The sequence below is a fragment of the Schistocerca serialis genome, chromosome 7 (assembly GCF_023864345.2).
Source record: "Schistocerca serialis cubense isolate TAMUIC-IGC-003099 chromosome 7, iqSchSeri2.2, whole genome shotgun sequence".
NCBI classification, from domain to species: Eukaryota; Metazoa; Arthropoda; class Insecta; order Orthoptera; family Acrididae; genus Schistocerca; species Schistocerca serialis.
The window spans coordinates 43,289,170-43,411,065 of NC_064644.1; the positions used below are offsets into that span (position 1 = coordinate 43,289,170).

General features: G+C 41.9%; 2 protein-coding genes across 2 annotated transcripts; one reads left to right on the plus strand and one right to left on the minus strand.

Moving 5' to 3' along the window:
* Positions 1 to 3,693: 3,693 nt before the first annotated feature.
* Positions 3,694 to 114,415, plus strand: LOC126412257 (box C/D snoRNA protein 1). Its single transcript, XM_050081760.1, has 7 exons — positions 3,694 to 3,720; positions 17,890 to 17,941; positions 18,038 to 18,219; positions 63,333 to 63,427; positions 81,472 to 81,650; positions 82,697 to 82,983; positions 114,015 to 114,415. The coding sequence occupies exons 2-7, from the start codon at positions 17,913 to 17,915 to the stop codon at positions 114,239 to 114,241; spliced, it is 999 nt and encodes a 332-aa protein (XP_049937717.1). The 5' UTR covers positions 3,694 to 3,720; positions 17,890 to 17,912; the 3' UTR covers positions 114,242 to 114,415.
* Positions 7,675 to 17,705, minus strand: LOC126412258 (uncharacterized). The gene is made up of 7 exons (XM_050081763.1): positions 17,430 to 17,705; positions 16,158 to 16,306; positions 15,915 to 16,058; positions 10,412 to 10,554; positions 10,158 to 10,327; positions 9,954 to 10,073; positions 7,675 to 9,860 (listed from the first exon to the last, which is right to left on the minus strand). Exons 1-5 carry the CDS (start codon positions 17,686 to 17,688, stop codon positions 10,324 to 10,326), a joined length of 699 nt encoding a protein of 232 aa, XP_049937720.1. The 5' UTR covers positions 17,689 to 17,705; the 3' UTR covers positions 7,675 to 9,860; positions 9,954 to 10,073; positions 10,158 to 10,323.
* Positions 114,416 to 121,896: the final 7,481 nt, after the last annotated feature.

Consider the following 121,896-nt stretch of genomic DNA (forward strand, 5'->3'; position numbering starts at 1 on the left):
TGCTGAATTGAGCTGCTCGCTCGGAATCTGGGTCATTTTCTTTCACGGATCGTAAATTTTTTCTGACCTAGCTTGCTGTTTATTTTGTATTACTGCTGCTCACTTGGAAGGGTGGTGACACAACTTGTCACTGTGTTAGCTGAAGCCATGATCAAATAATAGGTATGGCCTTACAACTGCTACACAACAATGGAATTGAGAGAATATTGCCTGTGGTTGGCGCAATTTATACATAGGTGCACCCAATCGAGGGTTAAAAAGGAAAGGTAAGCTTTTCGAACTGAGTGCTATTTTTCTCACATAATGTTACTGAATGTAATTTTGAAAGTGGACGTTATCTTAACATAGTCTTTCAAGGTCCCACACATTGCTTTGCATACTGCAGGCACTATAAGTAACATCACTTGAATGGATATTTAAAAACGGATTCTTGTTTCACATTTTACCCTCCAATGCCGACAGATGCCTAGATTTTCGCAATGACAAGAAATTAAATAAAATATTTCAATAAGCAGTGTGATACAGCTGCCCTACCCATAAGTTTTCGGCAACCCACAACGCCTCCAAACGCTATGTGCAAGATTTCCATATTCTCTCGCTCTTTACACAGTAACTATAAGTATACGTCAGTAGTTGACATACAACAAAAGTTATCAAATTGTGCGAGGATTCATGCATCAAGTGCCTAATAACTGATGTCCACCATATGTGCAAGAATAATTATAAATAAAATCAAGCTGATGAAATTTTAGTAATTGTAACTAATAACTCGTAACATTTTAAAAAGTTCCTGATATCGACATGTATGAAGTGATGTTGCAAACTATCTTCTTTTACATATTTTACATTTTTTATTTTGCAGTGACAAAATATAGTTATTCACATTCAAACTGCAAATGCACAGGCTGCGAGCTGTGCATCAGACACGTTTAATTGGCTCTAGATGAATGTAACTGAATGTTGGCTCTAATGTTTAGGCTCTTAGCCATTGTCAGTTCTCATTCCAAACAGGCCTTTAACCTTTCCTTTGCAAATAATGTTTTAGAAGCACTGGACAATAGATTTTCGTCAGTTGGTATATTTTGCGATTTAACCATAGCCTTTGACTGTGTGAAACAAGAAATCCTCCTTTCAAAAGCAGTCTATTACAATGTAAGTGACAGAATGTGAATGTGGCTTACATCGTACCTCACTGATAGTAAGCAGAGGGTATCACTGAATCATGGAGATGGCGCAAGAGCTTCACCTGACTGGGGAACACTAAGCACAGGAGTAATGCAAGATTCTGTTCCAGGCTCCCTACTCTTTCTTATTTTCATTATTGATCTCCCACTTTGCACAAAATCTACTAGCAAATTTACTCTCCTTGTGGATGATACATCTCTTTGAGTTGAAACAAACACCTGAAAATGACATTGCAGTGTGTGTCAACTTTGTGGTCCATGATATCCATAAGTCGTTCAGCTGCAATGACCAGACTTTAAATTAAAAAAAATAGGACTAAATAAAACTCCAAGTTAACAGTGTTAAACGAAAGGAGAAATACCGTCGGTACTCACTCCTCTGTTCTAAAGATTATGACTCTAAATGTGCAGTGCCTCAAGAACAAATACTGTGAACTTGAAATAGCAGTAAGTAACACCCAACCTGATGTCTTGTGTCCTACTGAACATTGGTGTAAGGACCATGAAATTAGTAGTATTCATATTAATCCATTTAAACTGGCAAATTATTATAGTAGGAAAATTGCAAAAGATGGTGGAGTCGGTAATTACCTTAGACAAGAGTTAGAATTTAAAAAGAGATGTGAAGCAGAGAACTCAAGAATTGAAAAGTTTTTTGAAGCAGGTGCTGTCCAGCTATATGGCCTGATGAAAAAAGTTATAGTCATAGCAGTGTATAGGTCACCATATGGAAACATAGAAGTATTTTTTGATAAATTAGAATTGTTGCTAAATACTTTTTACAAAAAAGAAACTGTGATTATTCTTTGTGGTGATTTCAATATTAATCTTCTAGTTGAAAGTCTACAAAAAAGGCAATTTTTGGACATATTAAAGAGTTTCAAAATGTCACCATACATAAACAATTCAACTAGAGTAACAAACACCTCCAATAGCCTCATAGATAACATTTTCTCAAATATGTCAGCAACTGAATTAAGCAAGATTCTTCCGCAAGTTCTTTGGCAAGAAACTTGCGTCAATAACTTGCTGATACTGTTTACATATGCTTTCGGTACCACTACGAGTGTCAGCCAAAGTGTAAAATGACAAGTAGGCGGGTGAGATATGCTGCAGCTCTTGTAATTGTAATGCAAAACGTGAAAAAGAAAAAGAGAAGTATTTGGGTTAGAGAGTAGATAATGAGAAGATCGCAAAATGGTGCCTGTAATAACCTTTTGCAAGAACTGAGTATCGAGAACATGGATACTTTTGCAGAATGTCCTCAAATGATCTGGAGTATTTGTTGGTGTTAATAGTGCCCGTCATATCAAACTTCGGTAATGCTATTTCAGCAAAGGAACGTTTGCTACTCACTCTATGATTTATAGCCACCGGTGAGCTACGAATAAAATAGGCATTTCATTTATTTATGTGAAACACACAACCAAAAAAAGTTTGAATTTTGAAATCTTTTCTTTGTAGGAGACTCATACAAGTCCCTAATGTACTTGTTTCATACTTCCGTCAGCACGATTTTTCTGATCGTACCCGATGTATGTAGAGCCATTTTTAACGTTTTGAAAAGGGAAAATTATTTGAAGGTATGTGAAAACACAACAATGAAATTAAATTTTTATTGAAACAAACTGAATTTTACAGAATGATATGCTTATAAAATTGTTTTTTTTTCCTAATGCTCATAAAATGGAAAGTGACAAGCTAAGTAAATAGAACATATAATGATTACACATCATCTTTTTCTAGACTCCTAAAACAACAAGCGAGTGGATGCAGGTGGCAAAGGGGTTGTGTCTTCAAGTTATGCTACTTTCTAAGTACTTCTTTTATAGATGTGTCGAATATCGACGAGATTTCATTTAATGCGCTCATCTTCTTCACTCTATCCTTAAAGTTTCGGTTATGCACGTTCTGTATTTCGGGGTAGCTCTCCACGGCGTCAGTAAAATGTTCTGCATCCTGCTTCATCCATTCCCGTTTCTCCTCCATTTCTGAAATTTGTTTGCATATAATACGTAAGATGGTTGCATAAAATTAAGTCACCACAGTAAGTAAAATGTTAAATATGAGTGTTATGCAGACGACATACATACTCTAACTTGCGCTTCCTACTTGCAGGAAATAGAAATAAATCCTAAAAGCTGCAAGTTACTTGCAGATACTTCTTGCGTGGCGTTCACACTGAAAGTGGAAAACGTACAGCAAGTCACCTCTGCAATAAATTGCTACGGTCGCAAGTCGACTTGGCGATATGTTTACACTCGCAAATCGCGCGGCGAGTTCCTCCGCGCAAGTAAATTGCTGCAATAACTTGCTAGTGTAAACCGAGCATAATTCTTGAGCTGCTGTGTAAACACAGCTGCAAGCGGCTAGCAATAACTTGCAGCAATAACTTCTGCAAGCGACTTGCTAGTCTAAACCCACCTTTACGGATTTCTGGACAGCCCTACAGGATTCGTGGTGTCAGTTCCCTTTTTCAAAGACACTAGGCCAACGATATTTCGTATCTGTTGCTGAGATCTTGGATATGTTGATTGAACCGCACGGGAAAGCTTCGTTTCACCCGAACGAGCTAAGGAAGTGACGTCAAAATGACGTAGCCCAGCGTTCGCGAAGTATGTCGATACGTCGATCGCCGAGTACAAATCGAGTTGACGTGATAGTTTAGGCCAGCCACGGCTGTTCGGGTGCAGTCTCAAATTGAGTGTCCGAGGAGGGGGACTGTGTGTTAACCACGCAATAAAACTATGTAGTTAACATGTGGATAAGAGTGTTTTCTCTTGTATTCTAATTAACTATACTGCGTCTGTTCGTTCATCCGTGGCAAAATATGCGTACGACATGTCTTCCAGTTATATTTGCCAAATTTTACGTGCTTTCCCTAGTTGGTTAACGATGTGCCATAGTAACAAAGTACTCCAGAAAATTGCACATAGAATCGAAAAACGCGTTAATTGGTTTGTTGCAACATATTCACCAAAGTCTGATTAAAAAACGAAAGTTGTCACAGACTCAAAGAGTTCTTTCTCTATATTTGCTGCTGAATATATGAAATGACTCGTGTCAGCACATCATTTAGAACATTCATTCCCACGCCGTATCCGCAGTTTCAGAATTGAACGTGGATGTTCAGACGACTATTTAAAAAAAAAGAACTAATTAAAAAGAAATGTAAATAAATTATGAAACAATTACCGGTACTCTCATGTGAATGCTATTTTTCTGAAAATGTATGTATTATTCTCCTGTTTTCATTAAGAGCAGTGTACTGTCTCCAGCCACACTCAATCATGGCTCCATACATACAGAACTGTACCAATAGTGTGCAATAATGTGTTAATAAAAAGTGAAAATAATATATGGCTACCTGAGTGGTAGTAGGAGATTAAACATAATTCACAAACTAAATATTGAGGTAACTGTGTGATTTGCTTGGCATAATATTTGCAGCTTCTGAACCTTTTTTACCCTGAGGGGCAGGGTGGATTTTGTAAACAGCAACAATTTGTATTGTTTAAAAAAATTACATCACTGAATTTCTTTTTGTGTACTGTATCATTTATAAATTGCTTATCTCTATTTGGAATGTATCCTCATATGCTAATACTGAATGGAAAGTAGTTAGCTTATTTGGAAAATAGCTTGGTAGCCCATACAAGTATGTTTCATTTGTTTGCATCCAGATACTGATATTGGAGACTTTTAATAGAGTGACACATTGTTTTAGTATTGTTTTTTCTGTGCACCCCCACAGAATTTAGTACATGTTGTTCATTGCCATTCCCTCAGTCTTAGAAGGGTTATTTGCAGTCGTTTTAGCCACACTTGTGACGGAGTATTTTGCGCTAGGACTCTGAGGACCTTTATTCTTCGATGGCATAAAACCATAGTCAACTTCGTGGCATGAAAGCAAAAGTCGCAGAGCTTGGTCTCCTCTACAAATGTAGTAGAATATCAAATGTTCAATTCAGTCTGGTGTCAATCATTCTCTGTTTTATTTATTGTGATTAAAATTATGTTTGATAACTGTTAGCATGAGACACTGGCAAGTGCTGTACCGAGATTAAGGGTAACAGTAAACAGTGGGTGCATAGAATACTCTTTATCCTAAGCCTTTGACCATATTTGCATGTTCATGGAGATGAGAGAACCAAAAGCCCGTATGGACAAAGCTCCTAGCTACACTTTTACAGAATGGCATGGAGGAAGGGATGCAGATCAAGACAGCAATGGCCAGGGTAGGGGAGGGCAGACTTTCACGGGGCTGAGCTTCTCTGCTGTGTTTCCAAAGGAGTTTTCATTATTTTTCAGGCATCAGTTTCCTTTTGAAGTACTAACCATTGCTACAATTTGAAGCAAATCATTTTGTCATCTTAGATACTGAAATAGTAATATTAAGCTCCTTTTTTGCATTAACGATTGTTTTCCTTAATCCATCATTTATGAAGATTGGCAATTTTTTGGTGATTGTGGAAATCTCTTGAAATTGTGATGAAAACTCATCTATGCATGTTTAATATTAAACTGTCAGTACTCTATATACAGGAGACTGTCCTAAGCTAGAGTTTATGGTTACAGATTTTTCACTGTACCTCTCTAACTGGTTCTAAACTGCAAAAACACTGAACAACTAAGGTCTTTCTTAGCACTTTCAGTTAAATAATATACATTAAAAACTCCCCACAACATTATTTCTCTTTTAGTACTAGGTGTAGCATGTATGTTTCTTAACCATACATGTACTGTACAGATATATGTGTGATTCATAAACTGCCAGCTCTTACCAGCATACCATCGATTTTCATCTGTGTACAGGCCTAAAATTGCAGTGCCATCATTTGTTAATTTTTTTTACATCTATACATGTTTGCACACAATAATTGCACATCCAGGCTACAATAATGGGCTACATGATTGTGTCCATGTAGCATCCCATGGTGTATTATGAGAAACACAGCAAATGACCGTTGTCTGCACAATCCATTGTGTTGCTGAAGCACCCAATGAATAGGTTTGTGTTGTGCTTTTCGGCAAGGGGATGGCCCAGCTCTATTACTGGACACATTTTTAAATGAGATTTTCCATTATATCTTCAATAAGAAATACTTTTTTATTTCTTGAACACACTGCCATGTGGCTGCAGGCAGCCACAGTAGAACTAGATGCCTGACACTACGTAGCCACTTGAGGCCACAGCAGAGCCTAGCACCTAGCACTGTGTGCCTGGCAGTGAAATATCCATCGGTGTGTGCCAGTCTGTGTGTTAAACTTCAGTGTTTTAACCAGTTGCAATTGTGTTACATTGTTTAAAAAATGGAATATATCTTCAGTTTGTAAAATTTTGTACAGTAATTACATAGTCAGTACAGAGAGATAAGTGATAAAGTTTAACTCGGGTTGAATGGGAGCATGTTCCATTACAGTCAGGTATGCAAACCACTTGTTCCATTGCACATTGTGTGTAGTGGAGGCTTATTAAATCTATGGAGTGCTTTCTGCTTATAATAGTGCTAGAGCAACATTTATATCATCTCTCAGACCAATAACCCACCATAGTACTTCCTGAGGGTGAAATGCAACATTTACAGTGAGAATTCTGTTAACACCGTCTTGTGTTAAAGGATTTCCATTTTGGTTCTTTCAGGTAATGAGATACGAAGCCAAGCAGGCCCACTTATATAGATTTTTGTTTACTTTATGTTTTGGCTTCAATAGTGAACGAAAATATTATTTAAAATAATATGAAGTACCACAATCAAAATGTTGCAGACTTTTTTTTTATAACCCTTACCACATTGGTGCCAATGTTACACAGGAAAACATTAGTGGCCAATGATGAAACTGAAGTGCTTGTGGTATCTACAATTTGAAATGTAATATATCTCATAACATACAAGACAGATCACGATTTGTTGTAAAAAATGGCAAATTGGATTAAAAGATCGTGAACTACAAAAGTAAAATAGATGAATTTTAGAACCATTATTTCTTAAGTTGTAACAGTGATACTCAGGACAGTTTATTTACAACTTGAAACATACCTATCGTAGATTTACAACAAACTCACAACCATGAATTATTTGATAGAATGGTAGCAAGTTTTGCCGGGCTAACAACATTTCTAATAACATTCAGAATTAGTAGCCTTAAGTTATTGTCCCCAAAAAACACCATACTGAATTACTGTCTATCTGGTGAGCAAGAGTCTCCAGAAATACAAAAGGAAAGGGCAGGAGGACAATACCAGGTGTAGAAATTTCCCTGTAGTAGGCACTGTATATGCCATTTTTAAAGTTCTAATCTTCTTGTGAAGTAAATAAACCTAAAAACTGTAAGTTTGTTAGTTTGGTTACATTTTTCAGGCACCATAATCAAACTACTTTACTTTCATATCTGTGGATTCTAGTGGGTAATTGCAAATGATTAAGAAAACTTCATAATTATTGATACCACATTGTTTTATTATCTGTAATAGGAAATACATGGAGTTTAGTTTTCACTCAAAAAGGATAATTACATAATGACATTTCTTCATATGTCCAATTCACATACATAGTCCATGTGTGCTTACATAAATGCAAAACATAAAATACGTTGACATGTACAATAGTATAAACATTTTAAAAACACTAACAACTAGTCATTTTGAACAACAGATTGTGTGTAAGCTTAAAGGAACAATGCACACATAAGAATATGCACTGAAAAATATGATTTGAAAATTGCTATTCCCTCTAATGTCATGTTTAGCTCATATGATTCATTGCCAAAGGAAATGTTAATTACATAATTGAATTTATTCATTCCAACATGTGTATTCTGACTACACAACAAATTATGAGCAATGTACGTAAGTTTTTTGAGTTGATACTGTTTTATAAATGAAAAACCTTTTCTCAAATATTGTTTTACCACACAGATTAAACAACTTACACCCATGTGCTCAGAGCTGATTTGTTGTAAGGAAATCAGTGAGTGACCAGGATGCAATACAGAAACACACTTGCTGCAAATAAAACTTAACTAAAGTTTGTTTGTTAACACTTTCGGGGTTTGTGCACTTTAGTGTTGCTGGAACAGACCAAATTGGATGAACATAATGTTTCACCCAACAGATAGTACAATTTATAGCCATATGTATCGGGCTCTGTTTGATTTGAAGAAAACTGTTATTGACCAAGATGCATTAAGGAATCAAATTAATGGGTGGGAAACGGAATCGAAGGCTGAGAGATTTTTTTCAGACTGTTTAGAGATGACAATGGAAAAGTGCAGCCATTGCTTTTTTGTTACCAGCACAAGTAGCAAAGGGAACTTTTGAAAAGGTATGGTAGGGTTTAGGGTATGTTTGCTTGATGCAACATACAAGACAATGAAGTATGACATTCCGTTATTTTTCTTGGTAGTGAAAGCTAATGTATGCTATTTAGTAGGTGGGATATTCTTCATTCAAGTAGAAAACACTGCTTCAATTAAAGAGGCTCTAGAAATTTTCAAGGCACGGAACCCAGATTGGAATCCAGTTTCATGGGTTACAGATTTCTCTGAGCCTGAGATATGGGCAATTAAAGGAACATTTCCAATGTCAAGGGTTTATCTTTGTTTATTTCATCAAAAGCAAGCCTGGCAATGGTGGCTTAGCAAAAAGAACAATTTAGATGTACCGGGAGATAGTGAGCAAATTCTGAAGCTGTGGGAAGAAATTGTAGAGTCACCATCTGAAGAACAATTCTTAACTGCAAAACAAAACCTTCAATTTCATGAATTGTTAACTAGAAATTCTGGTGCACTTTATTATTTTAATAAGCAATGGCTTTCAGTGTCTGAAAGGTGGGTGAAGGCCTATGAGGACAAGGAGAATTTCTTCGCCAATATAACTACTACTACTAATGGTGTTGAATCACTAAATAAAAGAGTAAAACATTTTTTCTTAGACATTCAGCAGATATAACACTGACAGGTGTTGTTAAAGTTTTAATAAATGATTTCCTCCCTAGCCTGTTTAAAAAATATTGTCTGAAGAATTCAGCTGTGAAATCTTACAGCAGAGAGATTCCTCACTTCTTGCATAACAAGTCACACAAATTTGTGAATCACGTAATGAAAATATATTCTTCAGCGCAAACTGGACTTACCGAAAGCTCAGTGAAATAAATGGGCGAGGGATTATTTTGTGTAGAATGTGCTGAGGCCAAGGATTGTTACTATGTGGTGAATTCTGCAAAGCCTAATTGCACATGTGAAGACTTCCATGCAAACATTTCTGCGCAATTTTCATTTATTACCCTGGCTGGGACTTTCATAAGTTGAATGACAGTTACAAGAACAGCCCTTTCATTTGTCTCGATGGGACCTTTGGGTTTGGCTGAAGCAGCAGTTGGTCTGAATCTGCCAGTCCTGTATTACAAAGTTCAGAGGATACCAGCAGTGAGGAGGCAGTAAACCAAGGCCGTGACAATCCCAGAAGCTCAACTTCATCAGAGGAGCAAGATGCACGGGAATTAGCAAGGCAGGTCATAAACCTGACCTACAGCACTATAAACATTAACAGACTTTGAGAATGTGTGCTCTAGCTACATCTTATCCTGAGGATGGTGTAATAGCATCATGATAAAAAAAAAATCAGAAATTTGCCTTTCTGTCTTACTTGAACACGAAGGCCACTTCTGCAGCAACCTGTAACAATATAAAATTGTCAAATCATGTACAGTGAAGTGGTAAAATAACGTGCTCCTAGAAATATAATTCAGAATCAGATACTATACTCACTTTTGTCTCCATGTGGTAATTTGTTCACTGTACAGAAAACCTGGAAAATTCAGCCATTTGTCTGAAACTGAGCACTCATTTGTGTTCATTATATTTTCCCTTGGACTGATACGGTCTTGACTAAGTGCAGAAAGCAAAATTAATTGAAAAAAAAATTGCCTTGTAATAAGCATTCATGTAAATAAATGTTATCACATTACGCACCTTGATGATACACAACCAGGTAATGTGCCACAACAAACTTATGTGTAACGGTAGGGACTACCGCACCTGGGTGTGCATTGTGTGTCAATTACACTTTCCACGAGAGAAGGAGGTTCAGAGGAATGATCACAACATTGCCTCTCGCTGCTGGGAGAAGACAGCTGTGTCACCTGAATGGGAATACAATGATTAACTTTAAAATAACTTGGCCTGCAAGTGATTTTAATCAAAAATCAATGCAGATACCGACATACCTTGATGTTGCCAAGGTGATCTGCAACTGCAACTCTTTTGTAAATTTTGCTTGTGGCTTGTCCATTGCTCCCATGCAATACAAAAGAACCAAATAAGCTGATCTGAATGCTGCTTTTAAATGTGGCACAAGAACACAGAGTACCTGTGAACCGTGAAATAATGTAGTAAGCAAAAAAGGGGTAAACAATACATATTTAATGATGAAGCATATGTAACACGTTTAACTGCAAAAGGGGATAACTCCCACACCACCCACAGCTTTAAAATAAAAGATAGATTGCAATTCTTACCTATCACTACTGCAATCTATATATGACTGACAAGGTGTTGAGAAAAATTTCCTTTGCAGTATAATAATCTGTATGTACACTGAGTAACTGTGGTAAATAGTACAGATTCATTCTACTTGATGCAGAGTACACATAACATGTCTAAGAACGGTAATATTATAACAACGCAAAGCCCAGGATGGAATAACAATTTTACACTTCTCCATCTTGGCTTTCAGCCAAAGCTCCTTCATCTGAAATATAAATTAGACACACATTCTGGCCACAGTAGTGAGAGACATTGGTCATGGGTGTGTATTTTTCTATTTCAGATGAAGGCCTTTGGGCTGAAAGCTAAGAGTTATCAATCTTTTCATTGTACCAATTTGTGGGAACATTTTGTATCCTTTTTGTAATGTTAATATTCTACTTCATTAAGTCTGCCACAATTGGGAAGTCCTCAATTAAAGCTGATCTTCAACAGACACTTTCTACTTTTTGGATAGTGAATGTCAAACATACTGTGTGAATCTGGAATTAGCAGCAACATGTCAGTTCGTCTTTAGCAAAGTGCAGAACACTGCCTGCCATGACATACAAATTTCATTGTAGTAAATTACAGTTTACAGGATATGTTTATCAGCAGTGACTAAGGGCTTAACCCATTGTCTTTAATTATCAACCATCAAAGATCCTCTTGCAACACTGTCTAAATTGTTTACTCTATCTGCAAGGTTGCTTTCACCTCATGGTTGGTAGTCTTAACAAGTTGTTTTACAGAAGTAATTGCAGATGTAACACATGTCATTAAAATTTCACTATGGAAAAAAATCGAACACTGTGTGTGACATGACTTTTACCAAGCACCCCTATACTCTATACAATGAGTTGATAAAATATTAGGAGCTGCACACATAGAATGAGTGGTATCATGCAACACATTAATGTCTCCATTTTTTATGTACCTATCCCTGCACTTCATAGGTCAATGAAAATGTCAGAGCTACTGAGGTAAATCTTTCCAAATAGGTGAGGCTCTATACCATCTCACTGTTAGAAATTAAAGGGGCACGATAACAAATTAGGAGTAGCTCAAGGAGTGTGTGTTGCTCTCTCAAGAAGATTGGCAAGCAGGGGGATAAGTAGCTACTGGAATGATACTACCAATGAAAATAGCAATACTTTAGTGATTAATGGATCTACAGACCAGAGCCTCAGACAAATTCGTATATGTATACACATATAGGTAGAATAATTGAATAATCTTAGGGAATTGTATATAACAGCCAATTGTGTGTCAGAGTAGCTGTACAACAACATTTAGTCCATTCATGCATGTGATGAGGCATTAGCTACTTAAGACAAGAGCTCCTTTCATCTGACCACCACCAGACTGCATACAGCAAATTCCACAACAGTGGAACAATAAAACTTTTAAGCGAAAAGATCTAAAATTGTACCCCACAGTACAGTACAAGAACCATGTAGATTGAGTCATCCCAGGTGCCTCTACCTTTCAGTAATTATAGTAATATGTAGTGAAAGGGGGGGGGAAAAAAACTGTATGAGAGGTAAGGTGGAGGGAATGCGGGCAGAGAGAGAAAGAATTTGCTTACAGGAAGATTTACAAGGCACATATTATTAGAACAGGAAAAGTTTTTGGTAAGGTAGGACAAACTATGAGAGGAGGAAGGGGCAGCTGGCACTTGTGCAGACTAGACAATGGGTGTTATGTGGAAGCAGCCCAAGTTTTGAACAAACTATTGTGAAAAATCTAGAACAGGGCCAGTGGCGTACTTACACCTTTCGCGCAGGAATGTTTTCAGCACTTCTTGTGAAGTATAATGGAACAAAAGAGGGTGTGTCAGCTGTGTTATACAGCCAATGAGATAGCAGTAGGCAGACTACATGTTTCAATGTAATACATTTGAAAGAAAGGATGAAACATTGTTGTAAACAATAATCATATATTTAACTGCTCCCTGTTTGAGTCACAGCTATTTAAACTGTGCTAGCATCTGAAAACTGAGTTCAGTGTCACAACCCAAGGTGTATTCGAGAAAGTAGTGAAATATTTTTCTCCTCTTGAGTTGGTATGCAATCAATGTACACAAGAACAATGAGTAAGTGGATCAATGTTTTTTACTTAAATCATGGAAGACTGTAGGTGGAACGGTGCTTTTTAATATAGCACACGTGCAACTTTCAATGAATACTGATCTACCTACCTTCTTCCACGATGGAATTAAAAAAAAAAAAAAAAATTGATCTTGTTACTCAAAGTGGAGGCTTATGCTGCACTTCCAGATGATTCCACCCACTTACTCTTTAAGAGTCATTTCACCATCACATCTGACATTTTCATGTCTCTGCAATTAATCCATGAGATATACACAAGCAGATGACATCATCATGCAGAACAATCACTGAAATCAGTAATTTATAGCTTGCGCCCCTTATCACAAAATATTTCTCAAAACTCATGAATACAATGAAAAACAGAAAACATAAAAATGCTTTACAATTTCAGCGCTAGAAGTATATTGTGTCTGTTCTTGTCTCTCATTGAATATGTCAAAGAATCATTCTTCTGGCTACGCAAAACTGTCGCTCGCCAACCAATGAGCAGTGGATAAGCACCATTTTGACTATCGCTGGCCCTGACCTAGATTTTAGCACCAATTATATAAAATCAAATTGGCTTCAGCAACTGGTTTATTAAATTTAAATAAATACTACTGGCTGTCTTGCTATGTTCATGCCTAACTGATTCGGGGGACTGAGCTGTATTTTGTATTTTATTTATGTTCCTCTTTTAGTCCAGGGTGATTGGTATGGGCATCAATGCAAGTAAGTAGTTCTTTCAATGATTATAGTTGTAGTACATTAGTTTTAGAAAATGTATGCACAATAAATTTATTTTGACTTACATATTCTTCGAGCTAAATTTGCTTCAGCAGAGAGGTAGGATACTTCAGATTGCAGCTGTTGAAGCAAAGCATGTTATCTTACACCTTCCATCCATTTTCATACAGTGTGATTACGAGACTTGGGCAGTATGTGGTACACCAAGAAGCTGAATTTCCCTCACAAAACATTATCAAAGCAAACACACACACACACACACACCCACACACACACACCCACACACACACACCCACACACACACACCCACACACACACACCCACACACACACACCCACACACACACACCCACACACACACACCCACACACACACACCCACACACACACACCCACACACACACACCCACACACACACACACCCCGCTTTTATGATCCTGATAATGGAAGACCACCGGCTTGTGGGTTTGACGATGTTAAATCGTCCACACATTCTCGAAGCCTCTTCAGCGTTCTAGCAATTGCTTCTCTGTTTTTACAGTTGTAGGTCAGGTTTATGACCTGCCTTGCTAATTCCCGTGCATCTTGCTCCTCTGATGAAGTTGAGCTTCTGGGATTGTCACGGCCTTGGTTTACTGCCTCCTCACTGCTGGTATCCTCTGAACTTTGTAATACAGGACTGGCAGGTTCAGACCAACTGCTGCTCGAGCCAAACCCAAAGGTCTCATCGAGACAAATGAAAGGGCTGTTCTTGTAACTGTCATTCAACTTATGAAAGTCCCAGCCAGGGTAATAAATGAAAATTGCGCAGAAATGTTTGCATGGATATTTCCACCTTTGGAAGTCTTCACATGTGCAATTAGGCTTTGCAAAATTCACCACATAGTAACAATTCTTGGTCTCGGTACTTTCTACACAAAATAATCCCTCACCCATTTCTCTCACTGAGCTTTCGGTAAGTTCAGTTTGCGCTGAAGAATATCTTTTCATTACGTGATTCACAAATTCGTATGACTTGTTATGCAAGAAGTGAGGAATCTCTCTGCTGTAAGATTTCACAGCTGAATTCTTCAGACAATATTTTTTAAACAGGCTAGGGAGGAAATCATTTATTAAAACTTTAACAACACCTGTCAATGTTTTATCTGCTGAATGTCTAAGAAAAAAATGTTTCACTCTTTTATTTAGTGATTCAACACCATTAGTAGTAGTTATATTGGCGAAGAAATTCTCCTTGTCCTCATAGGCCTTCACCCACCTTTCAGATACTGAAAGCCATTGCTTATTAAAATAATCAAGTGCACCAGAATTTCTAGTTAACAATTCATGAAATTGAAGGTTTTGTTTTGCAGTTAAGAATTGTTCTTCAGATGGTGACTCAGCAATTCCTTCCCACAGCTTCATGATTTGCTCACTATCACCCGGTATGTCTAAATTGTTCTTTTTACTAAGCCACCGTTGCCAGGCTTGCTTTCGATGAAATAAACAAAGATAAACCCTTGACATTGGAAATGTTCCTTCAATTGCCCGTATCTCAGGCTCAGAGAAATCTGTAACCCATGAAACTGGATTCCAGTCTGGGTTCCATGCCTTGAAAATTTCTAGAGCCTCTTTAATTGAAGCAGTGTTTTCTACTTGAATGAAGAATATCCCAACTACTAAATAGCATACATTAGCTTTCACTACCAAGAAAAATAATGGAATGTCATACTTCGTTGTCTTGTATGTTGCATCAAGCAAACATACCCTACCATACTTTTTCAAAAGTTCCCTTTGCCACTTGTGCTGGTAACAAAAAAGCAATGGCTGCACTTTTCCATTGTCATCTGTAAACGGTCTGAAAAAAAATCTCTCAGCCTTCGAGTCCGTTTCCCACCCATTAATTTGATTCCTTAATGCATCTTGGTCAATAACAGTTTTCTTCAAATCAAACAGAGCCCGATACATATGGCTATAAATTGTACTATCTGTTGGGTAAAACATTATGTTCATCCGATCCGGTCTGTTTTCCCCAGTGAAATTTTTTTCCACAAATCTCTCCAGTTCTAACTTAATTATCCGAACTGAGTTAGTCCCCTTTGTAACAATATCCCTGATCTCTTTTGAAAGCAAAGGGTGTATGTGTCCAACCGTTTTCACACATTCAATGCCATGATTATGGCGGCTTGCTTGGGAGGCAGCCACATAATATCGCAGATAACTTTTTGGTACCTGTGTCGACTCCAAGTCTCGTTTCAGTTTCTCAGTAACCTTTAATACAATACAAATTTATCAGTGAATTACAAATATTTATATACAAGAGCTAGCCAAATGACATACATGTAACTTATCAGGGTAATATATCTACACATTACTCAGTTGGATACTCACTCTTTTTTTTGAACTGTCTGTTGCCGAGTTTATCGCATAATCTGGGAATATCCTGACACACTTAACATCGAATGTTGCTGGACAGCCTTTCTTTTGTGTGTCCATGAGAACTTTTCTCTTCTTCTTTGGGTTGACATGGTCCACCTTTATGTATAAAATAAACAAAATTTTATAAGTCCCTGTAACTATTCCTTTTTGATTGAAAATATATGTAATTGCTACTTAGATCTTTATTTTACTTACCAGATGATCTGCAACAGGAGTCTCCTTTTTATGATACAACGGGCCAAGAGTACATTCTCTTTTCACTAAGCTTTCCACACAAAAGACAGGGCCAAAAAACTGTATTGGTATGTTGCCTTTTGTGTGGCTGTAGAAGAAGCCTGTCTCATCTGGTAAAAACAGAATTTTAATTAAATCTACAATCATGTCACCGCACATGTATGGGGTGGGCCACTGATGTACATGGAAACTTATGTAGCAGGCCTATGTAAAATATGTATGATAGCATCATGAAAAACCAACAGAATTTAGTGCAAAAACCAATTACCTTGTCATGAACTAGTACAATCAAGATCAGTTTATTCATACACGAATGGATATAGTTCACTACTGGATACAGGTAGTTGTCTTTGACCACTGAAGCAAACAGCATGGAAGTGATGTCAGTACTTAGTTGCAGTATTTTCACTCATTAATAGGTAGATAGTTTTGTAAATTAAGCTGCTTTAACTGTACAGGAACAATGACCCAAATGATCAATACATATACAATACAGAGTCGCCTGTGGTCAGTGAGGTTTAGGATACACTGTAAAAAATCTTGCCAGAGTAGAGGCAGGAAGATTTGCATTTCGTGCGTTGATGCTGCTACAAATACTTAATTAAAAAAAAGTATCAGTACCTACACTTGAGTTACATTTTAATCCCTGCATGTCTTATATGTTTCCAAAATCAATTTCTTTCATTTCTTCTTCCCACATGTCTTTTGTTCACGGCATTCTATTAATGTGTGCGTGTTCTTTTTTTCCCCCACATTTCTCATTTCTGATGTATATGGAGAAAACTAATTGTTTCCTTCACACTACAGTAACAAATTCTATTTGTAGGCTACATTCTACAAACTTTGACAATGGTTGTCCTTTTTGAAATTTCATTCCTAGTTATCCATTCCCATAAACAAATTTATATTTTTAGCTACATAGCCATTAATGTTATTTGTCGATTGTTTCGTGTGTGCTACATGGCTTGCTGTCTTCCCCATCCTACTACGACCGATTTACTCGATTGAACAGTACGTAGTGCGAGAATGAAAAGTGTAATGTGTTCACAGAATGAAAATATGCAAGACATGTTTAACTCGAGAAATGTACAGATCTGATTTACAAACGACGTTATTTACTACAAATAACTATAACTACATTTATTAAGGATATAAATGGAATATATCTATGTAACAAATATGTAATTATGTTACATCTGAACACAAAAACGAATTAGGAACACTTTCACTTACGTTTAGCAGCACCTGAAGGGGGCTGGCGATAATACGCACTTCTTCTAACTGAGTATGCGTAGCCATGGACGCGCAAGCTGCTCAGAAGATGGACAACATCCTCTTCTGTCTCACAAAATCCATGAATGTCGCCTTCTCTGTCAATACGTACATCTTTCAGCGATGAACGCATTAACTTCTCGAACACATCTACTTCCCGGTCTTCAACACGGTCAGTAGACATAGTCGAAGAAGTGCCCGAAACAGGAGTTTGCGACATACCGCAGCAGCAGAACTCTACAGCACTGAGCCTGTAAACACACGACTCTCCCGCCACTTTTACGTCAACTCGATTTTCTCCCGCCACTACGTCAGCTCGATTTGTAGTCGCCGATCGATATATCGATATACTTTGCGAACGCTGGGCTACGTCATCTCGACGTCACTTCCTTAGTTCGTTCGGGTGAAACGAAGCTCTCCCGAACCGCACTGGCGTCTGGCTCAATGGCGGCAGAACATGATTCGAATAGCAGGTAGGGTAAATCTGAAGGAAAAAAGATTATCTATTGACATACAAATTACAGGAGCGAAAGTGTTTCATTAATTCGTGTTATGTGTACGTTTTTCAGGCTTGGGAGGTGCGAAGTTTGTGACTCCCAGGATGCCAAATATACGTGCCCGGCCTGTGAAGTTAAGACTTGTTGTTTGAAATGTGTCAATATACATAAGAAGGAATTGAATTGTAATGGAGTAAGAAACAGAGTTGATTATAAACCACTTTCAAAATTCAACAACATGGATCTTCAAAGCGGTAAGAGGGAGCAACCATTACTGTATATTTTGTACGCATGTTACCAAAATACTGACTAAGGATATTTTCAAGAAAATTTGTCGGAATAAGCAAGATTTACGGTGTCAATATGCTCGCCAGCATATACATATAATTTGACGCAAAGGAATTAAAAATTATATTTCTATCAATTATCACTGTGCCATAACTGACAGAAATGTCACTGGGAAAATGATGCATACTTTTCATGGGATTTAATTTAATGCTGATCAATAGGTTTAACTATGGTAGTGGACGTCTCTGAAATTTTGTCAGCTGTGAGAGTAGTGTTAGGTTGAATGATGATTTGGTTGTGAGTTAGTGAAGCCAGTGAATTTGGAAGTCAAGTAACAGACTGGCCTGTAGTGTAATCTGATGTTACTGTTCACACAATATTTAACATACTTCTCATTTTAAAAACTGAAAGACAACTTGAGAATACATCTATTGGTTCATAGACAAGTATTTTGATGCACGTTAGGAATATACATTGTGAATAAACAATGGAGAATACAAGGGCCAGTGTGTGCATCCACTATCTGATTTGTACATGTGCACCCTGTATTCAACAGTGCTATAAAAGCTGTTGGTTGCCACACTATTTTTTAGTTCTTCTGCAAACCTGCGTGCTTATGAAATTCGCTTTGCGTAGAGACAAAGCACTGAATAAATTTTTAAGTTGATATGGCACACTTCTTTATATGTGGCCATTCTGTGCATTTACCTATGAATTTATTTCTTACTTAAGTTACCTCAGAATTGAATGTCAGTTAGCGTACTTAACATGTGACATTTACTTAACCTTTTGTTTAGTATTTTTATATTGCTTTTATGCTTCTGGTCCATACTCCCTTGTTTTTTTGTCATCCACTACCAATCAATCATCACTGAATCATTTTCCTCCAAGTGTTACTACATTTTTGCTGCAGATTTTTCATTTAATCCTTAAATGAAAAGAAAGTGCTATTGTCTACAAAAAGCACTGCATTTTTTGCTGATAACTGTGGTGGAAAATCATTAATCAGAAATGGGCAATATTCAAATATCCATCCAGATAATTTTTCAAATAAATAGATGATTCACCTCCATCGAAACTCCGCAAGCTACCTGCCAGTGCGTGGCGGAGGGTATGATACTGAGCCCTTCTTCCCTGTTCCACCTGTATGTGATGTGTTGGAAGAATGATTGTCAGGGAAACTCTCGTTGTTGTTTCGTGAAACGTGTTAGAGGAAATATGTTGTCTGACTCTTCCCTGAAATTACTCTCTCGATATTCCAACTGTGAACTTCTCTGTGATTCGCATTGTCTATCTTGTATTGTCTGGCCCTAGAATTCGTTGAGCATATCTGTAAATCTGTTGCACTGACTAAACAGTTCTTTGATAAAACATGTCGCTCGTTGTGGGCCTTCTCTCTCTCTTCTGGTCCTTTCTGGTACCAATCCCAGATTGATGAACAGTATTCAAGAATTGGTGAGACAAGTATCTTGTAAGCCACTTCTTAAATTGTCAATATTGCATTTCCTTAAGATTCTACGTGTAAATCTGTCTGGCACCTGTGTTTCCTACTATTTGTTTTATGTTGTCATGTCAGTTAAGATTGCGCCTCTAGATATTTTATAGTGTTTACTCTTTCCAGCAATTGGTCATCAATAGTGTAGTTATAGAGTACTGGATTTATTTTCCTATGTTTGTGCAATATGTTACATTTATTTACACCCATGGTCAACTACTATTACATGGATCATTTGTCAGTCGTCTGTAGGTCCTTCTGCAAATTATCTTCTGGCATTGCTGCCTTCTTATAGAAAGCAAAGTCGCACAATCTGCGAACAATTTTAAAGGTCTTCTGTTGCATTCTACTGAAACATTTGCGTATTTTGTGAACAATAACGGTCCTGTCACACTTCCTTTCAGTCAATACAAATAATTATTTATTTTTTGTGGCTTAAATAAAAAATAACTTTGAATACCACTGTATTTGGCTCAGTGCAGGTGTGTTTGTCAAATTATTTTGCAGTAGGCCTATGTGACATAGTTTGACATGTTCTACAAACATTGAATGTCAGTGAGAGAAGTTTTGATTGATTGCCGATTTGGCAAGACGTTGAATGTTGTTTGTGTTGATGTTTCACCATGTACATTGAATCAGAAAGCTGTTCTCACTGTATTGTGAGTTTATTTAACTGTGGAAAGTATGACCAATAAGAGTACCTTATAAAAACAAAAGATCTCTGGCAATCACAAAAATGGTAGAAGTGTTGCAGGAAATTATTAATAAGAAGATCAATATAATTTGCTCAACGTACAAATGGGATTGCAGTAAAATAAATAAATAAATAATCATAGCTCTGTGATTCTAATGAACTTTCATGAGATTTTCGTGAGCATATTTATCTCTCAATTTCAAACATTTCCTGGACCAGCGTCTTGGTTTCTGTTTCTTCTTTGTACACAGTGCTAATGTCAATGAAGGAAATACTTTGTCTGCAGAAACCAACCTTTATGTTGAACACAGACTATCTTGCTTCACAGTATAACAAATGGGAAATACGGAAGCGTCCGACCCCACCCGTCTGCTTTGACCCATGACGTCACAAATATGGCGGAAACAAAAACCAACACACACACTTTCCACAAGAAGCCTAATGACACTAACGGGACAAGCGCGGGAAATGGGGTGTTTTGGGTGGGGGGGCAAACTAAATATAAACAAATCTAGACGCCTTGCGTAGCTACAACGTGTAAGTGAAGACAGCCATGCATGAATACCCACCCACCTCCCCAGGGGTCGTAACCCCTGCAACCCATAGAAGATAAAGATGCTTCAGTAGCTGATTAGTGTTTTTTGCCTTTTTAAAAAAAATCTCACGGGATAGAACGAACAGATCAGAAAGATAAATATAATAAACTAAAACAGAAATGCGAGGAAACAGATAATTAAAATAACTAATAAGTGTTTTTAAATTTAAAAAAAAAAATCTCACGAGATTGAACGAACAGACCAGAAAAGTAAATAAAATAAGATAAAACAGAACTGGAGACAGCCACACTCAAACCAAACTCCGCGCCGTCTTGACGTCACACACAACACCCTTACGTCACGGGTCAAAGCCGACGCGTGGGATCGGACGCTTCTGTCGACCCAACAAATGTAATATAAATATGCTTTGTATGCTATGTAAGTAGCAAAGGATGAAAATGCAAGGAACAGACACTCTTAAATCTGCAGTACCATCCTTCATTGTACCAAGATAGGTAACACCATCGAATATTTGTGTGTTGTGTATATAATAACGCAGTACATTTGTATTTGGTGTGCTACAAAAAGAGTCAACAAAGTAAAAATGCAAGTGATCGCTAATGACTAACATTAACAGGCTTTAAATATAAAATATCCTAAAACATTTGTGGAGTGCTGGTGGATATCCAGAGTCATCCAAAAATGCATTAAGACAAGCTTTCCATTAGAAGATGAAATACTTCTTCGAGCTGATTGGGATTGAACAATTTTAGGAGAGAGACTGGGTTCAAGTACTTAAGAGTTCATAATATTGGAGCAAAAACTGGCAACTTTTTTATTGAGGAAGTGTCAAGAATATTGGAAGACTTTTTTCACCTGCAACTGTTGAAGCAGTTTCTTACTTATGATTTAAAGACAAATAGTTAGCCTGTATTGCTCTCTATGGCCGAGGGAAGCATACAACAAATTATGTACGTATAACACCCAAGAAATAACAAAGAATAATGTGGAGTTCCAACAAAAAGTTATTTGTCAAAAACTTGAGCAGAATTGATTATTTCTCAATTTTTGAAGATCATTATTTTCAAGGTTTGTTATCTTGAAGTGAAGAGTATTTCAGGGGATTTGCACACTGTGGTCCTCATGCATGCGTAAGACATATTTTCTTTATTGTACCACAATGAAAACTCTTCAGAAATCAGTTAAATTTTAGGATGAGATATTTGAAAGAAAGTGTTGTTCTGTAAACTAATTTGAAAGCAGCAAAAAGTAGCCCTAGATTTGTTTAATAAATTACAAAGAATTAGGGATTTCAAGTTTATCTGTTATTTGTGATGCTCATTATTCACAGATGTTGAATAAATATTTTTGTTTGTCTGATTGAATAATGTTTTGAATAAATATTTGTACAAGTAGTTTTATTTTTATTCGCCATTCAAATAAATTTTGCCAACTTTGTTTATAACTACTAAGAGCAGTAAAGGGCCTAATATCTAACATAGGTAGTCATGCAATCAATTTTTCTTTATGCTGGAACAAAAGTTCCGTGATCAATACAGACTTCTAGCGTCCAATACCTGTGCATCAGGTAGGAATTTAACCAGTCATAGGCCGTTTGCTATTCATTCATCATGCTGTGTAGATCCAATCAAGAAAAAGAATCTCTAGGAGTGTGGAACGAATCAAGGTGCACATTAGACAAGAAAATCATAGAAAAAATCTGCATACCTTATTGCCAATAGCTGTGTAATGCTGTTCACGCGTATATCATCTCGATTTAATCAGGTAAATTGCAAAGAAAGATACTGCTTTTAAAAAATCTGCTGCCTCCTCAGGTATACTATAAGGCTGCTCTTGTCGGCTTTTAAAAGCTTATTATTTACTTGATTGCAAAGGTATTTTTCTAATAAATTACATCTGTCAAGACAGACCTATTTACAACTACTCATACAGCTTTACAACAAACAGTACTGCTTTCTATGTAACTTATAGAACCCAGATATTCAGATAATTTGTAGAAACAGTGGTTGACGAAGTATGTTTTTAATTTGTACTTGAGGACAATATTATGGAAATGGAAGAGGATGTAGATGAAGATGAAATGGGAGATATGATACTGCGTGAAGAGTTTGACAGAGCACTGAAAGACCTGAGTCGAAACAAGGCCCCCGGAGTAGACAATATTCCATTGGAACTACTGACGGCAGTGGGAGAGCCAGTCCTGACAAAACTCTACCATCTGGTGAGCAAGATGTATGAAACAGGCGAAATACCCTCAGACTTCAAGAAGAATATAATAATTCCAATCCCAAAGAAAGCAGGTGTTGACAGATGTGAAAATTACCGAACTATCAGCTTAATAAGTCACAGCTGCAAAATACTAACACGAATTCTTTACAGACGAATGGAAAAACTAGTAGAAGCCAACCTCGGGGAAGATCAGTTTGGATTCCGTAGAAACACTGGAACACGTGAGGCAATACTGACCTTACGACTTATCTTAGAAGAAAGATTAAGGAAAGGCAAACCTACGTTTCTAGCATTTGTAGACTTAGAGAAAGCTTTTGACAATGTTGACTGGAATACTCTCTTTCAAATTCTAAAGGTGGCAGGGGTAAAATACAGGGAGCGAAAGGCTATTTACAATTTGTACAGAAACCAGATGGCAGTTATAAGAGTCGAGGGACATGAAAGGGAAGCAGTGGTTGGGAAAGGAGTGAGACAGGGTTGTAGCCTCTCCCCGATGTTGTTCAATCTGTATATTGAGCAAGCAGTAAAGGAAACAAAAGAAAAATTCGGAGTAGGTATTAAAATTCATGGAGAAGAAATAAAAACTTTGAGGTTCGCCGATGACATTGTAATTCTGTCAGAGACAGCAAAGGACTTGGAAGAGCAGTTGAATGGAATGGACAGTGTCTTGAAAGGAGGATATAAGATGAACATCAACAAAAGCAAAACAAGGATAATGGGTGATGCTGAGGGAATTAGATTAGGAAATGAGGCACTTAAAGTAGTAAAGGAGTTTTGCTATTTGGGGAGCAAAATAACTGATGATGGTCGAAGTAGAGAGGATATAAAATGTAGGCTGGCAATGGCAAGGAAATCGTTTCTGAAGAAGAGAAATTTGTTAACATCCAGTATTGATTTAAGTGTCAGGAAGTCATTTCTGAAAGTATTCGTATGGAGTGTAGCCATGTATGGAAGTGAAACATGGATGATAAATAGTTTGGACAAGAAGAGAATAGAAGCTTTCGAAATGTGGTGCTACAGAAGAATGCTGAAGATTAGATGGGTAGATCACATAACTAATGAGGAAGTATTGAATAGGATTGGGGAGAAGAGAAGTTTGTGGCACAACTTGACCAGAAGAAGGGATCGGTTGGTAGGACATGTTCTGAGGCATCAAGGGATCACCAATTTAGTATTGGAGGGCAGCGTGGAGGGTAAAAATCGTAGAGGGAGACCAAGAGATGAATACACTAAGCAGATTCAGAAGGATGTAGGTTGCAGTAGGTACTGGGAGATGAAAAAGCTTGCACAGGATAGAGTAGCATGGAGAGCTGCATCAAACCAGTCTCAGGACTGAAGACCACAACAACAACAACAGTTTGTTGTGTTACTTCCCATCAGATTACTCAACTCTGTTCTAAACCCTAGGGAAGGATGTGAAGTCTACATGCAAATTATTTTTGTGACTGTGAATCACAGTTAATCTGTCAGTGATATTTGTCGGCAACAAAAACTTATGGCACAAATGTAGTGGGAAGTGAGTGTAAGACTTCTGTGATTCTTAAAAAGGTTCCTGCTAGAGAGCGGCTTATCGATGTTAGACATCAGCTTGATGCTGATGATGCTGCTGAATACGCACTTTATTTACTTTGCAGTATAATATAATTCCAGACAGTAGAGAGTGGAAACAAGCAAATGAAGCTAAGGCTCTTGTCTTTAGGTCAACATAGTGAGAGGAGATTTTAAGGGCTTAACTTGCTGAACTGAGTTTTGTAATTAGTTTTACTATATGTTGATTCCATTTTTAACTTTTTATGCTCCTAGTCCCTGAGGGATTTTACATACTGCACTTCATTCAGTGTATGACTATTATTATCAGTTTCTGGTGATAAAAGGTCATCATTGCTTGTTTGAAATTGCATAATGTGAGAGTGACATTAAGACTTAAACTGCCAGCTGTGAACAACTTGTAGGTATATTCAGCTCTTGTCTGACTGTTGAAGTTGATTTTGGGCTCTTGATTAGCATGCTTGTGTTGAGCAAGTATTGCAATTTTTGAATTGTCCTTTAAAGTCGTTAGATCATTTATGTAGTTTACAAACAAAAGTGCACCCAGTGCTGATCCTTGAGGCACTTTACATGTTATATTCCCCCATTCTGATGTTAGCTTCACACCTGAGGCACTGTCCATCAGTGAGCCCGCTGCTTCCTGTTATGAATGTAAGAGTCCATCCATATAGAAATGATGTCATTAATGTTTTAACACAGGTCTTTTTAAATAGAATTTAGTGATGCTCACAACAATGGGATTGGCAAGGTTACACAATATGCGAACAATATATATATATCTCTCTCTCTCTCTCTCTCATCTCCCTCTCCCTTCCTCCCTTCCTCACCCTCCCTCCCTCCTTTCCCCCTCCTCTACCCCTCTCTGCCAGAACTGTATTTTAAGCTCTGGTAGTGCATTCTGTGTGGAGCATCTGTTACAAAGGACAGAATGAAAGAAAACTAACAAGTTCTGCTTAGTTAAATGGTTCATTATTCTACCAAAGGCTTTCCAAATCACTTTGGAAAAGGTAGAAAGGAATAATATAGGTCTTTAATTAGAGGTGCTTTGTTAAATTCCCATTTTGCATGAGGGTGGTGCTACGACATGTTTAAGTCTGTCAGAAAAAGTGCATCAAATTGTTGATTACAAGGATCCAGTGTGTCTCACATCAGAACAGTAACAACGAACTAGCAAACAAAAAATAGATAATAGTAACTTTAAAGAAACATAGTTACTTGTTTATAAGAGATGTCGGAAGTGGTGGCCTTGGCATCCAGGCATTGCTGACTTTGTGTGGTGATGATACCAGGAATACACTGTAGTTCTTAAGGCATGATGTTAGTTTCTCTAATAACGCAAGGATTGTCAATGTGCACTTTGCTTTTTAGTGTGTCCTATTAAAAAAAAAAAAAAAAAAAAAAAAAACACAATGCTAAGTTCAAGGATGTTAGGGGTCAGAGGTCTCTACTGTAGTCTGTCTTCAGAGAACACGGTGATGGGGGCTATACCTTGGTTGGATGTCTGAGGAGTTGCTCCTTCTTCTTGGAATACTGTGTACAGCTTCTTTCCATCTGTTAATTGTGCATAGAAAGTCTCAAGAGATCTCTCTATATTTGGCACTCTTTAAGTTATAATTAAAAAATAAGGGGCCTATAATGCGCATATCAGAAAATGCACACCAAACACTTATCTTCTCTGAGTGGAGAAGAGTCGTAATACCAAATATGTGGGTTGCCCAATGACCAGTATCTGCAATTCTGGGAGTTTACAAAACCTGATTATCGAAACCAGGCCTCATATGAGTGAGGGGTCCAAGTAACCATTAGCAGTCCATGTTACCAGCTAGTTGCGAGAATAACCTCTTTCTTTCTTTTCATGATCCTCAAATTTCAACTCACGCATCACACTTACCCGATAGGCTTTTAATTGCAAATTTTATGTAACACTCCACAATATCAGTTCGCTCTTCTAATGCAAACTGCCCCATTTCTGTAACAACTCAACAATACAAGCTTCTCATAACAACTGATGCACGAACACACAACTACTCACTTTCCAATAAAGTGTAGAGTAGCCAACTTTTGAGACAGTGTTGCCACTTCAGAAGCAATTTGACAAGAGATGATTAACTGGTATGTAAGGCATCCCATTTTATATGGGACACCTTCTAGCTGAAATAATCAAATCAACACAAGATTTTAATAGTCTGCCAGAAACACAGTCTAGCCAGCAGAATTACTATTTTTTAGTGTGCTAATGAATTCTGTAGTCTGATTAGGGTTTGTATTTTTGAAACCAATGTCTGTTGATGGTGCATGCAGTATCTGCACAAGTAAACATTTTGCATGTCTACAGGGTGATCAAAGCAAAACTTTCACTACTCGAGGGACCACAACAAAAAATGAGTGAGCGTAGGATTATGAAACTTCGTGGAAACATTTATAATGCCTTGTAGAAGAGAAGTAATAAATAAATTATTGAAAGAAACATATTTTAATTTCCATATGAGTAACATTTGTTAATTGTGTACCATGCTTATGGTGTAGTGTACAAACATCACCGTCTGCATTCATGAGTGATGTGAAGTTTGTACAGTTACCTTTTCATAATTGTTTGCAGCCTGTTCTGAATGGTGTATCATGGAATGTTCAGCTGTCATGACACAGCTCATGCATGACTTGAATATTGCACATAACATCCAGCATTCTCAGCCACGGCAACAGTAACTTCTTCAACAATTTGTGACACAGTTGGCCATCGTCCTCTCCCAAGATCAATTCCCAAATCAGCAGTTAATTTGAACTTCTGAGTCATGTTCTTCAACGACAATGTGGAAAGAGGACCACTCAGTTTCCCTTTACTGTGTCACTACTTGTGAATAGTAGCAGCACTATTGCTGTTGTTTTGATGAAACAGCTTTAATAGTAAATCCCTGCTCATGTTGCCCAGACTCGCATTGAATGTCTGCAGTTGTAATATGCACTGACACTGATGTTTCTGTTGCAAACATGTCATAACATTATTGGCGCCTAACAGCAAGTCAGAACACTAACACTACTAACAACGCAAATCCTACAGCACACAGACTGAATGTCATTTCTATAAAGTTGAGTGCCCATACAGTAAATAGTTTTTGATCTACACTGGGTCAAGTAGCGAAAGTTTAATTATAACCACACTGTATGTGGTCATTTTATTCCTGGTTGCAGTGTTTACTGCCACTGGGAAAGCAATTGTGTAACTATATGACCTATTAACAGTATAACTTATTGAGTAACAGATCATGACAGCTGACATCAGCATTTGAATGGTGTAGAAACAGTCCACCATTTTGTTCATCATTACCCACAGTTTCAGAAAGTCACATATTGCAGCTGCAGTGGACCTTTTTTCCTCTAAAGTCATTATGCGCGTTGGACAGTAATTTATTCACAAAGTCTGATAGTCTTTAAGTTTTCCTGAGAGTTCAGATAATACAGACACTGGTCTGTAATTTGTTGTATCATACTTGTCATCCTTTTCTTTTTTTTTTTTTTTTTTTTTTTTTTTTTTTTTTTTTTTTTTTTTGGAAGGGAAAAAAAACTTTTCATGCAGATTATTTGAGATCTGCAGGGAATATTTGTATGTAAAATGGTATATTAATAATATGTGCAAGGAGTGAAACTGTTTGCTGTTTTAAGTCTATGTTTGATTGCTTTGTCTAGTGTACCATCAATTCGTATGCCCTTTTGTTTTTAATTTGCAGACAACATCTTTTACTTCTGTTTGTGTTATAGGATGCAGAAATACAAATATTCCTTTCCTTCGTGTAAACTTTTGTGTTAGTATTTGAAATCCTGTAGATTTATAATCAAGTTTTGGCTACATTCATATAGTGTTCATTAAATGTTGTAGAAATCTACACTGTATCCTTAGTACTTCTCCCTGCAATCTGTAGGGTATTTCATTGTTTTTTACTTTGCCCTCGCATATCTTTATTACTTTCCAAATTCATCAATACCTCTTTTAATATCCTAACGGCTATGGATGACAATTTAAGTGCAAAGTAAATATACTAACTTGCGCTTCTTTTACGAGATGACTTATTTGACATGCTCAACTGACTTTCCTTGCTAGTTACCCTGCTGCTGCAAACTCTCTTTCACTTTCTTCTCCAAAGTATGTTGCTAGGTACAGGAATTTCTTAAGACACTCTCTACTTATACAAATAAGTAGACATACCAATTTCATTTGCTTCAGCTAACGATGTAATTTGAACTTCAGGTGTATTACAAATCCCAATCTTCATATAAATATATACTGCTTCGTAAGCCTCTTGTGTCTCCAAACATTAGAAACAAACTAATTTACATATAAACACCATGTCCATTCTCAATATGAACCATAATACACATCTTCCCATCAACAAGGCTAAGACAAATGTTTTTCTCAAGAGTACCTTCTCAACTGTTCTCGTTATAATAACATTGGTCAGTGACACAATTAGCACAGAGTAACATAGAAGTCCCATGGTTCTTCCATACACTTTCACTAAAACTTCCATGGATCGTCAGACAAGTACTTGTCGTTGCCATTCGACCGCCGCATCTACAGTCTTCTCGTGACTGAATTTCAAACCTGCACACACAAACATGTGACACGCAGTATGTAGGATTCTCTCATCCCACACTCACTTTTAAAATAGCGTATGTTGGAGATGGTAGAAGGCTGAGTGGTTCTAGATTGTACTCAGAAATTCTCGAAACAATACAATATGCGTATCATTGTTTAACCTTTTGCTGCTCTACTTGTTTTTGTGTTTAGCATATGATTTTAGTTGAACACTTTCCCTTGCTAATGAACGGGACGATTTTCTTATTGTGCATTGTTTGAATACCCTAAGTGGTAAGACATTGTCATAAAAATTGTGATTACAGAGGAATGGTTGAAACTTGAAGGGTGTTCAATAGAAAAGGTATGAAATATAAGGGGGTTGTTTGTGTTGTTGCCCTGGATGATGATTAGGCGAGATATTTGTCAGGAATTGTAAGCGGTTGGTCCTTGAGGTATGGAAATACACGAATACAAGAAGTAAGTAAGTTTAAACAGTTTTATTAACAAAGGCTGATTATAAAACATACATGCTACGCGCACCCATCATTACTGTGTCTGACATCCTAATTACGGTCGTATCGAAGGGCTCCATGGTGAGCTAAAAAGAGAGACATCTCCACACCCGAGGCCACACTAGTTACTATTGCGCGCTGCGGACGGCGGCCAGTCGCTTACTGCTGCGGCGCACTGCGGCTGGACACACGTGTACTGACCAAGCAAATTGTCAGCATTCCAGACAGGTCGGCTGGCGAGTGTGTGTTACATACCGTACGGCTGTGCGCAATCCGTAGGCCCTTACATCACTCTCCCCAGAGAAAAAGACCAACCACAGATGGCTCAAAATGACCTCCTGGGTGTTATGAATCTGTTTCACCATTTGTGGCATCAGAAGGCATTGCAACATGTATTTCATTTGCAGACACAGTAACGTTTAGTACAGAGAAGCATGTCTTCAGGATGACAATTTCATACATGACAAATGCTGTTGACAAAAGACAAATTAATAAAAGAAATAAAAACACGATACTGACAATCAAGTATGCATTAACGTTACTGTACGAATCGAAGGACTTAATTCTATTTGTTGCTTCAATTAAATTTAACTCGTTATTGGAAGAAATTAAATTTTCATGTGTGTCCTTAATTAAATTATTGTCTCCAGAAAAACTTGATAAGGAATGCTTTCCATATGTTAATGTGTATGAATCATTGTAATGAACAGATGACACTCTCGTTAATGGCAAATGTCTAGTTGCATGAAATTTAGTTGGCAATACACTAGGCATATCAAATAGTTCACATGAAGCCGGCCGGAGTGGCCGAGCGGTTCTAGGCGCTACAGTCTGGAACCGTGCAACCGCTACTGTCGCAGGTTCGAATCCTGCCTCGGGCATGGATGTGTGTGATGTCCTTCGGTTAGTTAGGTTTAAGTAGTTCTAAGTTCTAGGGGACTGATGACCTCAGAAGTTAAGTCCCATTGTGCTCAGAGCCATTTGAACCAGTTCACATGATAAATCACAATGTGTGGCATTCAAGATTAATCCACTATTATTCAATTTGAGTGGAAAGGGTAGCTAAGGTGTATCATAATTTTTACATGTAAATGTGACATCAAGGGTGGAGTTAAATGAGAAAATTATACCTTCAGAACATCGTTTAAGAAATGGATGATAAAGATGTGTTAAATGAGAAAATTATACCTTCAGAACATCGTTTAAGAAATGGATGATAAAGATGTGTTAAAATTCTAGGGCAATCATCTCTTAGGGGATGATTCATAAACAATTCTTTCTCACAACTGTACACTCTACTATCTATGAATACTGCCGATCCAGGACAAATTAACTTAAGACTATGTGTACACAGATGCAAATCGTTTTCATTTAGGGACACAAAATATCTTCGCTCCTTGCTTATCAGTAGATAATCGTTCTGTACATACTTTACATGAATATCTGCCCGTCTCCATTTCACAGGGTAAGTATAAATATTATACATCTCAAAATTATGCTTTGATCTAGCAATGGGAATAGAAACAATAACAGTTAATTCAGCTGCAATCATTAAAGAGTGTGTGGTGGTTAACTTGTAGTAAGAATATAAATTGTAAGAGTTAACAGGGTAAATCATAATATATGTTGCACCTAGCTTGCGTTAAATTGACAGTAGGATCTGTAAAATTTGTTCTGGATGTAGTAGTACGCTGCTCAAACAATCATTTGAACTACTTTCTAAGGCTGTTCTTAAGTTAAGGGCATCAATCCCAGCATTTGATAAACTATCAGTAATCCTTAACAAAAGAGTGTTTAAATCTAAGTGTGCACTCACAGCATTTAATCCTTGGAATAGTTCTCGGATATTTGCACTCGTTTAATTACGAGTTATGTGGAAATGTGAGATAAATTGCTTTACATTCTGTTCAATGAAAACTATGTGGCTAGTAATGGTTATTTGCATATTCTTTGATACGATATTTTCATTAGAGAGGTAAGTTGAATCTGTACCGGACCTCTGTTCAAGACCTAATATTTTGCCTTTAACTTCCAGTAGATCTTGACTAGTTAAAGTACCAAATACAGTACGAAGGATACGCCCTCTAAAATCAAGCCAAGCACATTTACGCCTAATTAAAGTTTTGTGTGGCAGAAGCTTTAAGAAACAGTAAATATCTTGTTCATAATTAGCAAATGTAGACTCTACCTGCATTTTGCCTGTGATCCAGTTATTATATGAAGACGTGCCCATTTCCAAAATTGTGTCATTACCCCTAGCAGAATGAATTAGATCAATTTGCTTCATTATAGAATTGAACTGTTGCTGGATTTCACTCAGATTGTACTTGAGGACAAGTTTTGCATTAGTTGTTGAAACCACAATGTCTGATTGTGGTTCAAACAAAACACCTGTACACTGTGGTACTATTACTACAGCATTAGTAGAATACGCTATCATAGCAAACACTAGAATAAAAATGAACATGGTTAATTAGTTCTAAATACTAGAGTAAACAATGAACTCAAAATAAATGAGTTTGTTGTGGTAACCTGTGGAATAAAAGGTTTAGTTTCACTTGTGCACTCGTGCAATAGCTTCAACACTAAATTTTCGCAACACATTCACATAAGCACGGCTGGAATAAACACACGCATTGCACTCACACACTACACACATTTACGCAGATTGTAGGGGTGTCTGGAACAGGATTGCTCGGAATGTGGTGATGTCTTGGCCTCGAAGTCTGGACTGCAAGCTTGCGATTCTCGCTTTCTGGGTTTGAGAATAGCAGGTCTGCCTCTTGGTCGGTCCTAGTCGTCTTGCGATACTACAAGAAATCTAGCCAGAAACAGCTGTACACGATTGACATGAACAACAATCTAACGAAAGGGCAGTTGGAGTGTAAGAGTGACTGGCGACAACACCTCCAAGATTGGATATGGTCCCTTCCAAAACTTCTTAAACTTTTTGACTTGACTCTTCTTTAACACCAAGTTGCTCAGATACACAAGATCTCCAACTCGATACTGTGGTGTTGCTGCTTGGCGTTTGTGTTGTCTTGCTTGCTGAAGAAAGGATTGATCATATCGCTGTTTCACTTCCCTCCATGCTTCCTTTAGCTTGCATGCTAGATCTCTTACGTGTTCATTGCTGATTCCGGCAGTCAATCGTGCAAAGTCCACTTGTAACAACTTACCAAGTACGGTAAACAGACATCCCAATTGTCGTGTTTGCTGCTCACATAATGGATAACCATTTTAATAATTGTTCTGTGGACTCGCTCTGCTTTTCCATTTCCTTCACGGTGTGCTGGTGTAGTCCTTAACTGAGTTATTTGCATGATCTTACAAGTCTGTTTAAGTAATTCACTCATAAAATTCATTCCTTGATCACTAATTGTACTTAATGGTGATCTGAACTTAAGAATCCATTCTTTTACAAAAGCTTTAGCTATAGTCTCAGCGCTCTGATCAGGTATTGGTATAATGAGAAGGTATCTAGAGAAATGATCCAACATTGTCAATATGTATTTGTTTCCATCTTTAGTCTTAGGCAATGGTCCTACAACATCTAGTCTTACTCGTTCAAATGGTTCACTTGTCTCTGGCAGTTCTTGCAATGGTGCTCTACATTGTTCCGTCTGTTACAGGAATCACATTGTGAAACAAACTCGAAAATGTCAGCTTTGCGTCTTGGCCACCAAAACATTTGAGCTATCTTAATGTTTGTTGTTTTTTACCACAATGTCCTGATAATAAAGAATCGTGTTGTTCTCTCATGATTTGCTCTTTCATGCTTTCGGTTTCCTTTACTAGTGATTTTGTACAATAATCCATCTATTTCAATAAAACATTGGTCGTTTTTCCATAATTTGCATTGTGGATATTCTTCCTGAGCTGCCTTTAACTCTTCTTCTCGACTTATTGCAACACAAACATTGACTTTTCGACTCATTGCATCAGCATTCACATATTGTTTACCAGGTCAGTGGATAACCTTAAATTGGCACTCACTCAGTCTTAATGCCCATCTTGTTAATCTGGAACTTGGCTCCTTTAAGCTCAATTACCATTTAAGTGTGGCATGATCTGTAATAAATGTAAATTCTCTTCCTGTTAAGAAAGATCTCTTGTGTGTTATACCAAATACCAAAGCACAAAGCTCCTTCTCAGTGGTAGTATAATTACATTCTGCTTTGTTTAATTGTCCGGAAGCAAATGAGATTGGATGTTCATGACCATCAACTTCTTGAGACAAGATTGCACCTATGGCAAAATTGGATGCATCTGTTGAAAGAATAAAAGGTTTACTGAAATCCTGATAGGCTAACACTGCGGCTGTGGTTAGAGCAGTTTTAAGTTCTTCCATTGCCTTTTTGCATCCTGTTGACCAATTAAATGTGGCTCCTTTCTTCAGTAGCTGTGTCATTGGACGTGCTATATTTGCATAACCGGCTATAAATCATCTGGAGAAATTTGACAATCCCAAGAATGATTGTAGTTCTTTCAAATTCTGTTGTCTAGGAAAATTCTTTACATCTTCATTTAATTTTGGATCAGGTTGAACACCTTCACTGGTTATAACATGACCAAGATAGTTAACTTTACTGTATGCAGAATGACATTTATCTATTGATAAAGACAGGTTTGCGCTTCTTATACGCTCAATAACAGCTTGTAGTCTCTCAGTATGCTACTTCATGTTTTAACCAAAAATTACTACATGATCAAGGTAAACAAGTGCTTGTGTTGGGGTGAGACCCCGTAAAACTGAATCCATCAGGCATTGAAATATAGCTGGAGCATTACAAAGTCCAAATGGCATACGATGATACTTGTATACTCCTGTTGCTGTTACAAATGAAGTTTTTGCTTGATAATCTGGGTGCACTGTTAACTGGTGATAACTACTTGTTGAATCACATACTGAAAAAATTCTACATCTGCCCAAGTAATCCAAGGTTTCCACTAAATTTGGTAAGGGGTAAATGTCGGGTGTGGTCACAGCATTCAAAGATAATCAACACAAAAACGGAACTGTGGTTCTCCAGAAATTGATTTCTTCTTTACAATTACAATAGGTGAGCACCACGGTGGGTCTGAAAGATCTCCTGGTTTTATCATTCCGGCTTCTAATTGTTCTTTAACCATGTCTTGTACCAACTCTCTTTGACTGAATGGTATTCTGTAAGGTTTCTGTGTGATTGGGGCTGCATTCCCTGTATGAATACAATGCTGAACTAAATGAGTGACAGGTAAATTTGCATGTTCTAGGAATAAATCTGCATACTCCAGCAAAACAGGTCCTAAAATCTTCTGTTCATCAGCTGTCAAATGTTTTATCTTCTTCCAAACCTTGCACTTCAGCTCATTATTAACTTTGTCTCCTCATTGTAATTTTGCGGTACTGTTACAAAAATCTGTGTTTATAACTGCAGCATTTGTTACCTCATCTGTAATCTGTACTACGTCACTTTTACTTATGCTTGACACTTCAGGAACTTCTGTTACTCATGGCAAAACAACATCCTAATTGCTCATATTCGTTATTGTAACCAGGACTTTTGCGACATCCTGTCTCACCATTTTAGTGATACCTACACTTCTAGCAACATAACAATGCATTGTATCCAGTAACTCACTTTTCTCGGATCGCTCAATTAATAACAAAGTTCCTTCCTTGCATTAGGGTGACTTAACTTCAACGTAGATTGTCTTTCCTGCTCCCTTGGGAATTTGCTGAGGCTGATCAATTTGAACATCGACTCGGATGGTTTGAACTGATGCATCATTCGGGCAGTCCATTCCCACGACATCAGTATTGCTGCTCCTTTGAGTACGATCTGAAGAACGATTTCCTAGGTTGCAGTTGCTACGGCCTAGTCTGATCTTTCTTTCTGTGACATATATCTCTGCCGTGTTAGTGGACAAGAAATCAAATCCAAGTACACCGTCGTAACGCGTTTCATTATTTGAAACTACTTGCAGCCTTGCTGTGTATTTATCTTTATCTTTACCTTCATCTTGGCCTTGGCCAAGAATTAGTTCTATGTCAACTTCTCCATAGTTATGTAGCTCCCCTCCATTTAACCCTTGCACTAAATATCGGCGGTTTCAATTTATCCCGTTTATCTATGCACACCATATTAATGAGGTCTGTGCTCCTGTGTCAAAAAGTAGTTTGATGTTTCTCTCATGATATACAGCACCTATCACAGTCATTTTCGGTCTGATTTTTGCTGGAACTAACAGGAACCACTGTCTCTGGCAAGGAGCGGACGGAGTGGCGACCCGTACGTCCCCATACTTGTTTAAAGATCTGGCAGATTGTCTAGTGCTCGCATTACCTTTATTCTTGTTGTGACAATCTCTTGAAACATGACCCTGCATCCCGCAATGATAGCAGATTCGATTCTCTGTACAATCCTTACGCTTGTGGCCCGGCTTATTGCATCTGTAGCATTGTACTGTTGCGTTCTTGTTTCTGCATCTCATTCAGTCGTCTTAGTGCTTCAGCGAAACCAACAGCTGATTCTACTGCTTCCTGAAACATTCTACATTGCGCCAGTCGAACAGCTTTGCTTACTTCCTCTCCATGCAACCCATGAATGAATGTGTCCAAGGCTCTCTGGTCGGCTTCAAACAACCGAATCCCCCCAGGGGGTCCACAACTCTTTCGTGGATACGTGCGTGGCGAGCACGGGGCCCCGAGCCATTGCAGCCTTCTTTCTCTCCCGGGCTGCATTTCCTTTCCCTTCCCCTCCTTTCCCCTCCATACCCCTTTCCCCTCGCCCTCTATTGGTGTCCTTGCTTATGTTGGCCCCCGCTATCCTCCTGGTTCTGTTGGTTTTACACTCTGGCTTTGTTGCGTAATCATCTCCTCCTTTTGGCATTCCTTGGTCCCCCTCTGGGGTTTGACCTCCATTCCAAAATTTCTCTTCCGTAGTGTGAGCCATTTGGGGAAGAGCACCTTACCTAGTGTCTCCGACGTGTGCCCTCCTAGTATATTCCACCTTTTCTTCTACGTCGTTGTCTGATGCTAGGGTGCATAGCCAGCACGGTAGCCAGCCCGTGTGGTGGGGTCGCTATGTACCCTTTTGGTTGAGCCCCCTGAACACACAGGGATCACACTTCTGATACCTGAGCTGTGACCTCCTCATGCATGCCTTGGAGTGGTTGCTCGTCCTCCTGGAGCATCGGAACTCCCGGCAATGGCCGCCGTGCCAGACGGCCCTTGCTGTGGCTGGGTGGCGCCCGTGAGGAGAGCCCCTGATCGGAGTGGGTGGTATCAGGGCGGACGCTATGCAGATGAAACGCATAAGGGTCCAAACCTCTGGCCGCTCTTCTGCGGCCGTCTCTCTGCGTGGTACTGATTCCCCAAGTGCTGCTTCTCTTGCCCCTTCGGCCTTCCCTTCCGTGGCTACCCCCTGGGAGGAGGGTCAGGCCCGTCGTCTAGGGGCAAAACCTTTCCCCCGTTATCTAGTTTGCACCAGGACTGATGGAGATACTTTCACCAGTGTCAAACCTTTATTCTTTGTGGAACACATTGAAGACAAGTTCGGCGAAGTGGACTCCCTGAGCAAGATGCGGTCGGGTTCATTACTGATAAAAACTGCTTCGGCTGCCCAATCTGCGGCCCTTCGTGCCTGTACCCATCTTGGCACAATTCCCGTGTCCATTACCCCTCACCAGTCTCTAAATATGGTACAAGGTGTGATTTTTCACAGAGACCTCATCCTTCAAACTGATGAGGAACTTCGGGACAATCTCGGACGGCGGGGTGTTCACTTTGTTCGGCGTGTTCAGAAGGGTCCTAAAGATAATCGTATTGATACTGGTGCCTTTATCCTGGCCTTTGAAGGGGATACCCTTCCTGAGAAAGTTAAGATTATGGTCTATCGCTGTGATGTGAAGCCGTACATCCCACCTCCTATGCGGTGTTTTAAGTGCTTGCGTTTTGGCCACATGTCTTCTCGCTGTACCCAGGACCCTCTCTGTGGTGACTGTGGACGTCCACTCCATGAGGGGAGTCCCTGTGTTCCCCCTCCTGTTTGTGTAAATTGTCATGGTAGTCATTCTCCACGTTCAGCAGATTGCCCAGTCTATAAGAAAGAAAAAAAGATACAGGAGTATAAGTCTCTTGATCGTTTAAGCTACACAGAGGCCCGTAAGAAATATGCACGATTGCACCCTGTGTCCATGACATCTAGTTACGCCTTGGTTACATCTTCATCCCTTCCTCCCCCTTCCTTACCCCCCTCCCGGACCCCTCTCCTTCCCCCCTCCCCTGTGGCTCCCACACCTTCTCCTCTGGGCGCCGCTCCCCCTCCCCAGCCGGAGAAGTGTCCCACTCCTTCGGCGTCTGCCGGTCAAGGGCGCCTCTCCCGGGATGCCCCTTCCCGGCACCTTCCAGGTCAAAGGTCTGCTGCAGCGCGGCGACCGCGAGAGCCGCGGTCTATCGGCCCCCAGGTCGCCCGGTCTCTTTCTGTTCCTGATCTTGCTGCAGCTGGCTCCATTATGCCACACAGCCCTCCTCGATCTCAGCCTGAAAAGAAGAAGAAACATAAGTCCCGGGACAAAGAGCCTCTGGTGTCACCGGAGGTCCCTTCCCCGGCTTCACAACCGGATTCTGACCTGTCGTTTATGGATGTCGCCCCCTCCTTGTCGGTGACGGGTGGGGACCCGGCGGTATGACTGGATTTAGCGTGTTCAGCCCTCATTTAAACCATCGTTCTGTGGTTCTCCAATGGAATTGTAATGGCTACTATCGTCACCTTCCGGAATTGAAATCCCTTCTTTCGTCCTACTCAGCAGCTTGTGTGGTTCTCCAGGAATCTCATTTTACTGATGCTCACTCACCGACCCTCCGTGGGTTCCGTGTTTTCTGTCGAAATCGGGTCGGACCCTTGCGGGCTTCTGGTGGCGTTTGTACGTTGGTCCGTACAGACATTGCTAGCACGTGGATTCCTCTCCAAACTACATTGGAAGCAGTTGCTGTTAGGGTCCACTTAGACTCTGCAGTCACAGTATGCAATCTTTATCTCCCTCCTGACAGGACTCTTACACCTGCTGCCTTAACCACCCTTCTTCAGCAACTTCCTCCTCCCTTCCTCCTCCTTGGGGATTTTAATGCTCATCATTCTTTGTGGGGCAGTGCCTTTCCATCTAGACGAGGTCTTCTTATCGACCAATTTATTGCAGACCATGACCTGTGCCTTCTTAATGATGGCTCCCCTACTCATTTCAGTGCTGGTCATGGTACTTTTTCTGCCATTGATCTTTCCCTTTCTTCTCCCTCTCTCCTCCCTTCATTACACTGGTCGCCACACGACGACCTTTGTGATAGTGACCATTTCCCGTTGATTATCACGCTCCCTTCCCGCTCCCCGATGGAGAGGTTACCTCGTTGGTCTTTCCACCGCGCCGATTGGCCTCTATATACTGCACAGGTCGAGTTTTCTCCCTCTTTGTCGGGTTGTATTGATGACGTCCTACGTGACGTGTCTGACGCGATTGTTCGCGCTGCTAACGTTGCTGTCCCGCGCTCATCTGGACAATTTCGTCGTCGGCAAGTACCGTGGTGGAGTACGGCCATTGCCATTGCCATCCGTGATCGCCGTCGAGCTTTGCAACAGTTTAAGAGGCACCCATCTGTAGCCAGCCTTTCTACCTTTAAGCGCCTTCGCGCTAAAGCCCGTTATTTAATCAAACAGAGCAAGCGGATATGTTGGGAACGATTTGTTTCTTCCCTTGGTTCCACTGTCCCTCTGTCACGGGTATGGGCTACACTTCGCTCTCTCCAAGGTTGCCATCGGCAGTCCCCCCTCCCAGGCCTTCACCTCCCAGATGGCATTTGTACGGACCCATTAGTTCTCGCAGAACATCTTGCGACCCATTTTGCAGTGGCATCAGCGTCGGCCTCCTATCCAGCTGCTTTCCTTCATCAAAAACAGCAGGCTGAAGCTGTCACCTTATGTTTCACCACTTGTGAGTCAGAATCTTACAACGAACCTTTCACTGAATGGGAATTTCTTTCTGCTCTATCTGCTTCTCATGATACAGCTCCTGGCCCAGATTCCATTCATAACCAGCTGCTTCAACATCTCAGTGCTCCACAACGGCACCATCTTCTTCGGGTGTTTAACCGTATCTGGCTCCAGGGTGACTTCCCTTCTCAGTGGAGGGATAGCATTGTGGTTCCTGTCCTTAAGCCTGGTCAGAACCCCCTATCTGTTGACAGCTATCGGCCAATTAGTTTGACCAATGTTGGTTGTAAGTTACTTGAACGGCTGGTAGCCCGTCGGCTCACTTGGGTCCTCGAATCTCGGGATCTATTGTCCCCTTACCAGTGTGGCTTTCGAGAGGGACGATCTCCAATCGATCATTTGCTTCGCTTGGAATCCGCAGTTCGGCAGGCTTTTTCCCAGCGCCGCCATTTGGTTGCAGTGTTTTTTGACCTTCGCAATGCCTATGACACGGCCTGGCGCCATCACATCTTACTAACCCTTCATCAGTGGGGTCTTCGGGGCCCACTCCCGATTTTTATCCGCCAGTTCCTGATCCATCGGTCATTCAGAGTTCGAGTTGGTACTGCTTTTAGTTCTCCACGGACCCAGGAGACGGGCATCCCACAGGGTTCTGTCTTGAGTGTCCTTCTTTTCCTCATTGCTATCGATGGACTTGTGGCCTCTGTCGGTCCCTTGGTCGCCCCTGCCCTGTATGTGGATGATTTCTGCATTTGGGTTAGTTCCTCCTCGATGCCATCTGCAGAACGGCAGCTCCAGGTGGCTATACGGCGTGCCTCTGCATGGACCCTCTCCCACGGGTTTCAATTCTCTCCTTTAAAATCGCGGGTGGTCCACTTCTGTCGCCGTACTACGGTCCACCCTGATCCAAAGCTCTATCTCGCTGCACAAAGATTGCCTGTGGTTCCACAGTTTCGTTTCCTAGGTCTTCTTTTCGACAACAAGCTCACTTGGCTGCCCCATATCAGACTCCTGAAGGTAGGATGTTTCCGTAAACTCAATGTCCTTCGCTTCCTTGCCCACTCCTCCTGGGGTGCGGACCGTTCCCTCCTCCTCCGTCTTTATCGTGCTCTAGTTCTGTCACGTTTGGACTATGGTTGTCAAGTTTATGGTTCAGCTGCTCCTTCCACGCTGCACGTGCTGGATCCAGTCCACCATCGTGGTATCCGTTTGGCCACCGGTGCCTTCCCTACTAGCCCTGTTGATAGTCTCCTGGTTGAAGCTGGGATCCCCCCCCTTTCTGTTCGGCGGTCCCAGCTTCTGGTGTCTTATGCCCTTACTATCCGTTCTTCTCCCGCTCATCCTTCCTATTCTATCCTATTCCCAGACCATGGACGTCGCCCGCCTGACTCCCGCCCTCGGGCGGGTTTACCGGTTGGGCTGCGCCTTGCGTCTCTTACCCGTGATTTTCGGCTTCCTTCTTTGTCCTGTCTTCCTCGCTCCCTCCCCTCCACCCCTCCTTGGTTAGTTCCTCGGCCTCGAATTCGGATGGATCTCCGCCGCGGTCCGAAAGATTCCATCCCCCCGGTGGTGTTCCGTTCCTTTTTCCGCCAAATTTTATGGGAGTTTCGGGATGCTGTTGTTTTTTACACTGATGGCTCTAAATCTGCTGATCATGTTGGGTATGCCTTCACGTCCTTTGTTGGAACGGAAAATCATCTACTGCCACCCTCATGTGGGGTGTTTACTGCGGAATTGATGGCAATTTCCCGGGCCCTTACCTTTATTAAACAATCCCAACACAACTGCGTTTTGTTATGTACGGACTCGATGAGTGGCCTTCTTGCTATTGACCGGTGTTTTTCGCGCCATCCCTTGGTCTCTGCCATCCATGACCATCTCGCTGATCTTCACCGTGCTGCTTGTTCCATTGACTTCCTATGGGTCCCGGGCCATGTGGGTATCCCGGGTAATGAGCTCGCTGATCGTTTGGCTGGGGGAGCAGTTACTTACCCCCCGTTTTCCGTAACCCCTCCTGCAGCGGATTTACGGCTTCACATCAAATCCCACTTTGCACAGTCATGGGCCAATTCTTGGGAGGCTACTCCACTGTCTAATAAACTTCGTGCCATTAAGGTGAATCCAGGCCCATGGCGTTCTTCCTTTCGCCTCTCCCGCAAGGACTCGACCACACTGTGTCGTCTCCGCATTGGCCATACCAGGCTGACCCATGGTTTCCTTTTGCGTGATGAGCCACCCCCGCTATGTGGTTGTGGAGCCTTCCAGTCAGTGGCCCACATTTTGGTTGAATGCCCCCTTCTTTTGGCTCTGCGTGCTAAGTACAGACTCCCCCACACTTTACCTTTGATGTTGGCTGACGATTCCCGGATGGTCTCTCTGGTTCTAGGTTTCCTCCGGGAGAGTGGTTTTTATTCTCAGTTTTAAAGTTTTTAATCTCCCTCTGGTGTTGGGGCAGGGCGGTGAGTGTTTGGGTGTCTCCCACTGTAGGCAGTGTTCAGAGATTCCCGATTCACCTCCCTGACCAGAATCCTCTTTTCTTTCCCTTTTACTCTGTTTTTACCCCTTCTTTTTAAGGCTTGGTTAGTTTTTCTATTCCCATACGTACTTTCTGCATTATAGCAGTTGTACCTTTTAAGTCACAGGTGGTCTTGCCTATGCTGTTTCAGCATAGTGTTGGGTTCGTTCTCTTGCCAACTTCCCTCATTTGTTTTTACTAATGACAACGTGACTGCCCTTTTACGTTTCCCCTTTATCCGTTTTATTTTTTCTGACTATACTGAGATGTCCCGTTCGCAGAATGGAGTCTATTTGAAACAAGGGACTGATGACCTTGCTGTTTGGTCCCTTTAACCTCAAACAACCAACCAACCAAACAACCGAATCTGGTTTTCATTTTGATCTTCTACTAACTTGTACGTTTGAACGTTGATGTCTCAAATTCTGTTGGCAAACTGCTCAATAGATTCATCTCGTCGCATTCGCAAACTGTGAAGCTGCTCTCTGTAAAATCTGATCCCGCTTTTATGTTTAAATCTCTGAACAACAATAATTCTAAACTCATTGTAATATTCTGTTTTCACACAAGTAGGCTCTAAGGTAATGTAATCTTGTGCTGCACCCTGAATTCTTAATTTGACAAACACTAGCTTATTATGAGAATCTGTCCATGATCCTAACAGGGCGGCACCTTCAAGTTTACGAAAAAAACACCTTCACATCATCTCCGGTTTTCCCACTAAACACTGATATTGATGGCAATAATGAAAAATTCTTTATTGTAGTTGTACCTGTACTGCGTGAAATATCATTTGCCAAGTCTTCCGGAATCTTATACTCGCTTCTTTCTGCGTTTAACAGCCGAATCTCTTCTTGCAGTTCAATAACAACAGTTTGTAGGTCAACAATGTTAGTCTGACTGGATTGCGACATTTTGTCTAATTTAACGCCAACGAGTCACTCAAATGTAAAATAAAAATCCATCTGTGCCTTTCGTGTTCTAGCCAAACTGGAGTAGTCCAACCTGAATTCCAGCATTGGATGTCCCCACGTAGTCAGAAGATGTTCATGCTGCTGCTCAAAGTTCACCTTGTGCTGCACCTCTTCAGGACTGTAGATTATCCATAGTTATCCCCATGCTGACACAACTTTTATAAGGGGTTGTTTGTGTTATTGTCCCGTATAATGATTAGGCGAAATATTTGTCAGTATTTGTAAGCAGTGGGTCCTTGAGGTATGGCAATACGCAAACATGAGAAGTAAATTTGAACAGTTTTATTAACAAAGGCTGATGATAAAACACGCATGCTCTGCGCACCCATCATCACTGTGTCTGACATCCTAATTATGGTCGTATCGAAAGGCTCCATGGTGAGCTAAGAAAAGAGACATCTTCCCACCCGAGGCCACAGTAGTTACTATTGTGTGCTGGGGACGGTGGCCACTCCCTTACTGCTGCACCGCACTGCGTCCGGACACACGTGCTGACCAAGCAAATTGTCAGCATTCCAGACAGGCCAGCTGGCGAGCACTTGCTACGTACCATACAGCTGCTTGCAACCCGTAGACTCTCACAGAAACAACACTTCGGGTATCATTGAAGTTTTTATTTGAAAGTTATCACCAGAGGCCTGAGCACAACTATCCCACTATTTGATGAGCCAAAGGATTCCCTATTCTCAGAATTCCTGTGGAAGCCAGTTCTCCACTGTGTTCTTCAGTTTATTGCCAGAGCTGAGGTGCTACCCTTTGAGGTGTGTGTGTGTGTGTGTGTGTGTGTGTGTGTGTGTTTCTGTTTTTTAGCAGACCAAACACATGGAAGTCACAGGGTGACATGTCCAGGATGTAGGGTGGATACTTAACCGGCTCCTACTTGATCTTGGCCATTATACTTCATGTGACCTTGGAGACATGTGGATATGCGTTGTCATGGAGCAGTCACTCCCTCCGTGAGCAGCCAACTCCATTTGCTCCTGATGGACTTGCACATCTCACTGTACACTTCACTGTTAATGATTTTCTGTGCTCGAGAAATCTAATGAGCATTGAACCTCTGACGTCGCAAAAGGACAGTGAGGATCACCATGCCTGCTGAGGGCATATCTTTTTGAGGGAGGTGATATATGCTTCCATTGCATGCTGTCCCACTTAGTCCCAGGTATGAAGTGATGGTGCCCTCTCTCATCACCACCAGTAACAATCAGCTAGAGGAAAGTGATACCGTAACAGGTGTTGTAGTGCTAGACCCATATACAGTTCCTTTTGGGGCTCGTTAAGCTTCTTCAGAACCACTTTGTGCACACATTCGAGTAATCCAACCTCTCATGCACAATTGTCCGCACTTTTCCAACAGTGGCCCCTACCGTCACTGCCAACATTTGTATTTACCTTGTCAATAAGTTCGACTGTGATTACCATGTCTGCCTCACCCCCCTGTGGGTCCGGGTATTAGAGTAGGCCCGAGGTGTTCCTGCGTGTCGTAAGAGGTGACTGAAAGGAGTCTCACATGTTTCGGCCTTTATGTGATGGCCCCCAGTAGGGTTTGTCCTTCATTTTACAAAATTTTCTCCAAGAACAAGCCAATTGGGGAAGGGCGCCTTACATGGTGCATCGTGTCCATCGTACCTTGAAATCTTTAGCCCACTTTCTTTTCGTCACACTGCAGTCCAGCTTATTCTCCATCTCTTGGGCGAGGATGCCTTCCTGGGTGCATTTTCCGCCGTGCACTATGCAGTGTCACTTTTTGCGCCGACGATGACTATGGACTTCTTTCCACCTCGTATCCAGCATGGTAGCCAGTCCATTGTGGTTGGTTCGCCATGTACCCTGTTGGTTGTAGCCCCCTTCCAACACAGCGATCGCTCTGTTGATGCTTGCGCCATTAACTCCCCACGTATGCCAAGGAGTAGATGTCCGTCATCTAGGGGCATCGGGACTCCCAGCAATGGCCATCCTGCCAGGTGGCCTTTGCTGCAGCTGGGTGGCACCTATGGGGAGGGCCCCTGATCAGAGTGGGTGGTATCAGGGCAGATGGTGCGCGATGAAGCGTACCACATCATCACTTGCTGATGATCAAACACCAACAGTCTCTAAGCATTCCAAGCCTCAGTACAATGCAAGAAAGTATGACCCTAAATCATTCCCCTCCCTGGCCACACCATGGGAGGAACGTCAGGCTAAGGATGGCAGCTAACCTTATTCACCCCGGTACCTCATATTTACGAGAAATGATGGGGACTGCAGACACAGTGGATATAGACTGCTCAGGCAATAAGTCGGTGGCAGCAGGTGACCCTGAGGGGTAAACTGCCTCATTGAATGTTCCATGCCTTTCCAGTCTCACAATGATGTCATCCTCCAGTGGAATTGCGGCAGTTTTTTCCACTGCCTGGCTGAGCTATGGCAACTGTTAAGCTTTACACCTGCTTTCTGGATTGCCCTCCAGGAAACCTGGTTCCCGGCAATGCGGGCCCCTGCCCTCCGCGGCTATAAGGGATACTACAGGAAACGTAGTGACTGTAATTGAGTGTTAGGTGGAGTTTGCATTTATATCCTAACTTCAGTCTGTAGTGAACCTGTGCCCCTTCAAACCCTCTTGAAGCTGTAGCTGTCGGAATAAGGACGACACAGGAAATAACTGTCTGCACTGTATATTTTCCTTGAGATGGTGTAGTATCCCTGAATGTAGGGGTCCCTGTGGCTCGAGGTAGTTATTCAGCTATTGATTTATCAATTTGCAGCCCAGGACGTCTCCCATCTATCCACTGGAGAACACATGACAACCTGTGTGGTAGTGACCACTTCCCCATCTTCCTGTCACTGCCCTGGCATCAGGCCCATAGACGCCTGTCCAGATGGGCTTTAAACAAGGCAGATTTGGAAACTTGCGTCTCTGCTGTCACCGTTGGCTCTCCCCCACATGGTAACATTGATGTGATGGTTGAACAGGTGACACAACTATTGTTACTGTGGCAGAAAACACGATCCCTCGCTCTTTAGGCAAATGGCGTTCCCTTGGTGGTCGCCGGAAGTCGCTGAGGCAATTACGGAGCGTCGGCGAGCTCTACAGCGGCATAAGCAGCACACTTGCCTGGAGCACCTCATGGCCTTTAAGCAGGTCCGTGCCTGCATTCGCCAGCTTACCAAAAGATGGAAACAGGAGTGTTGGGTGCCATGCGTCACCCTTCCCAAGTCTGGGCGAAGATCAAGTGTCTTTTTGGATACCAGACACCAACAGGTGTCCCTGGCATTGACAGCAATGGCGTGTTATCTTCCGACGCAAACGCGGTTGCTGAACACCTTGCTAAGCACTATGCTTGAGCCTCTGCGTCGGAGAACTACCCCCCAGGCTTTCGCACCCTCAAATGGCAGGTGGAAAGGAAAGTCTCCTCGTTCACTACACGCCACAGTGAACCCTATAACAACACATTTACAGAGTGGGAGCTCCTCAGTGCCATTGCACATTGCCCCGACACAGCTCCTGGGCCAGATCAGATCCACGGTCAGATGATTAAACATCTCTCATCTGACTACAAGTGACATCTCATCACCACCTTCAACCGAATCTGGTGTAATTGCGTCTTTCCATCACAATGACAGGAGAGCACCATCAGTCCAGTGCTTAAACCCAGTAAAAAGCCACTTCATGTGGATAGCTATCAGCCTCACCAATGTTCTTTGTAAGCAGCTGGAACATATGGTGTGTCAGTGTTTGTGTTGGGTCCTGGAGTCACGTAGCCTACTGACTCCATGTCAGAGCGGCTTCCGCCAGGGTCACTCTACCACTGATAATCCTGTGTCCCTCAAGTCTGCCATCCGAACAGCCTATTCCAGATGCCAACACTTGGTTGCCATCTTTTTTTATTTATGAAAAGCGTGTTACATGACCAGGCAACATCCTATCCTTGCCAGATTATATGAGTGGGGTCTCTGAGGCCTGCTCCTGATTTTTATCCACAACTTCCTGTCGCTTCCCAAGTTGGTGCCTCCCATAGTTACCCCATATCCAGGACAGTGGGGTACTGCAGGGTTCCGTATTGAGTGTATCTCTATTTTTAGTGACCATTAATGGTCTAGCGGCATCTATAGGGCCGTCTGTCTCACCTTCTCTGTATCCAGACGGCTTCTGCATTTCGTACTGCTCCACCAATACTGATGTTGCTGATTGGTGCCTACAGGGAGCCATCCACAAGGTGCAGTCACGGGCTCTAGCCCACGATATCTAGTTTTCAGCTGCAAAGTCGTGTGTTATGCACTTTCTGTCGGCGTCGTACAGTTCATTCAGAATCAGAACTATACCTTAATGACGATCCACTCACCGTAGTGGAGACATATCGATTCTTAGGACTGGTTTTCAATGCCTGATTGACTTGGCTTCCTCTCCTCCATCAGCTTAAGCAGAAATGCTGGCAGCACCTCAATGCCCTCCACGGCCTGAGCAACACCAACTGGTTTGCAGATCGCTTTACGCTGCTGCAGCACTGCAGAGCCCTTGTTCAATCCCACTTTGACTATGAGAGTGTGGTTTATGGTTCAGCGGCACCCTCAGCGTTGCGTTTACTTGACCCAGAGCACAACTGTGGCATTCGCCTAGTGACAGAAGCTTTTAGGTCGAGTCTGGTGACCAGCATCCTGGTGGAGGCCGGAGTTCGTCCATTGCACGTTAAGGGAGCGCAATTGCTCTCCAGTTATGTTACACATGTTTGTAGTTCTCCTGTGCATCCGAACTACCATCTCCTTTTCCCGCCCACGGCTGTTCATCTCCCTCATCGGTGGCCCAGTTCAGGGTTTACAATTGCAGTTCGTGTGCGATCCCTTCTCTCCGAACCGGGGTCCTTGCCTTTACCACATATGCTTGAGGTTCATTCCCGAACACCTCGGTGGTGTACACCTAGGCTGCGGCTTCGCCTGGACCTTTCACATGGCCCTAAGGACTCAGTTAACCCTGCGACTCTCCACTGTCACTTCCTCTCGATTCTTGATGTGTACCAGGGCCATGAAGTGGTTTACACCGATGGCTCGATGGCTGATGGTCACATTGGCTTTGCCTGTGTTTGTGGAGAACAGCACTCCTTACCAGATGGCTGCAGTTTTCACTGCACAGCTGGCGGCCATATCTTGTGCTCTTGAGCACATCCGCTCATACCCAGGTGAGCCATTTCTCCTGTGTACTGACTCCTTGAGCAGCTTGCAAGCTAATGACTTGTGTTACTCTTGTCATCCTTTGGCAGTGACCATCCAAGAGTCCATCTATGCCCTGGAACGGTCCAGTCATCCAGTGGTATTTGTCTGGACCCTTAGGTCACGACAGAATCCCAGGTAATGAACTTGCCGACGGCTGGCCAAACAGCCTACCTATGTGGAAACCACTTATGGAGATCGGTATCTCTGAAACTGACCTGCATGCAGTATTACGCCACAAGGTTTTGCGACTTTGGGAGACAGAATGGCATAACCTCAGTACGCTCAAGAAGCTGCGTGCCATTAAGGAAACTATGAATGTGTGGAGGACCGCCGTGCACACCTATCGCATGGACTCTGTGGTTCTCTGTCGGCTCCGCATTGGTCATATGTGGCTGACGGATTGTTACCTCCTCCGTTGCGAGGACCTACCTTGGTTTCGCTGTGGCTCACAAATGATGGTCGTCCACGTCTTGCTGGACTGCCCACTTTTAGCCACTCTGGCCGACTTTTAACTTTCCCAGCACCCTATCTTCGGTGTTGGGTGACAATGCCTCAACAGCAGCTTTCGTTTTACATTTTATTTGTGTGGGTGAGTTTCATCATTTGCTCTAAGTTTTACCAGATGTCCTTTGTCCCTTTGTGTCCTCCACCCTAGTGCTTTCAGGGTGGAGGTTTTAGTGTGTTGCAGAGTGGCTAGCCTTTCCATTTTATCCTCATGGTCAGCCAGCCATGGTAACCTGCTTTCTTGTTTTAACCTCTTCCACCTGTTTCTTGCGTCTTTGTGGTTTTCTTGTGCTCTTTTGTCCATTTAAGTGTTTGTTGCTCTTCAGTTGTTGTTGTGATTTTTCCTTTCATTCTGTTTTGTGTTGTAAGTCTCATTGTCTTATTCTCACCCTTGTGGCATTGTTTCCTTCGTAACAAGGGACCGATGACTACCGTAGTTTCGCAGCACCTCGTCTCCAACCTTCCAAACTTCACAGAAGGTCCTCTGCTAACCTTGCAGATGGTAGAGCATTTGCCCATGAGAGGCAAAGGTCCCGAGTTAGAGTCTCAGTCCAGCACACAGTTTTAATCTGCCAGGAAGTCTCACATCAGCGCGCAGTCCGCTGCAGAGTGAAAATCTGATTCTGATCACATGCTCGTTTCATTTCATATCACTTTGCAACATTACACCCAGATGTTTGAATGACTTGACTGTGGTAAAGTGGGTCACTACTAATGTTGTATCCAAACATTATGTGTTTGTTTTTCTTATACATTCACATTAACTTCCATTTTTCTACATTTAGAACCAGCTGAAATTCATCACATCAAATAAAAATTTAATATACGTCATCTTGTGTCATCCAAAATACACTCATTTTCAACACCTTCTCATGGGGCTCTCCTGATGATCTCTTGTCTCTGAGTAACGTTCGCCCTGGAGGACAACAAACTGGATTCTACTACTTAAGAAATCTTCGAGCCACTCACACATATCTGGGAACATGTTCAGCATGCTCACACCTTTGGTAACAGTCTGCACTGGGGTACTGCCTAAAAAGCTTTCCAGAAATGTAAAAATATGGAATCTGCCTGTTGCCTTTCATCCATTGTTTTCAGCATGGCATTTGAGAAAAGGGTAAATTGAGTGTTACATGAGTGATGCTTTCTAAAACTGTGCTGATTTGTGGACATAAGCTTTTTGGTTTCTAGGAAATTCATTAAATTTGAATTCAGAATATGTTCTATAATTCTGCAGCAAACTGATACCGAGGATATTGGTCTGTAATTTTGTTGGCTATTCTTTTACCTTTCTTACATATAGGAGTCACCTGCACTTTTTCCGTTCACTTGGGGCTTTGCACTGGGTGAGAGATTCATGATAAGTGCAAGTGAAGTTAGGGGCGCAATGCCGTAAAGTATTCTTTGTAAAACCAAATTGGGATTACATTCGGACCTGACAACTTACTTATTTTCAACTCTTTCAACTGTTTCCCTAAGCCAGGGATGCTTATTACTATGTCGTGTATATGGGACTCAATGCAATGGTCAAACAGCAATATTTTTGTATGATTCTCCTGCCTGAATGATTTCTTAAATGCAAAATTTAAAACCTCAGATTTTGTCTTGCTCTCTTCAACTGCCACACTGGCCTGGTCAACAAGTGACTGGATGGAAGCCTTAGACTCGCAAACAATTTTATGTAGAACCAGTATTTTCTCAGGTTCTCAGCCAGATCTTTTGCTAAGGTACGACGGTGATAGTTATTGTACGCTTCAAGCATAGATATTTTTCACAGATGCATTAATCTCTACTAACTTTCGCCTGTCGCCACTTGTGTGTTCTCTTTTGAACCGAGAGTGCAACAGCTTTTGTTTCCTCAGCGTTTTCCGAATTTTGTTGCTAAACCACAGTAGGCCTTTTCCATCCTTAATCCACTTACTAGACATGTACTTTTCTAGAGCATGCTTTACAATCTGTTTAAACTCTGCTCATAATTCCTCTATGTCCGTCATACTGGAAAGTAATGATTGCAATGCGTTGTCTGAGTAAGATGCTAACAACTGCTTATCTGCTCTTTCTAGCAGAAAAACTCTCCTAGCCTTCTTGAATTATTTACTAACTTTTGCAACCATAGTCATTATGATATGATCACTAACCTCTGTCACTATACTGACACCATCGATAAGCTCCAGGCTCTTTGTAGTTACAAGGTCTGAGATATTTCTGTTGCATATGGGCTGCCAAACTAGCTGCTCAGGACAGTTTTTGGAAAACATGTTCAAAAGTACTTCGCAAGTTTGTCTGTCTGCGCCCCTGCAATAAATCCACAGATGTTCCAGTCCGTACTCTATAGGTTAAAGACATGTCCAACTAGGATTGCATGATCTGGATATTTACAAGCTCCTGACCGTAGATGTTGGTTGTTTCTGAATCTGTCACATTGGTATTGAGTGGCCAGTAAAAATGTCAAACATTTAACTTGGTTTTACTTAGACCTGTTATGTGGATACCAGATAACTTCATTGTCGCACTCAGTTTCAATCTCAAGAGAGACAGTATTTTTATCAATTGCAGGGAACACTCCCTCACCTATGACATGTAGTCTGCCCTTCCGATAAACATTCCATGACATCGCTAAACACATCTGAGCTTTCTACTTCAGGTTTTAGCCAGCTCTTGGCCCCAAGAATAATCTGAGCATGAGAACTTTCCTGGATGGCGGTAAATTTGGGAACTATTCTTCGTGAATTTACTGATAAAATTGTGACAGTCGAAGTGCCTTTACTCTGAACGCGGTCTGATGTCCCTATCTGCATATCAACTGGCGAGTGTTCATCAGAGTACCTCAAACTACCACCTAGCTTAAAAAAAAACCGTACGCACTGCATAGGTACTCTGTTACCAGAGTAGGTGCTTCTTTTGTGTAGTGTACTCCTCACCTATCAGTGGGAGTCCTGCAATTTCCCACCCAATAATGCAGGCTAGGAATCTGCAGGCTAGACTGTCACCGAGCTGCAGAAGCCTTTGGTGAGACGCTCCATATTGCTCCAAACCAAAGGACCCCAATTAGCCCTGGAAACAAAGCTACAAATTTGCAGGCTCTGCTTGCACCCTGCCTGCGAGGCCAGCGGCCTTCACCACCTCCACGAGGTGCGTGTATGAACTGAGGATAGACTCAGAACCCATGTGACAGGTGTTGTTGGTGCCGACATTAGCCACAGCAGCACCCTGCTTGCTTGAAAGCCACAGGCAAGGCTGCTTCCACATCTCAGATGAGGCCCCCTCTGGCAGACATACTTGAGTGTACATTAGCTTTCTCTCCAGCCATGAACACGTCTTCCTAAGGTGCCCCATAACCTGCCTAACGTTGGAGCTCCCAATAACTAGCAAACCCTGCCTATGTGTGCCTGCTTGGCCCCTGCTGAAGGAACGGCGACCTGTTCACTCACAAGCGCAGATAGATGAGGCCAGGTGCCCAGCCTCCACACTGACCCCCACCTCAAGTGATAAGAACACATTACATTCCGCCACTGACCTTGTTGTGAGGGCTGATCCACAGTGTCACATGCACTAGGAGGTGCCTTGGCATTGAGCGTGCGGGCAAAAAAGCAACACTTAAGGTGTCCATGCAGTGTTCCAGACTTTCCGCCACCGCTACACCCCAAGGCAGCAGCCTGAAGTGGCTGATTGTAACCAAATTCACATTGAGTTTTTGCAGACTGCAACCAGCTCCTTCTGTGTCCACACACGGCCTGCACACATCCTACCCATCCTAGCGAGACTGACTGAAGATGTAAAGAGTAAAAGCTGACACAAACCTAGATATGCAATTTGTTATCCTCCTGACATGTCACCAGTGACACTGATACTTCAGTGAACTGTGCCTGAATTCACATTTACAAAACACAAGATTAAATCTCTCAAATACCAAAACTTGTATGAAATTTAAACAATATATACTACCAAGAAAACACAGGAAAAGCTAAAAATGTAACTTGCTGCCCTGGAGATGTCACAAGCGATGTCTCTGACTGGTTTCTCTAATGTGAAATGTGTTCATAGCCTTCTGCATTTAATGTTTTCTTAATTACAATAATGGGACCACACCCAAACCATGGAAAACACCCCCTATCTTAATACCAACTCCTCCAAACTTCACTTTTGCCACTACACATGGTGGCAGGTCATGTTATCTAGGCATGTACCAAACCAAAACCATTCCATCTGATTGCTACAAAGTATAGCAAGATTAATCACACTAAATCATTTGTTTGCAGTGGTGCCACTCTTTGCAGCACCTCAAATGTCGGTTAGCACTACCAACAGAAATGTCATACAAGAAGCAGCTCGGCCTTTACACCCCATTCTTTTTAAACTCCTACGCACCGTCATTGTGGTAACTGGACTGCTGGTAGCGCTTTGGAACTCTGGAATGATTGCTACCACTGATAGCTTGTGATTTTTACAACCATCATCTGCAATACTCACTCAGGATAAGTACATCTACGTACATATCCTGGAAAGCCACTGTATGGTGCATGGCGGAGGGTACCTTGTAACACTGCGTTTCCTTTCCTGCTCCACTCACGAATAGAGCAAAGGAAAAATGACTGTCTATATGCCCTTATGCATACCCTGATTTTCTCATCTTTGTGGTCCTTATATAAAAGTAGGTTGGCGGCAGTAGAGTCATTCAGCACTTAGCTTCACATGCTGGTTCTCTAAATTTTCTTAAGTGTGTCTCGTGAAAATGATGTCGTCTTCCCTCCAGGGGTTCCCATTTGAGATGAAGCAGCATCTCTGTAATACTTGTATGTTGATTGAACGTACCAGTAACAAACCTAACTGCACGTTCTTGAATTGATTCAATGTCTTCCTTTGCCAGCCGGTGTGGCCGAGTGGTTCTAGGCGCTTCATTCTGGAACCGTGCAACCGCTACGATCGCAGGTTCGAATCCTGCCTCGGGCATGGATGTGTGTGATGTCCTTAGGTTAGTTAGGTTTAAGTAGTTTTAAGTTCTGAGGGACTGATGACCTCAGATGTTGAGTCCCATAGTGCTCAGAGTCATTTGAATGTCTTCCGTTAATCCAATCTGAATGGGTCACATAGTCTTCTATACACAGTCCCCTTTATAAATGAGTTAAACTCTTCTAAAATTTTCCCAATAAACTGAAGCCGACCATTTATCTTCCTCACAACCATTGTTCGTATCACTTTGCAACATTAGCCTAGAAATTTAATCAGTGTGACTGTGTCAAGCAGCACACTACTGGTGCTGTATTCGAACATAATGAAATTGCTTCTCTTACTCTTGTACCTTGGTTTAGTTTTGATTGTTCCTTCACATATGCACTTCGCTGTCACACCACCAACTGTTAATTTTGGGTAGCTTTAGAAGAGTTTGCCTTATGTATTGTTACTCAAATGGCATCAAATAACAATCCACATTTGAAGTAACTAAGCTGTCCTGACTGACCCATCTTGCTGTTACAGGTTCTCTACTGACAACACAATACTACCTGTCTCCTTTTATACTTCTGGATCTCTCTATTGTGCCATCTAGTGATCTATTCCACATTACATAGGGATGTTGGGATAATTTTTTTCAGATAGTGTTTGGGAGAAAATGGTGGAACAGCGTGAACTGAAAATTGATGTAAAGAAGTACAAAGTGGCTGATAAAGAGGAATGAAAGAAGAGTAGTCATTGATGTAAATATTAGAGATCAAATTCTAAAGAAAGTGGGAAGTTCCAAGTACCTGGGAAATGTAACAGAAAACAGTGTATGGAATGATAACGAAATTAATGAAGTGTTGTTGTTGTTGTTGTTGTGGTCTTCAGTCCTGAGACTGGTTTGATGCAGCTCTCCATGCTACTCTATCCTGTGCAAGCTTCTTCATCTCCCAGTACACACTGCAACCTACATCCTTCTGAATCTGCTTAGTGTATTCATCTCTTGGTCTCCCTCTACGATTTTTACCCTCCACGCTGCCCTCCAATGCTAAATTTGTGATCCCTTGATGCCTCAAAACATGTCCTACCAACCGATCCCTTCTTCTAGTCAAGTTGTGCCACAAACTTCTCTTCTCCCCAGTCCTATTCAATACCTCCTCATTAGTTACGTGATCTACCCACCTTATCTTCAGCATTCTTCTGTAGCACCACATTTCGAAAGCTTCTATTCTCTTCTTGTCCAAACTGGTTATCGTCCATGTTTCACTTCCATACATGGCTACACTCCATACAAATACTTTCAGAAACGACTTCCTGACACTTAAATCTATACTCGATGTTAACAAATTTCTCTTCTTCAAAAACGATTCCCTTGCCATTGACAGTCTACATTTTATATCCTCTGTACTTCGACCATCATCAGTTATTTTACTCCCTAAATAGCAAAACTCCTTTACTACTTTAAGTGTCTCATTTCCTAATCTAATCCCCTCAGCATCACCCGATTTAATTTGACTACATTCCATTATCCTCGTTTTGCTTTTGTTGATGTTCATCTTATATCCTCCTTTCAAGACACTGTCCATTCCGTTCAACTGCTCTTCCAAGTCCTTTGCTGTCTCTGACAGAATTACAATGTCATCGGCGAACCTCAAAGTTTTTATTTCTTTTCCATGGATTTTAATACCTACTCCGAATTTTTCTTTTGTTTCCTTTACTGCTTGCTCAATATACAGATTGAATAACATCGGGGAGAGGCTACAACCCTGTCTCACTCCTTTCCCAACCACTGCTTCCCTTTCATGCCCCTCGACCCTTATAACTGCCATCTGGTTTCTGTACAAATTGTAAATAGCCTTTCGCTCCCTGTATTTTACCCCTGCCACCTTCAGAATTTGAAAGAGAGTATTCCAGTTAACGTTGTCAAAAGCTTTCTCTAAGTCTACAAATGCTAGAAACGTAGGTTTGCCTTTTCTTAATCTTTCTTCTAAGATAAGTGGTAAGGTTAGTATTGCCTCACGTGTTCCAACATTTCTACGGAATCCAAACTGATCTTCCCCGAGGACCGCTTCTACCAGTTTTTCCATTCGTCTGTAAAGAATTCGCGTTAGTATTTTCAGCTGTGACTTATTAAACTGATAGTTCGGTAATTTTCACATCTGTCAACACCTGCTTTCTTTGGGATTGGAATTATTATATTCTTCTTGAAGTCTGTGGGTATTTCGCCTGTCTCATACATCTTGCTCACCAGATGGTAGAGTTTTGTCACGACTGGCTCTCCCAAGGCCATCAGTAGTTCTAATGGAATGTTGTCTACTCCCGGGGTCTTGTTTCGAGTTAGGTCTTTCGGTGCTCTGTCAAACTCTTCACGCAGTATCGTATCCCCCATTTCATCTTCATCTACCTTCTCTTCCACTTCCATAATGTCCTCAAGAACATCGCCCTTGTATAGGCCCTCTACATACTCCTTCCACCTTTCTGCTTTCCCTTCTTTGCTTAGAACTGGGTTTCCATCTGAGCTCTTGATGTTCATGGAAGTGGTTCTCATTTCTCCAAAGGTCTCTTTACTTTTCCTGTAGGCAGTATCTATCTTACCCCTAGTGAGACAAGCCTCTACATCCTTACATTTGTCCTCTAGCCATCCCTGCTTAGCCATTTTGCACTTCCTGTCGATCTCATTTTTGAGATGTTTGTATTCCTTTTTGCCTGCTTCATTTACTGCATTTTTATATTTTCTCCTTTCATCAATTAAATTCAATATTTCTTCTGTTACCCAAGGATTTCTATTAGCCCTCGTCTTTTTACCTACTTGATCCTCTGCTGCCTTCACTACTTCATCCCTCAGAGCTACCCGTTCTTCTTCTACTGTATTTCTTTCCCCCATTCCTGTCAATTGTTCCCTTATGCTCTCCCTGAAACTCTGTACAACCTCTGGTTCTTTCAGTTTATCCAGGTCCCATCTCCTTAAATTCCCTCCTTTTTGCAGTTTCTTCAGTTTCAATCTGCACTTCATAACCAATAGATTGTGGTCAGAATCCACATCTGCCCCTGGAAATGTCTTACAATTTAAAACCTGGTTCCTAAATCTCTGTCTTAGCATTATGTAATCTATCTGATACCTTTTAGTATCTCCAGGATTCTTCCAGGTATACAACCTTCTTTCATGATTCTTGAACCAAGTGTTAGCTATGATTAAGTTATGCTCTGTGCAAAATTCTACAAGGCGGCTTCCTCTTTCATTTCTTCCCCCCAATCCATATTCACCTACTACATTTCCTTCTCTCCCTTTTCCTACTGACGAATTCCAGTCACCCATGACTATTAAATTTTCGTCTCCCTTCACTACCTGAATAATTTCTTTTATCTCATCATACATTTCATCAATTTCTTTATCATCTGCAGAGCTAGTTGGCATATAAACTTGTACTACTGTAGTAGGCATGGGCTTTGTGTCTATCTTGGCCACAATAATGCGTTCACTATGCTGTTTGTAGTAGCTAACCCGCACTCCTATTTTTTTATTCATTATTAAACCTACTCCTGCATTACCCCTATTTGATTTTGTATTTATAACCCTGTAATCACCTGACCAAAAGTCTTGTTCCTCCTGCCACCGAACTTCACTAATTCCCACTATATCTAACTTTAACCTATCCATTTCCCTTTTTAAATTTGCTAACCTACCTGCCCGATTAAGGGATCTGACATTCCACACTCCAATCCGTAGAATGCCAGTTTTCTTTCTCCTGATAACGACGTCCTCTTGAGTAGTCCCCGCCCGGAGATCCGAATGGGGGACTATTTTACCTCCAGAATATTTTACCCAAGAGGACGCCACCATCATTTAATCATACAGTAAAGCTGCATGCTTAATGAAAGGGGAAGGCAAATCTTTGATTTCCTGTAGAGTGTAGGAAGCGTTATCTGGGGCAAAGGAGTATCACCAGCGTTATCTGGAGCAAAGGAGTATCACCAGAAAATAGAAAATGTTATACCAGACGTATTATGCCCCAGTTCTTGCATAGCTCATAGCATCAGAAACGTCAGTAATGAAGAAATGGCAAGTCAACAGGATACAGGCCTGCGAGATCAAATTTAGGAAAAACAGAATAGGATTTTCTATGGAGTTGACTGAATATCAAGACAGGCCCATGAAATGATAGTAGAAGGCAAGAGACCTAGGGGCAGACCGAGACACAAATGGATCATTGAGGTAAAAAGATATGTGAAGAAGAGAGGAGAAGACTCAGCACAGGGGAGAGGGAAATGTGATGGGACGATGAAGAAGATAATCGGTCTTGTTCAATAATTTCACCTTATTAACTTTTAATTTCTTTTTATTTTTATTCCAGTCCTAACATACATGCACACTCCACCACATTTTTATTTTTGCCTACCATATCAAGGCCTGAAATACTAGCCGTACCTTCAAGCCCTTTTTGTAGTCAGTGTTTACATTTATATAATACTGAAATATTCCCGAGTTGACCATTCAACAAGATTTCTTATTCATCAGTCTTATACCCAAAACATTGTACAGTTTGAAACATTCAGAAATTGGTGTAGCAGATGCCATCATACTTTCTTCTGGTACTTCAAACAACTGTACATCTGCCTTTCTTTGAGCGAATGTAAGGGTGTGTATATGCTGCCACCTAGCTGCTCACTGGCGTTGCACAGCAATGGCGAAACAAGACCACTGAGTCATGCCAGCCCATTTAACCTGCACCATCACTGCTCACCAAGCACTGATATCGAGCAGGTTTGTGTTTAGCACCACAACCATCGCCATATGTCCTGAAACTTGAACCATGATTGGCTGCGTCGAGGGTACTCCACCAGTGCCATGTTTGGCTCTGCTAGCTGTGAACAGCTGCAGGGTAATTACTCCCAGCAATCAGGGAGGATGGTGCAAAAATGCGACAAGGCTGCTGGCGAGCAGTGAAGTGCCAGCTGTGAGATACAGCATAAACATACCCTAACATTGTGTACACACAGCAAGAAGCAGCTCTTTAGCAAAGACTTAGTCCAGCAAATACTAGATATGATAGTTCTCCTTTTAGACCAGGTCGATTAGGGGAAAAGTCATGCACAATGTATCATATGAATTTCTGATGACTCTTTGCACAGACGCGACTAAGCGATTTTTATTTTCCACAAATTGCATTAACACAACATGGAATGCTAATGTGAATTACTAATAATACTAACACAAGTAATGCATATGGTCAACATGTACTTAAATCTCTGCACACGTTCTACATTGCTAGAGGGGGAATTCACTCCTAGTCATCGTCTTGCGGAGCTGTAGTGCTCTTCTGGGAAAGGCAACATCTCCCGTCATGGGTGCTGCTTGCTATTCAATTCACCGACAGACTACTCCTCCCCAGCATTTCCTGTCCAGTTCTCTTATGCCGATAGACAAAATAACTGAGCACAGATTTATAAAGTGCAATTACTTTCAGATTATTAAGTACTGCAAAAAGGTGGGAATTTAAGGAGATGGGATCTGGACAAACTGAACCAGAGGTTGTACAGAGTTTCAGGGAGAGCATAAGGGAACAATTGTCACAAATGGGGGAAAGAAATGCAGTAGAAGAAGAATGGGTAGTTCTGAGGGATGAAGTAGTGAAGGCAGCAGAGGATCAAGTAGGTAAAAAGACGAGGGCTAGTAGAAATCCTTGGGTAACAGAAGAAATATTGAATTTAATTGATGAAAGGAGAAAATATAAAAATGCAGTAAATAAAGCAGGCAAAAAGGAATACAAACGTCTCAAAAATGAGATCGACAGGAAGCGAAAAATGGCTAAACAGGGATGGCTGGAGGACAAATGTAAGGATGTAGAGGCTTATCTCACTAGGGCTAAGATAGATACTGCCTACAGGAAAATTAGAGAGACCTTTGGAGAAAAGAGGTCCACTTGCATGAATATCAAGAGCACAGATGGAAACCAGTTCTAAGCAAAGTAGGGAAAGCAGAAAGGTGGAAGGAGTATATAGAGGGTCTATACAAAGGCGACGTACTTGAGGACAATATTCTGGAATTTGGAAGAGAATGTAGATGAAGACGAAATGGGAGATACAATACTGCGTGAAGAGTTTGACAGAGCACTGAAAGACCTGAGTCGAAACAAGGCCCCGGGAGTAGACAGCATACCATTAGAACTACTGACGGCCTTGGGAGAGCTAGTCCTGACAAAACTGTACCATCTGGTGAGCAAGATGTATGAGACAGGCGAAATACCCTCAGACTTCAAGAAGAATATAATAATTCCAATCCCAAAGAAAGCAGGTGTTGACAGATGTGAAAATTAGCGAACAATCAGTTTAATAAACCACAGCTGCAAAATACTAATGCGAATTCTTTACAGACGAATGGAAAAACTAATAGAAGCCAACCTTGGGGAAGATCAGTTTGGATTCTGTAGAAATATTTGAACATGTGCGGCAATACTGACCTTACGACTTATCTTAGAAAATATATTAAGGAAAGGCAAACCTATGTTTCTAGCATTTGTAGACTTAGAGAAAGCTTTTGACAATGTTGACTGGAATACTCTCTTTCAAATTCTAAAGGTGGCAGGGGTAAAATACAGGGAGCGAAAGGCTGTCTACAATTTGTACAGAAACCAGATGGCATGTCCATTATAATTATCTGGGCTGTTATGCCGTGGTTGGTTGATGAATTCTGTGTCAATTTCCAACGTTTCGTCTCCGACTGCGGGAGACATCTTCAAGGGGGTCCGTCGCTCGATGGAAGGTCCAACACACCCACTGGCTCGCTACTGACTGCAAGCCAGTGGCTGTGTTGGACCTTCCATTGAGCGACGGACCCCCTTGAAGATGTCTCCCGCAGTCGGAGACGAAACGTTTGAAATTGACACAGGATTCATCAACCGACCACGGCATAACAGCCCGGATAATTATAATGGACATGATATTTCTGGCCGTGAAAGTCTACATTTTAGAACCAGATGGCAGTTATGAGAGTCGAGGGACATGAAAGGGAAGCAGCGGTTGGGAAGGGAGTGAGACAGGGTTGTAGCCTATCCCCGAAGGTACTCAATCTGTATATTGAGCAAGCAATAAAGGAAACAAAAGAAAAGTGCGGAGTAGGTATTAAAATACATGGAGAAGAAATAAAAACTTTGACGTTCGCCGATGACATTGTAATTCTGTCAGAGACAGCAAAGGACTTGGAAGAGCAGTTGAACGGAATGGACAGTGTCTTGAAAGGAGGATATAAGATGAACATCAACAAAAGCAAAACGAGGATAATGGAATGTAGTCGAATTTAGTCTGGTGATGCTGGGGGAATTAGATTAGGAAATGAGACACTTAAAGTAGTAAATGAGTTTTGCTGTTTGGGGAGCAAAATAACTGATGATGGTCGAAGTAGAGAGGATATAAAATGTAGACTGGCAATGGTAAGGAAAGTGTTTCTGAAGAAGAGAAATTTTTTAACATCGAGTATAGATTTAAGTGCTCAGATGGTAGAGCACTTGCCTGCGAAAGGCAAAGGTCCCGAGTTTGAGTCTCGGTCAGGCACACAGTTTTAATCTGCCAGGAAGTTTCATATCAGCGCACACTCCGCTGCAGAGTGAAAATCTCATTCTGGAAACATCCCCCAGGTTGTGGCTAAGCCATGTCTCCGCTATATCCTTTCTTTCAGGAGTGCTAGTTCTGCTAGGTTCGCAGGAGAGCTTCTGTAAAGTTTGGAAGGTAGGAGACGAGATACTGGCAGAAGTAAAGCTGTGAGTACCGGGTGCGAGTTGTGCTTCGGTAGCTCAGATGGTAAAGCGCTTGCCTGCGAAAGGCAAAGGTCCCGAGTTCGAGTCTCGGTCGGGCTTAAAGTTTTAATCTGCCAGGAAGAAAAATGGTAATATTGTCACACTTCCAAAAGAGAGAAGAGCTTCTTTGTAAGAGTTACCACATAATAGTACTCTAGAAACCTGCACCGAAAGAAATATCAGAAAACTAAAACAATTGGGGATGAAGCTCTTAATAATTATGACTTGGAAACTGAGGTGGGACCAAATTAAAAAATAGGAAGGAAACTTGTAGGCAGTGCATTGAAACCTGACTGAAATGGTTTAGTCGCCTTGAAAAGATGGTCTCTCAGAGACTGTGTTGAATATGATTTGAGAAGATATTGAAGACAACATGTTGAGAGAGAGAGAGAGAGAGAGAGAGATGGATTTATGGTGTGCTTTTGGGTGTTCAGTTGCATTGTTTACATTTTTATGCACAACATCTTCTTTCAGTACTGTGAGTTGTGTTGTTACGAGTACTTCTTTCCTGGGCTTCAACCAGACTATGAAGTATTGTGCATAAAAATGAAATCAAGAGCTCTGCTAAATACCTGGAAGCACACCATTAACACCATAACATAAAAGCCCGAGTTATCTCGTTTTTATTATTTTGACAGAAACTAAAATCCCTGGTGCACTCAGGCACTTAAGAACAGACCGAAAAAAATGAGACCCCACTTACATCTGTTTCAGCACTGATAGTTAAGTGTTCAGCTGCTAGAAAGCATCAGGTCCTACATTTGTAGCCTGCTGTTGTGTTTTGGTTGAAGTGGTTGCCACTATCGCCTTTACTTTGTGCAGCTTTGGAAACTCGGCAACAAACCGCTCACTCTTAGGCTCTCTTCTGTATTGTTGTGTAGGCAGTGCTTGCAAAAAATAATGGCTATAGTGATCCTGAGTTCATCAGATGAGTGAGAAGTGCTCACCAATGGTATGAGATAAATAGGTCCACTGTGCTCCAGCCAGCTTCTCCAAAATTTATGTCCATGGGAAAAACAAAAAAAAATACTGCTATCAGTACATTAAGGGGTTAATCAGTCGTGCCAAGGAAACCCAAGAAATTACAAGAGACTGGTTGATAGATCAGAAATGATCGAGCAGGACAAGGTCTGGATTTGCAGCAGATTGTGGAGGAAGACACCTGTCTGGACAGAAATAAGTGAAAAATTCTCATTTACTACACTAGGAGACAGGGAAGGTTCAAGATAATGACTTTTGGGAGATTATGCCATTTTCAAATGGAAGAATCACTCTTTCATGATTAATGGTAGATCAGTGTATTTTTATTAGTAGTAATTGCTCTCCTTTTCTGTCCTCATGATCAGTTTGTAGGCAGTAGCAGCAGACACAAGGTTCCATTTACAACTAAAGAACTGGAGTCTCTCTCCTTTATCCAGCTGTTTGGATGTAGCAGTTTCTTAATATATAAAATGTTAGGTCTGATGCAGTCGAGTTTTTCCTGTAGGACAGTATAGTCGCAAATGCGTAATAAATCTTAATTCTGTTTTTATCATATTATCTTCTCAGAAGTGAAGAAAAATGTGTTTTTTGCATTTTTTTTTTTCTAATTACAGATTATATGCTTTTAGAAGAAATGACAAGATCAGTTGAAACATTTTCAAGAGACCCAACAAAACGGTTTACACGCTTGGCCACAGAATTGCCTCCGGTAAGATTATTGCACAGTTCTGAGTTAAAATGCATTTACATGTCGTGTGATAGTTGTTCTATTTTTGTGAATGTAGTTTTAGTTGGGAGGCTTTGAAATGACACCTACTATAGTTTTACTCACTTTTAGTATAGATTTTATGACAGCACATCGTTGGATTCAATTTGTGTTAAGGTACTTTAAAATGATGTATTTCCTAAATTATAGTTTTTGGCAATTCAGAAGCGGGCTGTGAGATTTGTTACCAATAGGTTCAAACAACACATAAGTGTTATGGAGAGGCTTCAGGAACTAAAATAGGGAGGGCAATGTTATTTTCGAGAAACACTGTTGAGGAAATTTAGAGAACTGCGGGCGTAAGGACCATGAAGATAAGAGGCAAGAAATTAGGGCTCATATAGAGGCATACAGACAGTCGTTTTTCCCTCGCTCTGTTTGCGAGTGGAACAAGAAAGGAAACGACTAGAAATGGTACAAGATGGAGATGCAACCTAAGGTGCTTGTGGAGTATCGCTGTAGATGTAGAGTGCAGAAAAATAAAGTGGATAAGACTTGAAATATTGCTAATCGTTGCACCTATGACAGTATTAAATGATGATTCTGAGAAAATTGTTACCTCTTAATACTGTCACCAACTGACTGACTGTGTGTGCTCTTGATTGCTTCATGTGAAACTAAATGTAGATGTTCTTATCAATTGTTAGCTCTTCAAAAAAGTTTGCAGTATATTGTTAACATACCTATCAGAAATTAAAGGATTTGTGGAAAAAGATCAGTCCAATAATTTCTGTTGCACTATGTGCACACCATATTCCTGTCTTTACATCATGCCGAGGCATTGTTATGCACTTCAGGAGCGTTCTTACTATCATGCGTGGACTTTGATAGACAGTTGCAGTACTGACTTAACCAACAGTATCTTAATTGATCAGTCAATGCACAGTCATTACCTTGCGAGATCACACTTTGAAGTTTGTGTGCAGCTCTCTGAGCTAATACTACTGACAAAACAGTCTGAAGAGCAAAGTGGCTGAATAATTTTCTCACCCCTTAACTCATCTTATTCATTCTCAGTTAAAACTGATAAGCCACCCACAACACAGGGTGAAACACAGGGCAGAACAGCATCTGGGGAACCCTGTCTGCGTTTGGCAATATCGGTGATGCCCCCTTTAACATTTCTTTCACTTACAAATGTTTAGAAATATTAATATCATACTCACATTGATTCAGACTGCAAGCGGTGCAGTTACATAGCCAGCCTTGACAAAACTTAACAACAAAGCAAGCCCTGCTCTCTCCACCACAAAATTATTTATATTGTTCTAACAGTTGACAAACAATTTCAGTTACTTTTAATTTTGTAATTTACTTCTCATAGTGAATTATTCAGTGTTTCATTTCATGATTAATAACATACAGATATTTCATGAAAATAATTGGACTGAAGGAGGCCACTTACTGAAAAGCAGAAGTGTTAGTTATTGATAGGCGCACACACACAAAAGAAAGAAAAAACTTGCTAGCTTTCAGAGTTACCCTATGATGTGAGAGTGTAAAATACGCGCGTGCGCGCCCACACACACACACACACACACACACACACACACACACAGTGCCTGCTAGGCTAACAGTGCCAGTGCTATTTTGCACTGGTTGTGGTGGATAGAGGAAGAGACTAGGGTGGGTGAGTATTGTCTGAGAGGGAGGTGGCTGGCTTGCCAGCTAAGACTGTGGGAAGGAGGGGTGGCATTTATATGGGTTGGCACAACTGGAGTAACACATGCTAAAGGCAAAGTGCGGACATGCATTGGGAAGGCGTGACAGGAGGGAAACTATTGGATGAAGCATGTGGAGGCAATGGGTCACCTGAGATTGAGGTCAGGATGATTGTTAGCAGAGGATGTGTTACAACGATAACTCCCAGATGCATAGTCCAGAGAAACTGGTGGTTGAGGGAAGAATCCATATGGCTCAGGTTGTGAAGCAGTTACTGAAATTGAACATATTGTGCCACTGGCTGCTCAACTTTTTTCTTGACAACAGTTTGGTGGCGGCCATGCATCCTAATGGACAGCTGGTTGGTAGTCATACAAATGTTAGAGGTTGTACAGTGTTTGCAGCAGAGTTGGTATATGAAATAGCTGCTTTCACAGGTGGCCTGGCTTGTGTTGGGACAGGATGAGCCCATGGCAGGACTGGAGTAGGGGGTCCTGAGTGGGTGGATTGGGCAGATGTTGGACTTTGTCTGCCATAGGGATGGACTGATACTTTGTGTAGGTTAGGTGGGATACAGAATACCACTCTAGGAGGGGCGGGAATGATCTTAGGTGGGATGTCACTCATTTCAGGGCAGAGCGAGAGATAATCAAAGCCCTGGCGAAGGATAAGGTTCAGTTGTTCCAGTCCAGGGTGATATTATGTAACAAGGAGGGTGCTCCATTGTAGCTAATTCCTGGGGGTGTGTTAGGATACGACAAAGGAAATCTTTTAATTTACTGGGTTTGGGTGGTATTGCATGTCTGTCAAGGCCTTAGTGAGACCTTCTGCATACTGTGCTAGTGAGTTCTCTTCACTTCAGATACATCATCCATGGGTGGCTAGGATGTACGGCAGGGATTTTTTGGTGTAGAAGGGGTGGTAGCTGTTGAAATGTAAGCACTGTTGATGGTCAGTCAGCTTAATGTGGACAGAGGTGCGAATGGAGCCATCAGAGGTGTGGAGGTAGACGTCCAGGGAAGTGGCGCATTGGGTAGAGGAGGACCAGGTGAGGCAGATGGGAGAGAGAGAGAGTGTTCAGGTTGTGACGGAATGTGGAGAGGGTGTGTTGGCCGTGGGTCCAGATCATGAAGATATTATGAATTAATCTGAACCAGACTAAGGGCTGCGAGTTTTGGGAGGCTAGGAAAATTTCCTCTAGATGGCCAATAAACAGGTCGGCATAGGAGAGTGCCATGCGAGTGCCCATGGCTGTGCCGCAGATTTGTTTGTAAACCTTCCCTTCAGAGGGAAAGAAGTTGTGGGTCAGGATATAGTTGCTAAGGCGTATAAGAAATGAGGTGGTGAGTGTGGAGTCCAAAGGACATTAGGAGAGGTAGTGTTTGATAGAGACAAGGCCATGGGCATAAGGGACATTGCTGCGTAGGAAGATGGAATCAGCATTAGTGAGTAGAGATCGAAGAGGTAAAAGGGTGGGGATGGTGGAAAGTCAGTGAAGGAAATGGTTAGTAACAACTAAACACTTCTGTTCGGTGAGTGGTCTCCTTTTATCCTATTGTATTTACATTCTACATGAACTTTCCTACAACTTTCATGAAAATTGTTCTTTTTACATTAATAAATGAATTTTACTTTTAACTGATGTTATATTTGTGATACAGGTGTTTACTACTTATGTAGGGTCGTGACAATTCCTTGTATAATTTGGTAATATTTTTTTATGTCGTAGTGTACTTCTTTCAGTTAACATTATTTTCGTGTTTAGACAGTGAAGTATCCATTACCAGGTTATCACTGTGTAACACAACATAACTAACTCACAACTTTATGTTAAGAAATTTTAAAATAAGCTAAAAACCTCTCATTTGCATTACTAATTAGCATATTGAAATGTCGGACTGTCAAGAAGACAAACTTTTGAATACAAAATATTCATGTATCGTGTACTTCACTTTAACCAGATCTGGAAGGAATCCCAATTCATTTTTACAGAGAGTATGCTTCGATATTGGCCCTGTACTTGGCTTGCATTTATCTCAAATCTATTACACAGCCCAGAGCCCCAAGTGACTGAAAGAAAGACCAGTTGATGCTTATATATAAGAAAGATAAAGGAACAAGCCCAAAAAATTACATACCAATATCCTTGCCATCGGTTTCGTGCAGTATTCTTGAGCATATTCTAAGCACTTGAGGCATAAAAGCAGTTAATTGGCATAGATTTTGAAAGCATTGCCCGTGTGAAACTCAGCTTGCCTTTTTCTCACAAAATGTTCTGTGAACTGTGAATAAAGGCAACAGGGAGCCCATATTGCAGGATTTCAGGGAAAGATTTGACAAAATACACCACTATAGACCGTCAACAAAAGTCCGATTGTATGGGATAGGTTCTCACAAGTAAATCTAGCCAAGGGGTAACTTTAATTTTGAACAGCTTTGAATATGTTGTAGTGTAGAGCAAAGTAAGAGACAGGCATTCTCTTATACGTACCCATACGGTCATTAAGCTGTGAAACACCCCATTAAAAAAAAAAAGAAAAAAAAAAAAAAAAAAAAAGAGTTGAATATTTCCAGACGAGTACCAATGAAATGGTAATATATATAAAAAACTCTAAGTAAAAGTTTTATGTATGTAACAACAGTGCATCCAGTTTTGACTTATCAAACAACCCAGCATAAGAATTGGCGTTGAAGCGGATAGACTTTGGATGTGCACACAGTGATGCAGATCTATTTCTGGTTTATTTCTGGCAAATGCATCCTTGGAATACCACTTCATCATATATGACCAAATAGGGTACTATTGATGCTATGCATTTTACTGCTAGTCAAATGCTGAAATGAAAAACAAAGTAGTGTGGGGGGGGGGGGGGGGGGGGAGAGAGAGAGATGTCAGAAAAAAATGAACTTTTTTGACAAATCTGCATGTACCATTGTAAAATACATTAAAAACTGTAGAAATTGTAATTGAAGTTTTCTTCCATATCTGTTAACGTTTCAGCAGTATGAATTTAGAAATATTAAACTCAGTTTTTTAAAGGGGTGTTTCACCACTTTAGCAGCTGTACAGCTATGTATAAAAAAAGACCTCTTATTTTGCTCTACACTACAGCATTTTCGAAGCCTTTCAAAATGGACTATGTTTACTTGTCCGATATGTGAGTGGCCCAAGACTTCTTAATTAGCAGAACTCAGTACATTGTCCCAGACAATGAGTGGTCATCAGAGACATGGGCATCATTAGGAGCACTCCAGGGAAGTAGTGATAGGACCACTCTTGTTCTCTATATACATGCTTGATCTGACAGAAAGGAATAGCAGCAATATGACTATTTGCTGACGATGCTGTAATGTACAGGAAAGTGTTGTCTCTGAGTGACTGTAAGAGGAAACATAATGATATAGCCAGAATTTATATTTGATGTGACGAATGGCAGCTTGCTCTGAATGTAGAAAATTTTAATTTAATGGAGATGGGTATGGAAAGAATTCTTCTAGTGTTCGAATGAGATCTTAGTGCTGCGCTGTTTGACATAGTCATGTCAATTAAATATCTAGGTCTAACGTTGCAAAGTTATATGAAACAGAACAAATACATAAGAACTGTGATAGGGAAGACGAACGGTCAGTTCTAGTTTATTGGGACAATTCTAAGGAAGTGTGAGTCATCTGTAAAGGAAACCACATATAAAACACTAGCAAAGCCCCTTCTTGAGTACTGCTTGGGCGTTTGGGATCCCCACCAGGTTGGATTGAAGGAAGACTTTGTAGCAATTCAGAGGTGCGGTACTAGATTTGTTACCAGTAGGTTTTATAAACATGCGAGTGTTACAGAAATGTTCCATGAAACCAAATTCCTGGAGGGGAGGCATCATTCTTTTCTCAAAACTATTGAGAAACTTCAGGGAACAGACATTTGCAGCTGACTGCCAAACTATCCTACTGATGCCAACATACATTTCTCGTAAAGACTGCAAAGATTGGACAAGATAAATTAGGGCTTTTATGAAAGCGTATAGACAGTCATTTTTCCTTTCCTCCATTTGCAAGTGGAAAATGAAAGGGAATGACTATACTGGGGTGCAGGTATGCCTGCATCTGATTGAAGCATTTTGTGCAGACAGAAAGGGAAAATACTTGCCACTTTGCCAATTAACCCTTTCTGTGTTGCCAGTACTATGCAGTCAGCTTTCTGGGCTGCTGTCAATACTGTTATTCGTAAGAGTTTCACTATCCAGTGATACATTGAGCACATCGTAAAGAATACTCTACTCATACTTTAATTTCACATTTCATACAAACATTCTGAGCAGTTTTTTATTTTCATGGATTTCAAACTATTTTTCAGTTACTTATTTTGATATCTTCTATGTGACCAGAGAAATAACGCATTTTTTTATCGTTATATGAGGGTTGAAACTTAAATAGTGTCAACTATTTATTCACAACTGATACAAAAGAGTTACATGTTTGCACCTGTTACTTTCCTTCAAAGTAGTCACCAGCGTTGTGTAGAACCTGTTGCCAGCGATGTGGAAGGCATAGTATACCTTTAGCAGAGCCTGTTCTGTTGATGGTGCGAATGGAGCAGTCTACTACCTGTCGAATCTCTGGAACAGTTCTGAGGTGAATGCCATGAAGTGGTTCCTTCATCTTCGCAATCAAATCAAAGTCACAAGGACTTAAGTCCGGGCAGTATCACCTGCGATCAGCTTTGCGATAGAAGCGGCAACACGTTCTGAGCAACCCACCCATCATTTTGCACGACAATGCACTGGCACATACAACGCACAGCGCAAGCTGTGGCTGCTCTGTTCGGTCAATGGGACTGGGAAGTACTGTACCATCGACCATACTCCTGGACTTAAGTCCTCATGACTTTGATTTGATTCTGAAGATGAAGGAACCACTTCGTGGCATTCGCTTCAGAATTGTTCCAGAGATTCGACAGGCAGTAGACCACTCCATTCGCACCATCAACAGAACAGGCTCTGCGAATGGTATACTACACCTTCCACATCGCAGGCAATGGGGTCTACACAACACTGGTGACTACTTTGAAGGACAGTAACAGGTGCAAACATGTAACTCTTTTGTATCGATTGTGAATAAATAGTTGCCACTATTTAAGTTCCAGCACCCATACATAATTCATTTTAATGAGGCAAAACAGTGTCAGTGATGTTTCCTAAGTGAAGATGCACTCTCTTCAACTTCTGGTAGAGACCAACTGGAGACAGTGATTCCTCAAATGCCCAGGCTGTATGGGAGGGAACGTTTGACATGGAAACAATGGCAAACACTTCTGTCCACATCAAACCCACTAACAAACAACAGTACTTAGATTTTGGCAGTTGCCATCCTTTGCATGTCAAACATTCCCTCCTCTACAGCCTTAGGGTTCGGGTCAAATGTATTTCTTCAGATGCAGATTCTTTACAGCAATACACCACCACTCTGACTTCAGCCTTCACTGAATGTAATTATCCCAACAGCCTAGTTCAGAAGCAGATTTCCTGGGCGTTCACACTCAAACCTGGTACTACTGATCCCTCCAAAAAACAACTTTGGAGCACACAACTAGTCACCCAGTATTAGCCTGATCTTGAATGTATCAATCAGCTACTTTGACAGGGTCATGAATTCCTAAAATCCTGCCCTGAAATGAGATCCATTCTGTCAGATTTTGCCCACCCCACCTAGAATAGCTTTTCATCTCCCTCCCAGTCTCTGCAACATCCTTGTCAGACCCGCCCTATGCACCGTCCTACCACCACCTATTCCAGCCCTGTAATTGGCAAAACATATACTATCAAAGGGAGAGCCACATGTGAAACGACACATGTCGTATACCATCTGTTATGTAAACACTGTTCAGCCTTTTACATCAGCATGACTACCACCACTTATCAGTCAGGATGAATGGGCATAGGCAGAGAGCACATACAGGCAACACACAATATCCTGTTGCAGAGCATGCTGTACAACGTGACAGTCGTGACCTCAGTGTGTTTCACCACACGCACCACCTAGATTTTTTCCCCAGACACCAGTTTCGCAGAACCTCGCAGGTGGGAACTAGCACTACATGTCCTTGGTTCTCGCCACCCACCTGGCCTTAATTTATGTTCATTCCTTCCGTATCGGCATTTATTCACTCCTTTCTTCACTACATTTTAGTTTCCTACATCTTTCATTTTTTGACTTTAATTTTCACTGTCCCCCTCCCTCATCTGTTTGTGTACAATACACTTAACTTTGCACTCTTATTGACTTGTGCACGAAGTTTAGTAGTAATCTCTCTCTTGCATATCATCCTGTCTTCCACCTTTAAGCTCTCAGGTTTTCAAATCTCATCCAGTGCAGTCCCCAACAATCAGTCTTTCCTTCTCATCCTGTCTGATAAATCTCCCCTGACCCGGGGTTCTGGGTGACTTTTCTAAACTGTACCTCATTCCCTAGACGTCACCAGTTCTTTTACTTCTTTCCCCCTCAACTCTTCCGCCAGGAGGAGGAGCCACCGACTCTGAGAGCTTGTAAAAGTTAAATCCTTTAGAGAGAGAGAGAGAGAGAGAGAGAGAGAGAGAGAGAGAGAGAGAGTGTGTGTGTGTGTGTGTGTGTGTGTGTGTGTGTGTGTTTTCCCATGCCACTGCGTGCTGAGTAGATTTTATTTTTATCTGTCTGACTTTTAAGGCATAGCTGCAGATGGTGTGATACTATGTTTTATAGGCACAGAAGAAACAAACATCCAGAGGCTGAATTTGCCCAATCATTCCACATGGGATGAATTGCAGTGAATTCAGGAGGGATAGTTTGCTCTAAAGGAGTATAATTCGTATACGCAAAGTAATAATCAAGCAAAAGCAAGTTATTTTGACCAGCTCATGGCCAGGACCTGTGCTATTACTGCACTCTTACTGTCTGTGACGTAAATATTCCTTAATGCCCTTGCAAGAAAGAATCTCAGGGACCAGAGCACTCCCATCTCTTGCAGCCCAATAAATAATTTTTCAGCCAATTGGCCATCCATATTAACAGTTGGCTTAATAGTGTATGACTGTGTTAAGGCGTTGATGTTAGTTGATCTTGGTACAACTCTCTTGGTATCTCTAATTTTCATATGCATTCACTCTTCAAATCCTGATTTGTCGAAGTTGAAAACACATTCCTTACTGAACGATGAGATAAATTTGTTCATCTTAGTTACAAATTTTCGGGCCGATTCTACAGTTTGCTGTACATTGTCAAGTTGACCCTTTGTTTGAAAAAAATTTGTTATCTTACATCTTCCAATTCTGTAGTAATGTTTGAAGTTATGTGAGAATCCACTGCTGCCCTTGAAATCGCTGTAATCTATGTTGCACACTGTTTGAAGTGCATAATGTAGTAGTTCACGCTCGTGCACTTCCTGTAAATTGTATTGAGCATCCTTGACACATACCAACACCAGTTTTTGTAACAAGTGTGCCTTGTCCTCCCTTGAATATCCTCAGTTTTTCTAATGCACTTTATGATCATATTGCTGTGGCCTTATTCAAAGTGTGTTCATAATTGTTTCTGTACTATGCTGTGAATGATCTTCCATGTACCCAATTATGTTTAGTACCTGCTTCTTGGACAGCACGTGTCCTTTACTACATTTCACTAGAGACAGAATTTGTGCCTCCCTGTCTGACAAGGATGATGAACTAAATTGTTTGACACCGGTTTCAATACTCCTTTCCCTGGTTAAGTATGTATTGTCGTCATTGTACTGCTCATGTACATTGTCCACACAGTCGAGCATATATGACACCACACATTCCACTGACTCATCTTGCATAAATGCTAATATTTCATCTGCCACTCCTTTCTCACTGTGTGAAATTCTGGCGTCCTTTCTAACAAGATGTCAACTTCAGCAACTGCTGTTGTAGATACAATGAAATGTTTGCTTTGTTGATTATGGCCATTGCTCTGCTTTGTATCAACACCATCAGCGATGTAGTATTGTTGTGAGTTAATTGGTGACCAAGCAGTTCAACTACAGTCTGCAGTCTCAGTGGTGTGCTCATCATTGGATACCTCCAGTCCTGCCCCTGTTACCATTGTAAGTCAATATTATGGTTGCATGGTCACAGACAACACGTGGGGCATCAAATGCTGTAAACATCATGGGCCTTTTGTGACCCCGCACTCGAGGGGTTCCTTGTGAGTGGTGCCTACTATAAATAAAAGGACAGCCACCTGAGGTTTGATTTTTAATTCAAATTTTCCTAAATCTCCGTCAAAATATAATAGCCCTAAACCACACATAAGAAGATGTTTTGCCATGAAAAAGATGAAGTATCTGAAAGTAGGAACACTGTCCTGAAATGACCCTGCTCTGTCAATCCCTGGTTAGGGAATCAATAATGCTACCCTCACAATGCCATTGTTGCATACAGTTCAGTGCCGGAAAAGCTCTTTCCTCCAGTATGTATTTGAAATCTTTTGCCAACACTACAAATAACTCATTCGCACACGCAAAGTCTCCTTAAAAAATTGTTAAGGCTTTTGTGGCCACTTGTTGACAAACAGCCTATTGGCTTCTGTCTCGGGTTCTTCGGCCGACGTTCATCTAATGATTTTTTTGACGTTTCGCCAGCACGAGTGGCTGGCATTGTCAAAGCTTCACCCTCCATTGCCGGTGGTGAACTGGAGCCGAGCTCGCGGGCGCAGACTATATGTACCTGGCGCGCCAACGTCCGAGGGCTTCTCCACGGTCATTTCCGGTGCGGTTCTCCTCTTGCTACCTGTGACGGTCGTTCGCTGCAGTACGGGAAGCCAGGATCCATTGACCTTAAGGCTTTCCTCTTTCTTGTTCAAACTGTTCGCGTGTTTTTGTATTTCTACAGCTTCTCTGAACAAGCGCGTGTGATAGTGCTTCTCTACAGCCAGAACTTCCGTGTCGGTGAATTTTATTACGTGGTCGGTCTCATTGAGTGCGTGCTCTGCCACGGCCGATTTCTCCACCTGCCCCAACCTGCAGTGCCGCTTATACTCTTTGATCCTGGTGTTAATGGATCGTCCAGTCATTCCGACAAACTTTTCCGCATGTGCATGGTATACGGTATATTCCCGACATTGCAAGTGGGTCTCTTTTCTCCTTCGCCAATCTAAGACACTCTTTGATCTTCCTTGTCCGTTTTAAAATCGTCTTTACGCCATGTTTGCACAATATATGGCCGATTCTGTCCGTCACTCTGGGAATGTATGGCAGAAAGGCCATACCCGACATGTCCCAGGTTTTCGCCGTCCCTTGTGACCAGCACATCTAGAAATGGCAGTTTCTTGTCCTTTTCTACTTCCATGGTAAATGTTATGTTGGCATGGACGCTGTTCAAGTGTCTTAGGAAGTCACTTAGCTGTTCTTCACCACGTCTCCACACCACGAAAGTATCATCGACGTACCTGTACCACACCTTAGGTTTGCAAGTCGCCGAGTCCAGTGCCTGTGCTTCGAACTTTTACATGAAGAAGTTGGCCACCACTGGACTGAGAGGACTACCCATGTCGACGCCTTCCAGCTGTTCGTAGAAATCGCCATTCCACGTGAAATAGCTCGTGGTGAGACATGCATGGAAGAGCTTTCTGATGTCTTGTGAGAAAATGGAACCGATGTGCTCCAGAGCGTCACTGAGTGGCACTTCCGTAAATAACGAAACAACATCAAAGCTGACCAGGATGTCGTTTGGTGCAAGTTTCAGTTTCTTCAGCTTCTCAATGAAATGTCCTGAGTCCGTAATTTTATGTGTCAGTCTTCCCCACGTGTGGCTGGAGCAGAGAGGCCAAGTGTTTTGCCAGTTTATATGTCGGTGAGCCAGGAGCACTAACGATCGGTCGCAGTAGAACGTTGTTCTTATGGATCTTGGGTAATCCATACAACTGAGGTGGTAGGGCTTCTGTGTTGCGCAGGTTTCTGTGCATGTCCGCCGGCAGAGAAGACGCTGTGATTAATCAATTCGTATTCCGTGTGATACACTGCGTCGGATCTGCGCTTAGTTTTCGGTACGTCGTCAGATCTAATAGGTCTCGGATCTTTCGCTCATAATCTTCGGTCTTCATTACGACGGTCGCATTCCCCTTATCGGCAGGCAGTACCAATATACTCTTGTCGGCGTTGAGATTCTTAATGGCTTGTACCTCTTCTTTCTTCAGGTTGCAAGCTGGTGGTTTTGCTCGGCACAGTCTCCTGGCTGTTTCAGTGCATATTTCCTCTGCCCTTTCACAAGGAAGGGTCCGAATGGCTGCTTCGGTGTTGGCAATGATGTCCTCCATAGGTATAGTTCTCGGGATGATAGCGAAATTCCCTCCTTTTTGAAGAACAGACACTTCCTCTTCGGTCAATTTTCGTTCAGTGAGGTTGACCACTGTGTGTGACATGTCGGGAATCGCCTTGTCGGTCTGCTTCCGGCATCTTTCAAACTTTTTCTTCTGTCGCTCGGTGCAGCGCTCGAGTTTGTTCTGCATGCTCCTGTGAGTGATGCTGTCGATCTTGTCCCAGTCGTCTCGATGCATTCTGCTACTTAGTTGATAGAAAATGACCGGAAGTTCCTGATCCGTTCTTGCCAAGTCTCTCCGTGTTGTATGTATTTGCTCACGAAGAAAAGCTCGTTCCATTCTGTCGTAGATACGATGTGCTTGGGCGGTGGTGAATAGGCGCTTACATCTCAAGAACTTCGGTGTAGCACATTCATCTCGGCACCGTGACAGAAAGGCGAGAGAGGACATCAGTCGCGCTTTCTTCTTCCATCATTGGTCAAGGCGTCGGTACAATCTGCAAATCTCCTCCCCGTAGAGGCGTAATACAAAATTGTTAAGGCGTTCGTGGCCACTTGTTGACAAACTGCCTATTGGCTTCTGTCTCAGGTTCTTCGGCCGACGTTCATCTAATGTTTTTTCTGACGTTTCGCCAGCACGGGTGGCTGGCATTGTTAAAGCTTCACCCTCCAAGGCCGGTGGTGAACTGGAGCCGAGCTCGCGGCCGCAGACTATATGTACCCGGCGCGCCAACGTCCGAGGGCTTCTCCGCGGTCATTTCCGGTGCGGTTCTCCTCTTGCTACCTGCGACGGCCGTTCGCTGCAGTACGGGAAGCCAGGATCCGCTGACCTTAAGGCTTTCCTCTTTCTTGTTGAAACTGTTCGCATGTTTTTGTATTTCTACAGCTTTTCTGAACAAGCACGTGTGATAGTGCTTGGCTGTAGAGAATGATCGTCGCAGGTAGCAAGAGGAGAACCGCACCGGAAATGACCGCGGAGAAGCCCTCGGACGTTGGCGTGCCAGGTACATATAGTCTGCGGCTGCGAGTTCGGCTCCAGTTCACCACCGGCAATGGAGGGTGAAGCTTTGACAATGCCAGCCACTCGTGCTGGCGAAACGTCAGAAAAATCATTAGATGAACGTTGGCCGAAGAACCCGAGACAGAAGCCAATAGGGAGTTTGTCAAAGTCTCCTTAGCCCATGATACAGTTATTCTGTAACCTGAGCCCCGGCCTGTGGTTGTTTGGTAAGTACATTCTGAAAGACTGGTTCACAAATTGACCTCTGCAGGCATAGCTATATTTTATTTTATATTTGAACAACTTTACATTCACATTCCACACTAAAACAGTATGTCATCAGTAATCTAAGAGTCTGTTGATGTGGCAATTGGAAAAGTACTGTGCCAGTTCAACCCAGTGCCTACAATGGTGTTGTTGTGGTCTTCAGTCCTGAGACTGGTTTGATGCAGCTCTCCATGCTGCTCTATCCTGTGCAAGCTTCTTCATCTTCCAGTACCTACTGCAACCTACATCCTTCTGAATCTGCTTAGTGTATTCATCTCTTGGTCTCCCTCTACGATTTTTACCTTCCACGCTGCCCTCCAATACTAAATTGGTGGATCCCTTGATGCCTCAGAACATGTCCTACCAACCGATCCCTTCTTCTAGTCAAGTTGTGCCACAAAGTCCTCTTCTCCCCAATCTTATTCAATACCTCCTCATTAGTTATGCGATCTACCCACCTAATCTTCAACATTCTTCTGTAGCACCACAGTTCGAAAGCTTCTATTCTCTTCTTGTCCAAACTATTTATCGTCCATGTTTCACTTCCGTACATGGCTACACTCCATACAAATACTTTCAGAAACGACTTCCTGACACTTAAATCTATACTCGATGTTAACAAATTGCTCTTCTTCAGAAACGCTTTCCTTGCCATTGCCAGTCTACATTTTACATCCCCTTTACTTCGACCATCATCAGTTATTTTGCTCCCCAAGTAGGAAAACTCCTTTACTACTTCAAGTGTCTCATTTCCTAATCTAGTTCCCTCCGCATCAGCCGACTTAATTTGACTACATTCCATTATCCTCGTTTTGCTTTTGTTGATGTTCATCTTATATCCTCCTTTCAAGACACTGTCCATTCCGTTCAACTGCCCTTCCACGTCCTTTGCTGTCTCTGACAGAATTACAATGTCATTGGCGAACGTCAAAGTTTTTATTTCTTTTCCATGGATTTTAATACCTACTCTAAATTTTTCTTTTGTTTCCTTTACTGCTTGCTCAATATACAGATTGAATAACATCGGGGAGAGGCTACAACACTGTCTCAAGCCCTTCCCAACCACTGCTTCCCTTTCATGTCCCTCGACTCTTATAACTGCCATCTGGTTTCTGTACAAATTGTAAATAGCCTTTCGCTCCCTGTATTTTACCCCTACCATTGTCTGTTCTAAAGACAATGGCAGGTATAGTCATCAAAATGCTATTGGTTCTTTTGTGGCTCACTCAGTCAAAATGTTACGTAGTATTGAAGCTGCCATAGTCTGACGCCAGACTGTGCTAGATAGTCTAAAAAGTTGAGCAGAGATGAATGAGTGATTTATGTGGTGCACAGTGGGATATATTACTCATTATTGTGGCTTAAGAGGGTCAGTTTTTATCTTTTAAAAGAAACATCATTGGCTTCATCACTAAAAATTTTTTGGAACTGTAGAGCAAATTTTGTGATATCTCGTAAAATTTGACCAGCTTCCTGAATGCTGGATTAGGTAGATGGTTGCCCTACTTGTACTCTTAACATTTGTATTAGATATGTACCTGTAAGAAAAGCTTTGTTCTAGGATATTCGGGGGTACAAAAGATTAGCGACTGGCGTGTAGATCACACTTCTGAGTCACATGGAATAACCAGAAATATAAGCTGACATCAGAGTGGTAGCATGTAATCGATGGAAATCCTCTGCCATATACATACAGAGTATAGGTGAAATGAAATAAGAGGATGCAACCTTTGTGATTTTAATTGTGTGGCAGTTCCATTACAGATATTTATGTATTTCCAACCCAAGCCAAGGAAAATCTTGCCACTGACGATTAGTTTATTCTGGTGGTGGTTGTGAAACATAGTTCACATTTGATTTGGTTCGTTTTAGTATTCAGCAAGTCTGTTACTTCTTTCAAGCATTGCTGTTGTAGCTTCATGTTTAACTGAGAATCTTCACAACTGCACTAAAGTTGTGCCAACAGGGGGCATTGTAAGTTAATGAAGTGGAGCCCTCAATTGCAGTCATGGGCTAACCAGTCTTTGTGTAAATATGGTAAGGAAAATTCTGGTGAAGTGTAAGTAATTTAGGAATAAAAGGGATAACTCATCACGTAGTGGAGGTGTATAGCTGTCAATAGGGACATTAAAAAAAGTGAAAACTTTGCTAGCTTTTGGATGAATCCTTTAATACTTTGTAGACCACGCCGAAGCGTAGGGTGCACTACAACTTCATGTTCAATCGAATGTATCCGAGTATAGGTCAGGCTGCGAATTCCTCAGTGCATGAGCCTTCTGTCACTTGAAAACTAGACTCATTGCCTATGAGAACGATGTATGGGCACGTTACTATGTATCTTTTGACTGGTGCTGCCTTCTATTGTCAATTTCTAGAGTTATTTTGAAAGAAAGTTAGCAAATGTAACAGTTGCTGTCGCAAACAACAGAGCCAATATTATCGCATTAATATAATTCTGTATGTGTACTTGTTAGTTTTTGCAGTTTGCTGTAATTCTGCTACAAATATGTCATGTTTGTTGAGTGAGCAAGAAATTTTTAAAGCTCAAGTGGAGGAAATTTCTCAGTAACTCATCTCCCACTTTTTGGGAGGGGGGGGGGGGGATAATTATACTTGCTGTAATCATTATTTTAATATTTATAATCTATCAAAGAACTAAGGTAAGTATTAAAACAAAATCTCGTGGCTTGGTCTTCTTTTACTGTGTATTACTCCTACATACGTACCAGTGACACTTCAAATAATGGCACAAATGGCCAGTTCCCTAGGCTTGATATCTATCCCTCTCTCTCTCTCTCTCTCTCTCTCTCTCTCTCTCACACACACACACACACACACACACACACCTTTGCAGCTACATTGTGCCAGATGAACACACAATGCTGGGCTGGAATTCAGCAGGTAGACTGACGTTAGGAGTTGTCAGTTGGGGTGGGTAGAAGCAGAAAAAGAGATGGAAACTGGGAGGAAGAGGTGAGAAAGTGTGATTGTGGCCAGATTGAGGCTCCATGTCTGTGGAAGGTGAGGTCAGCAGTTGCATGGGATAACAATGTGACACACAGTCTGTGGAGCTGGTGAGTTAGTGCAGTGTGCCTTGATTGCAATATGGAGGAGTGGAGTAGTAGGTGGTGCAGGAGAGAGGAAGGTCAGACTGTTGGGCAGGGGGTTTGGATGCAGAGAGTCGGCAATTGAGGCCCGGAGGATTACAGGAACAAAGGATGTAGTGCAAGGATAACTCCCATATGTAGCTCAGAAAATGTGATGCGGGTCCCGATGAAGCAGTTTGTGAAGTAGCCATTGGAATTGAGCATGTTGTGGTTAGCAGTGTTGTCCTGCCGCTGGCGTGCAACATCACTCTTTGCCACAATTTGGCAGTGGCCATTCATTCTGGTGGACAGGTGGTTGGTGGTCATGCCCACATAAAATTTTGTGCAGAAATTGCAGTTATGTACACATACTTCTGATAGGAAAGGGTAACCCTCTCACAGGACTAGAGTAGGACGCTCTGGGTTGAGGCATTGGGCAGTTTTTGCATATGGTCTTCCACAGGAATATGATTTTCCACTGGCAAGGGGTTGAAAGTGGAAGTGACATGGGGGCAGACCAGGATGTTGTATAGTTTGCTTGTGTGGCAGAATATCATTTTAAGAGGAGCAGAAAGAATTATGGGTAGGATGTCCCTTGTTTCAGAGCACGGTGATAGATAATCGAAGCCATGGTGAAGGACATTGTTCAGTTGCTCCAAGTGATATTAGATTATGAGTGGGGTACTCTGTTGCTGCTGGTTCTGGGGAATGGAGGGAGAATTAAGGGTTTGAGGGGATATGGCATAAGACATCTGTTTGCAGAGTAGGTTTGGGTGATAGTGCCTGCCTGTGAAGGCCCCCCCCTTGAGACCTTTAGAAAACTGGGCAAGGGAATTCTTATTACTGTAAATATGGCATGCACAGGTAACCTGGCTATGTGGGAAGCGTGGGTGCGTGCGTGCGTGTGTGTGTGTGTGTGTGTGTGTGTGTGTGTGTGTGTTTTAGCTCATAAGGAACAGCTGACAGGCACTTGTAAGAGATTGAAATTGTTGCTGCTCATTTGGGTAATGCCCCTTTTCAGAGCTAACACACAGACTCACATATACATCATCCAAGCCAGGCAAAACCTCAACTGTGTAGAGATCATTTACCAGTACTCCCTTTATTAGCAGGGTAAGATGGTTTATTTCTGTTTGCTACTCAGTGCTAGTGTCATCTATCTTATGACTAATCCTGGTCAAAGATGATATTCAGTCAGTTCTGGTACGGATAATGCCAACTTGTAGAATCATCCTTTAAATGCAGCAGATGTAAAGTTCTATTTCACATGGACAAATGCTTCATGGTGTATAATACACAGTTGAACTCAGTGAGATTGTTTCAGCTCGTATAAGACATTGGTATCACTTTATATGATCACAGTGTGTACAAAAAGTACAAATTTATGAAAACTAATGGTAATCATATGGCAGTCTGAATTCAGGAAAATATTAGGACAGTGGATTAACCTTGTCAGAAAGAAGTATTTAAAATCTGATCTATTCATTATACAGTAGTTGAATGTAAGAGAAGTTTCACAACAAGCATTCTATTTTCTACAACTTTGCACTTATTCTGTGGTGTAGTACATATTATTTTTCACGCCTACTAAAGATGCCCATTTGTATGCTATGTTGTGTATGTATATCTATGCATGCATGTATGTATGTAGTTTCTGCATTTCCTTTACAGCACCTTTTTAAACTTAGAGCTGCAGCCACCAGGAGGGGTACTCATCTCTGTTTCTTACCTCAGTGTTTTACGCGACATAAGGAAAACACTACATTTTTTAATTGGAAAACACAACTAATAAAATGGAGAATAGACTGGATATTTCCTGAGTGTGATAATTTGAAAATATCATCAGACCAGTTAAGTATAAGTAAATTTTTGACAAAACTAAATTGAAGTACACCATCTTTAAACTACCATGTGCACAATGTCTGTATCAAAGAAAAATTCATTTGGGAAAAATTTAAACCTTCAAGGAGCCTGAATAACTGAAAAAAACTATTCCTAGTTTTTGGAACTGTTTGTTCCTTCCTCAGGAATGAAAGTGGGTTATTTTTTGAAGGAAGGGCTGGTCACTCAGGCAGAGGTCAAGATGGGCTCAACTGTTGTGAGGACAAAGGAAGGCAAGTATAATAGGGAGGTGTTAGGGAGAAGGGGTCAGAGTTGGTGCCTGGCAAGTAATGGACCAGGTTTCAATCCAGAGATGATTTAGAGGAAGTTCGAAATTGCGCTGTTCATTCCACTTCTCACTTCTCTCCCTCTTAACCCATCTTTACTTCTCATTCATTCCTTTTATCATCTCTCTAGCTGCAGCTGTTATAGTGCTAACCAGAGTACTGTTGTTGACTTCCAGCTATCTTTGATCATGCTTCCCTCCATTTATATTTCCTTTTATTCTCAAACAGATGGGTTTCTCTTAAGCTATGGTCTGAGTGCTTGGCTTTTCTTTGCAACTTTCCTGACAAAGGAACTGATAGTTCTGAGAGTTAGAAATAGTTAATGCTATTTCCGATGTGTTTATAAGCAGTACTAGCATTTTTGGCTTCTAAAGGGAAGCACTGGCCCGCATCCTGCCTCCAAGTAATTTTATTATGTATATAATAAGATTTTAATTTTTTTACTTTATATTAAAAAGCTGGAGTTTATTAAAAATTCATTAAAACACATGAAGATATACCACAGATGTGTACAGTATTTCTTGTGATGTGATAGATACAATAGGTTTTGAGCTGATACACACTGGAGGATATTTAGAATGGTACCACTACTATAGTTTTTTTCTTCTATCATTTTGAAGAAGTAAACATATCACACTATGGATTATCTTATATGTCATTTATTTTAACTCTCTTTTCTTTGTGTTTATTTGAAAGAATTTTTCCAAAAAAAAAATTTGGGTTTTTAGGTGCCTTGAGACTGAGCTTCTGTCACACTTCACTAGTAGCTTCTTGGTACGTGACAACACTCCACTGTCAGATCAACAGAAACTGCAGTCTTATTATGCAATAGGACTTCCAGGGCTGTTGTTACTTCTAAAGGCAGAGCTGTGTCGTAAGAAGGAAACACAGTTCTTTGAACTTGACCCGCATGAAAGTTTGAGAGAAAATTTGAAGGGGAAGACTGTTATTGAGTATCCAACAATATACGTTGTGAAGAGGCACAACAAACACATGTTCAACATTGTGGATATAGGTAAGATAAGATAACATTATATGTGATATGTGTGTTAACATAAGAGTATAGACAGAATACCATAAAAGTTATTTGAAGTTATGAAATGACTAAAGGCAATAACTCACCAAATGGTATATGTGTTGACTCACCAATAGGTCTGTTCATTTCATTTATTTATCCAGGTATCATATTACAATGACACTGGATTTGTCGTCATAATACAATGAAAACAAAAGCTCAAAAACGTATACACACGTAGAATATGTAAGTATGTTTTATGAGGATAGGATAGTTGGTCAGCTGTGGCCTGGCATTTGCCTGAATGATTTAGGAAAACTGGAATTGGGATGATCAGACAGAGAAAAAACTCTATCCTCCTGAGCATGAGGTCAGCATCTTATCAACTGCACTGTTTCACTGGTTGGTATCTACATCTACATGATTATTCTGCATTTCACACTTAAGTGGCTGGCAGAGAGTTCTTTGAACCACCTTCAGACTTTCTCTGTCAGTCCACTCTCTTAAAGTGCATGAACACTTTAAATCTTTGAGTATGAACTCTGATCTCTGTTACTGTATTACAATGATTATTTCTCCCTATGTAGGTTGGTTACAGTAAAATATATGTACATTCAGAGGAGAAAGTTGGTGATTGAAATTTTGTAAAAAGATCTCACAACAACAAAAAACGCCTTTGTTTTAATGATTGCCGTCCCAACTTGCGTATCATATCCACGACACTCTCTTCCCTATTAATACAAAATGAGCTGCCCTTTTTAGGACTTTTTCAGTGTCCCTCATAAATTGTATATGTTAAGGATCTTATACTGCACAGGAATACTTCAGCAGAGGACAGACAAGCTAAGTGTAGACAGTCTCTATAGTAGATCTTCTAAGTGTTCTGCCACTAAAACACAGTCTTAAGTTTGCTGTCCCCACAACATTATCTATGTGATTGTTCCAAATTAAGTTGTTCATAATTGTAATTCCTAGATATTTAGTTGAGTTTATGGCCTTTAGAGTAATGTGGTTTATCGTGTAACTGCTGCACAGGGTAGCTGCATGGTCTGAGGAGTCTTGCCATGGTTCTCATGGCTCTCCCCATTGGAAGTTCAAGTCCTCCCTTGGGCACGGGTGTGTGTGTTGTCCTTAGCATAAATTAGTTTAAGTTGGATTAAGTAGTTTGTAAGCTCAGCAGTTTGGTCCCATAGAACTTACCACAACTTTTCCAATTCCCAGATTTATCTTGTAACTGAAATTTAATGGATTTCTTTTCATACTCTTGTGAGTTACCTTACACTTCACCTTATTCAAAGACAGTTGCCACTTTTTGCATCATACAGATATTTTTGTCTTAATCATTTTGCCATTGGTTTTGATCTTCTGATGACTTCACTATACAGTAAATGACACCATCATCTGCGAACAGTTGATGAAGGCTGCTCAAATTGTGTTGTAAATTGTTTATGCAGAGAGGAATATCATCAATATAAATAAAATATAGATTGCTATTCACTATAAGATGATAGATGTTTCAGAGTGGCACAACAAAAAGGCAGTTACACATTAGCCTTTGGCCAAAGCCTTCTTCAGAAAAGGAAACACACGCAATCATTCACACAAGCAAGAACACCTCACGAGCATGTGATCACCAGCTCTGGCAGCTCAGGTCAGAATGTAGCTGTTACATAGAACAGAAGCAGCAATCTTGAATCTCGAGGGGGTGGGGAAGAAGGAGAGCAGCGTACAGATTGGGAGGGGGGGGGGAGCAGGGAGGAGGAGCACTGTCTGGTGGAGCATGCAGGGACTAGACAACCACCAAAAGTGCAGCATCCAGAGGCTGTGAGTCCAAGGGGGGAGGGAGCAAAAAGACGAGGAGCGGGGAAGGGGAGATGCATTGGCAGAGGTCAGCACACAGAGGGTGGGGGATGAGAATGCGGTAGAGATGATTATTTAGAGGGGGTGCAAGTTGTTGGGTGGTGGGTGTGGGGGCAGTAGGTTGCCACAGCTTGAAGCTAGAATAATTTAGGTAGCAGAGATTGTGCTGTGAGGGTAGCTTCCATCGATGTGGTTCAGGAAAATTATTGGTAGAGGAGAGGATACAGATGGCTGCAGCCATTGAAATCAAGCATGTTGTTCAGCTGCATGTTGTACTATAGGGTAGTCTACCTTGCTCTTGGCCACAGTTTATCAGTGGCCATTCATTCTTGTGGACAGCTGGTTGGTAGTTGTACCAATATAAAGCACAATGATTGCAGCAGAGCTGGTATATGACACTTTCACAGGTGGTCCATCCTCTGATGGGGTAGGAAATGCCTGTGACAGGATTGGAGTAGGAAGTACTGGGTGGGTGGTTTGAGCGGGTCTTGCACCTGGGTCTTCACAGGTGGCCCGTCCTCTGATAGGGTAGGAAAAGCCTATGGCTGGTCTGGAGTAAGGTGGGTGGTTTGAGCAGGTCTTGATTCCTATGCCAAAGGGTAGGGACTGGGTGTGGCCTAGGAATGGACTATGATGATACGAAGCTTGCATGGGTGATGGAACATCACTTCAAGAGGCCTGGGAAGGATCTTGGGTAGGATATCCTTCATTTCAGGGCATGATGATAGATAATCAAAACCCTGATGAAGGCTATGGTTCAGCTGTTCCAGTCCAGAATGATATTTTGTAACGAAGGTGGCACTCCTCTGTGGCTAGTTCTGGGGGTAGTGGAAGGATTGGGAGTGTGCAGGGAAAGTGCATGGGAGATCGGTTTGCAAACTAATCTCGGGGATAGTGCCTGTCAGTGAAGACGTTGGTATGACCCTCGGCACACTGGACCAGGGAGTTCTTTTCACTGCTGGCATTATGTCCCCAGGTGACCAGACTGTATGGGAGGGATTTTTTGGTGTGGAAGGGGTGTCAGCTGTCAAAATGCAATTACTGTTAGTAGTTGATGGTTTTAATGTAGACAGAGGAATGGATGGAGCCATCAGAGAGGAGGAGGTCATTGTCCAGGAAGGTTGCATATGGGTTGAGGAGGACCAGGTGAACTGTATGTGAGAGAAGGTTTTGAGGTTGTGAAGGAATTAGGATAGGGTGTCTTGGCGCTGGATCCAGATTGGGGTAGATGAGGTATGGGAGTGTGCGTGGGTTGGGAAAAAATCCCCAAAACTGCCACCAACACTCCAGCAAATCCTGAGCCAAAACTTTCCCATAATGCTCTTGTTAACTTTTCCACCAAAATCCTCAGCCCCACAGAAGTTTGTCCTATCCAGTAGCCTCAACTCACCTTAGCCCTACATCCGAATTTCACCATGGTGGACTTGTCAAAGACCTACTCTCCTTCTTCTAATCCTTGCAATGGAAACATTTCTTTGCTGCCAATGCGTCCAGCCAAAACCTAATCCCAACACTGAATGCTGCTCTCGCAGTTACTATCACAATCCAACTTCGATCCTCCGCTCTTTGACCTAACTATTTGCTGGTCACCTCCTTACCTCCAACTTGGCATAACCATCCTTCCCCAGGATACCAACCTTCCAGTAAAAGAAATGACAGCCGTAAATATCCTCAAAACAACTCCAGGTGTAATTATCATATCTGCAGACAACTACCTGGCAGAAGGCCTCTGCCAATCATATGACACCTCCACCTATAAACTCAGCAAGAGTGATCCTATCCCATAAGGCTAACATAAACTCCAATCCCATGCTTAAAGGGTTAGGCCATTTCCAGAACCTCTCCCCTGAATTCATTTCCATCCTTAACCCTACAACACCCCATACACACCCCTTCTACATGCTTCCAAAAATCCACAAACCCAACAATCCTGGATGGCACATTGTAGTCAGTTTTTGTCCCCCCCCCCCTCCCCCTACTGAAAGACTTTTGGCCCTCATTGGCCAACACATCCAACCAAATTGCCTGTAATCTAGCCTCCCACATCAAAGATACCAACCACTTCCTTCACAACTATCCACCATCCCCATTCCTTTACCTCCTGGATCCCTACTCATCACTGTTGATGCTACTTACCTGTACACCAACATCCCTAATGCCTATTGAAAAATACCTTTCCCAACATCCTTCAGAGTCCAAACCCACTGCCTCATTCCTCATGCTCCTCACTGACTTTATCCTAACTCACAACTACTACTCCTTTGAAGGAAAGGTATACAAACAACTCCACAACACATCCAGGAGCACCTGCATGTCACCCTCCTATGCCAACCTGTTTATTGGCCATCTAGAGAGATCTTCCTAGGCTACCAAAAAGCCAAACCTTTAGTCTGGTTCAGGTTCATTGATGATATCCTCAAGATCTGACCTCAGGGCCAAGACACCCTGTCCTTATTCCTTCACAACCTCAACACCTCTCCCATTCACTTCACCTTGTTCTCCTCAACACAGCATACCACCTTCGTGGTATTAAACACCCCAACCACAAACAGTACCTGCATTGTGACAGCTTCTCTCCAATTCACATCAAGAAATTCATCCCACACAGTCTGGCCATCTGGGGTGGTGTATCTGCAGTGACAAGAACTCCCTTGCTAGTATGCTGAAAGTCTCACCAAGGCCTTCACAGAGAGGCACTATCCCCCAGACCTAGTTTGCAAACAAATTTTCAACCTGTTTTCTCCCATACACTCCCAACCCTCCCACTACTCCCAAGAAACAGCTACAAAGGAGTGTCCCCTTCGTCACCCAGTACAGCTCCTAACTGAACCACACCCTTCATGAGGCCTGTGATTACCTATCATCATGCCCCACCCAAGATCTCCCCCCCCCCCCCCCCCCTAAAGTGGTGTTCCGTTGCCACCCAAGCTCCACAACATCCTAGTTCATCCCTATGCCATTCCCAACCCCAAACCCTTGCCTTAGTGATCATATCCCTGTGGGAGTCCCAGGTGCAAGACCTGCCCAATCTACCCATCCAGCACTTCCTACTCCAGTCCTGTCACAGGCTTATCTTACCACAGCAAAGGCCAGGCCACCTGTGAAAGCAGCTATGTCATATACCAGCTCTATTGTAATCATTGCACAGTTCTTCAAATTGGTATGACTACCACCCAACTGTCCACAGGATGAACAGCCGCACCCAAACTGTGGCCAAGAGCAAAGTAGACCACCCTGCAGCACAACATGCAGCTATACATAACATACTTGATTATAGTGGTTGCTTCATTACCCAAGCTATTTTGATCCTCCCTTCCACCACCACTTTTTCTGAAGTATGCATCCTTACAACACATTCTTTGCTTTTGAAATTATCCTCGCCTCAACCTACCGGCAACTTACTGCCACCACCTGTATCTTATCATCTTGTCTCTATTCTCGTTCCATAGCCTCTTGTTGTTCCACTGTTTGCCACTGCCCCTGCCCATCTTTCTTCTTCCCTGCTCCTCTTCCCCTCTACCCCCACCCCCCCACCCCCTCTGCCCATCTTTCTACTTCCCTGCTCCTCTTCCCCTCTACCCCCCACCCCCACCCCACCCCCTCTGCCCTCTTCAGTGCCAAAAATGTTCTTTGTTTGGCTTGCTAATTTCAATTTATCACTTTTTAGAAACACACATTTTAACTGGCAATGAGCATTTGAACAAGTGGTAACCAATGGACCCACAGATGTCAATGCATTAGTGCATGCAAGTGTCCGAATTTGCACCCATGATGAACTAATTGGCTATCTTCAGCACTAAATGACTCGGAAATGAATTTTTTTCAAACAATTATTTCTCATCACAGTGTCCCTTGCAACACTGTTACAAGATTTGCAGACTATTTCTGACCACCCTGTATAGATTAGGGACAGCAAAGACCCTATAACACTTTGTTGGGGAATGACAGATATCAATTCTGTTTCACTCAATTTTGCATTGATAACTGCATAGTTTCCAACAGGAAATCATGAATCCTATTGTAGAATTTTCTTCCGTTCATACACAATATGCACGATATAAGTTATAGTTTGGAAAATAGTTTTGCAATGCTTCTTCCCATCTCCCTACACTGACACTGCACACACTATGGGTGGCTACTCGTCGTGCACATCTCCATGTACTCCCTTTAGTCTACATAGGAAACTAAGCTAGCATCCACCCACAAAGAGTGAGATGTTGAACTCAGGAAAAGACAAGAAGTTACTTTCATACACTATAGTTCTTAGCAAATGATTTTCATTTTAATGTACTACAGCACTGTAATGCGACAAGACGTACTTAACCCTTCCAACAGTAATGAAACTGGCCTGTAGTTTTCAGGACTAACACATTGCCTCTCTTTAGTAAGGACACAACTCATGCATGATTTAGATTCTCAGGAAAAGTAGCTGGACTAAAGGAATCATTTATTATGTTCATTCATGGGGTCATATGCTCTCTATGCACATGTTCAGAACAGACTGGAAACTAAATTTTACCTGCTGACTTCTTAATTTCTGTGTTGTCTTTCTGCCTTCTAGACTTGTTTCGAAAAAATCATTGTACTTGCTGTGTAAGTCATTGTGGGTGCAACAATTTGTTTTAGAAAGATTTTGTTGCAACTGCTCCACTGTACCAGAGAAATAATCATTTACAAAATTTGTCAATTCTGAGGATTTGCTATCATTCTACCTCCGCCATTGATTTGCATGCTGTTATACTTGAGCCTGCCTTTCCCAGTTTGTTGTTGTATGACATCCCACACTATTTTGCTTTGGCCCCCCTGCAGGTCTGGGGGTTTGAATAGGCCCGAGGTATTCCTGCCTGTCGTGCAAGGTGACTAAAAGGAGTCTCGCATGTTTCGGGCTTTATGTTATGGTCCCCTGTAGGGTTTGACCTCCATTCTTCAAAATTTTCCCGAAGAGCGAGCCAATTGGGGAAGGGCGCCTTACAAGGTGCATCATGTCCGTTGTGCATTGACATCTTCAGCCAACTTTCTTGTCGTCACATTGCAGTCCTGCCCGCTCTCCATCTCTTGGGCAAAGACATGTTCCTGGGTGCGTTTTCCAACATGCGCTATGCAGTGTCGATTTCTGTGTCAACGATGACCGTGGACTTCTTTGCACCTGAAATCCAGCACGTTAGCCAGTCCGTTCTAGTGGGGCCACAATGTACCCTGTTGGTTGTAGCCCCCTGACCACACAGGGATTGCTCTGCTGATGCCTGTGTCGTTAATTCCCCACGTATGCCAAGGGGTAGATGCCTAACCCCCTGGGGCATTGGGACTCCCGGCAATGGCCATCCTGCCAGGTGGCCGTTGCTGCAGTGGGGTGGCGCCCTTGGGGAGGGCCCCTGGTCAGAGTGGGTGGCACCAGGGCGGATGAAAACGCAATGAAGTATAGTGCATCATCTCTTGCTTGTGGAGAAACACCAGCAGACTCTAAGCGATCACGAGCTCAATTCAGCGCACAGGAGTTCGATCCCAAATCATTCCCCTCCCTGGCCACACCGTGGGAGGAACGTCAGGCGAAAGATGGCAGTGGATCTTATTCGCCTCGGTACCTTGTATGTTCGAGAGCTGATGGGGAATCTTTCATGACAATGAAGCCTCAGTTTTTTGTTCAGCATTTAGAGGAGAAGTTTGGGGAGATGGAGGGCTTGTCCAGCCAGAATGAGAGCTGGGTCAATCTTGATAAAAACAGCATCCTCTGCCCCCAATCACAGGAGTTACTCGCTTGTGACAAGTGGGGGGAGTTGTTTCTGTAACCATCACGCCCCATAAGAGCTTAAATATAGTCCAGGGTATCATGTTTCACAGAGACCTCCTTTTGCAGTCCAACGATGAGCTGCACGCCAGTTTAGAGCGGCGAGTTGTACATTTCGTCCGGCGTGTCCACTGGGGTCCGAAGGATAATCAGGTTGCCACTGGTGCCTTCATCTTGACCTTTGAGGGTGATACATTGCCCAAGAATGTCAAGGTGATGGTCTACTGCTGTGATGTCAAGCCATATATCCCTCCCCCAATGCAGTGCTTTAAGTGCTGTAAGTTCGGTCATATGTCATCCCGCTGTCCTTCCAGCATCACATGCTGAGATTGCGGACGACCAACACATCCCAATACTCCATGTGCCGCGCCTCCCATCTGTGTCAACTGCAGAGAGCACCATTCGCCTTGCTCGCCTGACTGCAGGATTCTTCAGAAAGAAAGGAAAATCTTGGAGTACAAGACCCTGGACAGACTGACCTACACTGAGGCCTGCATCCTGTGCGTATGACATCATCTTACGCCGCCGCTCTGAAAACCCAGGTCACCTCTCAGAGCTGGAAGGCTACACCTGCCCCCTTGATGGTGGGGGCATTTCCCTGTTGCTCCTGCACCACCTACTTCGGGACATCCATCCCCCTTTCTAAGCCGGAGAAGCGTAAGTCTTCTAGTGGGAAAGATGACACCCGTCAGTGGCTGAAGAGCCCAAAAGCAGCTGGTTGTAGGGCTTCACTCGCTTCCTCAGTCCTGGAGACTGAGCCAATGATGACCTCCCAGCAAGGGAAACACAAGGAGCAGCGAGAGAAATCCAAAAAGAAAACCTCTAAGACCAAGGAAATTGCGGTGGCACCCACGCCACCGTTACCTACAAGCTCTGCGGCTAATAATGGGATGGAGATTTTGGCATCTGCTGAGGACCTAGATCTCGCCAGAACCCAAGACGCAATGGATATAGGCTGCTCAGGCAATAAATCGGTGGCAGCAGCTGACACTGAGGCGTAAACAGCCTCATTGAATGTTCCATGCCTTCCCAGTCTCACGATGTTATCCTCCAGTGGAATTGCGGCAGTTTTTTCCACCGCCTGGCTGAGCTACGGCAACTGTTAAGCTTTACACCTGCTATCTGCGTTGCCCTCCAGGAAACCTGGTTCCCAGCAATGCGGACACCTGCCCTCCGCAGCTAATAAGGGATATTACAGGAACCATAGCAACTATAATTGAGTGTCAGGTGAAGTTTGCATTTATGTTCTAGACTCAGTCTGTAGTGAAAATGTGCCCCATTAAACCCCTCTTGAAGCTGTGGCTGTCGGAATAAGGACGGCGCAGGAAGTAACTGTCTGCAATGTATATCTTCCTCCAGATGGTGCAGTACCTCTGAATGTATTAGCTGCAGTGACTGATCTACTCCCTAAACCTTTCCTACTTCTGGGGGATTTTAATGCCCATAACCCCTTGTGGGGTGGTACCGAGCTTAATGGCCGAGGCAGAGATGTCGAAACTTTACTGTCGCAGTTTGACCTCTGCCTCTTAAATACTTGGGCCGCCACACACTTCATTGTGGCTCATGGTAGTTACCCGGCCATTGATTTATCAATTTGCAGCCTAGGACTTCTCACATCTATCCACTGGAGATGACATGACGACCTGTGTGGTAGTGACCACTTCCTCATCTTCCTGTCAGTGCCCCAACGTCAGGCGCATGGACGCCTGCCCAGATGGGCTTTGAAGAAGGCGGACTGGGGAACTTTCACCTCTGCTGTCACCGCTACATATCCCCCACATGGTAACATCGATGTGATGGTTGAGCAGGCTACTAGCACAATTGTGAAAATGCGATCCCTTGCTCTTTAGGGTGCCCGAGTCGCAAGGCAGTCCCATGGTGGTCACCGGAAATTGCTGAAGCAATTAAGGAGCATCAGTGAGCTCTACAGTGGCGTAAGCGGCACCCTTCCTGGGAGCACCTCACAGCCTTTAAATGGCTCTGTGCCCGTGTTCGCTACCTTATCAAGCAACGGAAGGAGGAGTGTTGGGAGAGATATGTCTCCACCATTAGGTGCCACACATCTTCCCCGAGTCTGGGCAAAGATCAAACATCTTTTTGGGTACCAGGCCCCAACAACTGTCCCCGGTGTTAACATAAATGGCGAGTTCTATACCAACGCAAATGTGATTACCGAGCACTTTGCTCAAGCCTCTGCATCGGAGAATTGCCCCCCAGCCTTTCGCACACTCGAATGTCGGCTGGAAGGGAACATCCTCTCATTCACTACATGCTGCAGTGAATCCTATAACGCCCCATTTACAGAGTGGGAGCTCCTCAGTGCCCTTGCACATTGCCCCGTCACAGCTCCTGGGCCAGATCGGATCCACGGTCAGATGATTAAACATCTCTCATCTGACTACAAGCGACATCTTCTCGTCATCTTCAATCGGATGTGGTGCAATGGCGTCTTTCCATCAGAATGAGGGAGAGCACCATCATTCCGGTGCTCAGATCCAGTAAAAACCCACTTGATGTGGATAGCTATCAGCCCATCAGCCTCACCAACATTCTTTGTAAACTGCTGGAACATACGGTATGTCGGCGATTGGGTTGGGTCCTGGAGTCACGTGGTTTGCTGGCTCCATGTCAGGGCGGCTACTGCCAGGGTCGCCATACCACTGATAATCTTGTGTCCATCAAGTCTGCCATCTGAACAGCGTTTTCCAGACGGCAACACCTGATTGCCGTCTTTTTTGACTTACATGAAGCGTACAACACGACTTTGCGACATCATATCCTTGTCACATTGTATGAGTGGGGTCTCTGGGGACACTCCCGATTTTTATCGACAACTACCTTTCGCTCCGTACTTTCTGTGTCCAAGTTGGTGACTCCCATAGTTCCATCCATATCCAGGAGAATGGAGTCCTGCAGGGCTCTGTATTGAGTGTCTGTCTATTTTTAGTGGCCATTAACGGTCTAGCAGCAGCTGTCAGGCCCTCCATCTCACCCTCTCTGTATGCAGATGACGTCTGCATTTTCTACTGCTGCTCCAGTACTGTTGTTGCTGAGCGGCACCTCCAGGGAGCCATCTATAAGGCACAGTCATGGGCTCTAGCCCACGGCTTCCAGTTTTCAGCCGTAAAGTCTTGCCATGCATTTTCTGTCGCCGTCGTACCGTTCATCCAGAACCCGCACTTAAATGACGATCCACTCACTGTAGTGGAGACATATCAATTCCTAGGACTGGTTTGCGATGCGCAATTGACCTGGCTCCCTCATCTTAGTCAGCTTAAGCAGAAGTTCTGGAAGCACCTCAATGCCCTCCGTTGCCTGAGCAGCACCAATTGGGGTGCAGATCGCGATACACTGCTGCAGCTCTACAGAGCCCTTGTCCAATACCAAATTGACGATGGGAGTGTGGTTTATGGTTCGGCAGCACCTTCATCATTGCATTTACTCGACCCTGTGCACCACTGTGGGGTGGCTAACACATGGTTACCTACTCCGTCACGAGGACCGCCTTCAGTGTCGCCGTTGCTCCCAAATGACAGTCGTCCACCTCTTGCTGGACTGCCCACTTTTAGCTGCTCAGCGGCAGCCTCTTAACTTTCCCAGCACCCTGCCTTCGGTGTTTCTACGTTTTATCCGTGAGAGTGGGTTTTATACTTCTATGTAGGTTTTAGTGCATGTCCTCTGTCCCTCTGTGGTCCTCCACGCTAGTGCTTTTAGGGTGGAGGTTTTAATGTGTTGCAGAGTGGCTGGCTTTCCCTTTTTATTCTCATGGTTGGCCAGTCACTGTAATCTGCTTTCATGTTTTACTATCGTCTGTGTCTAGTGTCTCTCTGTTGTTTTCTTGTCCTCTTTTGTTCCTTTTAGTGTTCATTGCCTTCCTTTCGTTCTTGTGGCTTTTCCTTTCTTTCCGTTTTGTGTTATATGTTTCATCCGTTTTATTCTCACACTTGTTTTATTAGGAACAAGGGACCGATGACCTCGTAGTTTGGACCCTTGTCCCGCCTTTAAACCAACCAACCAACCAACCTACCTACCTTTGCTTTGGTTTTCTGCATTACATAGTTTTTTGTCATTGAATGAGTTTTTCCAGCAAGCAGCCCCCTCCTATCTTTTTATACCTGTGATAGCAATCTAGAAACTGTAGATTAGTGCAGTGCTTTTGTAACAAATTGAGAAATTTGTCTCGGAGGACCTTTTGATACCTGCAGTTATCCATCAGTGTTCCGTAATTGCTGCTTTTGGAAATATCTCCTCTAAAATTAATATAAACAGTGCACAGAATTTGGAGGACTTAACATCTACATTGTTTCCCATATACATTTCGTCCCAGAAATGATTTGCCAATTCTCTAGAAAAACTATGTATGTTATGTCCAAGAAGATCCTTTTGTAGGCAGCAGTTTTGTGGGTTTTACCAAGCCTGTCTGTAGCATTATTATCTGACAGTAATTGTCAGAAAGCCCAAGATATCTTAAAAATATTTTACAATTTTCCCTGTTGATGTCTGTAAGTATAGGTCTTAGGCTGACACTGAATTTTTAATAACCTGGTTCTAGTGTTTACCACTTTTGCCATGTCAAAAGTGTTCAATATATTTAGAAAGTTATTACTGATTTCACCCCCAACACTTGTGGTAGTATTTATGTCCCCACATATGATGATATTACTTGTGGGGAGTGAGACTCTTTCCAAGACTTCAGTTAATGTGTCAGAGAAAGTGTCCACATTGCCAGTAGCTGAACAACACGCACACAGAATGATTGACTTCTTATGGATGTTTGTTAGTTCTGTGGCTGCCTATTCAAAATGCTCATTTACAGTAATTGTGATCAGATCTTTCTTAGCTTTAATATGTGTGCCACATCTGATGTAAGTACATGATTACCCATCCTTTAAGGTAGTTCTACAGTAGCTACTTGCACATTCATATAACGAGAGCACTACATGCTGCAGTTTGTCATCTCTATACCAGTGCTCCATAATGCCTATCACCTTACTATTCAGAGACTGTACTTTAACTTTGAGCTGTTTTTAAGGGACTGTACACTTTGATGAAAAATAGGTAATTTGGAGCAAATTTTCATGGTGTTTGTGTACTCTGATGTGTAACAAAGCTTCACTTCATATAAACACAGTCAAGAGGATGTAGGTTTAGGATCGCCATAATTTCTGCTTGACAAACTGGGACATTTCTCTTAAACTGACTAAAAATGGATGTAATTTTGGAAGCAGAAATCGGGCAAACAGGGACACTTCTGTTAAACTTAAAAAAAGTGAAAGGTGGAAGCAAATTTCCCCTTTGATTTGGGAGATGCAAATTCCTTCAGCTATACCAAAATAAATGACCTTTGAAAGATCATTAATGTTTGTTTGGTAGTGTCTGGAACTAACACTGATTTCACAACAGCTGTTGATTTCGTTCTGCCCAACATCATATTTTTTGCTGCTTCGACATTATTAAAAAGTTTGTAGCTTAGCCCAGAAGTAGACAACTGATTTCAAAGACATATGATTTTTAATGGTATGACTGCACTTTGCTAAATGTCCAGCTGTTACTAATTTGTCCTGTTTGAATGAATATGAAACAAAATAACTGTCCATTGTTTTTGAAATGCTTGCAGACTACACATTTGATTTATGCTTTACACTAGCAGAGGTAGGTGTAGACAGGACACAACAAACTTTCAATAGGAAATTGAAAAAGAATGTAGGAAAGTCATCGAAAAGGAAGAAAGTTTTGTTGTTAGGCAGTTCTCATGCCAGAGGTGTAGGCCAACTTCTGCAGGAGGAATTAGGACCAGAATACCAGGTCAAAAATTTTTTCAAACCAAGTGCTAGTCTGGATCAGGTGACAGAAGATTTAGGTTCACTCTGTAAAGGATTTACCAGGGAAGACACCGTGGTTATTGTGGGAGGGCCAGGGAACAGCATCGACAGAGATCCTGGGTACAGTATAGAGTGTGACCTGGTAAAGATTGCGTCGGCATCGAGACACACCAATGTTGAATTTGTATCTGTCCTGAGACGCCATGACCGGCCTCATTTGAACTCTTCTGTTGGGAGAGTTAATTTGGAGTTGGAACGGCTGCTTGGGTCGGGTGCGGGGGCTCATATTGGTGTGGTTCCTGTTGATTATCTCAGTAGGTGGGACTATACCAGGCATGGCCTACATCTCAACAGGAAAGGGAAGGGGAAACTGGCTGGGGTAATAGCAGGAAATTTAAGGGGGGGAGGCACTGCCATGAATGGTAAAATACCAGTGGTTACAGGTGTTGGAGCAGCACCTTTTTTAGGATAGGTAAGACAGAAAGATGTCAAGTTCTACGAGAGGTCAGGATTGAAACAAATCTTCAGTTTAGGAAAGAAATTAAACAGCACAATTCTAGCACATTGGATCACCAATCACAGCTATCAATTATAAATTTTCACCAATCACCAGAAATTTTATCTCCACCAAGTTGTATCTCAGTCCTAGGTAATTGCATTGATGAATTAAAGTCACCCAACCCAATTGACATAATCTGCCTCTGAACACCATGTGACCACTGGTATAGGAACTAGGCCTAAGCACAATGAGAAACTCAGACAGGAGAGTACTGCAGATGTTAGAATAAGGAAAGGTTCTCATAAAAGTATAATTAAAAATAATGTAAGTATATTTCATCAAAATATTGGGAGTTTAAAGAATAAAGTAGATGGGCTTCTGGTTTGTTTAGAAGATTTAGAAGCTGAGAATGAAATAGATATACTATGCCTGTCTGCGCATCACATTGTTACTGATATGGATAAGGTAAATGTAAGTAGTTATAAGCTCTCCGCACATGTAATGAGAGAAAATATGGAGAAAGGAGGAGTTGCCATATATGTCAAAAGTTATCATTGTGCAAAAAGTATAGAAACAAAAAAGTTTTGTGTAGAGAAACATATAGAAGCATGTGCCTGTGAGCTTAAATTAAATAAAGGCACATTTATAATTGTAACTGTATGTAGGTCCCCATCAGGAAATTTTCGTCTATTTTTGAAAAATTTGGACTCCTTGTTGTGCTATCTGTCAGACAGGGGGAAGCAAATTATTATTTGTGGGGACTTCAATGTAGATTCTCTGAAAGAGGGTAATAGGAAAAATGACCTTGAAGTATTACTCGGTTCTTTCAATTTGACACCCGTTATTGATTTTCCTACTCGGGTGGTAAAGGATAGCAGCTCACTGATAGATAACTTCTTTATAGACCAAGATAAGTTTAACCAGATAAATGCTCAGCCTGTTGAGAATGGTCTTTCTGATCATGGTGCACAGCTAGTTACAATATATGACATAGCTCCATTCAGCAATACTAAACAGTCCTCCAAAGTAGTATGTTCAGTCAACGATTTAACAATTGCAAATTTCAGGGAAAGCCTACAGCAGTTAGACTGGGATGAGGTGTACCGTGAACCTGATGCCAATTTAAAATATAATTTATTTCATGACATTTTTGTAAATGCATTTGAAAACTGCTTCCCCAAGAAAATAGTTAAATATACTCGTAAGAAACCTTGTAACAAACCATGGCTTACTAAGGGTATAAAAATATCTTGTAACCGGAAAAGGGAAATGTATCTGACAGCAAGAAAGAGTAGTGACCCAGAAACTATCAAAAATTATAAAAACTACTCTGTTATATTAAGAAAAGTTATTAAAAAATCCAGGAGTATGTGTATCATGTCTGAAATCAGCAACTCTGATAATAAAATTAAAACAATTTGGAATATTATTAAAAGAGAAACAGGTCAACCAAGGGCAGAGGAAGACAGTATTACCATCAAATTGAATGAAAAGTTTACGAACAAAAAGTCAGAAGTTGAAAATATTTTTAATAATCATTTTCTAAATGTTGTGGATATAGTAGGATCCGGGTGTTCATTAGAAGATGCTAGGCTGTTAATGGAAGAGGCCATACCTATGCAATTTGATACAATTGAAATCTCACCCACTTCTCCCTCTGAAATTAGGAAAATAATAAACTTGCTTAAAAGCAAAAACTCACATGGAATTGATGGCATTTCCAGCAAAATACTAAAAGCTTGTTCTCAACAGATAAGTAAGATTCTCAGTCACCTGTGTAATAGCTCTCTGGAACAGGGCATTTTCCCTGATAGACTGAAATATGCTATTGTGTTATACCTTTGCATAAAAAGGGGGATAGATCTGATGTCAACAATTACCGTCCAATCTCCCTTCTAACAGCTTTATCCAAAATTTTTTAGAAAGTAATGTATTCAAGAGTAGCTTCACATATCTGTAAAAATGAAGTACTAACAAAATGTCCGTTTGGTTTCCAGAAAGGTTTTTCAACAGAAAATGCCATATATGCTTTCACCAGTCAAATTTTGAATGATCTGAATAACCGAACACCACCCATTGGGATTTTTTGTGATCTCTCAAAGGCTTTTGATTGTGTAAATCATGAAATTCTGCTAGACAAGCTCAAGTATTGTGGCATGAGTGGGACAGTGCACAAATGGTTTAATTCGTACCTAACTGGAAGAGTGCAGAAAGTTGAAATAAGTAGTTCTCGTAACATGCAAAGATCAGCACATTCCTCAAACTGGGGAACTATCAAGAATGGGGTTCCACAAGGGTCAGTCTTGGGTTCTTTGTTGTTCTTATTATATATTAATGACTTGCCATTCTATATTCATGTAGAGGCAAAGTTAGTTCTCTTTGCTGATGATACAAGTATAGTAATCACACCTGAGAAACAAGAATTAACTGATGAAATTGTCAATACTGTCTTCCAGAAAATTACTAAGTGGTTCCTTGTAAACGGACTCTCACTGAATTTTGATAAGACACAGTACATACAGTTCCATACAGTGAATGGTATGACGCCATTAATAAATATAGACCTTAATCAGAAGCATATAGCTAAGGTAGAATATTCCAAATTTTTAGGTATGTCCATTGATGAGAGATTAAATTGGAAGAAACACATTGATGATCTGCTGAAACGTTTGAGTTCAGCTACTTATGCAATAAGGGTCATTGCAAATTTTGGTGATAAACATCTTAGTAAATTAGCTTACTACGCCTATTTTCACTCATTGCTTTCATATGGCATCATATTTTGGGGTAATTCATCACTGAGGAATAAAGTATTTATTGCACAAAAGCGTGTAATCAGAATAATAGCTGGAGTCCACCCAAGATCATCCTGCAGACATTTATTTAAGGATCTAGGGATATTCACAGTAGCTTCTCAGTATATATACTCTCTTATGAAATTTGTTATTAACAACCAAACCAAATTCAAAAGTAATAGCAGTGTGCATAACTACAATACTAGGAGAAAGGACGATCTTCACTATTCAAGATTAAATCTAACTTTGGCACAGAAAGGGGTGAATTATACTGGCACTAAAGTCTTTGGTCACTTACCAAATAGTATCAAAAGTCTGACAGATAACCAACAAGTATTTAAGAAGAAATTAAAAGAATTTCTGAATGACAACTCCTTCTACTCCATAGAGAAATTTTTAGATATAAATTAAGGAATAATATTAAAAAAATAAAAATAAAAATAAAGAAAAACAAAAAAACACAAAAAATAAAGTTGTTATATTAACTGAAGTATGTTGTTAAATTAACCTAATTATGTCATGTATTGGAAAATTCGACTCGTTCCACATCATTACGAAATATCGTATTCATGATCCATGGAACTAGTATTAATCTAATCTAATCTCTAATCTAATCTAGCTAAATGGTCTTTAACATCTGCTCTTGCCACATTTGCAGTGGAAACATAATACTTAAAAACTACATATTCTAATCCATAGAGGGTAAAAACTATAGAGGAAGACAGAAATTTGAGTACATTCAGCAAGCGGTTGAGGACGTAGGTTGCAAGTGCTACTATGAGAGGAAGAGGGTGGCACAGGAGAACAAATCGTGGCAGGCCACATTGAACCAGTGAGAAGAATGATGACTCAGAAAAGTCCCTTCTCCCTCATTTTATGAATGACAATTCTTCTGAATATTTTTGTTGAAATTAACACTTCTTCTTTCGTGTTTTGAGTTCACATGAAACAAACAAACACCTTCAATAACAAATTAAGTGATAAGACTTGGACAGAGAAACAGAGAACCACGTTGATGCAAAACTTAAACTTAGTGGAGATAAGGCCAGGATTACGCTATAATATTTCTTTGTTAAAGTTGGTATGTCAAATATTTATGTCAAAGAAACTTGACCGTGTAATAGGGAACTTTGTCAAATCTCACTTGTCATAAAATAAATATGATCCAATCTAGGGCCTCGCTGTAGATTTGATCATAAAAGTATCTTGTCTTCTGTTCACTGCAATGTGTAATGTTACCACTTGAAACGCTAGCATCGCTGCCGTGTTCTGTCACCAGCAGTGTGTTTGTAAATGTAGTTGCGAAGTTTAATTTGTTTGTGCCGTCAACTACAAAATTAATAGAAATATATGAAGCTGATGATATGCTTTACAATGTGAGGCACCCTGAGTACAAAAATAGATTATAAGAATGGAGAATTACAAAAAAAAAAAAAAAAAAAAAAAATGGATGTCATTAGCCTTGAGATACGGCTGGGTGCATCAGCCCACGGTGCACGTCTGACAACGTAAAAAAGAAAAATAATGCCCTCCACTGACGCTACTCTCACGATAAAGAAAAAGTACATATTGACATACTTATTTCATTTTATTATTATTATTTTCGATTATTCCCTTTTGAGAGAGCGATTGAACTTGAGTAGTCATGATTTCTTCTTCTTTCTTCGTTCTTCCCAAATTCTCTTCATACGTTCACTGTGTTCTCTCTTGCGTTCTTCTGACCATCTTTCTCCCGTTCTGTTCTATGTATGTTCTTGTTTAAGTGTGTGTTTCCGTATGATTATTCTAAACTGTTCTCTATTGTTTATGTTGTCTTGTGTGATCCCCAGTTCTTTAATGTCTTCTTTTCCTTCAGTGATCCACTTTGTCTTGTTTTTGCTCTTGTTTACTATCTCAAAGATTTGTCTTGTGAGCCTGCTTTTATTCATCATGCTGATATGTCCATAAAATTTCATCCTTCTCTTTCTAATGGTGTCTGTTATTGTTTCTATGTCTTTGTAAATTTCTCTCATTGGCGTCTTCACCCAAATTCCTTCCCGAAACACTGGTCCATATATTTTTCTCAGAATTTTTCTTTCCTGCTTTTCACTCTCTCTTATCTTAGTATGACTATGAATCACTGTAATTTCTGCAGCATAAAGTGCTTCTGGTGGGACTACTGTGTTGTAATGCCTTAGTTTCGCATTGACAGAAATATATTTCTTATTATAGTGATTCCAAGTGAGCTTATATGCTTTTTGTAATCTGGAGATTCTTTATTGGCTTTGAATTCAGTCCTGATGGTTGGATTCTCTCTCCCAGATATCTGAAGTGGGCAACTTGTGCCACTTTCCTGTATTGAGTAGTAATCGGGAAATTATCTACAGGTTTGTTTTCCATATACTGTTTTTTCTCATAGGAGATTTGTAGTCCAGTTTTCTGTGAGATTTTGTGTAGTTTTTCCAATGCAAGTTTGGCTTCCTCTCTATTGTTGGTTAGAATGACAAGATTGTCCGTGAAAGCCAAACACTTCACCCTAATTCTCTGCTCTTTTTTAATCCCAAGCCGAATTCCTTTTATTTCCTTTTCCCATGTCCTCACAATTTTTTCCAGAACCATGTTAAATATAATGGGGGACATTGCATCTCCCTGGTGAACAACAGTATGGATATGAAATGCATCTGATGTTTCTCCCATTAATTTAACTTTGGAGGTTGTATCTGTTAATGCCTGTTGAATAATTGACCTTGTTTTCCTGTCAATCCTGAACTCTTCTAAGGTGTGAAATAATGTTTGTCTGTCTATTGAACTGTAAGCCATTTTAAAATCGACAAAAGTTACCACAGTATTTCTAAATCTTCTCATTTGAAAAATTGTTTTTGAGTTCCATATCTGTTCGATGCGAGATCGACCTTTGCGAAACTTTTCATTTTATATATATGTATTCTGAGCCCTCCAGTCTTCTTAATCTATTTTTGTACTCAGGATGCCTCACATTGTAAAGTGCCTCATCAGTTTCATACAGTTCTATTAATTTTGTAGTTGTGAAACACAAAATGTAATTATTACTTTGATCTACAATAAAAATGCACATAAAGTGTATTGGGCATTTATTTACTTTCCGATATTGATCCTTTAGTGCTTTATAAATTGCTTCACACGTTTCAGGTATTATTTTAGTTCATGTGCTCTGTGGTATTTGAGTGCTACACTGTGATCTAGAGGAACTCTCTCGTGTAACAAGACATCAATGATTTACTGTGAGCCCGTCTTCTGCAGATATAGCAGTTCTTAAGTGAGTATTGTGCTTTGTGATATGATGACACTTCACTGAGCAAATACTGAAATGTATGCACATCCATTCGTAAGTAATTTATGTACAACTTGACATCCTCCACTAGAAGCTCATGTAACAAATTTTGTTGAATGCTTTTATCGTCTCATCGTAAAACCCATGGCTTCACTCAGGTACGTTTCTATTTTCCCCCAATTCTCTTCCAAATGCACAAACATTGCAATTGTGGTATTTGCAACTGCTGCGCATAACAAGAAGTTGAACTTCGATGACAAACAATATGAGCGTGTAATACCCCATTTTAGTGCCACATCAAATATCTTTGTCAAACAAATTTGATGACTATTTGATCATACCTTTGATCAAATCTTTGTCAAGGAAATATGAGAGTGTAATACCGGCCAAACACACAATAATGGGAACTCAGCAGCATTACCACACAATACTACTACTTAAGGGCCTCAGTCAGCTGTCATATTTCTCTGAAGTCTGAAATCTAGAACAAACTGCTGCCCCGAAAATATTTTTTGGGACACCAGTTTCTTTAATCTGAAACCAGAACTGTCCTGGAAAACCAGGACATCTGGCAGACCTTTATAACTTGCAGTAGTTATGCAGAGAGGAAGAGACCTGCACAGGATAGACAAGTGTGGAGAACAGAATCTAAGCAGTCTTCGGGCTGAAGACATCAACCACTACTCTGAATTTATAACAAATCGTGACAAGGCAAAGCAGCAGTTAAATTCTGTTATGCCACTGGCAGATCTGCTGCTGATGCAGGGCTTATGGGAAACTATCTGATTGATGAAACAATTGAAAATCAAGGCTAGAATAATGAAAATAATAATAATAATAATAATAATGGTTAGATTGCTTCTCACCATATAGTGGAGATGATTCACAGACAGGCACAAAACTGCCTAAAAAAAAATTAGCTTTCAGCCAAAAGGCCTTCTTCTAAAGTAACTCTCATACATGACCTTTGAGTCTGCCCTCGATGGCCAGGGCCAGAAACATTAGTGTGTGTGTGTGTGTGTGTGTGTGTGTGTGTGTGTGTTTAAAATAAGGCTTTGCGGCTGAAAGCTCACTTGTTTAACAACCCTTTTGTTGTTTCTGTCTGCAACTTAGCACCTCCACAATATGGTGAGTAGCAGTCTATTCTTTTCATAATACTCTCTGATTAATAGCATTTTTATGGAATGAATGTATCATTGGGCAGAAAAATCCATGGTTTCAAATTTCATGGCAGGTTTAAGTGGCGTGCTGCTTTGGGACACAAACCCAAAACCTTGACTTTTGCCGACTGAGCATTCACGTATAACTCATTACCATCAGTACACCTCTCCAACCTTCCAGACTTCTCAGCAGCTCTCTTGCACACCTTGCTAGGCTAGTACTCCAGAAAGAAAATATTTCAGCGACAGGGTGAAAGGTAAAAAATTCACGCAGTGAATCAGTCAGAATGAAAGTAATTAGGATTTGCTTTTCAGTAATTTTCTTCTCCTTTCTGAATTTTCAAAAACCAACAATCATGTAATATTTATCAAAGTTGAACGTCTTCATGTTTCTTTAGTATATTCATCTGATTACTGCAGATTTATTTTTCATTTTTAACTAGTTTAAAGAAAAAAGCTCTCTCTTTATTGTAGTGAATTAATTATCTTCTGTCATTGCGTGCTACAAATAGATTACAAAATTTTCAAATAATGATGAACTTTTATTGCATGAGTACAGGTATTGAGGTGAAATACAGAGCAATGGCTATACTTTGAATACCGACTTTACGTAAATTCATATTTTTATTTACATTGTTTTTCACATCTATGGGATGAAGTACTTGGAGATTCTTCCTGGCACTCCATATATAATTCATCGCTCCATGCTCCCCCTGCGGGTCCGGGGATTAGAATAGACCCGAGGTATTCCTGCCTGTCGTAAGAGGCGACTAAAAGGAGTCCCACCTCCTCAAGGGGGTCGTTAGCGCCTGCGTCCGGAGACGGACGGTTCCACGACCTCTATTTGCGGTCATTTTGCTTTTTCACTTCTCGTTTCTTCCTTCCTTCGGTTGGTTCCTTTCTTTGCTCTTTTCCACCTCACTGTCTTCCTTACTCTTTCCTTGTCTTCTTCTCCTTGCCTTCTCATTGCCTTCTTCTCCTTGCCTTCTCATTGCCTTCTTCTCCTTGCCTTCTTCTCCTTGCCTTCTTCTCCTTGCCTTCTCTGGTCTCCGCCTCGGCGTTTGAGGCAGTCTGTCCTCTCTCGCCCTCTCTCTCCTCCTTTTCCTCTTCTTCCTTCCTCCCTGTGCGTGCCTGAAGGCCGACCCACGCGTTCGCACGCGTAGCCGGTGACGAGGTAACGCGTAATTCCCCGCCCTGGGTAGACATGTAAGGCACGCGCGTACCCCCTGGTAAAGGCCAGGCCCGGAGAGGGGTGATTGCCTGAGCTGATACCTTCTGACCATGCCGATTGGTCCCTCCATCTGGTTCTCGGGAGGTGTGACCTGAGGTGTAAACATTCATCTAAGGCGGGAGTGCCCTCTGAGAAGGTCCCCACAAGGAAGGAGCGCGCCGTCGGAGACGCTGGCAATCATGGGGGATTCCTCCGCAATGGATTTCACTCCATCTGTCTCGACTTCTGCCCAAAAACGGAAACGTGACCAGCCATCAGTGACAAAAGTACTACCGCCTGCCCCACAGTTCCTCGTCATTTCTCTATCTGAGGACGGAAAGGATTTTTCCTCTGTCAACCCTTTCGTTATCCAGAAGGGTGTAGATGCCGTAGCCGGATCTGTCAAATCTTGTACCAGGTTGCGTAACGGTACCTTATTACTAGCAACTGAGAGCGCCTTTCAGGCACAAAAACTGCTTCGGGCCACACTCCTCTACACGTTCCCTGTGCGGGTGGAGGCTCACCGAACTTTGAATTCGTCTCGTGGTGTGGTCTATACTAGCTCCCTCGACGGACTGACTGACGAGGAGATTCAATCTTTCCTCGCTGAGCAGGGCGTGACGGCTGTCCATAGGGTCATGAAGAAGGTCAACAATGACCTTGTACCGACCCGGACACTTTTCTTGACCTTCGATAGTGTTAAGCTGCCATCGCGCATCAAGGCGGGCTACGAGGTTATTTCTGTTCGCCCCTATGTCCCGACACCTACGCGCTGTTACCAGTGTCAGCGTTTCAATCACACTCGACAGTCTTGTTCCAATGCGGTTAAATGTGTCACTTGTGGCAGGGATGCCCATGAGGGTGACTGTCCACCTCCGTCTCCTCGTTGTGTGAACTGTCAGGGTGACCATGCCGCATCCTCCCGCGACTGTCCTGTCTATAAGGAAGAACGCTGTATCCAAGAAATTCGGGTCAAAGAGAAAGTGTCCACCTCGGCTGCTCGCAAGCTATTGGCTAGTAGGAAGGCCACGCTGCTCCCAGCGGGGAAATACAGTACTGTCCTCGCCTCTCCTCGGACTACCAGGGAGGTGGCAACTCAGACATGCGATCTGACCTTCAGCACCACGGTCGTCCGTTCGGCCAGTGCTAAGATCGCCCGGTCGACGTCTCCTCTTCCTCCCGTCACCCCTCAGACACAAGCACCTTCATCAGCTTCTGCCAAGACGAAGACCCAGAAGTCAGATGCACGGGCCTTTATGAAGGAACCGTCCCGTGCAGACTTCCTACGTACCTCGACCTCCCAGCCTTCGACCGGTACTTCCACCAAACGTCCTTCCAAGAAGGCTCCTAGGAAGCACAGTTCTCCTTCTCCGCCACGGCGCATTTCTTCTCCTGCGCCACCCAGCAGTTGCCGCCCCAGGCCGTCATCCGTTTCGCCTGGCCGCACCGCTGGTAGCCGAACATCTGGCCGTTCACCGGCGGAGGAAGCTCCCCCTCCCGGCCATCTTCCCAAGATGGCCGATGAACCTATAGACCCAATGGACGAAGACTGTCCGCCTACTGATAGCGGCGGCAGTGCTCGCTCGAAGCCAGGCCCTCCGCGGCCTTCGAGGTGACCCCTTCTTTTATCTTCCTTTTCTTACGATGGCACTTATTCACTGGAATATTCGCAGCATTCGCTCCAATCGAGAGGACTTGAAATTGCTGCTCCGCTTGCACCGTCCGCTCGTCGTAGCCCTCCAGGAAACGAAGCTACGCCCATGCGATCAAATTGCCTTGGCACACTACACCTCTGTGCGTTTTGACCTACCCCCTGTGGTAGGTATCCCGGCTCATGGAGGGGTTATGTTGCTGGTCCGGGATGACATTTTCTATGATCCCATCACGTTGCACACCGGCCTGCAGGCAGTTGCCATCCGCATTACTCTCCCCACTTTTACATTTTCCATTTGTACCGTTTACATTCCATCGTCATCTGCCGTTACCAGGGCAGACATGATGCAACTTATTGCTCAGCTACCTGCACCATTTTTGTTAACTGGAGACTTCAATGCCCACCATCCCCTTTGGGGCTCTCCAGCATCCTGCCCGAGGGGCTCCCTGTTAGCAGACCTTTTCAACCAGCTCAACCTTGTCTGCCTCAATACTGGCGCCCCTACTTTTCTTTCGGACACATCTCACACCTATTCCCATTTAGACCTCTCTATATGTACTCCCCAACTTGCACGCCAGTTTGAGTGGTATGCACTTTCTGATACATATTCGAGCGACCACTTCCCGTGTGTTATCCATCTCCTGCAGCATACCCCCTCTCCATGCTCCTCTAGTTGGACCATCTCCAAGGCAGACTGGGGGCTCTTCTCTTCCAGGGCGACCTTTCAGGATCAAACCTTCACAAACTGCGATCGTCAGGTCGCACACCTCACGGAAGTCATTCTCGCTGCTGCTGAATATTCCATCCCTCACCCTACTTCTTCTCCACATCGCGTACCGGTCCCCTGGTGGACTGCAGCATGTAGAGACGCTTTACGTGCTCGTCGACGTGCTTTACGCACCTTTAAACGCCACCCTACAGTGGCGAATTGTATCAATTATAAACGATTACGTGCTCAGTGTCGTCGTATTATTAAAGAAAGCAAGAAAGCCAGCTGGGCTGCTTTCACAAGCACCTTCAACAGTTTTACTCCTCCTTCTGTTGTCTGGGGTGGCCTGCGCCGGCTATCTGGCAGTAAGGTCCACTCACCAGTTTCTGGCTTGACGGTCGCGAATGACGTCCTTGTGGCCCCTGAGGATGTCTCCAATGCCTTCGGCCGCTTTTTCGCCAAGGTTTCGAGCTCCGCTCATTACCACCCTGCCTTCCTCCCCCGCAAACAGGCAGAGGAGGCTAGGCCACCTAACTTCCGCTCCTCGAATCGTGAAAGTTATAATGCCCCATTCACCATGCGGGAACTCGAAAACGCACTTGGCCGATCACGGTCCTCCGCTCCAGGGCCTGATTCTATTCATATTCAGATGCTAAAGAACCTTTCTCCTGCGGGTAAAGGTTTTCTTCTTCGTACTTACAATCGCATCTGGATTGAGGGACATGTTCCCGCATGCTGGCGTGAGTTTATTGTTGTCCCGATTCCTAAGCCGGGGAAGGACAAGCACTTGCCTTCCAGTTATCGACCCATCTCGCTTACCAGCTGTGTCTGTAAAGTGATGGAGCGAATTGTTAACTCTCGATTGGTTTGGCTGCTCGAGTCTCGACGCCTACTTACCAATGTACAATGTGGATTTCGTAGGCGCCGCTCTGCTGTTGACCATCTGGTTACCTTGTCGACCTTCATTATGAATAACTTCTTGCGGAAGCGCCCGACCGCGGCTGTGTTCTATGATTTGGAGAAGGCTTACGACACGTGTTGGAGGGCAGGCATTCTCCGCACCGTGCATACATGGGGCCTTCGCGGTCGCCTCCCTCTTTTTATTCGTTCTTTTTTAATGGATCGACGGTTCAGGGTACGTGTGGGTTCTGTCCTGTCAGACACCTTTCGCCAGGAGAATGGGGTGCCACAGGGCTCAGTTTTGAGCGTCGCTCTCTTCGCCATTGCGATCAATCCAATAATGGATTGCCTCCCAGCTGATGTATCAGGCTCCCTTTTCGTGGACGATTTTACCATCTATTGCAGCGCGCAGTGTACACGTGTCCTGGAGCGCTGTCTTCAGCGTTCTCTTGACCGTCATTACTCCTGTAGTGTCGCCAATGGCTTCAGTTTTTCTGCCGAGAAGACGGTCTGTATTAACTTCTGGCGCTACAAAGAGTTTCTCCCACCGTCCTTACGACTCGGTCCCGTTGCTCTCCCAATCGTGGAGACAACAAAATTTTTAGGTCTTACATTTGACAGGAAACTTAGCTGGTCTCCACATGTGTCATATTTGGCTGCCCGTTGTACCCGTTCTTTCAATGTCCTCCGTGTTCTTAGTGGTATGTCGTGGGGAGCGGATCGAACCGTCCTGCTTCGTCTATATCGGTCGATCGTCCGCTCCAAGCTGGATTATGGGAGCTTCGTATACTCCTCTGCATGGCCATCCATCTTACGCCGCCTCAACTCCATACAACATCGGGGTTTACGACTTGCGATCGGAGCGTTTTATACTAGTCCCGTAGAGAGTCTTCATACTGACGCTGGCGAATTGCCACTCACCTACCGGCGCGATATACTGCTTTGTCGGTATGCCTGTCGGCTACTGTCAATGCCCGACCACCCGTCTTATTGCTCCTTTTTTGACGACTCTCTCGACCATCAATACGGGTTGTATGTCTCTGCCCTGCTACCCCCTGGAGTTTGCTTTCGTCGCCTCCTTCAACACCTTAATTTTTCACTCTCTGCAACCTTTCGAGTGGGCGAGAGCCACATGCCACCTTGGCTCCAGGCTCAGGTCCGCGTTCACCTTGACCTCAGCTCGCTCCCAAAAGAGGTTACCCCCGGTTCGGTCTACCACTCCCGTTTTGTTGAACTTCGTTCAAAGTTCATCAATAGGACCTTCATTTATACAGATGGCTCAAAGACCAATGACGGGGTCGGGTGTTCTTTTATTGTCGGGGCACAAAGTTTCAAATACCGGCTCCATGGCCATTGTTCGGTCTTCACAGCTGAGCTCTTTGCCCTCTACCAGGCTGTTCTTTACATCTGCCGCCACCGACATTCTGCTTATGTCATCTGCTCCGATTCCCTGAGCGCCATCCAGAGCCTCAGTGATCCGTATCCGGTTCACCCTTTCGTGCACCGGATCCAACGCTCTCTTCAGCAGCTGGTGGACGTCGGTTCTCCGGTTAGCTTTATGTGGGTCCCTGGCCATGTCAGTATCCCTGGGAACGAAGCTGCAGATGCCGCGGCCAAGGCTGCGGTCCTCCAGCCTCGGACAGCTTCTTGTTGTGTCCCTTCCTCAGACTGTAGCAGGGTCATTTGTCGGCGCATTTTATCGCTGTGGCATGCCGATTGGGCTGCACTTACAGACAACAAGCTTCGGGCCTTGAAACCTCTTCCCGCTGCTTGGACGTCCTCCTCCCGCCCTTCTCGGCGGGAGGAGGTCGTTTTGGCCCGGTTACGCATTGGACACTGCCGGTTCAGCCATCGCCATCTGCTGACGGCTGCGCCGGCGCAGTTCTGCCCATGTGGGCAATTGCTGATGGTCCGCCACATTTTAATGTCCTGTCCGGATTTCAACACACTACGTCTCGATCTTAACCTGCCATGTACTTTAGATGCCATTTTAGCAGATGACCCACGAGCAGCTGCTCGTGTCCTTCGTTTTATCAATTTGACACACCTCTCTAAGGACATTTGATGATGCTGTTTTTTAATCCTCTGCCTATCAGTCTGTCTTTTATCGTGTTTTCCCTTTTAGTTGTTGTTTTAAACTTGTGCCTCGCGGTGCATTCTTAACGTTGTAAGGGCGCTAATGACCATTGAAGTTGTGCGCCCTAAAACCACAAAAAAAAAAAAAAAAAAAAAAAGAAATCGCTCCATGCAGTACCTTCTGTGATGTAGAGATGTCTGCTCTCAAACTCCATCCACTGCACACTTCCCAAGAAGTACCTTGAACAGATAATAAAAATATGAAACAATATTTGAAAATATTTATATCATCTAGAAACAAATAACATCTTTTGAGACTACTTTGGTCCAATTTAATTACTACAACTGTAACAAAACTAATTTTACATACACTTGTTCATTTATAGACAACCAGGATACAGAAAATTTCGCACCTTTAATGCCTATGGGAAAGAAGCCAAATTTTGCACCTCCACAAGGGCAAAGCTTGTTTTAGGGATGAATATTTCACTCTGCAGCAGTGTATGCACTGCTCTGAAACTCCCAGACAGATTCAAACTGTGTTGCCTGACTAAGAACATTTAATATCCTTAAATTTGAGAGTACTAGACCAGCTATCTGTGCCGACCATCTTCTGTGGAGTAGAGAAGTGTTGTGAAAATGGGTCAAGAGATTTGACTGCAAGATTGCAAGCAAAGTTCTCACACTAGCACACAGTTTTAAACTATCAGAAATTTTATGTTCTACTTGTTAATATTAAATGAATATGAAGAATAAATAATAATTTGATACTTAACTTCAAGTGGCGAAATGTATAGTACCACAAAAACACACAAAACTAAAAGGGAATGTTATTTATCTTTCAGAACTGTTAGTGTTTCTTTGTTCGGGAGGGGAGAGAGGATATATCTGCAAAAAATTTAAGAGTATAATTGAATGCTAGTTACACAAATCCTGTAACATACCATCACTTTCAGAATTAATGCACATCTGGTGTGGGTAACATTATTTCAAAATTATTTTGTATAAATGCATTGTATGGTGTAATATCTTTGGGGAGGAGGCAGGTTTGTTATCTTTGGGTGATCACATTTGTGCGTAACAGACGACAGTGGTTGCAAAGCAGTTTACATAATTCTACAATAATTTCCAAACCCGAGTTCGCATCCCAGTCTGATGCACAGTTTTAATATGACAAGAAGTTTCATATCAGCAAATGATGATTCTGGCCACCTTTGACAACCCACTTTACACTTATGATTGTGTCTTCAGTGGTTGTTATTCAGCAGATGATGTAGTGCTGATAGTTATTCACACCAAGGCCCACAAATAGATTTTCTCTTGAAGTTTTTCTCACTTTTATGATTTACTGTGGATCAACTTTCAGGTTTGAAAAAGGACCCTCTTGCTGGTGATGGGATCTTCACAAATGATTCATAAAATCTCTTGTAGGCATTGTTCCAGACTGACTTTCAGTGAGACCACAAATATTATGAACCAGTTGGGAACCGACTTAGTGCCACCCTCCCCTCTACCGTGTTCTTCTTGCTCTCACCCAAAATAGATTGACCTAGATTTGTTTTTGGGAGCACAGCAGTTCAAATTACCACCCAACTCTCCAGATTTAGGTTCCTTTTGTTTACTTAAATCACTTGAGATAAATGCCTGGATGGTTCCATTGAAAGAGACACTGTCAATTTCCTTCCCTAATCCAAGCTTGAGTTCTGTCTCGATTTACCTCATTGTTAATGGGATGTTGGCTCCTTTTCTTTCACCCGCCCCACCTGACACATTGCCTATTCCTTTGTACAGCATGTAACTTGTTGGTTACAGGTTGAGATTTTCAGTCTGCTGGTTTTTTCTTACTCACTGGAATGCATAAACATGTACAAATAGTGCTATACCCAATACGTAATGTGTCCACTTCAAGCCCCTGTTACTGATAAGATGTTACACATACACTGAGGAGATGAAAGTCATAGGATAATGATATTTACATATACAGATGGGCGGTAGTATCGCATACATGAGGTATAAAAGAGCAGTGCAATGGGGAGCTGTCATTTGTACTCAGGTGATTCATCTGATAAGGTTTCCAAAGTGATTATGGCCATATGATGGGAATTAAGACTTTGAACTCAGAATGGTAGTTAGAGCTAGAGGCACAAGACACTCCATTTCAGAAATCATTGGGGTATTCAATATTCCAAGAGCCACAGTGTCAAGAGTGTGCCAATAATACCAAATTTGAGGCATTATCTCTCACCATGGACAGTGCAGCAGCTGGCGGCCTTCACTTAATGACTGAGAGCAGCGGCATTTCCATATAGTTGTCAATGCTAACACACAGGCAACACTGCATGAAATAACCACAGAACATATCTGTTAGGACAGTGCAGTGAAATGTGATGTTATGGGCTATGGCATCAGACTACAAACTTGAGTCCCTTTGCTATCAGCACAACATCGCCTGCAGCATCTCACCTGAGCTCATGACCACAGTGGTTGAATCCTTGGCAACTGGAAAACTGTGGCCTGGTCAGATGAGTCTTGATTTCAGTTGGTAAGAGCTGATGATAGGATTAAAGTATGGTGCAGACCCCACAGAGCCATGTACCCAAGTTTTCAGCTAGACAGTGTGCAAGGTAGTGGTGGCTCCATAATGGTGTGGGCTGTTTTTACGTGGAATGGAATTGTTTATGTTCAACTATCCGAAGACCATTTGTTGCTGTTTGTGGACTTCATGTTCCCAAACAATGATATCATGTAATCGGGCCACAGTTGTTCTAGATTGGTTGGGAGAACATTCTGGACATTTTGAGCAAATGATTTGGCCACTCAAACCACCCGACAAGAATCCCATTAAACATTTATAGCACAAAATTGAGAGGTCAGTTTGTGCACAGAATCCTGCACCAGCAGCAACACTTTCACAATTGTGGCTTTCTGTAGAAGCAGCAGGGCTCACTATTTCTGCGGGGGACTTCCAAAGGCTTGTCGAGTCCATGCAACATAGTTGCTGCAGTACGACAGGCAAAAAGGAGGTCCAACACTATATTAGGAGGTATCCCATGACTTTGGTCTCATCAGTGTATAATTATGTGCAGATTTATTATGTCTGTTCTTAATGTGAACATCGTCATCCTTCCATTCTGAAATGCTGCAAGTAAGCTAATATTGTGAGGCAAAATGTCATCTTCATGAATTATTTAAACTACTTTTGAACTCTAGGTTCTGTACATTTAAGATCAAAGTAAGAGTTAATTATTTGTTTTGTTTTCCCTTCTTTGTAGAGGAAGAAAGCGAGATAGAAGCTGAAGATGACCCGTACGATACCAGTGGGAAAAAAGCTTTCTTGACCATAAGGAAGAGGCATGCAGAATTACGAAATAAGAATAAAAGCCTGTTACTTTCTTATTCTGATCAATCATCATCTGAAAATGAGAGTGAAGAACCAATAGAGAAGAAATCTCATTATGATAAGCCAGTTATTCGACATTGTACAGAAAATTGTAGGTGAAATTATTCTTTTTGAAGCAATTACCAAAATTAAAAGTGGAGTAAATACAGATGTCAGTGGATTGTGCCCCAGTGAACATGTCATATAATTAATGTTATTCATTGGTCGGTATGAAATATGTTTGTGATCTGTATGTCTTTTGTGTATTAATAAGTTTTTATTTTTGTTAATTCAAGCATGTAAATAAATATTTCACATTACAACTCGATAGTTTGATTAGTGCAAACTACCAAGTCTGTCTGGAAGAAGCTGTATTAGCAGTCACATATGATTATCTGCAGTCCTGGTCATTTTACATAAACACACTTCACACATTTATGTTAAGATAGTGAACTGTCAAAAGATAGTCATCCCTGTTGCATGCTGCAACCTTTGCTCTCCTCTTAAAAAGTTAATGACATCTACACTCCTAAAATCATCAGGCTAAATACACAATTTTTAGTACCACAGTCCAAAGAAGTTTTAATGAGACAGTGTAAACAGGCAGGATATTAGTGAAATACGGCGGAAAGAAAACAATCAAGACAACAATGTGCAGCATTCCTGATTGCAGGACTGTCATTGTGCCACAAGTAAAACATGAAAAAAATTGATACTGTGGTCCAAAATGATGTTTTAAGCACCAGTCATTTAACATCTAATTACTCATCCCCCCTCCATAACTTTAGATAACTTGTAAAATTAACTAAAATAATGCAGAAATAATCTTTTCAAATAGTTTGACACATTTCCGGGAGTCTTTTTTTGTGTGTTCTGGACTATTGATTTGCAGTAAGTAATATAGTGCTCTTCTATTAATTGCTGTACTGGAGTCTTTTGATAGTGTGAAGAAAAAAAAAATCTGCAATGCAATTGGATAGGTAAAAAAAAAAAACTGTTCATAAGCAGCAGCAGGAGAAGACGCATATAAAGGTTGAAGAAATGTGCAGGAGTTGGGCAGAAAGGTTGAAGGGAGAAACAAGAGGGATGAAAGAAAAGTGATGTTTCCAGAATGAGATTTTCGCTCTGCAGCGGAGTGTGCACTGATGTGAAACTTCCTAACAGATTAAAACTGTGTGCCAGACCGAGACTCGAACTCGGGACCTATGCTCTACCGCAAGTGCTCTACCGCCCGTGAAAGGCATAGATCCCGAGTTAGTCTTGGTCCGGCACTCGGTTTTAATCTGCCAGCAAGTTTCAAAGAAAAGGGATGTTGAGGTGTCGGAAATGGGGAGAGTTTGGAAAACTCGTCCAGAACCTGGTGTCAGGGGAGACTTACCGGATGGAATGAGAAGTAAAGACTGATGGTTGGGGACTACATTCTCAGTCTAGGACTCTATGGAATCGAAATTTATCTGTACTAAGTAAATTGTTTCTGCTTAAAATATGAGACTACTGTTGAGTGCATTACTTTTGGAATCTTTTGGAAAGTGATGTCAGTGAGTAAATTGGATGATAATTACTTAAGTGTTTCTTGTCACATTTTAATGTGTCTGGAAAAATTCTGTATGCCAGTGATGCATTACATAAATCAGTAAGGAATATGTGAAACAAGAAAAAGGCAACCACTAAGCTTTAGGGACGAGTTGTGGCTGTTTATGACAGTTAGAAATTCTAAATTCTCATTGACCACCTACAATGTTTATAATAGTCACTGCCATGTAGTATTCTTTTGTGAGTGTGAGTAACTTGTTGCTGTCAAAAAAAACTTCACAGTTTTAAGTGAGCATCTAGATTGACGCTGGAACACCTCGACAATAGCAGGTTAACAGCATCTTCAGTGGCAAACAACCACCCAGAACTGTTTCTGTTATATATTCATGATGGAATAGTGTTGACAGTCTGGAGCTCTGACTGCTTGCAATGCCTGCAGAAAGTGCGACCTGAGAATAACATAATGACTACTTTTAGTTAAATTGACAAATTCAAAGGGCTGTGTTCCTTTGTTGATAATAAGTCTTGCAACACGTGTTCCTGTTAGCTGGAAGTATTTTCCATTTTCTACTTTGAGTACAATAGCTTTCATATCATGGAACATAGTCTTTCTTCACTGATGACGAAAACTGTACAACATTACTGAAAAGACAGCCCGAGTCGACTAATGCTTGGGCAGGTTGGCCATAAGAGATGACCTCAGTAAGATTCCCTGACATCTTGAGGACTGTTATCTTTGGAGGATTTGTGTCTGTGGCAACGTCGCCTCAGTAGATAGTCACCTTGCTTAGTTTTCCTGAAGTCGGCAGCCAGGCGAGCTGCTGGTACCTCTGTATGGCAACAGGGAATGGCTACGTCACGTTGGGGAGTGACCTCATCCACGGAATAGTGAGCGGATTCATCCCACAGATCAACTGTAATTATCTGTAACTGACTGTTGTGAATGTAACTTGTGATATTTAATGTCTGGTGTTTTTGTATTCACTGAAAACTTGCCTTCTTTCTCTATGTCGAGGGCATTCACGGTAGAAACACACTGACATGATACCATATTTCCTCCAAATGCTTGCAATTTGTTCCAGGTATTGAGCTTCTCTTTATTGTTCTGTGTGGTTCGTGGGCTGTGCCATCCAGGTAAATGTATGCATTTGTCAAATAGGTCATGTCGCCCCCATCTGTTGCGTTTGGTGATTTCGGTCAAATCATTTTAGCTGCTTCATCGGGTAATGTGCAGAGTTTCCGGAAAACACTGTTCGGTGCCTGATGTGGATCTGACTTATTGCTGTTTTTTAATCCAGCTGTGTCCTGAAAATACAGATTGTAGAAATTATATATAAAAACAAAGATGAGGTGACTTACCGAACAAAAGCGCTGGCAGGTCGATAGACACACAAACATACACACAAAATTCAAGGTTTCGCAACAAACTGTTGCCTCATCAGGAGAGAGGGAAGGAGAGGGGAAGACGAAAGGAAGTGGGTTTTAAGGGAGAGGGTAAGGAGTCATTCCAATCCCGGGAGCGGAAAGACTTACCTTAGGGGGAAAAAAGGACAGGTATACACTCACACACACGCACATATCCATCCACACATACAGACACAAGCAGACATGGTCTTTAAATATGTCTGCTTGTGTATGTATGTGTGGATGGATATGTGCGTGTGTGCGAGTGTATACCTGTCCTTTTTTCCCCCTAAGGTAAGTCTTTCCGCTCCCGGGATTGGAATGACTCCTTACCCTCTCCTTTAAAACCCACTTCCTTTCGTCTTCCCCTCTCCTTCCCTCTCTCCTGATGAGGCAACAGTTTGTTGCGAAACCTTGAATTTTGTGTGTATGTTTGTGTTTGTTTGTGTGTCTATCGACCTGCCAGCGCTTTTGTTCGGTAAGTCACCTCATCTTTGTTTTTATATATAATTTTTCCCACGTGGAATGTTTCCTTCCATTATACAGATTGTAGAAATGATATTTTGCTTGTATTACAGTTCCTGTCCATGTAGGTGAAGGCATTTACATTGTCTAATTGGAGCCATGGTGACGTAGGAGTTTCGAAGGTGCGCTGCTTCCACCACACAATGTCATGTCAAAACCACAAAACAAAATAAATCCAAAGGCATTGTCATTACCAGTATACAACACTTAGCACTGAAATCATGTTTATTACTAGCACCAATACAGTCATAATAGAATGAACCTTCTTGATAGTGTGCAGCTATTTACGCAAACATCAATTATTCCAGAATGCTGTTATTTATAAAGACATTAAATACTCCAGAATACAGAATATATTTCAAGAAACATCCAGAAATCATAACTGCTAATTAACTAATAAATGCTGGTGGACAGGCTTTAAATGGCAACATCAGTAAGCCAGCCACCGAATCTAATAACAACGTCTAGTCGCTACGCCACACCACAAGCACCATAGCTTGCGGCATTATTCTGTTAGAGATGGCAAAAGTCGGTAGCATCTTAAAAAAAGGTTATAAGATGAATATCAGCAAAGATAATGGAATATAGTGGAATTAAATTAGGCAACACTGAGGGAGATAGGTGAGGAAATGACACACAGTAATCGATGAATTCAGCTGTGTGGAGATCAAAATATCCTATGCAGGTAGAAGTAATGAGGATACAAAATGCAGATTTCAAACAGAATTTCCGAAAAATGGAAATATGTAAACATTGAAAATATGTTTTAATATTAAATTCTTTCAGAAAAGTCTTTTTGTTCGGTCTGTCGCCTTGTAAGTGAAACACTGACGATAAGCAGTTAAAACAAGAAAACAGCAAAAGCTTTTGAAATGTAGTGCTATAGAAGATTGCTGAATATTAGGTGGATAGACTGAATAACTAATTAATTGAATGGGGTAGAAAACAAATTTATGGCACAATTTGATTCAAAGAAAATAGCTTCTTACAGAATATTTCTTGAGGCATCAGGGAATAGTTAATTTTGCAATGTAAGTTTATGTGGCAGAAAGGCTTCACAAAATTTAAGCACATTGAAAAAGATGTAGTTGCAATAGTTACATATACATGGAGATACTTGCATGGGTAGACTTACTGCATCCTACTAGACTTCAGACTGAAGAGCACTACAACACCACCTAATTTACAACAAATCATGACAATGCAAGACACCAGTTAAATTCTGTTCTGTAACTGGCAGATCTCTTGCTGATGAAAAGGGGGTGGAAGGTGTAACCTCCACCGTGTGCCATACAGTGACCTGTGGAATATGTATGTAGATGTATATATAAATGACAAGCATTTTCTAAGCTATCTAATTCAAGTATGAAATACAAGGCAAATCATTCTTTTCACTTATACATTAAATACTAGTGCGTGAATCATGTTTGCTTCTTCTCAGTAATTAATAATTAATCTACTTAAAACATCCGTACCATTCTTGGTTTGCTTTTGAAACCTAGTATTAATTTTTTTTAATTGGTATTATTAAGCTTTATCGTCAGTTTCCTAATTTTTCTTTCAGTCAAAAGACCATATGGATTTTAACTCATTAGTTCTTCTTAAGCCATAATATCTGTGTATAATAATTTGGCATTGTCTTTTCTTTACAATTGAAACATGATATACACTGAAGCGCCAAAGAAACTGGTATAAGCATGCGATTCAAATACACAGATGTGTGAACAGGCAGAATAAGGTGCTGCCCTCGACAATGCCTATATGAGACAACAAGGGTCTGGCTCAGGACAACCCCCCCCCCTCCCCCCTGGGTGCCCCTGGAGGTGTCATCTGCCCTCTCGCAAGCCTGATTCTGACCTCTGATTTTATTTATGGATGCCACCCCATCCTTGTTGGTGATGGATGGTAACCAAGCGGAGTGATCGCCTCCAGCCTGTCCACCTCCAATTTGGATCCCTATTCTGTGCTTATTCAATGGAACTTCAATGGATGCTACTGTCTCCTCCCAGAGTTGCATTCTCCTATTTCCTTTCACTCAGCAGGTTGTGTTGTTATCCAGGAACCTCATTTTACTGATGCTCACTCACCTACCCTTTGTGGGTTCTGTGCTTTCTGACAGAACCAGGCCAGCCCTTTGAGGGCTTCTGGTTGCATTTGCACATTGGTCTATATGGACGTTGTTAGTACCTGAATCCCTCTTCATACCACATTGGTAGCTGTTGTGTCCAGGTCTACTTGGACACTGAGGTCATGGTTTACAAACTCTATTCCTCCTGACAGGCCCCCTACAGCTGCTGTCCTAAATGGCCTCATTCAACAACACCCACCTCTCTTCCTCCCCCTTGGGGATTTTAATACCCTTCACCGTATGTGAGGCTGTACATTGTCTTCGACTCGGGGGCTCCTCATTGAACATTCTTGCAGACCACAACCTCTGCCTTTTTATTGATGGTTCCTCTACTCATTTTATTGCTGCATATGGCACTTTCTTTGCCACTGATCTTTTGCTCACGTCCCCTCCCCTTTGTCCTTTCTTACATTGGTCACCGCATGATGACCTATGCAATAGTGACCACTTCCCATGATTCTCTCATTCCCTTACCACCTCCCAATGTCCCGAATACCCTGCTGGGCTTTTCATCGTGCCGATTAGCCTCTTTATACCTCCCAGGTCATGTTTACACCTTCTTTGTCAGGTTGTATTGATGAAGTCCTTCATGATGTGTCCGATAAGATAATTTGTGTTGATGAGCCCCATTTACCACTGGCCAGTTCAGTGATCGTATCTATGATCGTCATCACATCTTAAGCAGTACCTGCCCTCTGCTGATCTTATTACCTTTAAACATCTTCGCACCAAAGCAAGTTACTTATTAAAACAGAGCAAGTGGGTCTGTTGAAAACACTTTGTCTCCTCCCTAGGTTTTTCTGTCCCTTTGTCACAGGTGTGGGCTACACTCTGCAATCTCCTAAATTGTCAGTGATAGTCTTCTATTCAACATCTTGCAACCCATTTTGTGGCAGCATCGGCATCAGCCTCATATCTAGCCATCTTCCTCATCCAGAAACAGCAAGATGAAGTTTCCCACTTCTGTTCTACCCTTTGTCAGACGGAATTTTACAGTGAACCTTTTACTGCAATGTCTCGTGCAAGTTACTAGAATGGATAATGGCTCATCAGCTCAGTTGAGTCCTTGAATCTAGGACCTTACCAGTGCAGCTTTCAGAGGGACAGTCTCCAATCGATAATCTGCTTTGATTGGAAACAGCAGTTTGGCAGGCCTTTCCTCAGTGCCACCATCTTCCCACTGTTTTCTTAGATTTTTGTAATGCCTATGACACAGCTTGGAGTCATCACATCCTACTTACACTCCATGATTGGGGTCTTTGAAGACCCCTGCAGATCTTTACTCGCCAGTTCCTGTCCCAATGGTCGTTCAGTGTTTGGGTTGGCTCTGTTCTCAGCTCACAGCAGACCCAGAAGAATGGTGCTCCACAGCGCTCCATATAAAGTGCCCTTCTTTTTCTCATCATTATTAGTGGACTCGTGGCCACCGCTGGATTGTTGGTCACCCCTGCTCTGTATGTGGATGATTTCTGTATTTGGGGTAGCTCCCACTCAATGGCCTCTGTGGAATGACAGTTCTAGGGCACCATTTGGCATGCTTTCACATGGATTCTCTCGCACAGTTTTCAATTCTCTCACATTACATCGAGAGTGATACCTTTCTGTCATTGTACCACAGTCTATCCTGATTCAGATTTCTACCTTGATACCCAATACCGGACTGTGGCCAGTTCCATTTCTTGGGTCTTCTTTTGGACAACAAGCTTACTTGGATGCCCCATATCCGCCTTCTGAAGGTTGGCTGTTTTCATAAACTCAATGTCCTTTGCTTCCTTGGTCACAGCTCATTTGACACTTCCCTGCTTTTGTCGGGCATTAACAATGTAGGAAAAGATACTGTGCTACTTACTGTAAAGAAGACCTGTCAAACTGCGTACAGGCACAACTAAAATACACTCACATATAGCTTGCAGCTACAGCCTTCGCCAGTAAACACACACACACACACACACACACACACACACACACACACACACAGGTAAGCACACCTCATCAACACACAAATGTCAACTCCAGCATCTTGGGCTGGAATGCAACATCACATGGTGGGATGCAAGCAGCAGTCTGGAGGGAGTGGGGAAGGGATAGTAGTAGTGTGTGGGTGAGGAGAGACAATTGCTGTCTGGTGGACTGTGCAGGAACTAGGCTGCCAACAGGTGCAGCATCAGGAGCTTGTGGACCAGGG

What these genes read in the sequence shown, in the direction of transcription:
- LOC126412257 (XM_050081760.1), top strand. Translation starts at nt 17,913, where the DNA reads ATGGCGGCAGAACATGATTCGAATAGCAG. An exon ending in TGGCCACAGAATTGCCTCCG is followed by an intron (nt 63,428 to 81,471) that starts GTAAGATTATTG and finishes TTTCCTTTACAG; the next exon opens with CACCTTTTTAAACTTAGAGC. An exon ending in GTTCAACATTGTGGATATAG is followed by an intron (nt 82,984 to 114,014) that starts GTAAGATAAGAT and finishes CCTTCTTTGTAG; the next exon opens with AGGAAGAAAGCGAGATAGAA.
- LOC126412258 (XM_050081763.1), bottom strand. Translation starts at nt 17,688, where the DNA reads ATGTCGCAAACTCCTGTTTCGGGCACTTCTTCGACTATGTCTACTGAC. An exon ending in CTCCTGTTGCAGATCATCTG is followed by an intron (nt 16,059 to 16,157) that starts GTAAGTAAAATA and finishes TTATACATAAAG; the next exon opens with GTGGACCATGTCAACCCAAA. An exon ending in CAGACAGTTCAAAAAAAAGA is followed by an intron (nt 10,555 to 15,914) that starts GTGAGTATCCAA and finishes CACGGTTCACAG; the next exon opens with GTACTCTGTGTTCTTGTGCC.